Source organism: Leptodactylus fuscus, chromosome 1, assembly GCF_031893055.1.
Source record: "Leptodactylus fuscus isolate aLepFus1 chromosome 1, aLepFus1.hap2, whole genome shotgun sequence".
NCBI classification, from domain to species: domain Eukaryota; kingdom Metazoa; phylum Chordata; class Amphibia; order Anura; family Leptodactylidae; genus Leptodactylus; species Leptodactylus fuscus.
In genome coordinates this window covers 198,229,907-198,333,842 of record NC_134265.1, presented here as the reverse complement: position 1 = coordinate 198,333,842, position 103,936 = coordinate 198,229,907, and the positions used below count along the sequence as shown (strand labels likewise).

The following is a 103,936-nucleotide window of genomic DNA, read 5'->3' as shown; positions in this document are numbered from 1 at the left end:
TCCGTCACATCCATCTCCTTCATCTTGGTTTCTCTCTGCTCCTCTAATAGTTAATCTTAGCCTTACCTATGTGATTGACAGCCTATCTTCCTATCAAGTCTGGGGCAGGTTCTTCCTTCCTATTTATTGTTTTCTCACATTTACTCTTGCTGCTTGTTATCCCTATACATATTCCTGACCTCTGGCTTTACTTTTTGACTATTCTCTCAGATTTTGATTCTCTACTGTGCTGCTTGACTGTTATCGACTCCATGACTAGGCTGACCTCCCTTTTGTTGTTGTTTGTCTTGTCTTCATTCTGTGTCATCACTTATATCTAATAAGGGACAGTCGCCTTGTTGCCCTACACTACCTAGAGTAGCTGAGGCAAGTAGGCAGGGACAAAGGAGGGTTAAGCTCACTGTCTTGTCATACCCCTCCACTCAAGGTTCGCCAGCAGCTACTGGAGAATTGCTCTTCTAGCAATTCCTTACAGAATAGCCAACTCAAATAATGTCTGCCATTTTTTCCTCCAGATTGGCATGGATCCTAGTCAGGACTTTGTAGCCCAGATGGAGGGTTTGGCAGGCCTGGTAGCTGATTTGACAAGTTAGGTTCAGACTCTGACTCAGAACCAAACTGTGGTTGCTGTGCCATTCCCTGCTCTTTGTTCCCTTCCTAGGGATAAAATGTTACTCCCAGATCATTTCTCAGGGGACCGAGAAAATTTTATGAGTCTTGTTGCCTGTATTTTCATATTAATCCACATGCATCCCAGGCTCATATGGAAGAGGTAGTTATATCTTTTCTACAGGGGGATCCACAAGCTTGGGCCCTTAAACTCCATCCTGGTGCAGAGGAGTGGTCAGACTTTGAAAAAATTTTAAGTCCCTGGTATCTATTTATGCTGAGCCACACCACATTGGGTTTGTGGAATTGCAAATCCTTATTATCCGGCAAAGCAAACGCTCTGCTGAGGAGTATTGCTCAGAGTTCCATAAATGCAGTGTAACGGCAGGTTGGTGTGAATATGCTTTAAAAGCTCCCTTTAAACAAGGCTTTTGTGATTGTGTTAAGGAGATCTGGGTACGTCACCCAGATCCTCATATTCTTGAGCAGGCCATGACTTTGGCAGTCCATATTGACTATAGAATCCGGGAAAATCTTAAAGAGATAGTACAGCCTATTTCCTCCAAGTTTTCTGTCTCTTCCTCTCTCTCCTAAAAAAACATACTTTTTCTCCTATCATTCCTGGTGAGGAGCCCATGCAATTGGGGAACTATGAACACCAAGACTCAACGAGAGAATCAATGAGAGCATATTGTTGTGAGGGAATTTCTAGAAGAGCAATTCTCCAAGTAGCTGCTGGGAGGAGGGGCATGACAAGACAGTGAGCCCTAAGCTGAACTCTCCCCTGTCCTTGCCTACTTGCCTCAACTACCCTAGGTGGTAGAGGGCAACTGGCCAACAGTCCTTTCTTAGCTAAAAGTGATGACACGGAACGAAGACAAGACAAACAACAACAAAAGGGAGGTCGGCTACCAAGTCAGGTCTAGCCAAGGAGTTGATACCAGTTGAGCAGCACAATACAGAATCAAAGTCCAAGAAAATACACTATCAATAAGTATTTGGACACCCATGCAAATGAAGATATCTGCATTTGTGATGTACGTCACGCATTCTGCCGTTAAATATTGAGTTGCAAACAGCATTGGCATTAGTCGCATGCAAGATGCCACGAAGTGCAGAGTTTTTCGATTTTGAGAACATTTTGGGGTAATTGTGGGGTACCACAGAATTGGTCGATACTTAAAGGGGTTGTCCCATAACAAGGATCCTATCTATACTGCTTGTTAATGTGGATTTAAGACTTTTCCAAAATACACTGCTTCAACAAAACTGCTTTGTTTGTCCACTATCTTAATTTATTAACTTCATTGTTGACACTGCGTTTTTATGGCCCTTGGGATTATCTGCTCATTTCCCAAGTGATGTAGCTGCCTGCTCTCAGAGGGGGAGGGAGGGGGGGGCTAAGTGCACAAGAGCGAGCCTGTGTCTGTAGCTGTTCCTGTGTCTGCACCACACAGGATAGGAAGATAAATCTTGCTGCACACAAAAGTAGTATTGAAGGAATATAATGATTTATTTTACAATAGAACATACGCCATTGACACAATGCAAAATAATAGTTTTGAAAGGCAAACTAGATCAATCAGTATTGACGTTTCGGTCATTAGACCTTCATCGGAATAGATCTAGTGGATAGCATGGCAGGGAAAAGTGTCAGGGCGTGCGGCATGTCAGGGCGTGATACACGCGTATCACATTGAAAGCAATAGGTATAAAAGCTTCCCATTCATTTCAATGGGTAGTGTGTGAATGTCGGCACCCATAGAAATGAACGAGTTTTACGTTTAGAATGAGCGGAGCTGAAATTTATACTTGGGAGATATATGAAGGCTGGGAGACTTGTCTCACCATCTTATTAAAGAACTGTATGTCTGATGCCTAGCTGCATCTGGAGCGCGCAGGCAAGGCCAGCGGCATAGAAGCGACGTCATCTCGCCGCTGGCTTTGAATATGAAACCCCGCTCACCAATTGATGCCGAAAACCAGGAAGAAAGAAATCTTTACAGCAGCGAAGACTGGTGAGCAAGGGACTTGGGAATACCTCTTTAAGGGACATAGCAAGCGAACTGAATTACCAAAACTGACAGTGGCCTATGTGATTACGAAGTGGAAGGTGATCGGTGATTGTTGGAATCTGTCCTGAGTCGGCAGACCCCCGAAACTGGGAGATAGAAACCGTCAGGTGCTGGCCAGAAAAATTCAGAAGAACCGCACCCAACCGATGGCTCACATAAACCAGGAGTTTCAACAGGCATCCAGGAGTATTGCGTCGATCAATCCCATCCGTAAGGAAGAATCTGCTGGGTTCTATCAACAATTGAATAAGAATAAAAGTTTTTCTATTCTACCACTGGTGTCCAAATACTTATTGGTAGACAGTGTATTAGGTTTGGACAGATTAGGAAAAGAGCCACACCATGAAAATAACTTATTCCAAACTTAATAATAAATTGCAGATGCAATCTTTTTTCTTGTGGACAGTAAGGTATCAATTACTGCAGTAGATAGACCCTTACTAGCTAGGACTGACCTCTCAACTTCCAAGCTAAGTGAAGATTTGGCAGATTAGGATGATACACTGGTCCCTGGGTTAACAGTTCGTCCATTACTGGTAGAGGGATTGGTTCTGACACCGCCAGATCCAGAAGCCGACTGAACCATCCCCCCCTTAACGAAAAGGGGCCCACAAAAATCACCTAAACATTCTCTCTCTGAATTTTCTGCAGAATCCTTGAGTTAAAATGGGAGTGGTGGAAAAGCATAGCCTAGTCTGAAGTTCCAGGTTTGGACTAGAGCATCCACTGCTGTAGGGTTTTATGTTCTGTTTAGAGAGAAGGATTTTTATTGTCTTTTTGTTTTTTCTTAACACAAACAGATCTATGTCTGGATGCTGCCATTTTTTTTGGTGAGTAGAGCAAACACAGTCTTGATTTAAAGGGGTTTTCCGGGCAAAAAAATTATTTTTAAAAAAGGTCTGTTAATGCCATCAATGGGTTAATAAGTGTACCCAAATACCTTTAGCAATGTTTTGAGTGATTTCTGGCATTCTCTGGTGTCCTCTGCATTTGTTTACATGGGTAGCTTCCTGCTGTGTTAGCCTACAACTACCATAATGCATTGCAGTTCACTCAAATCCTCCCTTTCACTCCCCCCCCCCTTCCCCTAGCTAGCCCGCTACTAGCCCTACCTCCCTATACCAGTCCCCCAACCTCCTCCCCACTCCACCATGCTTACCTGTCCTGGAGATGAGGTGCCGCTGTCCCCTCTTCTGTCCACACCTGGGATCCTGTGCAATAGAAAGCTGGCAGAAGTCACACATGCGCAATAGAACGCGCAATACCCTGTAATAATATTGTGATATATAGTATTTATCATGCAGTTATTTATATTATTACTTCACCCTAGCCTTTGTGCTTTTTCTGACATCTTTTTGTGTTGTTATTGTTTCTTCCTTATTATTTCTAATCATGTTGAATAAAATTTTGTATTTTTATAATTACACCATTATTTTGAGTGCTAATGGCTCCTAGTGGAAGTTTAATCTCATTGCAGAATTGGATTATCTAGTGAAATATTATCCAGATCTGTGAGGAGATAGAACTCTCACTAGAAGCTACAGCTTTGTTACTTTATCTCTCTGTCCTCTGTTAGCTTGTCATATTTTGAGTGATTTGCTGTTAAAAATGCTGTGGGGAATTAAAGAGGACCTTTCATGTCCTCAGGCACAATCGGTATAATATACCGCTAGAAAGCCAACAGCCAACGGCTTTCCCGTTTTGTGCCCCCGGTGAAGAGCTATCAGTGCCATTACCATAGCTCTTCTTCTAAGGGTGTTTCTGACAGTCTGTAAGGAACGCCCCTACTGACAGTAGAGTCCATAGCCATAGACAGTACTCGTCCATAGATAGTACTGGGAGGGCATTCCTCTCCACTCAGTGCCATCGCTGGCCAGTAATGAATGCCCCCTCTGACAGTACAGCACTACAGACTCTACTGTCAGGAGGGGCGTTCTTCACAGACTGTCAGAAATGCCCTTCTGACAGTGAAGAGCTATCTGTTTTTGGTGAACATGTTGACGTCATCGTGTAAGCGTACGTGATGATGTTACATGTTCCGTTTGGACCAACTTTATTACTGGCCTCTGCACACAAGAGTACGCATTCAGGTGTTTGTTTTAATCGTTCTGTGTATATATATATCTGGTGCTGTCGACTACTTTCTCCTGATGAAGCCATCCTAGGCGAAACGTGCGTCAGGCATTCGGCAGTTTACTCCCATTGGCACTGTGCAGTGATGTCCGTTGCTCACTATTTCACCATGTCTCTGGGTATGCAATTTTTGATACATGATGTTGCTATTTAACTGGCTTGTTGTTTAGCTGGCTAGCAGTTATATTCCCTGGGTGGAGTGTTATATATGCACCTGCCTTGGCTCAGAGGTACTCTAGCATTTACCTATGACTAGGAGCTGTACTGCACTTTCCTGAGTGGGTTGATTTATATGTCTGCGCACTATTTTTAGTGAGTTATTTTTGTATATCTCCCTGTGATTTTTTTAAATAACTATTTAGTTATCAATAAATATTTTTCATATATTTTATATATATTTTTGCATTTGTCTCATGTTTCCTTTGGTTGTTATGTCTATTCCGTAGTGGGTATTTGGTAGGGTACACTTTTTGGTTTTTGTTAGTACAGTGTTATGGACTCTATTGTCAGGAGGGGTGTTCCTCCCAGACTGTCAGGAATGCCCTTCTGACAATGAAGAGCTACGGTAATGGCTTTGATAGCTCTTCACCAGGGTCACATAATGGTAAAGCTGATAGTGTGCTGAATTCAGAGCACTGTTGGCTTTCTAGCAGTATATAATACCGCATACGCCTGAGGACATGAAAGGTCCTCTTTAAGATCTGCATTGGGGTCTCAATGCCGAACATCATTTTCACCAGTGATTTGTCCTGGATATGTAAGGGCTATCATGATGATCTTGGTATCATTTTAAAGATGAGAATCTCATCTTCATAACCCTAACCTAGTTTGAGAAATTGGCATGAGTTGCATGGATGTAATACATATGTCCTCTGCAACAAAGAGCCACCCTGGCCACAGGGCCGGCGTCAGCACACGGCATAGTGAGGCAAGTTGCCTGCCCCAGCACAGAACACAGGTGCAGCGTTCTGTGATGATGATGCCTGGCTGCCGTCAGCACCCCCCCCCCCATAAAAACCTGGAACCGGCCCTGGTCGGAAGGACATTGTGTGTAGCAACAGCATCGGCTAATTACACAGCAGGCAGTGCAAGAACTGCTGCTATTGATCGAGGAAGCTCTATTCACTGCTCTTAGGACGTCCCCCCCCAGCCTTCTCTGGCTGCCCTCTGCCCACCAATGAGAGGGCTGAGGAGAGCCCAGGAGGCCGAGCTCCTGCCGTCTGCATAGTGCACACAAGAGAAGGAGGAGAACACAGCTCAGCAAAAGTGAAAGTAAAAAAAAAAAACACTAGGTATTTGCTGTAGTAGTAATGTCAGGCATTTGGGGTGATTAATTTAGTTTTAGTAACTCCATGTGCCTCACATTAATGCATACCTCCTAACCGTCCCGATTTCCGCGGGACATTCACGATTCCGGTGACATGCCCCGCGGTCCCGGTTGGAGGGAAGTATGTCCCGATTTCAACTCAGATCTGCGTCCAGAGGACGCAGATCTCAGTTGAACACATACGCGGCTGAAGCAAGGAGCTGACACAGGTCAGCTCCTTGCTTCGCTGCTGAACGCCGCCTACTGGCTTGTAGACGCGATGTGATGACGTCACATCGCGTCTACAACTGTGCACCAGTGAGAGAGAGAGGCGCGCAGAGAGCAGCGGGGGAACGAAGGAGAAGGTAAGTGTAATGTGGAGGTGGAACGTGAAACTGGGGGCAGATGAAGGAGAGGACGGCATGACACTGTGGGCAGAGATGTGGGGACATGAATCTGGGGGCAGAGATGTGGGGACATGAATCTGGGGGCAGAGATGGAGAGGACATGAATCTGGGGGCAGAGATGGAGAGGACATGAATCTGGCGGCAGAGATGAAGAGGAAATGAATCTGGGGGCAGAGATGGAGAGGACATGAATCTGGGGGCAGAGATGGAGAGGACATGAATCTGGGGGCAGAGATGGAGAGGACATGAATCTGGGGTCAGAGATGGAGGGGACATGAATCTGGGGGCAGAGATGGAGGGACATGAATCTGGGGGCAGAGATGGAAGGGGACATGAATCTGGGGGCAGAGATGAAGAGGAAATGAATCTGGGGGCAGAGATGGAGAGGACATGAATCTGGGGGCAGAGATGGAGAGGACATGAATCTGGGGGCAGAGATGGGGGGACATGAATCTGGGGGCAGAGATGGAGAGGACATGAATCTGGGGGCAGAGATGGAGAGGACATGAATCTGGGGGCAGAGATGGAGAGGACATGAATCTGGGGGCAGAGATGGGGGACATGAATCTGGGGGCAGAGATGGAGAGGACATGAATGTGGGGGCAGAGATGGAGAGGACATGAATCTGGGGGCAGAGATGGGGGGACATGAATCTGGGGGAAGATGGAGGGGGCATGAATCTGGGGGCAGAGATGGAGGGGACATGAATCTGGGGGCAGAGATGGGGGGACGTGAATCTGGGGGCAGAGATGTGGGGACGTGAATCTGGGGGCAGAGATGTGGGGACATGAATCTGGGGGAAGAGATGGAGGGGACATGAATCTGGGGGCAGAGATGGGGGACATGAATCTGGGGACAGAGATGGAGGGGACATGAAACTGGGGGGCAGAGATGGAGGGGGGACATGAAACTGGGGGCAGATGAAGGGTGTATATGAAACTGGGGAAGAGATAGAGGGGGAACATATAATTTACGGGTGACTGTAGGAGGATTATACTGTGTGCAGGCATATGAAAAATTAATGAGAATGGGCGGAGTCAACACAAAAGTAGGCAGGGCTAAATTTGCCGCGGCGCGCGTAGGGGGCAGAGATGGAGGGACATGAATCTGGGGGCAGAGATGGAGAGGACATGAATCTGGGGGCAGAGATGGAGGGGACATGAATCTGGGGGCAGTGATGGAGAGGACATGAATCTGGGGGCAGAGATGGAGAGGACATGAAACTGGGGGCAGAGATGGAGAGGACATGAATCTGGGGGCAGAGATGGAGAGGACATGAATCTGGGGGTAGAGATGGAGAGGACATGAATCTGGGGCAGAGATGGAGAGGACATGAATCTGGGGCAGAGATGGAGAGGACATGAATCTGGGGGCAGAGATGGAGGGGGCATGAATCTGGGGGCAGAGATGGAGGGGGCATGAATCTGGGGCAGAGATGGGGGGACATGAATCTGGGGCAGAGATGTGGGGATGTGAATCTGGGGGCAGAGATGGAGGGTACATGAATCTGGGGACAGAGATGGAGGGGACATGAAACTGGGGCAGAGATGGAGGGGGGACATGAAACTGGGGGCAGATGAAGGGTGTATATGAAACTGGGGGAGAGATAGAGGGGGAACATATAATTTACGGGTGACTGTAGGAGGATTATACTGTGTGCGGGCACATGAAAAATTCATGAGAATGGGCGGAGTCAACACAAAAGTGGGCAGGGCTAAATTTGCCGCGGCACGCGTAGCATGCCGCACATTTTGTCCCTCTTTCGGTTCTTCAAAAGTTGGGAGGTATGTCAATGACAATTAACCTCCTCATGCCCTCACATTAACCCTTATATGCTTCACATAAGAGTTACTAGTATGTGAGATATATGGGGGTACTAATAATGAAGATACTTATTACCTCCATGTCTCACATATCAGTAACTCTCATGTGAAGCACACAGGGGTTAATGTGAGGGACATAATGGGGTTAACTGCTATTAATATGAGGCACATGAAGTTACTAAGGGCTCGCTCACATCTGCGCCCCGGTCTCCGTTTTGCAGGTTTCCGTTTCCTGCCTGAAACTGAACAGGAGACGGAAATCTGCAGGCATTTTTCAAACCCATTCATTTCAATGGGTTTGGAAAGTGTCCGGTTAAAAAAAACTGGTTTCGCCATGGAGAGCACAAAACGCTCATCGGCACTCACAGCCGGACACGGTCTGACAGGTTTCCGTTTTCTGTCGGCAGCAGATAAAAACCTGGAAACAGAGATCGGGCATTGGTGTGAAGCCAGCATAACCTGCAATACATATAACCATTCTTTTTATACTCAATTGTGGATAAAAGTGTGGAATATTATATTTCAATGGTCCTGTACACACGGCCATTGTTTTTGCGCCTGTGTGTATGGGCCAAATTGAGGACCTGCAAATTATGGAGCAGATCCTATAGCTGTCCTATACCTAGAGCTTTCATGTCCTCAGAGATGGGTGGTATTATATACCACTAGAAAAATGCAGTACACAGAAGTATCTTTCCAATGTCAGAAGAGCGGGTCTTATAGCTCAGCGTAATTCCTGGGCTGTAAAGAACGTCCTCCTGATTGTACTCTTTCACTTGCACTGTCATATAGGCATTTTCTACCGCCCAGTGATGCCGCTAGGCTAGAAGGCTCACATTTCCAACAGTGGAGAGACATCTGCACCAATATCTTCATCATGGCGAATACCGGCAAAGCTGACAGTGCACTGAATTCAGTCAGCTTTCTAGAAGTATATAATACCGCACATCTCTGAGAGACAGGCTCTGGGACAGCCTGCCAATACAGCATATGCAGGACTGTCCCGCTGTCCCAACAGGACCCCTGCTACCATAGGGCCTGGTGCAAGTGCATGAATTACTGGCCTATTTAACTTCAACTTCAAGGAGATCAAAGTTTAATATCTACTGGAATGAAAATTACCGAGCTCTAACTCTCCACCCCCTGGATATTGCATGGCTACAAGAGTCTCCATGTGGTTGCAATTTAATTCTTTTAATCTTTGATCTTACATTCATTAAACGTGTTATTCCATTAGGCAGGTTCCACATTTGCTTGAAGGCTCTCTTAGGATCCTTTGTTGCAGATTCTGTCACAAATACCAGAAAAAAAACAGCAAAGTATGCTTTACTATTTTTTCTTGTAAAATGCTCGTCACCATGACAGCAACACGACAAACCCCTTTATAGTTACTGGGGTCTTTTGGGAACCATTCATGTCAATTATGTGACGGATCCAGCACTGCAGTCATTTTTGTTGTTTGGAGGATAACAACAGAAATGCTTAGCACAGAGATTAATTCGTGAATAGGTTCTCAATGAGAAAACAGCAAAGGCTAACCTCACTAAGCTCCTTTTACAGTATTTGCAATGAAAGGAATTATTTCACGGCAACCCTTTTTATTTTTAAAACCTGTCAGTCAAGGAAACAGGTGAGAAAAGTCCCATTCACAGTAAATGGAAGCAAACTCATATATAAAGATACATTCCTCAACAGTGAAATTTCAACACCAAGAAGGAAAAATGTTAGTATTATGGTTCAATAGACATATTAATGATATACAAATGATAAAAAATGGAAAGGAAACATTCAAAACATCTCAATCTATTGAGTATGAAGTATGTGAACCATGCACAGGAATACACGCACTAGAATGCCTTGACATGCTATCAATGCAGATATTAATAGTTGTCAAAAAATATTTTGCCATGCTGAATACTCATGGTCATGCAAATCATCAAGATTGGCTGCTGGCAGCTCCCCTTGCAATTGCCAATGTCCCAGATATGCTTGATGAGAGACACGTCAAGAGACTTTTATGTGGTATAAGTATGTTTGGGGCCCTCTCACGGTCCAGAGTCTGGTGGCGAGTGATACTTCAGCATTCTCTATACCTACATCTGTGACTGCAGGTCATGTCAGCATGTTTAGGCAACACAGTCTGCTCAAAGTAGTTCAAGCAACATGTGACCTGGGGTTATCCTTTTGGAAATCGCTTATGGGACACTTTGGAGAAATGGCCTTATCATTGGTTTCATGACTATATCAATGTAATGCTGAGCTTTTAGTGCACCTGAAATGAAGAACAGAGGGCTCAGGCTATGTATGTTATGCCACCCCCCACCACAATCCCAGTAGTATGACCTATGTGACATTCCATTGTGATGTCTTCTTCAGGGCACTGCGTCTGAAACAAAAGCAGGACACTTCGTGAGGGTTGATATGTGGTGGGTTTTTTGTCACTGCTAATAAAAAGAAAATTCCATCTTTTATGCAGAATTGATTATTTATTTTATTTTGGGAGTCTGATTTGGAAACAGGACACTGCCTTTCACTCCTGGGAAGGTGAGTATTCCCCTTAATTCTGGTGCGCTACAACACTGCATTTTTTTCTACATATATGTATATAATACTTGTGTCACAATTTATGGTTAAGCTCAATTTATTTTTCAATGTCATAAAATATCTCAGAATTGAATGGTCAGTCAAAGAAATAAAATAATCTAAAATATAACTTTTATTAATATTCTCTATAATTAGACATGCAACCTACAAAGACCTCAGCTAACAGACAGCTATGATCATCAATTAATCATGCCAGTTTGATCTATTTAAATAGTAACAACTACGCAATGTATGTGACCCGACCCCTCAGCTGTAACCTCCTTACTGCCAAGAGGATAACTGCAAGGTGATTGCTAGAGGAGCAATTCTGCAGTAGCTGCTGATGAACCCTGGGTGGGATGTGCATGACAAGACAGTGAGCCCTAAGCTGAACCACCCCGTCCCTGCCTGCTTGCCTAAACTCTCCTAGGCGACAGACGACAACTGGGTGACAAAACCTGTCTTAGATAAACATGATGACACAGAACGCAGACAAGACAAACAACAACAAAAGGGAGGTCGGCTAGCCAAGGGGTTGGTAACAGTCTAGCAATGCAGTACAGAATCGGAATCCAAGAGAATATTTAAAAGGTAAAGCCCAAGGTCAGGAATATGAATACATGTAACAAAACAGCAAAGAGTAAATAGCCAGCACGTATAATGCAATAGCAAGAACCAATGTGAGTAAACAATAAATAGGAAGGAAAAATCAGTTCCAGACTTCATAGGAAGATAGGCTGTCAATCACAAAGGTTAGGCTAAGATTAACTATTAATAGCTACAACTACAAAAAGAGGCAACCAGATCCAAAAGTATCATAAAATATGAATATAAATATAATTTATTGAAAATAAATAATCACAAAAAACAGTAATGCAAAAGGACAAACTGACATGATGGAATGGACACAGAAGAAATGTTCCAAGGTACAGATAGTCATATGTACCAATACATAAATATAATAAATTACATAGATAGTAAAGTATGGGTGAAGTAAGGCATCAATAAAGTGCAAGGTAAACATGTATAGTATAAATCAGGGAAATGTGGTCCCACTATAATACAGTCTCCAAATAGCAAATAGCGCAATGATGGAAAAATAGTATAATAACGTGGAAAAACACCTAAAATAGTAACAGACTATATACTACCAATTAATAATCAATACCTGCGGCCATCCCAGTCCCCAGACCTGAATATCATTGAATATCTGTGGGATGATTTGATGCTCATCGACCATCAAACTTAACTGAACTTGAATTGTTTTGTAAAGAGGAATGGTCCAAAATATCTTCATCCAGGATCCAGGAACTGATTAAAAGCTACAGGAAGCGACTAGAGGCTGTTATCTGTGCAAAAGGAGGATCTACGAAATATTAATGTCACTTTTCTGTTGAGGTGCCCATACTTTTGCACCGGTCAAATTTTGGTTTAATGCATATTGCACATTTTCTGTTAGTACAATAAACCTCATTTCAATCCAGAAATATTACTGTGTCCATCAGTTATTAGATATATCAAACTGAAATGGCTGTTGCAAACACCAAAATATTTAGAACTAAAAATGATTAAGATTAATAGGGGTGCCCAAACTTTTTCATAGGACTGTATCTCACCATCCACAAATAGTAATAATAAGGGAGTGAATATTAAACACCATTGTGAATGTGAGCAAACAATAAATAGGAAGGAAGAACCCACCCCAGACTTAATAGGAACACATGCTGTCAATTGCACAAGTAAGGCTAAAATTAACTATAAGGCCAGGTTCACATGGGGTTTTGTGGTCTGGATTTTGATGTAGAATCTGCATCAAAACCTGGCTCAAAAAAATGCCTCCCATGGAAATTCAATTGGTTAGTTTTTCCACGAGTGGTTTCTTCCCACTCGCATAAAAAAAAGTGACATGCCCTTTCTTCAGGCGGATTCCACAGCTGATTCAGCAATGGACATTTGCCTTGCGTCACTCCCTCCCGACTAGGCCCATTCATTTGGGCCTAATCCGGAGCGGAATGCCGCGACTGGATGCCGATGCAATGTGTGGATATACTTCCACATAGCCACATGTTCAGGAGCTGAGAGATTGAAGATCTTTCCTCTGGGATATTTGGAATAAGGAAGATCAATACCACAGTCATAAGATCTATGCGGAGGTAAACTGTCAGCAGATTTTTGATCAAACACATCCAAATAAATCAGACAAGAAGTTAGGTATGAGCGTCTATTCAGGGACACAATCCAAAATATGCAAGGCTATACAAAAGGAAGAACACTGGTCTCCTCATTTCACCAACTCACTCCTAGACCAATCAAAAATGGAGTTATGGAGGACTAACCAGGGAAGGCCCAAAATTATAGCTGAAGTCAAACCCTCCATAACCAGAAAATGTATGACCTCTGCATGAAAAGAGCCTACTTGAAAACTGATGAGGGAGGTCCTGTATCGGACTCCACACCTCGCCAATGGGATAGAATCTGCACCAGTACTTGACAATGGAGTATCTAACAATAACATATCTAAACCCAAGGCAGCAATAAATGACAAATTAACAAAATTATCTCCAGCTTCCGAATCTACAAGAGCCTGGCCAGATACAGACTTGTCCCCATAGGACAGAGATACTGGTAGCATCACCTTATGGTAATTTTTTGAAAGGCACCTGATTGCCTGAGTGGATCTTCTGAATACTACTCAGGCACTGAAGTTTTTTTGTCGGTGTGCTGTGTTTTATGGATCATTCTTGGATGAAATGACCAGGGTTACCATTATACCGGCAGAGGTTATTCCGGTAATTTCATCTAGCCTTGGCATTCAGCGCTCCTACCTTCATATATTAATCACTGGTGATGGTAGGAGGGAAGACAGACTTCATATGAGGTCACCGTGTTGCCCTGAGAGTTACTTACCTCCAGTGCCTCTACTGTAGCTCTGTGGTCTGCCTCTAGGCTCTTCCTCTGTGCATTTTTTTCCTTTGTGTTTTTTTTTTTTTCTTAAAGTTTTTAACCTTTTTTTTTCTATTTCACCACTGCATCAATAATTTCCGTCTCCGAAACCTAAGTTACCTAAGCTAATAATCTAAATAGTGGTTAGAATAGATAGATAGATAGATAGATAGATAGATAGATAGATAGTGAATAAAACAGGCAGCACTCCAATTAGTGAAGTAAATTCTTTAATGATATAGTGCAAATTGAAACTTTATATAGCAAATTCATTACATCACATAAATACAGCCCAATTAGTTATAATCATGCAATAAATACATTATAATAAGTCAAAGAAGATTTTACAACCAAATGGGGTTGAATGTTGATTTTATAGAAAAATTGTAGGTAGCGTTAGTGCAAGGTCTTTCTTTTTTACTGTGTTACATTTTCATACTACAGTTACTTTTCGGCACACAAGCAGTTTTCTTGTGTCCTGCAGAACTCTATCTATATGTATAGAAAAAGTTTAGATAACCTAAGGTGGCATGATTTTTTTTTTTTTTTACTGTAGTACATTTTTCTACTTCAGTTACTTTTTTAGGACACACGACATTTTCTTGTGTGCGTTCTGTAGCTCTGAGTGTTTGTCAGTGGCATATATTACTGACCAGCATCTGTGCTCAATTTTTTAATGCAGATTTTTTTTCCTTTCAGTAAAAGCACAACAATATACAAAGCTCCCATAAATATTTGTGTCTACCGTGCGCAGTGTCGATACCATTGCATATGTTCAAACCCTGCAGATAGAGACGAACACCTTGGAGGCCTCAAAAACACATTCTTGAGGCAGGGTTACCATCCAAGAACAATTGATAACCAAATCATCAGAATACCAAGAACGGAGTTATTAAAATACAATACCAAACAGGAAAACAATCGGGTGCCCCTGGTCGTCACATATAACCCACACCTGGAGACGCTGAGAGGAATCACACGTAAATTACATCCACTACTACAAAAAGACCACTGTCTAAAATCCATATTTCCAGACTTCCCTCTCCTGTGCTACAGACAACCACCAAACCTCAGGAATATGGTTGTTAGCAGCTCACTATCACCTCCAACTAACATAGGAACATTTCCATGCAGACAGAAAAGGTGCAAAACATGCCCTCACATACTGACCACTGACAGGATAGAGATACCAAACTCTAACAGGGAATATAAAATCCCAGGTACGTTCACCTGTAACACACCTAATGTAGTGTATTTGATAATGTGCACCAAATGTTCCACTGAAAATCTGTATGTTGGAGAGACCGGACAACAGCTCAGAATGCGTATGAATTCACATCGCCATACAATTAGAGAACGAAGAATGGACCTTCCCGTATAAAAACATTTCTGCAATGAGGATCATAATATCATGAAAATTTTGGTTTTAAGAGGGAATTTCAAATCAAAGAAAGAACGACGGATTTATGAGTGTAAATTTATGACCCTGCTTCAAACACTGGAGAAGGGGCTAAATCTGTCACATGGTTTTATGTCATCTTACAGAAATCACTGACCTGAGACCCTGAGAACTGATAAAAACCTGGTATGTTTACACTGTTTGTACCAATTACTAATGACCCTCTACCCCCCTTCCTCCTGGAATTCTATCCCTATGTGCCCTTTTGTACATAAATATGCATCCTTCAGAAATGGTTTTAAATTTACTTGCGAAAGGAGCGTAGAGTTCCAAAACATTGTAATCTATCATCATTATTAGTTAGCCATTAAAAAAGTATCAACTACTGAAGACTATCCATTTTTTGTTTTTTATATTTCGTAGATTTGGACATTCATACTCCTACATCCTGGAGAGTGTTATTCACTTGGCTGGCTGTTGTGAAGGGGTTTCTCTTCACCATGGAAATTATTTTGTGATCATCCACCATTGTTGTCTTCTGTAGTTGTCCAAGTCTTTTTGCATTAATGAGTTCACTGGTGCTTTCATTCTAAGGATGTACCAAACTGTAGATTTTGCCACCCCTAATATTATAACAATTTCTCAGATAGGTTTTTACTGTTTTCGCAGCTTAAAGGGACTATATCATTGGTAAAAGTCATTTTTAACTAATACATGCATACATAGCCTTTAGAAAGGCTATTCCACTCATACCTTACCTTAGTGGTTTCAAAAAATATATAGGGTTTAGGGGTTCACTTACTTTTCATGGTGTGTAATCCCTACATTTTATAGGATGATTCTTTTTTAACATTTCCAGCTTCAAAGCAGATTTTTGTTCCTTCCAGTTCTAGTGATTTTCTGAAGAAACGTGGATGCGGGTGCAGGCCTTAGTGATATGAATGAACTCTGCACATGTTGAACTCTTATTTTCAGGAGGTTTGGTGCATATAATTTTTTGTTGTTTTCTGCTTTTAGCAACTAATATATATTTATTTGCATTTTTCATAAAACATTCACTTCAAATCAAAATTGCATGAAGGTGCCTGTTCGTATACAGTACCAAGTGGCATTCTGACAATGCTGCAGGTGTCTACTTTAAGAAAATATATAGGTATGGGGGGGTTGGATGCTTTTTTAATGTTGCACTTTAGGTTTGATTTGTTCATCTAAAAACTGTGAAAATTGCTCTGGCTACTGGAGGTGCAAAATTTCAAGAGACCCTTGGCAGTGAAAGGGTTAAAGGGGCTCTATCATTAGGAAGAGTCATTTTTAACTAATCACATCCATGCATAGCCTTTAGAAAGGCTATTCCACACCTACCTTTAGTATGTAAATTGCCTCAGTGGTTTTTGAATAATTCTGTTTTTATTCATATGCTAATTAGATTCTTGGTGCTCTCCTCTTTGCTATTGTTTCCTATGGGTGTAAACAGCACAGGCTGCTGCTGCTGACTTCCTGCTCTCACACACACATAGGAGATAATAGCAGAGACAAGTGCTGCTGGGAACTTCCTGTGCTGGCTGGAAGTTCATTAGCATATGAATATAAACTGACTCATTCAAAAAACACTGAGGCAATTTACATAAAAAAGGTAAGTGTGAAATAGCATTTCTAAAGCCCATGCAAAGATGTGATTCGTTACAAATAACTTTTCCCAATGATAGAACCCCTTTAAATGAAAGCTGAAAATCTGGACTTTATGTTCATGCCCATTATATAACTATAACTTGAATATCTTTTAGTATGGGAAGAATATGCAAATCTGTCTCCCAAGATGTAAACAGGGAGACAGTGCCTCTGTTATGCTGCTCTCTATAGCAAGCACCCTGAACAACATGCCCGACTTCCCAGAAGTCTTCACTGCATGATGCGAGGTTATAACCAAATCAATTTCTCAGCTACGGACGGCACCGTTTCTGTCTCTTTGGACTTCATCAGCGAAGCCTAGAGAGAATTGATTTGGTTTAAGTGAGAGGCTGAGAGACCAGATTGTGGGGATAACGTCTATCCTTAGGGAGTCTATCCCATGTTCCTTTGCAGTGGAGCAACTATGGCTGTATAAGTCTCCACACACCTGAGAAGGTGGTCTCTCCCTAAGGATAGACGTTGTTGGGGACATTAAAGTGTCCTCATAAGAGTATGTTGCAGAGTTCCAAATTAGATAATTAATTAACAGGCCTAGATGGACTGCAGCCATCTTCTTTTAAGCCTGGAGAACCGATTAAGACACAAGATGGTAGTGTATCAAAAGAGTTCTGATTTTATTATAAGAAAAAGGTAGTTTAAATACATTACAGACAAAGAGCTGGTTTGGCTATTCTAATTAGTATATAACATGATTGGTTATAGAGATACAAGACAAGCCTGGCTCATGACTATTGGCTGAGGCCTGGTATAATCTGCATCTTATTATAATTTTCCAAACTGGGATGGACTTTCCCATGAAACAAAGAAGGATTCAAAATACTTATGTGTGAGCTAACATCCCAGACTAGCTATATGTATATATCATGGCAAAAGAGATAAGATGACATGTTCCATAGACCCTGTGTCTATACACTCTAAGTGACCTTCATATACCATAAAATATGACAGAGTGCCCAGATACCATAATATTAATACTTTTGTTGGTTATGTGTCCATACATCATGTAAAGGAGGTAAGAGATATACAAAGTCAGCTGTATCTTCTCAAAATGAGGCCCTTGAGAGATAATGATTAGCAACCTCTGCATTAACGTTCATTATCACATTCCTTAAAGTCTAACAAAGGGCCTCCTTGACTTAAGCAGAAAAATCAGTTTATATGTGAAAGAGCACAAGATGGCTGCCAAAATGCAAAGATGGAGGACTTAACTCCAACATTTCCCCCATTTTGAGATGGTTGAATACAGAAATTAACATGTAAGTACTTCAGTGACCTAATGTCCACTGCCGGATTTCCCAGATTCCCTACATGTGTTTTTCTGCATGTCAACCTTTATCTCAAAAAAAAATCCTTATTAGGGGTCTGGCCGTTCAAGTTTTGTATTTTTCATCCGGTTTCATAAGTATTGTAATAGTTTAACCAAACCAAAAGAAACATAAGATTATTACTGCGACTTGCTGATACTACGTATCATTCCTAAAATATAAGGTGGTATCTTCTTAACTACATACTTCAAACATTTCCTGTTGTGTCATGAAAACAGTTATATATAACATGACTGAGGCTAGTATGGGGCTATGAGTACATATCCTACAATCTGACACATTCAAATCTTCCTTCAAGATCGTATGATGTTCAAGAAACTTATTGTCCCACTCATTGTCAAATGTTCTATGCAGGCTTATTGCCAGGACCATCTGTAACAGTAACATCAGGAGAATCTTCATCGCTTTTTGTGTGGATTCTTCCTTACAATGTGAAGCATGGATACAGTTAGGTTTTCCTTCAAGTTTCATAGAAACACTGGTTATCAGCAGCACTTGGAAGGACCATCAACTCTTGGGTCCAAGGTTTTTCTAATGTGTCTCTTTATCACCATCAATCCATTGTCTCAAATGAATAGGTCCCGTCCAATAACTTAAAATCTGAGAGGCAGGAGAAAACTCAAAGCCATACATTAGTCAAATGTTTTTGCCAAGACATCACATAGTTAGTCAGTACACCATAATACAACTGTAACCTAGGGGCTGACCCAAAGTAAGTTTGCTATGGGCTAAAACCAATTCTCCTGTCAGGAGGATACCTTACAGAAAATACAAATACAAGTGACACACTACATCTTCAGTATCTGCAGCCCGCTTGTGATGGCTTTCTTCACCAGATATGCCCCGGGCCATCCTGAAGAGAAATAACTATACACACAAGCACGTACTTATACTGTCTCACCTTTAGTAGTTACTAAAGTTATAATTATATCATATAGTTAACCTGCAATCTCTGGAACAGGTACAAGGGCTCCGGGCATGGCTCACAGAAACCTTTCACTTCTTGGTCTATATTGTGTTTAACACGTCATGCAGGCTCACACAGATCTTACTATAGTGATGCTAAATCCTGCAGCCGCCCATCCTCCGCTCACCAGGTCACACATGGCTACTACTAAACAGTGCACATAATAATAATAATAATAATAATAATAATAATAATAATAATAATCTGCTTATGCCATCAGTGGGGACGATGCTCTCAGTACATACTCTCTTACCACCAGACACTAGGAGTTATTCATCCTCTTTTGGTCCTTGCTATTTCCAAAGCTTCTTTCCTCCTGAACCATTTTGGTGCCTCAGTGTTGTAAAACCTGAAAAGAGAGCTAAAACGGGTTTGGGCCTAGTATAATGACCAATTATCAGTAAAGTATATCCCCTAGGCCTCTGCAGCTGGGTTAGTGGCAGTGTCTGCCCGCATGTTACCTCTACTTTCTTTCATATCAGCCTTGGTGTGTGCCTTGACTTCTGACTATACCCACCTGTGTGGGGGCAGCAGCAGGGTCCATCACTACCTGAACAGCCTGGAAATCCTCTTAAGCTTAACATTAACCCTACAGAAAGCTCTCGCTCTCCAGATTGGACCATAGTCCCACTATATCAAACACCTACCCTCAGGCCTTGTACCCTGTCTCAGTGATGGCTTCTAGTTCAGCTTCATGGGCTGAGACCCATACAGTTCTATAATGGTTCTACTTTGTGCTTGGTTCACCCTTGGTTTACCTCATATTCAGTGACCATGACATATCTGATGCAGAATCCACCATCATTCCCAAATCGAGAATCATCTAAAATAAAAGAACTCAAAATTATTAGAGATGAGCGAACACTAAAATGTTCGAGGTTCGAAATTCGAATCGAACAGCCGCTCACTGTTCGTGTGTTCGAACGGGTTTCGAACCCCATTATAGTCTATGGGGAACATATACTCGTTAAGGGGGAAACCCAAATCCGTGTCTGGAGGGTCACCAAGTCCACTATGACACCACAGGAAATGATGCCAACACCTCTGGAATGACACTGGGACAGCAGGGGAAGCATGTCTGGGGGCATCTAACACACCAAAGACCCTCTATTACCCCAACATCACAGCCTAACAACTACACACTTTACACACTCAATACCACCTCTCTGACAGTAGGAAAACACCTTGAAACATGTGTATTTGGCACTTGCAGTGAGGAGAGCTTGTCACCAGCAGTGAATTTGGCCCTTGTAGTAAGTTGAGGTTGGCACCAACATTTGTTTTGAAAATCAGGGTGGATTGAGCCTCTAACCAGCAGAGTTTGGGCAAATTCATGGTGGAGGGAGCCTCTAAAAACCCCCGTTTGGACCAATTCATGGTGGAGGGAGCCTCTAAACAGCCCAGTTTGGGCAAATTCATGGTGGAGGGAGCCTCTAACCAGCCCAGTTTGGACCAATTCATGGTGGAGGGAGCCTCTAAAAACCCCAGTTTGGACCAATTCATGGTGGAGGGAGCCTCTAAAAACCCCAGTTTGGACCAATTCATGGTGGAGGGAGCCTCTAAAAACCCCAGTTTGGACCAATTCATGGTGGAGGGAGCCTCTAAACAGCCCAGTTTGGGCAAATTCATGGTGGAGGGAGCCTCTAACCAGCCCAGTTTGGGCAAATTCATGGTGGAGGGAGCCTCTAAAAACCCCCGTTTGGACCAATTCATGGTGGAGGGAGCCTCTAAACAGCCCAGTTTTGGCAAATTCATGGTGGAGGGAGCCTCTAACCAGCCCAGTTTGGACCAATTCATGGTGGAGGGAGCCTCTAAAAACCCCAGTTTGGACCAATTCATGGTGGAGGGAGCCTCTAAAAACCCCAGTTTGGACCAATTCATGCTGGAGGGAGCCTCTAAACAGCCCAGTTTGGGCAAATTCATGGTGGAGGGAGCCTCTAAAAACCCCAGTTTGGACCAATTCATGGTGGAGGGAGCCTCTAAAAACCCCAATTTGGACCAATTCATGGTGGAGGGAGCCTCTAAACAGCCCAGTTTGGGCAAATTCATGGTGGAGGGAGCCTCTAAAAACCCCAGTTTGGACCAATTCATGGTGGAGGGAGCCTCTAAAAACCCCAGTTTGGACCAATTCATGGTGGAGGGAGCCTCTAAAAAACCCAGTTTGGACCAATTCATGGTGGAGGGAGCCTCTAACCAGCCCAGTTTGGGCAAATTCATGGTGGAGGGAGCCTCTAAAAACCCCAGTTTGGACCAATTCATGGTGGAGGGAGCCTCTAAAAACCCCAGTTTGGACCAATTCATGGTGGAGGGAGCCTCTAAAAACCCCAGTTTGGACCAATTCATGGTGGAGGGAGCCTCTAAAAACCCCAGTTTGGACCAATTCATGGTGGAGGGAGCCTCTAAAAAACCCAGTTTGGACCAATTCATGGTGGAGGGAGCCTCTAACCAGCCCAGTTTGGACCAATTCATGGTGGAGGGAGCTTCTAAAAACCCCAGTTTGGACCAATTCATGGTGGAGGGAGCCTCTAAACAGCCCAGTTTGGACCAATTCATGGTGGAGGGAGCCTCTAAAAACCCCAATTTGGACCAATTCATGGTGGAGGGAGCCTCTAACCAGCCCAGTTTGGACCAATTCATGGTGGAGGGAGCCTCTAACCAACCCAGTTTGGGCAAATTCATGGTGGAGGGAGCCTCTAAAAACCCCAATTTGGACCAATTCATGGTGGAGGGAGCCTCTAAACAGCCCAGTTTTGGCAAATTCATGGTGGAGGGAGCCTCTAAAAACCCCAGTTTGGACCAATTCATGGTGGAGGGAGCCTCTAACCAGCCCAGTTTGGGCAAATTCATGGTGGAGGGAGCCTCTAACCAGCAGAGTTATGGGAAAGCAGGGTGGAGGGAGCCTCTAACCAGCAGAGTTGGTGGAAATCAGGGTGGAGGGAGCCTCTAACCAGCAGAGTTGGGGGAAATCATGTTGGAGGGAGCCTAGTATTAGCAGAATTGTGCAACGCTTATGGTGGATGAGTATGAGGATGCGGAGGAATTGGAGAGGTTGAGTACAGACATGGAGTTTCATGTTGGGGTGCTTTACACAGGTGGGCACAAAAATGAAGGCTCTATCCAGTGGTGGTTCATTTTTATAAAAGTGAGCCGGTCGGCACTCTCAGCTGACAGACGGGTGCGCTTGTCAGTGATGATACCACCGGCTGCACTGAACACCCTCTCAGATAGGACGCTGGCGGCAGGACAGGACAGCACCTCCAAGGCATATAGGGCAAGTTCAAGCCACAGGTCCAACTTCGACACCCAATACGTGTAGGGCGCAGAGGGGTCGGAGAGGACAGGGCTGTGGTCGGAAAGGTATTCCCGCAACATGCGCCTATACTTCTCACGCCTGGTGACACTAGGACCCTCTGTGGCGGCACTTTGGCGAGGGGGTGCCATCAAGGTGTCCCAGACCTTAGACAGTGTGCCCCTCGTTTGTGTGGACCGGTGAGAACTTGGTCGCCTACTGGAGGAACTGTCCTCCCTGCCGCCAACGTCACATGCTGGAAACATCTCCATCATATTCTGCACCAATTGCCTGTGGCAAGCATTGATGCGATTGGCCCTCCCCTCTACCGGAATAAAAGACGAGATGTTGTTTTTATACCGGGGGTCAAGGATAGCAAAGATCCAGTACTGGTTGTCCTCCATGATTTTGACAATACGCTTGTCGGTTGTAAAGCACCCCAACATGAACTCAGCCATGTCTGCCACAGTGTTAGTTGGCATGACTCCTCTGGCCCCACCGGAAAGTTCAATCTCCATTTCCTCCTCATCCTCCATGTCTACCCATCCGCGCTGCAACAATGGGACGATTCGAAGTTGCCCGGAAGCCTCCTGTATCACCATCACATCATCGGACAACTCTTCTTCCTCCTCCTCCTCCTCCTCCATTAAACGCGATGAAGCGGACAGATGTGTGGACCTACTCTCCAGCTGTGACGGATCGGATGCTATCCCTGACTCCTCTGTGTGATCTGAGTTATCCCTGATGTCAATCAGGGATTCTCTCAGAACACACAAGAGCGGGATTGTAAGGCTCACCATCGCATCCTCAGAGCTCACCCTCCTTGTGGACTCCTCAAACACCCGTAGGATGTCACAAAGGTCTCTCATCCATGGCCACTCATGGATGAGAAACTGAGGCAGCTGACTTTGTGGCACCCTAGGGTTTTGTAGCTGGTATTCCATCAAAGGTCTCTGCTGCTCAACCACTCTATTCAACATCTGAAACGTTGAGTTCCAGCGTGTGGGGACGTCGCACAAAAGCCGGTGTTGTGGCACATGCAGGCGTTGCTGGAGAGATTTTAAGCTAGCAGCGGCTACTGTCGACTTGCGAAAGTGGGCGCACATGCGCCGCACTTTCACCAGTAGCTCTGGAACATTGGGGTAGCTCTTTAGGAAACGTTGCACCACTAGGTTGAAGACGTGGGCCAGGCATGGAACATGTTGGAGTCCGGCAAGCTCCAGAGCTGCTACCAGGTTCCGGCCGTTATCACAAACGACCATGCCTGGGCCCAGGTGCAGCGGCTCAAACCATATTGCCGTCTCATCGAGGAGGGCATCCCTCACCTCGGAGGCAGTGTGCTGTCTGTCCCCCAAGCTGATCAGCTTCAGCACAGCCTGCTGACGTCTACCAACGCCAGTGCTGCAACGTTTCCAACTCGTAGCTGGGGTCAATCTAACAGCGGAGGAGGAGGCGGTGGCGGAGGAGGAGGCGGTAGAGGAGGAGGAGAAGGGGGGTGTTCTTCTCGTGTCCCTGCCAGGAATGTTAGGCGGGGAGACGAGGTACACCGGGCCAGTTTGGGAAGCAGTCCCAGCCTCAACTACATTCACCCAGTGTGCCGTCAGTGAAATGTAGCGTCCCTGTCCGCATGCACTTGTCCACGCGTCGGTGGTCAAGTGGACCTTTGTGCAAAGCGCGGAACTAAGGGCCCGCCTGATGTTGAGTGACACGTGCTGGTGCAAGGCGGGGACGGCACACCGGGAGAAGTAGTGACGGCTAGGGACGGCATAGCGAGGTGCCGCAGTTGCCATCAGGTCCAGGAAGGCGGGAGTTTCAACAAGCCGGAACGCCAACATCTCCTGGGCCAGCAGTTTAGCGATGTTGGCGTTCAAGGCTTGCGCGTGTGGGTGGTTAGCAGTGTATTTCTGCCGCCGCTCCAATGTCTGAGAGATGGTGGGTTGTTGTAAAGAAGCGCCTGATGGTGCCTTTGATGGTGCAGGAGAAGGAGATAAGACAGGAACAGGGGAGGATGAGGGAGAAGTCAACAAAGTGGCGGAGGCAGATGAAGTGGTGTCCTGGCTCGTCCTCTGGAGTGCATCGCCAGCACAGTCAGCAGTGGCAGTGGCAGAGGCAGAGGCAGTGGCAGAGGCAGTGGCAGTGGCGTGAACGGCAGGCGGCCTTTGTCCTGCCGTTGCTGCCTGCCACTGATTCCAGTGCTTGGATTCCAAATGACGGCGCATTGAAGTGGTGGACAGGTTGCTCTTCTCAGAGCCCCTAATCAATTTCGAGAGGCAAATTGTGCAGACAACACTATATCTGTCCTCGGCGCATTCCTTGAAAAAACTCCACACCTTCGAGAAACGTGCCCTCGAGGTGGGAGTTTTTCGGGGCTGGGTACGAACTGGAACATCTTGGGAGATTCCGGGTGTGGCCTGGCTTCGCCTAAGCTGCTGACCTCTGCCTCTGCCTCTAGCTACCCTTTTTGGTGCTGCACTTGCCTCAACATCCACACTACTTTCCCCGCTTGACATCCCCCCTGTCCAGGTCGGGTCAGTGTCCTCATCATCCACCACTTCCTCTTCCAACTCCTGTCTCATCTCCCCCTCCCGCACAATGCGCCGGTCAACTGGATGCCCTGACGGCAACTGCGTCACATCATCGTCGATGAGGGTGGGTTGCTGGTCATCCACCACCAAATCGAACGGAGATGGAGGAGACTCTAGTGTTTGAGCATCTGGACACAGATGCTCCTCTGTTAGGTTCGTGGAATCGTGACGTGGAGAGGCAGGTTGAGGGACAATGAAAGGAGCGGAGAACAGCTCTGGGGAGCAGGGACAGTTGGGGTTATTGTTCTGTGAAGCTTGGGAATTTTGGGAGGAAGGAGGACAAGACTGTTGGGTAATAGGAGGAGAGGAGGCAGAGTCTGACTGGCTGCTGGACAATGTGCTGTAAGCGTTCTCTGACAGCCATTGCAAGACCTGTTCCTGGTTCTCGGGCCTACTAAGGTTTGCACCCTGCAGTTTAGTTAATGTGGCAAGCAACCCTGGCACTGTGGAGTGGCGCAATGCTTGCTGCCCCACAGGAGTAGGCACGGGACGCCCTGTGGCTTCACTGCTACCTTGCTCCCCAGAACCATTCCCCCGATCTCGCCCACGGCCTCGTCCACGTCCCTTTCCGGGAGCCTTGCGCATTTTGAATTCCCAGTTAGAAATTGGCACTATATACCAGTAGCAAAAATTGTGGGTGCACGTAACCCCAATATATTCTTTGAATTCCCAGTCAGACAATGGCACTATATACCAGTAGCAAGAAATGAGGGTATTTATAACCCCAATATATTCTTTGAATTACCAGTCAGAAACTGGCACTATATGGCAGTAGCAAGAAATGAGGGTATTTATAACCCCAATATATTCTTTGAATTCCCAGTCAGACAATGGCACTGTATACCAGTAGTAAAAATTGTGGGTGCATGTAACCCCAATATATTCTTTGAATTCCCAGTCAGACAATGGCACTATATACCAGTAGCAAGAAATGAGGGTATTTATAACCCCAATATATTCTTTGAATTACCAGTCAGAAACTGGCACTATATGGCAGTAGCAAGAAATGAGGGTATTTATAACCCCAATATATTCTTTGAATTCCCAGTCAGACAATGGCACTGTATACCAGTAGTAAAAATTGTGGGTGCACGTAACCCCAATATATTCTTTGAATTACCAGTCAGAAACTGGCACTATATGGCAGTAGCAAGAAATGAGGGTATTTGTAACCCCAATATATTCTTTGAATTCCCAGTCAGAAACTGGCACTGTATACCAGTAGTAAAAATTGTGGGTGCACGTAACCCCAATATATTCTTTGAATTCCCAGTCAGACAATGGCACTATATACCAGTAGCAAGAAATGAGGGTATTTATAACCCCAATATATTCTTTGAATTACCAGTCAGAAACTGGCACTATATGGCAGTAGCAAGAAATGAGGGTATTTGTAACCCCAATATATTCTTTGAATTCCCAGTCAGAAACTGGCACTGTATACCAGTAGTAAAAATTGTGGGTGCACGTAACCCCAATATATTCTTTGAATTACCAGTCAGAAACTGGCACTATATGGCAGTAGCAAGAAATGAGGGTATTTGTAACCCCAATATATTCTTTGAATTCCCAGTCAGAAACTGGCACTGTATACCAGTAGTAAAAATTGTGGGTGCACGTAACCCCAATATATTCTTTGAATTCCCAGTCAGACAATGGCACTATATACCAGTAGCAAGAAATGAGGGTATTTATAACCCCAATATATTCTTTGAATTCCCAGTCAGAAACTGGCACTGTATACCAGTAGTAAAAATTGTGGGTGCACGTAACCACAATATATTCTTTGAATTCCCAGTCAGACAATGGCACTGTATACCAGTAGTAAAAATTGTGGGTGTATATAGCCCCAATTCTATTGCTAGGGGACTTGCAGGGTATTTCTGGGGTGAAGGTGGGGGGGCACACCGTTGGAACGGGTATCGGGGTATATATTGGGTATACGGGAATACACTGACAGTGTATTCCATTCAGGATCCTGGGAAAGCTGGGTTGCGGCGATTGAGCCCGTCAGTGCCACGTTACACTGACAAGCTTCTCCCTGGAATTTAGCTCTTACAAGAGCTGTTGTGGTTGTCTTCTCCTTCCTATCCTAGCCTGTCCCTGCCTACCCAGAATCTAAGCCCTAGCTAGCTGGACGGAAACCTCCGTCCTCAGTGAATTGCAAGCTCAGAATGACGCGAACCTGGGTGGCGCTGTTCTTTTAAATTAGAGGTCACATGTTTTCGGCAGCCAATGGGTTTTGCCTACTTTTCTCAACGTCACCGGTGTCGTAGTTCCTGTCCCACCTACCCTGCGCTGTTATTGGAGCAAAAAAGGCGCCAGGGAAGGTGGGAGGGGAATCGAGTAATGGCGCACTTTACCACGCGGTGTTCGATTCGATTCGAACATGCCGAACAGCCTAATATCCGATCGAACATGAGTTCGATAGAACACTGTTCGCTCATCTCTAAAAATTATCAATAGATTCATATCATTTTCATGACCAAATCAGCAAAAATTGTTTAATTTTAAGTTGTCTCTATTCTCCTTACCCCCCCTTGAAACTATTGATAATAGATTAGGAGCGACTTGTAATGCAGAGCAGAATGCAAAGCTTATATTAGAAGACATAGATAAGACACACTGCAGTCTGAGTTGTCCAGCCATTCCCATCTTTGCTTTCAATGCAAGATTTATTACCCCTTGTTAGCAGTGTCTTCTGGTGCTACGCAGCCCACACATAGCTGCGCTCCCTCACCCCACACTTCTGTGTGTGTGTGTAGGACTACAGGATTCAGCAAGCTCCAGGGCACACTTCTTAAAGGAACAGAGACACATTCATATAATCTCATTAGCAAAGAAGGCAGAAACACCGAACAAAGGATCACATCAGTCTCCAGATCACATAACACAATTACACACAAAGAACATCACACAGCAGATATAGAGGTGGCTTCTGATTCACCTAGTATAAAACAAAATAATTTTCCTCTCTTTTTACTTTCTAAAACCAAAACATCGTTACAAAGAAATAATCTGTGCTACATTTTTTTTTATCAATCAGCATACACACACACACACACACACACACACACGTTGTTTTAAAATTTCAAAACTTAAGACAACTTTTTAAATTGTCATAACCGTTATCCTACAATGGGGAACAATCCTGATTTATAGGAGCATGGTTCATTACAAGAGAACACAGAATGTAACAGAGCAGAGTATACTGTGTACGTCTGAGAGGGTCCAGTGTTAAAATCAAAGATGGCGTCGAAACACTAGGGCGACACCCCTCCTCCTGCATTCCATTGTGGAACAATGATACCCAATCCTTAATGGCGGATAGTGAATGTTTACACAGTATAGGTGTGGATATATATATACTGCTGAGACAAAGAAAGGTGTGAATGGCATAATCAACATAACAGAACACAATATAAAGTTACAACACAAGTTTAACACACAACCATTGAACATAGACACATAAACAAAATCAGAATATTCTTTGTTCCCTGAACTCTTGCGCAAAAATTTCAACTTGGGATAAAACCCCAACTTGTGGATTGCGGAGGCGACGAAAGGGGAGTGGCCAGTTCCCCCTGCGTGATCTCCCATGCCCATGCTATAAAGATTCAAAACTTTTCACTATCATCTTTTTTTTTTCCCTTTCTTCCAGATGCAACAGTTTAAATGACAATAACAGACAAACAATATAACATAACCATCATATACTTGGATATATCCCTGTATACACATAGTCAGTACATTTGACTGAGATTAACCCTTTGTATGCCCAACCATGTTCTTTTGAACACCATGCAACTTTTTGAATATTTTCATAGCAAACCCCACTTTATAATCACCACAGATGTTCAGAACTTCGTAAACTATTTCTGAGATTTGCCTTGAGGGCCACACTTTTTAACACTTTCCTTTACAAGATTCCAATCAAAGTTTTTACCACTGTAACACATCACAATAACCTTACACAAGTCTTTTAAGGATCAAACACTGACATTGCGAAAAACAGCTTACCCTATACAGTTACAAATTATTAAACCATATATTCATAATTCTCCATACATTATACCAATGGTGTTACAGTGTTACAATCTTACTTATAGCTGACAACTTAGCCACCTGCTGTCTCCCTTTCCTCTCCCCCATTTGAAATCTACCAAACTGTATATACTATATACCTCTGCTGTGGATATACCGAGAACAATAGGAGGTGGGGGGAGGAGACACACAGGAGCTTCTGATCTTTCCAGACATTTTTTTCCCTTGCATAAATGCTTCAACAATCATGGTGTTTTTCAAAACATTATAAACCTGATTTCACCCAGAATCTACTACCTTGGTGAGTAGTCTGCCACAATATACTTCAGCGGACTCTCCCTATATCTTTATCTAGTTACCACTCATATATAGCTGCTAACAACACAATGCAGACCACATTAACCCTTTTAGCTGGACTGTGAGTGGGTGCTCACTATACAGTCCCTTATACTAAGGAAAATATACAAACACTTAATACCTTATTTCTGAAACCATCCTTACTTAATTTTATCCAACTATCCATGAGTGGAGCCAGTTCCTGACCAATGACTACTATTCAGAAGTCCAGTACAACAACATTCTGACTTCAACAATTTGCTACAGCCTTTCTCCACAGCTCTACTTCCATCTCTTCTACTAGCTCTTGAGCTTATTTACAAACTGACTGACTCTGCATCCTTCCCATTCTGTTCTGCGTGAATTCTTTACTCTCCTCCTTCCCACTGTCTTATCCTGCCCCAAATTCCTATAAGACTTCCTCAGTATAACATATACTGTATCTTATTCAATGGAGACTTTAAAGATCAGTTAGAGGATTCCCTCCTTCCCTTCTGTCCTTTTATTCCAAGATACAGCACACTATATATACTGTATCTAAATCAAAAGTGACTTTTAAGGTCCCTCTGCCTTTTTCCTGCCCTTTTTTCCAAGATACTACTGTATCTAAATCAAAAGTGACTAAGGTCAGATGGAGGTTTTTTTTTTTTTAGGGATCACTATGTCCCTTTGTCATGTGACTACTTCCCTTTGTCACGTGACTACTTCCTTTCCACAGAACACAAATGAATACAATGAATGCACAACCACAACAGATCAGCTAACAATTTCAGCCCAAGTTCCTATCTAGCAACACCCATACAACATACTGCTCTTAGGTTCTTTGCAAAAAGCTTGAGATGTTTATATAAGGAACATATGTGTTTACCTCACACTCGGACAGGAGAACAAAGTTCTTAAAAACGCAGATCAAATTGGTAAGATAAAAGCTCTTACCTTGCAGCTGCTGACTTTTTAGATCTGCGGTTCCAGGAACTTCTGTAATCACTGGTTGTCCGGGAGATCAGCAAACCCTCTCCTTATCTCTCAAGCCCACCCAGGGACGCCAGATTTGTTGGGGACATTAAAGTGTCCTCATAAGAGTATGTTGCAGAGTTCCAAATTAGATAATTAATTAACAGGCCTAGATGGACTGCAGCCATCTTCTTTTAAGCCTGGAGAACCGATTAAGACACAAGATGGTAGTGTATCAAAAGAGTTCTGATTTTATTATAAGAAAAAGGTAGTTTAAATACATTACAGACAAAGAGCTGGCTTGGCTATTGTAATTAGTATATAACATGATTGGTTATAGAGATACAAGACAAGCCTGGCACATGACTATTGGCTGAGGCCTGGTATAATCTGCATCTTATTATAATTTTCCAAACTGGGATGGACTTTCCCATGAAACAAAGAAGGATTCAAAATACTTATGTGTGAGCTAACATCCCAGACTATCTATATGTATATATCATGGCAAAAGAGATAAGATGACATGTTCCATAGACCCTGTGTCTATACACTCTAAGTGACCTTCATATACCATAAAATATGACAGAGTGCCCAGATACCATAATATTAATACTTTTGTTGGTTATGTGTCCATACATCATGTAAAGGAGGTAAGAGATATACAAAGTCAGCTGTATCTTCTCAAGATGAGGCCCTTGAGAGATAATGATTAGCAACCTCTGCATTAACGTTCATTATCACATTCCTTAAAGTCTAACAAAGGGCCTCCTTGACTTAAGCAGAAAAATCAGTTTATATGTGAAAGAGCACAAGATGGCTGCCAAAATACAAAGATGGAGGACTTAACTCTAACAACGTTATCCCCATAATCTGGTCTCACAGCCTCTCACTTAAACCAAATCAATTCTCTCTAGGCTGCGCTGATGAAGTCCAAAGAGACAGAAACGGTGCCGTCCGTAGCTGAGAAATTGATTAGGATAGACGTTATCCCCATAATCTGGTCATATCTTTTAGTAAACAGGGGAAAAATACTGTATACTAATATATATAATATACCAAAGGTTATATTCAGAACAAGTGGCATATTCCTTCCATCATGGCTTCTGACACTTATACAGCCAGCGAACGTCAGCTTCAGTTTCCTGATTTTGTGGGTGGATAAGGAATCTAATTTAGGGCTAAAAGCCTCACAGAAATTGACTTTTTCAAAATCTTTTTCTCTTATGATTTCATTTTTTCATGGTGGTTCAAACAAATGTATATGGTTCAGCAATTTAGTGAAGAAAATGCTGCCGGTTCATATACTATGCAATAAAGGATTCCCAGTGGGATCCTTTATTGCATAGTTTTAAGGTTTGGGACCCTATCCCACTGAAGCATTCCCAACTATCCACCACACCTCTTGACACACACCGCTTCATATACTAGGACTCCGAGGTGCACCCCTGTAAATGCAGCAGAGATGAAAATATTCTGGGGTCTTATGCTCCATATGGGCATAGTAAAAAAAAATCAATTGGAGTATTGAAGTATAGAGATGAGCGAACGGCGTTTGATCGAATTGATAATCTATCGAATATCAGGCCATTCGAGGTATTCAATTACAATCAAATACCACGAGGAAAACGCACTAAAAATTTGTATCCCCTCCCAACTTCCCTGGCGCTTTTTTGCATCAATAACTGTGCAGGGGAGGTGGGACAGGAACTACGACAACTGAGGCATCGAAAAAAAAATCAGAAAAAGTAATTTGCTGGCTAAATCAGGTGACCTCCACTTTATACAAATAGTCTATTTGAGATTTGGGTCACATGAGACTGTGAACTATGTGACTGTGAGACAGGGATAGATGTACTGGCAGGGTTAGCTAGGGATTTAGGTGGGAATGTTACTCAAACAGCTCTTTGGGGCTCTATCTCGTCGGGATCCCTGTCAGCTTGTGATATGCGTGAGCTGACTTTTTCCCTTAGGAATGCATTGACCAGTGTCGATTGGCCTAATGCCATACAGAGTACAGCATTCGGCCAATCAACGTTGGTTCTGCCGGAGGAGGTGGAGTCTAAGATCGTTCCACAGCAGTCTCCATTGTAGTCTGATCTCAGATGTAGCAGTGTTGTGCGCACAGGTGTAGCAGAGCTGGCCGTGTGCTGAGCTCTGCTACACCCGAGATGTAGCAGAGCTGAGTGTGCGCTGAGCTCTGCTACACCCGAGATGTAGCAGAGCTGGCCATGCGCTGAGCTCTGCTACACCAGAGATGTAGCAGAGCTGAGTGCCGGAGGAGGCGGAGTCTAAGATCGGTCCACAGTCCGATCTCAGATGTAGCAGTGTTGAGCACACAGCTCTGCTACACCTGAGATGTAACAGAGCTGGCCGTGCACTGAGCTCTGCTACACCCAAGATATAGCAGAGCTGAGTGTGCATCTTTGGTGTAGCAGAGCTCAGCACACACTCAACTCTGCTACATCTCGGGTGTAGTATAGCTCAGCGCATGGCCAGCTCTGCTACACCTGTGATAGATAGATAGGAGATAGACAGACAAGACAGACAGACAGATAGGAGTTAGATAGACAGATAAGCGATAGATAGATAGAAAGTAGAGATGAGCGAGTACTGTTCGGATCAGCCGATCTGAACAGCACGCTCGCATAGAAATGAATGGACGTAGCTGGCACGCGGGGGTTAAGCGGCCGGCCGCCGTCAAAGCGGAAGTACCAGGTGCATCCATTCATTTCTATGGAGCGTGCTGTTCGGATCGGCTGATCTGAACAGTACTCGCTCATCTCTAATAGGAAGTGGAAAAAATGGCAGCACTCCAACATTTAGAAAAAGTGTGGGTTTATTCCAAGCAGCGACGTTTCGGTTCTTATCCGAACCTTTTTCAAGCAAAGAAGTGAGGAAAACCACCAGTTTACATAACAACCACATCATATGGTGCATAATTACAATTAATTACTCAGCATGTGGAAACAATGTATCACAACATCAAAACACACTTAGGTGGAGTGAAAGATACAGTGTACAGTGGGGCAAAAAAGTATTTAGTCAGTCACCAATAGTGCAAGTTCCACCACTTAAAAAGATGAGAGGCGTCTGTAATTTACATCATAGGTAGACCTCAACTATGAGAGACAAAATGAGAAAACAAATCCAGAAAATCACATTGTCTGATTTTGTAAGAATTTATTTGCAAATTATGGTGGAAAATAAGTATTTGGTCACCTACAAGCAATCAAGATTTCTGGCTCTCACAGACCTGTAACTTCTTCTTTAAGAGTCTCCTCTTTCCTCCACTCATTACCTGTAGTAATGGCACCTGTTTAAACTTGTTATCACTATAAAAAGACACCTGTGCACACCCTCAAACAGTCAGACTCCAAACTCCACTACGGTGAAGACCAAAGAGCTGTCAAAGGACACCAGAAACAAAATTGTATCCCTGCACCAGGCTGGGAAGACTGAATCTGCAATAGGCAACCAGCTTGGATTGAAGAAATCAACTGTGGGAGCAATAATTAGAAAATGGAAGACATACAAGACCACTGATAATCTCCCTCGCTCTGGGGCTCCATGCAAAATCTCACCCCGTGGGGTCAAAATGATCACAAGAACGGTGAGCAAAAATCCCAGAACAACACGGGGGGACCTAGTGAATGAACTGCAGAGAGCTGGGACCAATGTAACAAAGCCTACCATCAGTAACACACTACGCCGCCAGGGACTCAGATCCTGCAGTGCCAGACGTGTCCCACTGCTTAAGCCAGTACATGTCCGGGCCCGTCTTAAGTTTGCTAGAGAGCATTTGGATGATCCAGAAGAGCATTGGGAGAATGTCCTATGGTCTGATGAAACCAAACTGGAACTGTTTGGTAGAAACACAACTTTTCGTGTTTGGAGGAAAAAGAATACTGAGTTGCATCCATCAAACACCATACCTACTGTAAAGCATGGGGGTGGAAACATCATGCTTTGGGGCTGTTTCTCTGCAAAGGGGCCAGGACGACTGATCCGGGTACATGAAAGAATAAATGGGGCCATGTATCGTGAGATTTTGAGTGCAAACCTCCTTCCATCAGCAAGGGCATTGAAGATGAAACGTGGCTGGGTCTTTCAACATGACAATGATCCAAAGCACACCGCCAGGGCAACGAAGGAGTGGCTTTTTAAGAAGCATGTCAAGGTCCTGGAGTGGCCTAGCCAGTCTCCAGATCTCAACCCTATAGAAAACCTTTGGAGGGAGTTGAAAGTCCGTGTTGCCAAGCGACAGCCCCAAAACATCACTGCTCTAGAGGAGATCTGCATGGAGGAATGGGCCAACATACCAACAACAGTGTGTGCCAACCTTGTGAAGACTTACAGAAAACGTTTGACCTCTGTCATTGCCAACAAAGGATATATAACAAAGTATTGAGATGAAATTTTGTTACTGACCAAATACTTATTTTCCACCATAATTTGCAAATAAATTCTTACAAAATCAGACAATGTGATTTTCTGGATTTGTTTTCTCATTTTGTCTCTCATAGTTGAGGTCTATCTATGATGTAAAGTACAGACGCCTCTCATCTTTTTAAGTGGTGGAACTTGCACTATTGGTGACTGACTAAATACTTTTTTGCCCCACTGTAACAAAGCGCTATAAATATACGATGATCTAGTAACATTTTTCAGATCAATGAAGTGACATATATATATATATATATATATATATATATATATATAAATCACACCATGTAAAAATATTTATAAATATGAGGAGGAGGAACATCCACTTACTTTCACTAGTATCATGGGTGTTTATTCATACATCGCAGTGTCCACAAGTGACTACTGCGCAAAATCAGAAAAAACATGCCTTCCCAGGCTGAATATATCAATCAGTATATCCCTGCACGCACAGAGTAAACTAAAGTCATGTGCAGCATACCAAATGCTGGCATCCACCCAGACTACCCAGTGCGCATGTGTAAACCTGCATGTTGATAAACAAACAGCAGACGCATCTACATAGTCAGGTGTTACTATATCCACAAAAAAAAAAGAATGAGTAAATAAATCAAAAACATATATAGTTTAATCTAAACCATAAAGTATAAATGATAATAGTTTTTTCTATTAGTATAGACAACTATAAAAAACAGCAAAAAATGTCCATGTTAACGTAGTTGGATGTACGTCCTCCAAAATTCTCTTCATAAATTTAAAAGTGAGTGAGTAGAAGGCGTATGTGTCTCCATGTGCAAAAAATACAATTCTAAAAAAAGAAAAAAAGGGAAAAAAAATTAATAAACAAATCACTAATTACAAAAAGAAAGATAGAGACCATAGAAAATACATACAATCACAGGGCAACCAAACCATCTAAATTAATGTGGACAACTTTTAATCAACATTTACCGTATATACTCGAGCGTAAGCCCACCTGAATATAAGCCAAGGACCCTAATTTTACCATAAAAAACTAGGAAAACTTATTGACTCGAGTATAAGCCGAGGGGGGGGGGGGGAATGCAGCAGCTACTGGATAATTTAAAAAAATGTAAATGGAGTTTTTGGGTGCAGTAGTTGCTGGGTGCTGGGAAAGGGAAGGGGGTGTTTTGGTTGTCTGTCTGCCCCTTCCCGGAGCTTGAGGACTGCTTCCCCCCCTCACTTGGAATTCAGCCTGGCTGACTATAGGGTATCTGCAGTGCTCCTATTAACCCCTTTCCGACGGAATAGAAGTACTGCAGATACCCTATATTCAGTAGACCGGGCACTTTCAGACACATGGATACCTAATGTGTATGTGTTTCACAGTAATTTTCTACTTTTGTGTCTATTCTAGAGAAAGGAGGGATTTCGAACTTTTAATTTTTAAATTTTTTTTAAAGCTTCTTTTTTTCCCACTATTTTATGGGAGATTCTATACATTGATCTTGCTGCTGGTCATAGACCTCCCCCCTTAAAAAAAAAGGAAAAAAATGATTTTTTTTTGCTCACTCGAGTATAAGCCGAGGGGGGCTTTTTCAGCACAAAAACTGTGCTGAAAAATTTGGCTTATATTCGAGTATATACGGTAATACAAAAGGTTTTAAAGTATTTAATTTGAAGATCCACTCCATCTCTTTTCTTTTGAGTATCTTTTCTCTATCACCTCCTCTCCTGAGAGAGGGGACACAATCAATGATCCTAAATCTAAGTTGAGATTCAGAATGTTTAAGATCTGAGAAATGTTTGGAAACCGTCAGGTCTCGTTTTCGTTTCCGAATCATATATCGGTGTTGATTCAATCTTGTCTTTGCATCAAGAGTCAATTCGCCTATATATACCAACCTGCATGGGCAGGAAAGCATATATATGACATGGTCTGAATCACAAGTCAAGTAATGTTTAATCTTATACTCTACTCCATTGTGTATAAAATTATTCCCCTTAATCATAAGGGAACAATTCACACACCCACAGCAAGGGTAGCAACCCTTCCTAACTACTCCTGTTAAAGTTGTCTGCTGCTCTTAAAGCTACCTACATCTGATCAGACCAATTGGTCTTTCAGATTTCTAGCTCACCTATAAGAAAAAAGTGGAGGGAAATTCTGGCAAATTGACTGCACACATATGTAAAACTCCCCAATGTTTACGTATAATAATGTCAGAAATCTGACTGCTCATGCAGTTAAAAGTAGAAACAAATGGAATCCTATTATTTTGAGATTGTCGTATAGATCCCCTTAGTAATTGTTCCCTACTGTATTGCTCAGCCCTACATTTGTTTCTAGAAATAACATCAATGGGATATCCTCTATTTTTGAATTTAACTGCCATATTATCCAAATCACCCTGCAGTTGTATCAATCTTCTTCACACGTAAAAATTGTGACAGGGGAAGGCTCCTGACCATTGATCGTGGGTGGCCACTTTTGTATCTCAATAAGTTATTCCTATCTGTAGGTTTCTGAAAGACACGGGTAGAGAAACTCCCATTATCATAGCCAATTAACACATCTAAAAATTATAACTGATCTCTTGCATATGTCACCGTAAACTTAATGTCTGGGTCAATAGTATTAAGATATTGATGAAATGCATCAAGTTGTAATACTGTACCAGTCCAAAGGAGGAAGACGTCGTCTATGTATCGCCACCACCCAAGCACATGTGTGAATTGGTGGGACACATAGATAAAGTCCTCCTCCAGGACAGACATAACAATGTTAGCGTAAGTGGGCACCATATTGGCGCCCATCGCTGCCCCTTTTAACTGTAAAAAATAATCATCTCCAAAAAGAAAATAATTGTGCGTCAATACCAATTCAAGTAATCTCAAGATCAAGTCACTTATCTCTGGGGGATAATTGGAAGAACCCAATTTTTTCTTCACCGCCGCCATACCTCTACAATGATCTATCAAGGTGTACAATAAAATCACGTCAAAAGACATCAATAATATCTCCTTACTATTAGGTACCGTTACCTCCTGCAATTTATTTAAAAAGTCAGAAGTATCTCTAATAAAAGAAGCACCCATAGAAAATGATCTCAGAGCTTTATCCATAAATACACCAATTTTTGAGAACATAGATCCACACCCTGATACAACAGGCCTACCAGGTGGGTTGTTCAAACATTTATGTATCTTTGGCAAAACATAAATTATGGGTGTAACAGGGTGTTCAATATACAAAAAATCACTAAGTTCCTGATCAATAAGACCATCCTGCTTGGCCTCCTTCAGAATATCTTTAATTTTCTTAAAAAAAAAACTAATTTAGGATCCCCAGGTAATTTTCTGTAAACATTAACATCCACCAACTGGCGACAAATCTCTCCTAAGTTCATCACACATTGTCATGTTTGTTCTGCCGCTGCGGATTTATGTTGTTATTTTTCCACAGGTGGGCAACGGCCCGTTTCGATCAGGACCTTTTTCTCCACCCCACTGACCTATAGTCTTGTAGCACTGCTACTTTACTAATTTGATTTTTGTCACCTCACTTCGACCTCACTTATTAGACCTGCTGATATTGATTGTCTTACTACTATTTAGTAACAGGCATACGCTCGAGGTTCTGCGGCTGTACCGGCCCGAACAATAGATTCTTCCCTTTGACACTTGCTGCTTTTCCTTCGCTTCTCATCTTTCTCTAATTCTAGCATCTCCTCTTCTCCCCTCCTTCTATCCCTCCTCTTCTTTTCTTATCCTCACATCTCCTCCCCCTCTCTTCTCCCCTCCTCCCTCCCTGTACGAGTAGGATGGCTTTATTGAATTGTATTTCATTTAATATAAAAGGTCTTAATTCGCCCCAAAAGAGACATCATGCATTACTCTTTTTCCGCAAACATAAGACAAGTATTGTTTTCCTGCAAGAGACACATTTTAAAGGAACCCAAATACCGGCTTTCCCGAAATCTCATTTTTCTCAATGCTTTCACAATCCACATCCCTCCTCTGCCTCTAAAGGTGTCTCTACATTGATACACAGAGATATCCCATTTATATGCACCGGCCAATACATGGACTCTGAAGGGAGAATTTTGCTGCTTAAAGGGACTATTGCCTCAGAAAGATACACATTTGCGAACTTTTATGCTCCCAACAAGGGTCAAGTGGCATGGCTATTAGCTGCTTTACAGACGCTCCAGTTGTTTGCTGAGGGACTTTCGCAGAGGGCACTGCGCAGAGTCTTATCATTGCTACAGGATCTACATCTACTAGATGTTTGGCGCTTACAGCACCCTGCAGACCGTGACTATTCATTTTATTCAATACCTAGCGCCACCTATCATAGACTGGACTATCTTCTTGTTTCGAAGCAACTCCTCCCACATGTACAAACGACTGCCATAGGTTCCTTCACAATCTCTGACCACGCTCCGGTCCACGCTACTATCACGTTGACACAGCTACCAAAACCTACTTGGACTTGGCGTCTAAATGAAACTTTGCTGGACTCGGAGGAGAATGTTAAGTTCCTTACACATCAATTGGAAGAATTTTTTCTCGATAAATATAACTCCCGACGTTAGTTACCCTGTTGTCTGGGAGACACATAAGGCTTATATGAGGGGAGTCCTTATAGCCCTTGCATCCAAAGCTAAAAAGCAGCGACAGAAAGAGATTGACGATCTTCTCACCCGTATATCCGCCTTGGAGCGCATTCGCAAGAAATCCTTACTAGTTACGCATCTAGCAGAACTTACCTCGCTCCGGGTGAAACTCCTAGAGGTATTGAACCAAAGAGCGGCCAAACATCATATGCAATTTAGGAAGCTTCTATGTGCGCATGGGGATAAGGGAGGGAGACTGATGACCCGTCTCATCAAGAAAGAGCAGGCAAAGACGTTTATTAACTCTATCCGCAGCCCTTCGGGCGAGAATCTCACCTCAACTGATGACATTGCTTCAGCGTTTGTATCCTTTTACACAGATCTATACAACCTTCATGATACTTCTGAGGCGGCGGCTGATAGGCTTCCAAATATTAGACGCTTTCTTGATAACATGACTTTGCCTTCTCTTCAGAAAGACTCTGAGCAACTTTTGCTAAGCCCAATCTCTCTGCAGGAAGTGGAGGACACTTTGCGCAGCATCCCTGTCGGCAAAAGCCCTGGTCCAGATGGACTGCCTCTACACTATTATAAAAAACTTTCGAAGTCTCTGTTACCGCAATTGTCTCTCCTGTGCAACTCGCTGTTATCAGGAACTCCACTCCCCAGTCAATCGTTAGAGGCGCATATTGCAATCATCCCGAAAGAGGGTAGGGATCACACCCACTGCAGCAACTACCGCCCTATTTCGCTCCTTAATTTAGATGTCAAGATCTGGGCAAAAATCCTGGCCAGACGCCTGCAACCGTTTGTACCCCAGCTAGTGCACGAAGACCAATCCGGTTTTGTGTTGGGCAGAGAAGAGAAACACAATACGGCGAAATTGCTCCCATTGATACATGTGGCTCACAGACGCAAAATTCCTCTGGTCTTCCTCGGCGTCGACGCTGAGAAGGCCTTCGACAGAGTGGCATGGGATTTCATGAAAGAGGTCTTACATCGTTTCGCACTACCAGATAAGTTTATCCAAGCGATTTTGTCATTGTATGCACAACCTATGGCTAAACTGAAAGTAAATGGGGTGTTATCAAACAGTTTCAACATCTCCAATGGCACCCGGCAGGGTTGCCCCCTGTCCCCGTCCCTTTTTGTTCTGGTCCTGGAGCCACTGTTACAGGCGGTCAGGCAAGATGCTGCAATCCAAGGAGTTCAATTTAATGGGATGTCCTTACAGTCTACAGCTTACGCGGACGATGTCCTGTTTATACTCTCGAATCCCGCAGAAGGTTTGCCAGCCTTGATGGACATTTTGACATTGTACGGAGAGTTATCGGGCTATAAAGCGAACTTTTCAAAATCTGAGGTGCTGAATATAACTCTACCCACTGCAACAGTGTCTTCTCTGCAGAGTGCAACTCCTTTTCAGTGGTCCAGTACAAAACTCAAATACCTAGGTGTACAATTGACATCCCATCTTGATGACTTATATCAGGCGAATTTTCCCCCTCTACTTGCCGATCTAAAACGCTCGTTGAAGGAATATGACAGCCTTCCTCTTTCCTGGTTTGGCAGAAAAAACCTCCTGAAGACTTACCTGATTCCTAAGATCATCTACCGCATGGCGATGCTGCCCATTGCCTTACCTGCTGCCTTCTTCGCCTCCCTCAGAAGCCTGTTTTCCCGTTTTGTTTGGAGACATAAAGTTCCGAGGATCTCCTGGCTACAACTGACCAAACGGAAGAGTCAGGGTGGAATAGGTCTTCCAGACATTCAGAAATATCATACTGCCATCCGCCTGACCTGGTGGTCAGATTTAGCTTTTCCCCTCACCTCACGGTTGCCTGCAATGCTATTACAGGAAGGCATAGATGCTCCTCTTGATGCTGTACTATGGTTCCCGCGCACACATCGCACCACGTCGATCACCTCTTGCCCACTGCTCTTCAGCCCCACGAGAGCCTGGCTGGACCTTATCGATGACCTTCTCCCACAGCCCTCTCCGATACTTCCACTGTCGCTGATCCCCCACCTAGCAGGCATGCACCCTGCAGCATTTAAGGACTTATGGGTTAGAGACATCACCACCCCCAACGGGCTACTGTCTACAGATGAAGTATGTTCCCTCGCTCCCGAGACGTCATTCACCTTTTTGCATAAACAGAACTTGTCCACAACCTTCCGTAACCTGCAGCAACGCTACACAACACGATCCCACCTGACTGAGCTTGAGAAACTGCTTATCTCAAAAACCTCCATGCTTCGAAAGATCTCTCACTATCAGTCCCACTTTGTGGATCCACACCGGCCATACCGGCCGAATTACGTGTCTGCTTGGGAAGCCGAGCTACAGATCTCCCTGTCTGATGATGAAGTTGAAACTGTCTTGTCTCGCTCTCATGGCTTTTCTCCATGTATCAGGCTTCAAGAGAATAATTATAAGATTGTCTCTCGATGGTACAGGACTCCCGCATGGCTGTACGCCAAGAAACTACACACCACAGACCGATGCTGGAGATGCTTATCGGAGGCTGGCACTCACCTACACATTTGGTGGTCATGTCCGGTGATACAGGAGTTCTGGGCGAAAGTGGAGGAGGTGATCCGAGCCGTTAGTTACCCGTATTTCCAACTCACCCCTGAAACCGTGATTCTGTCCCTGCCGTCTGGCGATTATACCCCTGGGAAGGACAGACTGGTCACTCACCTGATATCCGCAGCAAAATCGCTTATTCCACAGTACTGGTTGAATTCATCTGCTCCTCCAATCTCCCAATGGATTGACAAAGTCAATCAGATAGCCCGTTTTGATGAACTTATGTGTTGGTCTTCCAGGACTCATGACCGTTACGTGAAGACCTGGACCCCCTGGCTCTTGCACCAGCACTAGACTGCCTGCTGCTCGTACAACACTCCCCCCCCCCCTTTTCTCTTCTTCTTTCTCCACTCTCTCCTTTTCTCTTTTCTTTTCTCTTTTCTCCCTACCGCTTGTTCGGAGCTAGATTTAGTACATCCTCTTGAGCTGATAATGCTACGTATGTCAATTCTTTGATCTTGCTATGTGGCACAAGTATGTTTGTAAAATTTTTGTATCGGCATTTTGCTACTATTTGATTTGTCTTATTGCTCCTTTATTACTTGCTTGTATGTTCTTTTACAAATGTTGAAAAACCCAATAAAACGTTTGAATTGAAAAAAAAAATAAATAAATCTCTCCTAAGTACATAGGAGTGTCCATGATGACGACAGCACCACCCTTGTCGGCTGACTTGATAGTGATGCCGCCATCTTGGACCAATTCCTGCAAAGCAACAATTTCCTCCCTTTTTAAATTAAGGTGAACAATATCAGCAGTGACAAGAGGATCTCAAAGCAAGAATATCTCTTTTGACCGAGTCAATATAAGTGTCAATAGCCGGCTCATTCAGAGCAGGGCTAAAGGGACTCCTATTGAAAAGGTCAAAATTTTTTAATCTTAGGGTGAATTCACACTGAGTAAACGCTAGCTTATTCTGAACGTAAAACACGTTCAGAATAAGCGGCGTCTAAAGCAGCTCCATTCATTTCTATGGGAGCGGGGATACGAGCGCTCCCCATAGAAATGAATGGGCTGCTTCTTTCACTCCGTGCAGTCCCATTGAAGTGAATGGGGAGTGCCGGCGTATACGGCAAGCTCTGCTCATGCCGGAGCGTACACGCCGGCACTCCCCATTCACTACAATGGGACTGCACGGAGTGAAAGAAGCAGTCCATTCATTTCTATGGGGAGCGCTCGTATCCCCGCTCCCATAGAAATGAATGGAGCTGCTTTAGACGCCGCTTATTCTGAACGTGTTTTACGTTCAGAATAAGCTAGCGTTTACTCAGTGTGAATGCACCCTTTAACAATCAGAGTTTACTTCCACAGCAGCATGTGTTTGATCAACTTGAGTTTTAAACCAATACTTCAATTTAATTGACCTAAAAAATCGAAAAAGATCAATCTCAATTTGAAACCAATCAGGTTTAGAGCTAGGACAAAATGCCAAACCCTTAGACCAAAAAGATAATTGTACAGGTGTCAAAACCTTGCTAGATATATTTACCACCAATGTCTCATCTATCGATTCAGTGGTGTCTTTTTGTGACTGCCCATCCTGGTTAACACAGTCCTGTTTCTCAGACCCTTGTCTCTTGGCCCACTTTCAATGTTTGCGGCCTCCTCTCCTTCTGTGTCTCCCAGGCCCTGTTCCAAAGTCACCTGGCCTAAAAAAGAGGGTGATGCAACAGTAGAATCATGTTCCTTAGAAGTAGATTTTTTTAGTTGAGCGTTTTCTTTTCCGTATACTCTCACGGGTAGGCTTTGCTCCATTTGATGCATTGAGCTTCTGCCAATTATAGACTCTCCCCAAACAATAAACCTCACAATCCCGATGCCATTTGTTCCTTTTCACTTCCTCAAGACCATTTCTGAAAATTTTCATACGGTTAGTCATGGAATCCAAAAAGGAATTAACCTCCTCAGTTGACATATTTTCCCTTATTTTCAATTCAATTTCTTGTAAACGTGTCTGTATTAATATCACTCCTTTCTGTAAAAATTCCATATTTAGTAATAATTAGAGATGAGCGAGTACTGTTCGGATCAGCCGATCCGAACAGCACGCACGCATTGAAATGAATGGACGTAGCCGGCACGCGGGTGGTTAAGCGGCCGGCCGGCGTCAAAGCGGAAGTACCAGGTGCTTCCATTCATTTCAATGCGTGCGTGCTGTTCGGATCGGCTGATCCGAACATTACTCGCTCATCTCTAGTAATAATAAGTCCAAAGAATATTTGTTTGATAAAATTTTGTGCAAATTTTGTGCAAAAATCAGAGTCTTGTGCAAATAAATTTGGCCGTATACCAGAGCGCATGCCTCTGGGAATTTTCTTAGCCTTAAAATACTCTGCCATAGTTATTAAGTGAAGCTGAAAAGTGACCAACCTTTTTGATTCAAACTCATATCTTCGTTTAAGATCCGAAGCAGATGGTGTATTTAGAAAGGTGGGATCTCCCTGTAAGTCCTGCAGAATCCTGGCTCCATCCTCCTCAGTGTAAGAAAAAACCTGAAGCAAATCCACACAATCTGTCTCCATATTTGGAGAAAAAAACAAAACAGATCAAAATTTTGAAAAGGCTATGCAAAGCTCCAGAGCAGCCCAAATGTAGTAGAAAAAAATTAGATTTAGGATCATTGATTGTGTCCCCCCTCTCAGGAGAGGAGGTGATAGAGAAAAGATACTCAAAAGAAAAGAGATGGGGTGGATCTTCAAATTAAATACTTTAAAACCTTTTGGACTAAGTTCAAATCACCCCGCTTTCCCTAGATCAGATATAAAAGTAAATAAAGAAAATTAAACCTAAACATATTAGGTATCCCCACGCTCCAAAATGCCCAAACTATTAAAATATTTAGTGTCAAACAAAAAATATAGGGCAATTCTAGGTAGTATTATCAAAACCATCCACATTGGCCTACAGGCCAACTACCACATAAAAGACAACATTATTATAAAAAGTATAAATTTATTGAAAAATACATAAATAAATAATAATGATATAAATTCAGAGGTAATTGATGCAACCAGCAATGGATACAATGAAATACATACTAATAGGCTTCCATCAGGCAATATACTTTATAATTAGTCAATGCAATATTCAATGAAAAAGAATACCCCATGAAAATGGGTATCATTTACTGTATATGAATAAGTATATGAAAGAACTTTGAATCGCTAGCAATTCTTACTGAAAAACCAATGTGTTTACACTCAATATTGCAGACATAAAGAAAGGCATGTGAACTACTTTGAACATTACCTGTATGTATATCATGCATCGGTACACGCCCCGACGCACGTTTCACCACGGAAGTGGCTTCGTCAGGGGGAAATAGCTATCAAATATTTATCCCATACTGTGAATGGCGTAGCAGCAAAAAAAATCAAAATAGCATTTTTTACAACACTTTGCCGCCTATAAAAAAATTGAATAAAGAGTGATCAAACCATCAGATCTTTCCCCAAATCATATCAATAAAAACGTCATCTTGTCCCACATAAAAAGACACCCAAATCCATACATGTAAACATGAAAACGTTACAGGTGTCACAACATGATGACACAATTTTTTTTCAATTTTGCAAAGTTTTTTATTTTTTAAAATGTATCAAAACATTACAAATACTATGTAAATTTGGTATTGCCGTGTTCGTACTGATACGCAGAATACAGGTAATGGCTTGTTCACATCTGCACCCCGGTCTCCGTTTTGCAGGTTTCTGTTTCCTGCCCGAAACTGGACAGGAGACGGAAACCTGCAGTCAGATTTCAAACCAATTCATTTGAATGGGTTCGGAAAGTGTCCGGCCGTGAGCGCTGGTGAGTGTTTTGTGCTTTCCGTGGCGAAACCGTTTTTTTTTAAACCCTTTCCCGACATCCGCTGTACTAGTACGGTGCATGCTGGGTGTGTAACTATGGCGACCGCCCGGGAGTCAGGCGGCCGCCATAGCCGCCGGGTGTCAACTGCTTTACGCAGTAGACAACTGGCGCTAATGTCTCTGATCGGTCCCCGGACCGACCGGAGACATTAACTCTTCCGGCACCTCGGTCAAAGCTGACCGAGAAGCCATTTTCCTGGTGATCGTCGGCACCCGGAGTAAGCTCCGGGGCCAACGTCACGTTACCATGACAGCCGGGGAGCCTTGTGAAGGCTCCCCAGCTTGTCAATACATTACTTCTATTGCAGGCTATGCTACATAGCCTGAAATAGAAGTGCTGGTATTTTGCAATGCATTAGCATTGTAATGCATTGCATTAGTGATCAGACCCCTGCGGTTCAAGACCACTAGGGGATCTAATGAATGCAAAAAATTTTTTTTTTAAAAGTTAAAAAAATATATAATTTTTTTTAAAAAGTATTAAAAATGCAAATCACCCCCCTTTCCCTAGAACACATATAAAAGTAGTTAAAGGGGTATTCCCACGTCGCATACTCACCAGTCTTCGTTGCTGTAAATTCTTCTTTCTTCCGGCTTTGTTGCGTCATTGGTGGGCGGGGTAACATATGCAAAGCCAGCGGCGAGATGCCGCTGGCCCTGCGTGCACGCTCATAGAGCAGTCTAGCCTTCACAATGCGAATACAGACCCGGCATCCACCTCTCTCTATTACAGCGGATGCCGGGTCTGTATTCGCATTGTGAAGGCTAGACTGTCTATGAGCGCGTACGCAGGGCCAGCGGCATCTCGCCGCTGGCTGTACATATGTGACCCGGCATCCGCTGTAACAGAGAGGCGGATGCCGGAGAGTGTAGACGCCGGCACAGATGCCTGCAACATCGCTATGCTCCTGCCCTGCATGAAGCCAGCAGCGGCAGAAGCGATGCTGTTATTCCGCTCCTCCGCCCCCCCCCCTCCTGCTGCTGCTGGCTTCATGCAGGGCAGGAGTATAGCGATGTTGCAGGCATCTGTGCTGGCGTCTAACCGTCCCTGGCATCCGCCTCTCTATTACAGCGGATGCCGGGTCTGTATTGACGGCCCCTTCCCCCCAAAGGGTAAACTGCCACCCCCCCTCCAGGCTCGCTCCCGTGCACTTAGCCCCTCCTCCCTCAGAGCAGGCAGATACATCACTTGACTTATGACCAGATAAGTCAAGGGATGTGTCAAAAAAAAAAAAGAATAAAGTAAGATAGTGGACAAACAAAGCAGTTTTGCTGAAGCAGTGTATTTAGGAAAAGTCTTACATTCACATTAACAAGCAGTATAGATAGGATCCTTGTGATGGGACAACCCCTTTAAATACTGTGAAACACATACATGTTAGGTATCTCCGTGTCCGAAATCGCCCGCTCTACAAATCTATAAAAATATTTTTCCTGTTCGGTAAACACCGTAGCGGGAAAAATAGTCAAAAGTGCCAAGCCACCGTTTTTTCATTGTTTTGATTCTGATAAAAATTTGAATAAAAAGTGATTAAAGCAATAGCATTTCCTGAAAACGGTAGAACTAAAAATTATACCCGGCCCTGCGAAAAAAGACACCCTATGCATCCCCGTACACAGACGTATACAAAAGTTACAGCTGTCAGAATTTGGCGACTGTTAAAAATTTTTTTTTAACAGTTTTGGATTTTTTTTAAGGGGTTAAAATGTAAATAAAACCATATAAATTTGGTATCCCCGGAATCATACCGAAACACAGAATACAGGGAACATGTCTTTTGGCTGCACAGTGAACGCCGTAAAACCGAAGCCCGTAAGAAAGTCGCAAAAATGCACTTTTTCTTCAAATTCAACCCATTCTGAATTTTTTTCCAGCTTCCCAGTACATTATACAGAATAATTAATGGTGGCATCATGAAGAAAAATTTGTCCCGCAAAGATTAAGACCTCATATGGCTCTGGGAGCAGAGAAATAAAAAAGTTATGGGGTTTAGAAGGAGGAGAGTCAAAAACAAAAAACGAAAATCAAAAAATGCCATCGGCGGGAAGGGGTTAACCGGACACAAAGTCGGACATGCAGGGACTTTGTGTCCGGTTAAAAAAAAATGGTTTTGCCGCGGAGAGCACAAAACGCTCAACGGTGCTCACAGCCGAACATGGTCTGTCAGGTTTCTGTCTTCTGTCGGCAGAAGACGGAAACCTGAGAACGGAGTCCGGGCGCTGGTGTGAACCCAGTGTAACATGCCGAACAGTGAATGCTGTAAAAATTACACCCATATGAAAATGGCGCAAATGCATTTTTTCTCCAATTGCACCTCATTCTGAATTTTTTTCCAGCTTCCCAGTACATTGCACAGCATATTAGCCCTGCTGTTCTGTTCGGGTCAATATGACCCGAAATGATTTTTGAGACCCTGAAGATTTTTTTTTAATGAGGATTTGAAACTAGTGGTTCCTTGACTTTTCCTCATTTGTGGAGTTCTACTTTTTTTTTTTTTTTTGATTTTTGTTTACTTTTTTCTACACGCTGATTGTTACACTTGTACTGTTCGGGTCAATATGACCCGATAGCATTTTATACTGTTCTACAGGTCTCTGATTATTTCTGACTGAAAAAATTAAGTTTTTTTATGTGTACTTCATCTCCAAATGGTGGTGGTTTCACTGGTTGTCTATCATTCAAAGGGTAAAAGTTTGTGGAATTGCAAAAACGGTCGCCACATATTTAGAGCTACAATGTGTCTTGAAAGGTTTCATGACATTTCGAGAGTACTGCGGTTTGATTCTAAAACAGATAGAATGGAAAGAAGAGCTAAATATAAACTAGCCCCTTTTAGAAATGTTTGGAATCAATGGGTAGAGATTCTACCAAAATTGTATAACAGTGGTGAAAATGTAACTGTTGATGAGCAACTGGTGGCATTCCGAGGTAGGTGCCCATTCAGACAATATATACCAAGTAAGCCAGCAAAATATGGCATCAAGATCTGGACACTTTGCGACAGAAAAAGTTCATATGCTCTAAATGTTCAAGTGTATACAGGAAAAGCCCCTGATGAAAGACCTAAAAAAAATCAGGGTATGTGTGTTGTTCTAGATTTGACTCATGGACTAAAAGGACAAAATGTCACGTGACAACTTTTTTACATCCTATCAACTAGGCCAGATGTTGAAGAAAAAACAACTTACCATGCTGGGTACTATGAGAAAAAACAAACCTGAACTACCGCAAGGTATCCTTAGCAAGAGAGAGGTGTACAGTTCAACTTTTTATTTTTCTGGAAATACAACTGTTGTTTCTTATATTCCAAAAAAAACCCAAACAGGTAATTCTCATGAGCACAATGCACCATGACAATGCCGTAAGTGATCGAGATGACAGAAAGCCTGACATTATTTTGGATTATAATGCCACAAAGGGAGCAGTTGATACTTTAGACCAAGCAATATCAACATATACATGCAAATGCAAAACCAATCGGTGGCCAATGATTTTATTTTATAACATACTGGAGGTTTCTGCATACAATGCATTTGTCTTATGGAGAGAAATCGACCCCGATTGGAACCGGAATAAGCTGCATAAAAGAAGATTATTTCTTGAGGAATTGGGAAAATCCCTGGTGAGGCCATATATTGAGAGCAGAAAAGTGACCCCCAGAAGTGATGGAGCAACAGCCATTGTAAAAAGTGTCCAGCATGCTCAAGAAAGAGACTCCACATCCACGGCCTCCACCAGCACAGCTACCAGCAAAGAAAGGAAGAGATGGAACTTCTGTCCATCTTCCTGTGACAATAAGACTAATCTGACATGTGCTGGATGTTCAAAATATCTGTGTAAAGGACATGGGTCTTATTATTGTGCTCAGTGTAAAAACGCATGAACATGTTCAGTTTTTTCTTTCTAAAATGGTTGAAGTTTTTATGATTTTTCATTTGTTGATTTATAAAATTTGTTTTCAAAAAGTTAAATTTCATGTTTTAGTAATAGTAATGTAAAGCTTCTTTATTATTTGTGTGCAGAATGTCAACAATCGAAGATAATTGCAAAAAGCTTGTGTAACCTTTTTATGGAAAAAAATAATTAAGTTTGAATTTAAATTTTTCTTTTGTTTATGATCAAACATGTTCACATACAGTATTTCAATGAAAAAAGTATTCAAATAAAACAATTAGAGTAGCTAAAAATCAAGAATTAATAGGTCGGGTCATATTGACCCGGGAACAGTACAAGTGTATAGCAAATGCGAACAGAACAGCAGGGTTAAATGATGCCATTACAAAAGTACAATTTGTCCTGCAAAAAATAAGCCAACATGTGACTCTGTGAATTGAAAAATTAAAAAGTTATGGCTCTGGAAATGTGAGGAGGGAAAAACGAAAATTTGAAACCGAAAAATGGCCTGGTCCTTAAGGGGTTAAACAGTGGGGGTAGTTGGAGGGGGATAATAAAATATGGCAGATGGAGCGAGACATTAAACTGGGGGCAACTAGAGGGGGACATTAAACTCGGGCAGCTAGAATGGGGCATTACACAGCAGGGGTAGCTGGAAAGAGACATTAAACTGGGGGCAACTAGAGACAGCCCCCCCCCCCCAGTTTAATGTCCCCCTCTTAATGTCCCACCCAGTTTAAGTGCCCATCTTCATCTGCCCCAAGTTTAATTACCCGTTTAATGTCCCTCCTTCATCTCTGCCCCCAGTTTCATGTGTCCCCTCCATCTCTGCCTCCAGTTTCATGTGCCCCCTCCATCTCTGCCCCTAGTTTCATGTGCCCCCTTCATCTGCCCCCAGTTTAATATCCATTTATTACAATCCCAGACAACTAGAACTACATGGCTACTACATCAGATTACTCGTGGCCACCTCTTCCATACTGTCTGTGAGGCCTTTAGGGTTGTATCTGTCACTATACCATACTCCTCCTACATGCTGCTGACCTTTCACTGACTCCCTTCATAAACTCGCACTTGCCGTGCAGCGCGGATTGGCCCTTCTTGCGCCTCGTCCATCGGTCGCAGCGTGTTCACGTAGCTGTGCGTCATCTCCAGAGCAGCGGAAAATGGCGGAGGCTTTGCCGGAGGCAGGACGGTACTTCTGTCATAGCTGCTCAGCCGAGATCAGTCCTCGTCTCCCGGTAAGAAGCTAACGGGGGGTGGGGGAATGACCCTGTGTGTAGAAGCGGCAGAATCCTACGACTGGCTCTCGTCAGGTCTGCTGGAGGGGCAGAATGAATCCACCTCCTAGTCCGGTGTCTTCACTAGGCTAAGGGGGCACGGAGCCCTGTATCTGTCCTCATAAGCGGGCTTGGTCTGCCTCCTTTCTAGTGAATGTAGACGGCCATTCTTCTCGTTCATTTGCTGTAAAATGGCATTTCCTCGTTGACAGCCCATTAGTCATTCACTGGTGGTTGGTCCTTGAGGACACAGCTATGGCTTGTTTGCCTTAGTCCTGCTGGTTCTTTGGAATAGATCCAGGCCCGAGGGCCATCTTCTGGTCTGTGGATGGTGACTGGCTCTGCTTACACTGACAGTCATTGCTAGGATGGATTGGCACTGCATGAGGCAGATGTGCATAGAGCCTAAGTCCCAGAAACCTACCAGAATTGGTAGAGGACAGTGTGATGCTGGGAGATGGGGACTCCTACTATCATGGACACCTACTACTGGGTGCCCCCTCCCAGCTTACTGTTCAGCCCAGTAAACACAGCAACACTCTGACCCAGTTTTACTGTTGAAACTTGGTTTTGTGGATAAGGGTTTGGGCTCTATCCAGATAACTGATATACAAGACGGTTGTAAAAAGGAAATTTTCCATGGCTGCTCTCACATGTCTATTGAGGCATCCATGAAAAAGGCAAACAACACTGGTAGCCTTGCAAGCGCACAGTGACAATCCCATGACATGGCATCTGGCTGCCAAATCTGGCTTCAGGACATACATGTTAGTCTAATATATTGTCAGATTCAGACAGCCAGTGTAATGCATTGTACTGCATAGGATTATGTAATTGATCACAATATTACAAGTTCAACAAAATAGTGGGGAAGACTTATGAAGTCTGGAGGTACCAAGCTTTCTCACACCATTGCTGGAGGAGGATTTTCCTCGCTTTTGACACCTCCACCTGGCCACACTAGCCGCCTGTTGGGTAAACTATGCCAAATCATAGCTGGCATAGAGTCCCAGCATCATTTATGCCAAATTTCTTGCATAAATGTTATGTAAATGGATTCCCTGCAGCACCACCAAAAATACATGATAAAATAAAGTAATCAAAGTGGGTAATGAAATTTCCCCAAGGTGGGACTATTAAAGGATTATCTTATCTTATCTTAATGTATCTAAATGTCAACAAAGAGACCTAGTTCACACGGAGCAAGAGGGGAGTATTTTGGTCCTGATTTTGACGCTGGAAGCCGCATAAGAATAGGAGCAAAATGCGATTGTCGCAGCTTCTGATGGTCGCAGCTTCCCACTCCAGAGTAGGGCTAAATAAATGAGCCTAGACCAGAGGGTGCTGCTGCAAAGCAGATACCGCGCCTGAAGAAAGGGCAGCTCACTGCTTTTTTCTGTTATGATGTGGATTCAGCGCCAAAATATGCCCCCTCTTGCCCCATGTGAACTAGCCCTAAAAAGCTTCCCACAATCAAAAAATAGCTGTTGCTCAATTCCATTGAAAAAAACAAAAGCAAAAATTAATGGGGTTGACCAGGATCTCAAGGTTGACTCCTTCTCGCTCTGCGCCATACTCTTTACGTCTTGCTGAGCAGCGCCATAATAGTAAGGCACGATAACGTTATGGGGTAGTGCCTGCTTCATTACTTTCAGGACTTGGCTGTAATACTCCCACTCTGGTAATTTAATCAGTAGTATTCAGGAGCAAGAACAAGGGGTTGGTATGGCAAAGAGAAGGCTGAGCAACAGCCTCCTGACTGACATGGGGAACCCATGTGCTGTGCAAAATAAAAGTAAAGAATAAAAAAAATATGGTTCAAAATAACCACCTGTTACATTAAAAAAAAAAAATGCCGCAAAAAACCCAAACCATGGTTATCTCCATCAGTATACCCTGTAAGCTAAACACACTAAAAAAAAAATTGGGGGGATCGCATATTTTGGCACCTCACTTTTCTCAAAAAATAGCAATAAATAATGATCAAAAATTCATACATCCCAAACATTGGTACAAATAAAAAGTATGACTTACCCCACAAATTAAAAGCCCTGACGTAACTGTCATCATTGCTGTAAAAACGTTAAAGATCTCTGGAAATGGACAATTTTCCTGGGATCACCATAATCTAAGTGCTGTTTTATTTGTAAAAGCTGTACCGTGAGAGGGGGTGTTGCTTTCTACCCAGCCATGATGCTGAGCGGTGAGGAACACCCCCCCCCCCCCCCCCCTCCAGTACTTGTCTATCAGGAGGGGAGGAGACATTCCTCATCGCTCTCACTGTACAGCGCTACAGACGCTACCGTCATACCCAGCTTGTGGCAATGTGAAAGTTCAACTCTTTAGTTGTTAAGCACTGTATAAGGATTTTGGAAATTCCCTAATCTTTTGCCTGGAAATATGACTCAGAAGTGAGAAGGCACCATCTGCATTTGAAGATTAATTTGGACATTTACTCCTGCATTTACTCCCCATTTTAGAAACAACAAAGAATTTCTTCAGGCCTAAAATGCTTTCCAAAAAAGGTACAAAAAGTTGTATATGTGGGTGTAAATTACTGTTTGGGAATACAGCAGGGCTCAGAAGGGAAAGAGAACTATGCTTTTTAGCTTTTGGAGTAGAGATTTAGAAGGACTGGTTTTTGGCCACCATATTGTTTTTGCACAGCCCTTGAGGTGCCAGCAAATTGGTATTTCCGAGGATGTGACCTTGAAGACGCCATTTTAGGCCGGGGTCCCACGGCTTGGGAATGCTGTAGTTTCCTCATAGATATAATTGTAACAAAGTCCGTGGAGGAAAACTGAGTGAACTTTCTGTTTAAAGCGCTGTGGGAAGAACCGCCATGCTTCATCATCATTATTATTATTATTATTATTATTATTATTGTTTTTATAGCACCATTAATTCCATGGTGCTTTACATTTGGGGGTTACATACAGTACACAAAATATACAAACAGATATAATACTAACAATGACCGACTGGTACAGTGGGGTAGAGGGCCCTGCCCGCAAAGGCTTACAGTCTATGAGGGAAGGGGGTAGAGACAGAAGGAGAGGGGGAGACTGTACAGATGGCAGTGCAGTGATAGTGTTATTGGAGGTTGTAGGCCTTCCTGAATAGGTGAGTCTTCAGTGTCTTCTTGAAGCCTGTGATTGTGGGGGTCAGTCTTAAGTGTCTTGGTAATGAGTTTGAGTATGGTGGATGCACAGGAGAAATCTTGGAGGCGGTTGTGTGAGGAGCGGATGAGAGCGGAGTAGGAGATCTTTGGAGAATCTGAGGTTACTTGTGGGCAGGTAGTGGGAGATTAGGTCGGAGATATATGGAGGGGACAGGTTGTGGATCGCTTTGTATGCTAAAGTTAGTAGCTTGAACTCAATACGTTGGGCAATGGGTAGCCAGTGGAGGGACTGGCAGAGGGGAGCAGCCGATGAAATACGGGGGGCGAGGTGAATTAACCGAGCGGCGCAGTTTAAGTTGGACTGGAGGGGGGCGAGGGTGTTAGCTGGGAGTCCATGGAGAAGGGTGTTGCTGTAATCTAAGCGGGAAATTATGAGGGCATGGACTAGCATCTTACTAGTTTCTGGCAGCAGGAAGTGTTGAGGGTATGAACGTGCGACTTGAAGGATAGGTCGGAGTGCAGGGTTATTTCAAGGCATCGGGCCCATGGGACAGTGGTAAGTGGGGTTCCATTAACTTTGATAGATGGGTCAGGTAAAGGGACCATACGGGGTGGGGCGAAGATGATGAACTCCATTCTCTCCATGTTGAGTTTCAAACACCGGCTGGAGAGAAAGGAGGCTACGGCTGCTAAGCAATCTGGAACTCTGGCCAACAGAGAGGTAATGTCTGGTCCAGAGATATATATTTGGGTGTCGTCGGCATAGCAATGGTATTGAAAACCATGAGATTCTATGAGTTTGCCTAGGCCGAGGGTGTAGATGGAGAACAGGAGGAGTCCTAGAACGGAGCCTTGGGGGACACCTACAGAGAGAGGACGAGGTGAGGAGGTGGCGTGCGAGTGGGAGACACTGAATGTGCGGTCAGTGAGGTATGAGGAGATCCAGGGAAGGGCCAGGTCTGAGATACCGAGGGATGAGAGAGTTTCTAGCAGGAGGGAGTGGTCAACTGTGTCAAAGGCAGAGGAGAGGTCAAGGAGGAGGAGGACAGAGTAATGGCGCTTGGCTTTGGCAGTTAGAAGGTCATTATTGACTTTTGTTAGGACACTTTCAGTGGAATGACGGGGTCTGAAGCATGGCCAAAGTCTGTCAAAGAACATGTTGGACGAGAGATAGGAGGAGAGTTTGGAGTGGACATGTTGCTCAAGTAGTTTTGAGGCGAACGGGAGCAGTGAGATGGGACGATAATTGGCTGGAGAGGACGGGTCGAGGGACGGTTTATTAAGTATAGGAGTGGCATGTTTGAAGGCTTCTTCCCTTCCGCCTTCAAACATGCCACTCCTATACTTAAGAAATCGTCCCTCGACCCGTCCTCTCCAGCCAATTATCATCCCATCTCACTGCTTCCGTCTCCGCTGGTTTCCCAATAGATATAATTGTAACAGAAAGTCCGCGGAGGAAAACTCCATAAACTTTCTGTTTTAAAGCACTGAATGGCTACAAGAGGAATGGCAAAGATATAGTTAGTTCTAATACTTCTACCTTCTGGTCAATTCACTCCTGATTTTTATCTCTTCCTGATTCTTCCCGCAGCGCTTTAAACAGAAAGTTTGCAGAGTTTTCCTCCGTGGACTTTCTATTACCATTATATCTATGGAGAAACCTCCGGCGTTTCCGTAGATTTAATTGACATGCTGCGATTTCCATAAACGTGCCGGTTTTGGAAAAAGCAGCGTGTCCATTCTGTGGTTTTTACCACAATGTGGCTATGGGATTCGCATGAATCCCATCCACTTTGCAATTACTGTAAAACGCGGTGATTTTTTTCCATGTCATCTCCACCGCGGGAAAATAACAGAGTTTCCGACCCGTGGGGCCCCAGCCTTAGGCTAAGTCCCCACGGGCCGTAACCGCAGCACAAAAGCGCTGCGGGAAGAACGCATTGCGGTTCTTTCCGCAGCACTTTTAAGAGAAAGTTCACAGTTTTCCTCTGCGGACTTTCTCTTAACATTATATTTACGGGAAAGCCGCCGGCGATAGACGCGCTGCGATCTTTTCCGCAAAGTGGGGATGGGATTCGCATGAATCCCATCCACTTTGCCTGCACCGTAAAACGCCACGATTTTTCCGGCAGCGTCTCCGCTGTGGGCAAATCACGGCATTTCTGGGCCGTGGTGCCCCGGCCTTAAGCGGCTTTTCTGCAATGTGGGGCCTAAATGAAAAGTGCTGTATTTTACAGTTCCTGCAAAGTGAATGAGATTTCAATAATTTAATCAACATGTCACAGAAAAAGAAAACCTACATTTTCAAAAAATTGCAAGTGTTTTCCTATATATTTAATAGGGAAAGAAGAAAAAAAGAGAAGCAATCTTTTTGATGCATTTTGCACCTCATAAGTTCCCATTTGCAAAGTCCTCACTAGTAAACTTGATTGTGAAAGAACCAAGAGAGTATCTGACAATGTTCATGTCAGTTACAGAATCTACAGTTTAGTGGTACTACATATGTTTTTAAAGGGTACCTGAGTTTTCATGAATATTTGAAATATGTGAAGGGTCTTGCTGTGTAGTCGGCTGTATGACCATATAAGCCTTCATACAAATTTTCCATTTGTCTTAATGTGTAAGAGTACAATAAGGAACAGTCTGCATCTCCCCTATCCATTACTGATACTTGCCGGGAGTAACTATACAATAGCAAACAAATAGTTGAAAATTACCCCAGTGACCATAATATTGGAGATCCAGGAACACTGAACTGTAAATACAGGGCAAACACATGTAAGGGCTCGTTCACATCTGCGCCGGCACTCCGTACTTCAGGTTTCCGTTTCCTGCATAAAACAGAGCAGGAGACGGAAACCTGCAGGAGTCTTTCTCACCCATTCATTTAAAAAATCCGGTTTCGCGGCGGAGAGCATAAAACGCTCACTGCCACTCACGGCCGGACCCGGTCTATGGTTTCCGTCTTCTGGCATGCAGAAGACAGAAACCATAGAACGGAGACCCTGAACGCAGGTGTGAACCTAGCATCACCAAGCAGATAAAACAGAAGAAAAAAAAATCTGAGTAGTCGGGAAAGCCAACTGTTCCGCATCTGCTTCCCACCATTCAGCTTCAGCAAATAAACAGATGTTATTTGTGCCAATTCAGCCGTGCCACCCCCAGGATTAATTCTTTTACCCCCCTTTTGGAGTTGACTAAGGGTGCATTCACACTACGTAAACGGCAGCTTATTCTGAACGTAAAACACGTTCAGAATAAGCGGCGTATAAAGCAGCTCCATTCATTTCTATGGGAGCCGGCATACGAGCGCTCCCCATAGAAATGAATGGGCTGCTTCTTTCACTACGAGCAGTCCCACTGAAGTGAATGGGATGTGCCCGCGTGTACGCTCCGGCATGAGCAGAGCTAGCCGTACACGCCAGCACATCCCATTCACTTCAGTGGGACTGCTCGTAGTGAAAGAAGCAGCCCATTCATTTCTATGGGCAGCGCTCGCATGCCGGCTCCCATAGAAATGAATGGAGCTGCTTTATACGCAGCTTATTCTGAACGTGTTTTACGTTCAGAATAAGCTGCCGTTTACGTAGTATGAATGTACCCTAATATGCTATCCGTACTTCCACAAGCAGCAAGAAGTAAATAAAAGACTTTTCTTACATTGTAAGCTGTGATTTGCAGAATCCTCAGACTTTTGCACACAACAGTTTGCAGACCTGTCTGTGCAGGAATAAAACTCTTCCCTCTACATTCACTGTGTGAAGACAAAACAGATCCTCCCTCCTCCAGAGGTCTTGCTTATCAAACCATCTATGGATGGACCTTTCATGTTAAAGGGATCCTATCTTTTAAACACAATTTTTTTTTCTCCATAACATGTCGGAATAGCCTTAAGAAAGGCTATTCATCTCCTGCCTTTTCTTTTCATCTCCGTGCTGCGGTTCGCCTGCAATCCCGTTTTTTCTTGGTATGCAAATGAGCTCTCTCGCAACACTGGGGGCGGGCCGCAGTGCTCAAACAGCACTGGGGGCGTCCCCAATGCTACCAGAGAGCTCTCCAGCGCCACCTCCATCATCTTCTGCGACGAGGTCTTCTCCACGTCCACTTCCGGCGGTGTCTTTTTACTTCTAGGCCTAGGGCAAGCCAACTGCGCATGCCCACGGCCACTAGAAAAATGACCGTTTCCACAGTATTATAAGCGGCCATTTTCTCATGGCTGGCGGGCATGCTCAGTCAGCTTGCCCGAGGCCTAGAAGTAAGAAGACGCGGTGAAGACCTCGTCACAGAAGAAGATGGAGGCTCTCTGGCAGCATTGGGAACGCCCCCAGCGCTGTTTGAGCGCTGGGGCCCGCCCACAGTGCTGCCAGAGAGCTCATTTGCATACCGAGAAAAAACGGGATTGCAGGCGAACGGTGAAGAAAAGGAAAGGTAGGAGACGAATAGCCTTTCTTAAGGCTATTCCGACATGTTAGGGAGAAAAAATTGTGTTTAAAAGATAAGATCCCTTTAAAGAGGACCTTTCACCTGCTGGGGCACCTGTAGTGTAATGCACCACTAGCTTTCATGTTCTGTGCCCCCGGTGAAGAGCTATCTGTGTCGGTACCGTAGCTCTTCACTGTCAGAAGCGTGTTTCTGACAGTCAGTCAGGAACGCCCTTCTTCACAGCAGTGCCTACTGTGCCCTGTGAGAGGGGGTGTTGCTTACTTGTTTGTCTGAAACAAAAAAACGTGGTGTGAAAGTTACCTCCGTCTTTATCACAGCACACAACCCCTTTGCCTGTGTGTGCCAATACTTGTAACTTCGTACTAGCACAGCCATCTGACCTACTGGGCTGTGAGGAGATGTAAAGAGCTCCAGAAATCTGCCAGCCTTCTGTGCCTGCTGCACATGCCAGAGTTCATTCATGGAGTGCCTCTGTGAGCACCTTTGTCCCCTTCTCTCTGAATAGTCAGAAATACAAGTGAAGAGACTCTCCTGACTTACTCCACTCAATAGGAATATGCTGTATATACTCAGAGATGGTGACCATAATCTTGGCCTCCAAGTAAATGGGAATTATGGATATCCTAGAGTCAGTTCACACACAGTTTTTTGCAGACTGATTTTGACACAGAAAAAAAAAACGCCTCCCATTCATTTCAGTGAGACTCAGTAGCCTTTTTTTTCTGCTAACAATTTTTTTCAGCTAGCAGAGAAAAAAAAATGAACATGACCTATCTTCAGGTGGATTCCGCGGCTGAGTCAGCTGCAGCAACTGTGGCTTGAGACTCCTACTTGATTAGGCCCATTCATCTGGGTCTAATCGGGAGCGGGATGCATTGCATCGGAATTTTGTCGCCACTAGCCGGGCAAAAAAGCCAGCGGTGGAAAGTGAAGAGGAATTTCGGGATGCAAATGTAGTGCAGTGGTATCCCGCTCCTGATTAGGCCCGAATGAATGGACCTTGAGCTGCAGGAAGATAGGGCATGTTGCTGCTTTTTCCCGCTAGCTGAAAAAATTGTTAGGCCGGGGCCGCACGGCATGTAAGCGCCGCAATTTGCCCGTAACGGAGACACTGCGGGAAAAATCATGGTGTTGTACAGTGCAGGCAAAATGGATGGGATTCATGCGAATCCCATCCCCACTTTGCGGAAAAGATCGCAGCGCGGACCTGCTGCGATTTGCAAAGCCGTTGCAGCTTTGCAAATCGCAGCATGTCAATTATATCTACAGAAACGCCAGCGGATTTCCCGTAGATATAATGTTAAGAGAAAGTCCGCAGAGGAAAACTGCAATGCGCAACGCAATGCGTTCACACAGCAGTTCTTTCGCAGCGCTTTAGCGTTGCAATTATGGCCCATGGGGCCTTAGCCTTAGCGGGGAAAAAAACAAAAAAAAACGAGGGACTGCCATTGAAATGAATGGGAGGCCTTTTTGCAGGTGGATTCTGCCTCAAAATCCACCTGCAAAAAAAACTCCATGTGAACAGACCCTCAGTAGGGAGTTGTTGTTGTGTTTTTTTTTTTTTTTCTCCCCCCAATTATATGAACAGGGCTTAATACTATAACATAACAGTAAAAAAAATTTGAGGACGGGTTCACATCAGTGCCCCAGTCTCTGTTTTGCAGGTTTCCGTTTCCTGCCCGAAACTGGACAGGAGACGGAAACCTGCTGTCGTTTTTCAAACACATTCATTTGAATGGGTTTGGAAAGTGAGCGCCGGTGAGCATTTTGTGCTCTGCCATGAAACCATTTATTTTTAACTGGACACAAAGTCGGACATGTGTGTCCAGTAAAAAGAAAAAAAAACAAAAAAAAAAACGTGGAGAGCACAAAACGCTCACAGTCGCTCACGGCCGGACACTGTCTGCCAGGTTTCTGTCTTCTGATGGCAGAAGACGGAAACCTGAAAACGGAGATCGGGCGCAGGTGTGAACCCGCCCTAAAAAGCACATTGAACATGAGTTTTACTCCCTTTGGGAACTGTTTGCTACTTTTTTTTTTCTTGTTTCTTGCAGGAGTATACCTGCCCAAGATGTGAATCTGGCTTCATTGAGGAACTTCCTGAAGTGAGGTAAGTTAATGCAGAAAGACTTTGCCTTCAGAGCTTTTTCCAGTTTTATATAAAATATAGCATAGTCTGCCATTATCTTTGTTATTGAATGGGAGCATTCCTGTTTGCATCCAGTGACTGAAAACTCTGATCTGATTTTTTGGAGGTTTGGTATTTTGTAAGGCGTTTTGTTTTACCACTGTTCATTCACAGACATTAAAAGGACCCTTATTTTCTTTAACCCCTTAAAGACATATGATGAAGTGGTTCCTACATTAAAAAAAAAACCCAATGTTTATGCCCCAGGGTTCATGTTGTGGAAAGAAAACAAAAAAACATGAAATAATTTTGCCTCAAGTCTGTTGGAAATAAACGGATGCTGGCTTCAAAATAACCTAACCACAGGATGCCATGTTATCAGGTGACTGATTTTTGGCTGAAAAACCCTTTTAACCTGTTGTACTTTTGCTTGGCAGATAACAGGTTCTAAAGTTATCGTTACTAGTAAGATGTGTCCTGAATTCACCAACTGGTGCCAGTATATACAGATAATTGAAGTGACCCGGGTGGTTCTGGACCCCTCCCCCTCCCGGGGTCACATGATTGGAACCAGCCCGACGCTTGCGTTACTCTGCACTACCCTCTTTCCCTGATGAGATGATATTTATATAAATATATATATATATATTTTTTTATCATATTGCTCTTCGTGCATGAGTCCACCCCATCCAGTAGTTGTTGAGCCCGACACTGTCTCCAGCTGATCACACTTCTGTCTTACTAGCTTTCCTACCTTCAGTTGGGTTATAGGTTTTCTATCTTTGTTTTCCAAAGGAGCCCAGAAAATAGTAGCAGCAGCTCTGGTACAGATCAAAACAGACATTCTTTTGAAGTAAGTAACCTTACTGTATTTTTCTTTTAAATTTATTTTAAAGCTGTGCAAGGTGGTCATCAAGGCAAATTCATCATCTTCTATTGCTCATATGGGTCTAATCATAAACCTTCCACGAATTGAGACTCGGTATACATACTAAATGCTACAAACACCGGGGATGGGAATGGTGACCTGACTGTGAAAGATTGGGGGATTATGCACAGTATGTGCGGGGGGAATTCTATAGGGAGCAGAGCATGTGAGAGGTAGAGGAGGAGCAAGGAGGCATTTTTACAGAAGGACAGGGGTGCTGGACTGATTTATTTTGAGGTCATATGGCTATCAGTTACTGTCCACTGCCCATAGACCTCAATGTAAAAAAAACCACTTCCTGTCCGTTTTTTCAAATGGACCAAAAAGTCCTGCATGTAGGATTTTTTTTAATTTTTTTTTTTGTCTGCTTTAAAAATGGACATGGTTGTAAACCAGACCTGGGCAATATACGGCCTGCGGGCCTCATTCGGCCCTATGACTGCTTCTGTTCGGCTCGCATAGCTTTTGGAAGTTTGTTCAAGGACCTGTGATGGTGTCATCACAGCCTATCACCAGGATAAGATATGACTTGTTAGTGGGCGGAGCCACACAGGACAGCGTGAAACAGCAAGCAGTCGGCAGTGGAGCCTGCTAGATGATAAGAGAGAAGAGACAGCATTCTCATAAATGTATTCTGAGTATTGTAAAACAAGCCATGCACATGTGGTTTAAACTGTACAGTCATAAGATGATAATGTCACAGATATATGGAACAACTGCCTGTACACTATCTGAATGGATACTCTCCTATGTAAAAAAAAAAAAAAAAAAAAAGCAAATGAATCAAATGATGTACCTGGTGGAGCTAAGTTTGGCTGCAACCACTTACATTGTATGTCACCCATAGGTCTGAGTGGTATGGTACTAGAAAAACGGGATGAATTCCAAAGAGGTTGCTGGAGGTGCAAACCCATGAAAATGGGGAGTCCATACACAGACTGGTGGACCATATGTATAGAAAATATCCTTGGTTTATTTAAAGAATCAACATGGAATCATGTTTCTGGGTATACGTTTTTTTTTATTATTTATTTATTTGTTAAAAAACGCACATACAGTATGCATAAATGCAATGAAACCGGAAATTAAAGCACCAAAATGATGCCAAAAGACACACCTTGTGAACACTGGAACAGCCACTCTCTGGGGAGGGGAGGGGCTCAAGAGTGGCTCAATATCTCTTAGCTGTTTTGTTGGGGGGAGGGGGGACAATTTTAAGATGAATTTGCTGCTTAAGGCTAAGACCCCATGTTGTGGAAACGCAGCTTTTTTTTTTTTTTTTGTTGAGGTTATTTGAGCCAAAGCCAGGAGTGGATTGAGCATAAGGAAGAAACATAAACTTTTTATAGAGTTCCCATTCCTTTTGGAGCCATTCTTGGCTTTGGATCAAAAAAACGCATCAAAATCTGCAACAAAAAAAGCTGTGCTTCCGCAACGTGGGGTCTCAGCCTTTAAAGGGGTTTTCCCATCTCAGACTTTCAGCACTCTGCCTCAGTGTCTGCTTCTCACTTCCTGTATTTCTCTCACCCCTCTTCCCTCTGGCTGAAGGAGACACAGAACACTTATACAGATCAGATACTATACAGATCCTTGTACAGAACAGGCTCGGTGTTTACATAGAGAGATAACAGACTTGGCTTTATCAGCAAAGTGCAATTATCTGAACAGATTGTCCTGCTGGCACTGTGTAAGTGTGCCTATCTCCCAGGTCTGTGGTTATAGCAAAGCTGTGTAAACAATGGGAGGAGTAAGTTCACATACCAGGCAAACAGCAGAATTTCTAAAGCAATATATTTAGGAAAAGGCTTCAATTTACATGAGCTATCAGTATAGATAGGATCCTTGAGGTGGGACAGCCCCTTTAATGCGGCCTTGCCATCTGCATACCTTAATATGTCACCGCTGTTGTTAGGAGGCCTGGATTAATATTGGCTATCAGATATGGAATCGACCAATCATGGCAGAGGAGTGAGCTGTTAACTACCGGTATGTTGGTATCCAGTCCTGAGTGATCACCTGGGAACTAAAAGTGTGTACTATGCTCCAGTCTTTGGAGAATGTAAACTTCTGCTGACTTACCGCTGTTTCCTTCAGGAGTGTGTGTCACAGAACTGATAGATGGCTGCCATGATTGTGGAGCTTAAGGTCTGGTTGTGAAACCTGACAGAAAATAGGTCATAAGAGTGAAGGGATAGCCTGCACTATTGATCTATATTGGGTCAATGTGTACCATGTGAGGAACGAGTGAGATAATATAAAAGGTGTTGGTATAAAATGTGTTGGGGATAAGGGGCTGAAGGTAAGAATTACCATACATGCAAAAAAGACAGTATCTTCTTAAACAATTGTCAAAAGGTTTTTTCTAATTCCTGAAGCAATTTTTTCAGCCTATGAAAAACTTTGTGAACATACCCCAACGACAGCAATGGCCCATTGAGGTATGCAGCTGCCATGGATGGATTAATTTTATTTCCCGATTGTCACCAATAATACATATTGAACCTGTCAAGTAAGGGGAAAGGTTTTCTTTCTACTTTTATGCTGTATAGTTTTATGCAATGCATGACTCTACTATTCTCCCCACCCCTGGTGGGTTGGTGGTCCATTGTTCACATGGGGTGCTGTTTTGTTTTTTTAATGTTTTAATGCTGTTTTTTTATGTTCTATATAAATACTGTTAATTTGAAATTGGGGACTTTGTACCCCAGAAAGTGTTTCTATTGATATTCTTTAAATAAACAAAGGATATTTTCTACAAACATCACCAGTCTGTGTGGCCCCCATATGGATGGTTTTGCGCCTCCAGCAACCTGCTTAGGATTCTTCCCATTTTTCACGTTAATGTAAAAAAATTTTCTAATATCACTTTTATTAAAGAAATATGTTTTCTTCTCCAATTTTTAGCCAGTTACTTTCTACGTATTGGCCTATGAAGAAGGGATGAGGGATAAACAAAAAAAGAAAATTCTAATATTTGTTGCTGTTACCCTCTGTACTAATCTCTTACCTTCTAGGTTGTAGAGAAGACACTTGGAGTGCCCAGAATGAGGCAATAAACGAACTTGCAGGAGAATCCTGCTCCAAACCTCCCTTCTCCATGGACCTCTGTGTGAGGCTGAATATGGAGACTAATGTAATGTCAACAAGCAGTCAGATTGAAGATAAGTAGCAGGGGAACAGGTTAATAAGTAGTATTACAGAGATCTGCTTCCTTGACTTGTAAATTTTTCATAAAGAAATAGTGCATTTCAATGCAATAAACTTAAGTGGAGCTATGCTTTTTAGGCAGGCTAAAAGCTGCAAATTTTCGGCGGTACATTACCCTGTGTAATAAGGGTAGTGCTGGCAATATTTACTACAGCCAATTGAGGAAATAATTGTTTTGGTGTACGTAAAATAAGGCTGATGCTGGTGAATACTGATCGGCACTTGACTGCAGAAGATTCGTGCACATTCTTAAACTTTTTTCCTGAAGGCCAGTGAAGGTGAGAAAAAAAAAACATACTCTTCTGTCCCCAGCAGACCAGACAACGGTTGTATTAGATGGTCCAATTACTTTGAATATTATTGAAAGACACTCGTTATGGGCAAATCATTTGCCCTAAAACTACCCATAGGACATTTTATATACATATTGATCTTAATCCCCATGTTTTGTTAACCCTTTCTTCCAAACATTTTGTTTTTATCTTAAAAGGGCCTTGAAGCTACGCAGTTCTCCTTGCCCCCTGGTTATGGACAAGTCACTTTTGGAATTTTCAATGAGGGTCTGGACTTCCCCATCTTTGGCACAAGTGGACCCGGTGAAGACAATCGTGAAGGGGAAAGCAGGAGAGAACCACAGTCTCGGCATAGATATAGTGCAAGGCATCCTCGCACCAGACTAAGCACAAGGCGAACTGCAGGGAGGCAAGAGGGTGTGCCTACATTAGAAGGGTGAGGAGAAGCTAATCAGAGTTGGTTATGGGGATGGGGCAGCATTTTGCATGGCAATGTATGATTTTAATGTTAGAGGTATTCCAGTTACAGCAAGATAAGAGATACTTTGCCTTTACTATGGGGTCTGATTGCTGGGGTGCCCATTATCATGAGAACAGTGGGGTTTGCACCTAAGTTTTGAACAGAGCACCAGGGCGGCCAGCATGCTCCTCTATTCATTTCAGTGTGGCTGCTGGAGACTTGGTGTTCCTTACTGCTTAGTTATCCCTGGGCTGCAAAGCCTGCCTTTCTGACAGTGGGTAGATATAACTGTGGAAATTAACGGCACAGATAGATGCCCCAGTGCTGGAAATACCTGTATATAATACCACACATCTATGAGGACGTGAAATGTTCACTTTAAGCAACAAAGGAGGTGACTGGAAGTTTATACTCTTCCCTGAATGTAGGATTTAAGTTTTTTGTTTATCCATGGCATGTCCTGTGGATCCATGCTGTCTTATCGCCCATTTCAATAGGAGAACTCTGCATTGGTAATCCGTATGCAACACTCACATTTAATATGATCTTTTGAAGCTAGTTCCACAATGTGTGAACATTTTTTATCCCTGTGATCAACTTTAAATATTTAGTATCATTCAAAAGTCGGTCCTTTTTTTTTTTTTTTTTTATTATTATTTAGAAAAATCCCCATGTGAAGAGACTACCCATCCCAGGAAGGAAAACCTTCAGATAAAAAAATGCACACCAGGGGAGTTTTGAGCTTTGTTGCTAGTATCCACACCATGGGGCTGGGGAAAAAATGGTCAGAGTTTGGTCTTATCCCAGGAGGCATAAGTAGCTGTAAACGCAGTGAATCACTGTTTAGTAAACAGCTAAACCTAGAGTGTGTATTACCACATCCCTACGCAGAAGTGTCTAAGATTGGCAATTTGGGTACAGGGTATATCTTGAGAAGGAGGTCTGCACAGCGATACCAATGAGTCAGTATTTTGTTTGAGAAGTTTTTCTCTTGGGCTCTGCACGTCAGAGGCAGTTTGTGAAAAGAAAATATCTGGACCAATCAGCAGGTGAAAGGTGCAACTGCAGACCATGCTCCCAGGACATGGTATTTGTGGGGGTGCCTGGAGCGGTGTCGCGCTGGAGAGTAAGGATCTCTCTCGTGTGGGGGAATCAAGCTGCTGCAGAGCCTTTTCCAGTGTATTGGGATCAGAGGAAAGGAGGAAGCAAAGAATCTGGTTGTATTCCAGCCAAGATAACTGGGTCCTGGAGTGAAAGCATGTAATTGCACAAGAAAAGGAAAGGGACCTGACCAGACTTACTCGACCTAGTCTTGTGTCAACCCAGCCAAAAAAATCGGTGAGACGAACAAGCCAAGAACATAGGGTTATGGAAGAGTGGACTGAGGGGACCAGGAACCCTAGCAATTAATTTGTTTTGACATGCTGTCCCATTGCACTGGAAGGAGAATTGGGTCATGGATAAGGTCTACTTCAAACTCCCGGATTGTGGAGCTAAATTCATCTCTACACGCTAACATTTAGGTGCCATGTGAAGGAGTGTGAGGAGAGGCTGGGGATCTCCAGGGATAGAAAGACCAGAGCATGGTCAGACCACAAGGCTAAACCAATCCAGGAGACTGGGGACCAAGAAAGCGCATGGTGGCTCATCAAGAGGTAGTCCAGACATAGGAGCCGTGACTCGGAATGTAATATCCACCATATGTCTGCAAGACATTGGCGATGAAGGGACAGGTATGGAGAAGGTAAGGAGTTAACCGAAGGAGCACTCCATGGATGGAGACACAAACAAGGACATGGACAAGAGTAACAGAAAGTAACAGTCTAAAGAGAAAGGAAAGAAAACAAAAAAGAAAACTCAGTGAGTGAGGAAGATCCACGTCAAGTAAAAGATATTAGCTACACAGTAATGTGATGGCTCTCGTGAGAGGCAAACTTTCCAATCACAAAGCTGACCCCCTCCAGTGAGAGCTCGTTCCATTCTGTGGTATCTGGATTTGCATTGGGCTCTGGGAGGCTGAGCAGTTGCTGTGGTCCTTGTAGGGCAGGCCAATCTGTAGGGTCCAAAGGAGAGATGCCCAGGAGAGCCATAGACTTCTGTGCTGCATCTTGTCTAAAGCCCTCTCGTAGCAGTTAAATTCCCCTGTGGAACTTTAATACAGTCCTATCAACCCTGTTTGAGCCTCTAGAGGACATTTCCATCAATTTACTCACTTTGAAATTCTTTTCTCCTGGCTTTTAACTATGTCAGAGAACTTTGATATTCGTACTTTTTCTGCTCTTCCTCAATACCCCATCTTCTAGAATAGCTGTATTCATCAATCTACTCTGCTTTTTCGTGCTGAAGGCGGTACACATATTCCACATATCACCAAGGGTGGTCTTGCCTACCTTCTGCCATAACCCTAAACTCGGGACTTTCACTGCTTGGATGTCAGAGGATGTCTTATCAGATATTTAGAAATCTCTTCCAAATGGAGGAAGAATAAAAACAACCTTCTCCAGTTTCAGGATAGTTGTGCAAGTTGTTTTCTTCCTCCATTGCTAGATGGATCAAGCTGGTTATTCATTTGTCCCTTTCTTCCATTTCTTTGAACCCTCTAGTGGGATTGCAGCTCATTCAACAAGAGTTACAGCCTGGCCCAAAGGGTGGACGCATCCTTGTCTCAGATATGTAGGACAGCCACGTGATGTGTCTTAAAACTTATGGAACGAAGTAGTAAACCAATGATAAAGAAACCAGTGTCAGTCCTGAAAATTTAAAGAACTTTAATTTGATGAAGAGCTTCCTCATTCATGAGGAGGTTCTAGCCTCTAAATGAGGCAGCTCTTTCACTTGGGTTACGTGCCTTTGCCAGCTACAAATGAGTATAGATTTCACCATAGATTTCAGTGATCATTTGTGCTAATAAATTGGCATGAATTATACTAAATGTAGTGAAACTCTGCCACTTCTGCTTCCATGAAAGTTGTGTGGGAAGCGCAGTGTCACAACTTGCGATTAAAAAGCAGTAAACCTGCGGATAATAAAAATAATAAAATTTACACTACCGTTCAAAAAGTTTGGGGTCACCCAGACAATTTTGTGTTTTCTATGAAAACTCGCACTTTTATTTATCAAATGAGTTGCAAAATGAATAAAAAATATAGTCAAGACATTGAAAAGGTTAGAAATAGTGATTTTTATTTGAAATAATTTTCTCCTTCAAACTTTGCTTTCGTCAAAGAATGCTCCTTTTGCAGCAATTCCAGCCTTGCAGACCTTTGGCATTCTAGCTGTTAATTTGCTGAGGTAATCTGGAGAAATTTCACCCCATGCTTCCAGAAGCTTCTCCCACAAGTTGGATTGGCTTGATGGGTACTTTTTGCATACCATACGTTACGGTCAAGCTGCCCCCACAACAGCTTAATGGGGTTGAGATCTGGTAACTGGCGCTGGCCACTCCATTACAGATAGAATACCAGCTCCTTCTTCCCTGAATAGTTCTTGTATAATTTGGAGGTGGCTTTGGGTCATTGTTCTGTTGTAGGATGAAATTGGCTCCACAGGGTATGGCATGGCGTTGGAAAATGGAGTGATGGCCTTCCTTATTCAAAATCCCTTTTACCTTGTACAAATCTCCCACTTTACCAAAGCAATCCCAGACCATCACATCACCATGCTTGACAGATGGCGTCAGGCACTCTTCCAGCATCTTTTCAGTTGTTCTGTGTCTCACAAATGTTCTGTGTGATCCAAACACTTCAAACTTCGTTTCGTCTGTCCATAACACTTTTTTTTCCAATCTTCCTCTGACCAATGTCTGTGTTCTTTTGCCCATATTAATTTTTCTTTTATTAGCTAGTCTCAGATATGGCTTTTCTTTGCCACTCTGCCCTGAAGTCCAGCATCCCGGAGTCGCCTCTTCACTGTAGACGTTGACACTGGTGTTTTCTGGGTACTATTTAATGAAGCTGCCAGTTGAGGACCTGTGAGGCGTTGCTTTCTCAAACTGGAGACTATAATGTACTTGTCTTGTTGCTCAGTTGTGCAGCGGGGCCTCCACTTATTTCTACTCTGGTTAGAGACTGTTTGTGCCGTCCTCTGAAGGGAATAGTACACACTGTTGTAGGAAATCTTCAGTTTCTTGGCAATTTCTCGCATGGAATAGCCTTCATTTCTAAGAACAGGAATAGACTGTTGAGTTTCACATGAAAGTTCTCTTTTTCTCGCCATTTTGAGAGTTTAATCAAACCAAGAAATGTAATGCTCCAGATTCTCAACTAGCTCAAAGGAAGGTCAGTTTTATAGCTTCTCTAACCAGCAAAACCGTTTTCAGCTGTGCTAACATACTTGCACAAGGGTCTTCAAGGGTTTTCTAAACATCCATTAGTCTTCTTACACAGTTAGCAAACACAATGTACAATTAGAACACTGGAGTGATGGTTTCTGGAAATGGGCGTCTATACACCTATGTAGATATTGCATTAAAAACCAGACGTTTGCAGCTAGAATAGTCATTTATCACATTAACAATGTATAGAGTGTATTTCTGATTCATTTAATATTATCTTCATTGAACAAAACTGCTTTTCTTTCAAAAATAAAGAAATTTCTAAGTGACCCTAAACTTTTGAACGGTAGTGTATATAATTTTTTTTTTTTTCTAGAAAATCCTTCAAATTTAAATTCCCATATTATTTGGATACATTCATACATTGTAGCAAGAGGAAACTATATTTTGTAACTTGAACCTTTACCTCATATGCTGGCCAAAAATGGAGCTTTACTTTAAAACCAAGTTGTTCCATAGAGTTCAGACCTAAAGCTCTTAATTGTTAGCACTGCCAGATATACTTCTTGAAAGAATGTTGTCAAAGCTGGAAGTCATGCGAAAGCACAGTATACAGTCATGGCCAAAAGTTTTGAGAATGATACAAATATTAATTTTTACAAAGTCTACTGCTTCAGTTTTCCTAATGGCAATTTGCATATACTCCAGAATGTTATAAAAAGTGATCAGCTTAACAGCAATTACTTGCAAAGTCAATATTTGGCTAGAAAATGAACTTTATCCCCCAAAACACATTTCAACATCATTGCAGCCCTGCCTTAAAAGGACCAACTAACATCATTTCAGTGATTGCTCCATTAACACAGGTGTGGGTGTTGATGAGGACAGGGCTGGAGATCAATCTGTCATGATTAAGAATGACACCACTGGACACTTTAAAAGGAGGCTGGTGCTTGGCATCATTGTTTCTCTTCTGTTAACCATGATTATCTCTAAAGAAACATGTGCAGTCATCATTGCACTGCATAAAAATGGCCTAACAGGGAAGAGTATCGCAGCTAGAAAGATTGCACCTCAGTCAACAATCTATCGCATCATCAAGAACTTCAAGGAGAGAGGTTCCATTGTTGGCAAAAAGGCTCCAGGGCGCCCAAGAAAGAACAACAAGCGCCCGGACCGTCTCTTAAGAGTGTTTCAGCTGCGGGATCGGGCTACCAGCAGTGCAGAGCTTGCTCAGGAATGGCAGCAGGCAGGTGTGAGTGCATCTGCATGGACTGTGAGGCGGAGACTCTTGGAGCAAGGCCTGGTCTCAAGGAGGGCAGCAAAGAAGCCACTTCTCTCCAGAAAAAACATCAGGGACAGACTGATATTCTGCAAAAGGTACAGGGAGTGGACTGCTGAGGACTGGAGTAAAGTCATTTTCTCTGATGAATCCCCTTTTTGATTGTTTGGGACATCTGGAAAACAGCTTATTCGGAGAAGACGAGGTGAGCGCTACCACCAGTCTTGTCTCATGCCAACTGTAAAGCATCCTGAAACCATTCATGTGTGGGGTTGCTCCCCAGCCAAGGGAATCTGCTCTCTCACAGTCTTGCCTAAAAACACAGCCATGAATAAAGAATGGTACCAGAATGTCCTCCAAGATCAACTTCTCCCAACCGTCCAAGAGCAGTTTGGCGATCAACAATGCCTTTTCCAGCATGATGGAGCACCTTGCCATAAAACAAAGGTGATAACTAAATGGCTCAGGGAAAAAAACATAGAGATTTTGGGTCCATGGCCTGGAAACTCCCCAGATCTTAATCCCATTGAGAACTTGTGGTCAATCAAGAGACGGGTGGACAAACAAAAACCTACCAATTCTGACAAAATGCAAGCATTGATTGTGCAAGAATGGACTGCTATCAGCCAGGATTTGGTCCAGAAGTTGATTGAGAGCATGCCAGGGAGAACTGCAGAGGTCCTGAAGAAGGGTCAACACTGCAAATATTGACTTGCTGCATTAACTCATTCTAACTGTCAATATAAGCTTTTGTTACTCATAATGATTGTAATTATATTTCTGTATGTGATAAAAACATTTGACAAACACACATAAAAACCAAAGGGCACCAGATCATGTGAAAATATAATATTTGTGTCATTCTCAAAACTTTTGGCCATGACTGTACACTTGCTGGCTACTATTATGCCTGGAAAATTGCATGCTTGTAAAGATTCTTAAATATATATTATGTTTTCATGGATAGGATCATTCAACAACTGGTAAATGGGATCATCGCACCTACCGCAATGCCAAACTTGGGGCTGGGACCATGGTAAGTCTTCTTGTTTCTGCCAATTCCACTTTTATGTAGCAAACAAACAAAAGAAGTCTAGAAATTTTTTATTTTTTTTTCTTCCCAATAACCACATATGTGTATGGCAGTTTGAGTGTAGTATAGCATTACAGCTCAATACCAAAACCGTAGACAGGTGTATTGTTCTTTTTGGGGAAACAATCTTTTTTATTTTTATTAGACACAACTACAAAATGTAAGAATGTTTAGCGAATTTAATGTGAGAGAGTATTACCGTAGTATACCAGTTATGCATCTATATAGAGAGATGTACAGCACTGTGCAAATTTTTTTATTTTCCAGCTACCTAAAATTCTTTAAAAAATAGGTTTTAGTCCATTAAAACTTCAATTAAGTGAGGGAACATACATTGAAATGTAACTCTATATTAGTTGTGATATTCCTTTTGGAAGAGGAGTCTTGAAAGTGGTGATTTTGGCCCCCAGAGAGTCGTGATCTCTCCCAAAGAATCTATCAGGGATTACTTGAAGGTGACAGAAGGAAGCCTATATATGTTTGGGGGGGGGGGGGGTTATTTTTTTTTTTTTTTTCCACACGTTCTTGCCATTATATTTTCCAGGAAGTTTTAGTAGTAAACTCTAGCCATGGTGAACGTTTTCTTTTGTAGATATATAGTAGAGCGTGTGCGTGCTATCTATCTATCTATCTATCTATCTATCTATCTATCTATCTATCTATCTATCTATCTATCTATCTATCTATCCTATCTATCTATCTTATTATTCCCTTCATCCAGGGGAGTTCTTCATTCCAATCCAATGGATTATGCTTGGGGAGCCAATGGCCTGGACACAATAATCACTCAGGTAATGGATTCCAAGTCTGTATTTGTAAAATGCTTATAAACATTTGTACTTTATCATTCAATTAATACTTTTTTTATTTATTTTTTTTTTAAATCTCTCAATCTAGTTACTTAACCAGTTTGAAAACACTGGACCACCTCCTGCTGACAATGAGAAGATCCAAGCCCTTCCTACTATCCAAGTAACAGATGAACATGTGGGTGAGTGCTTTTTTACTTTACCATTTGGTGTTTATTTTAAATATGGTGTTTTTTTTTTTTTGTTTTTTTTGGGGGGGGGTTGTCTAGAAGTCAGAGAAAATGTAGCATTTATTCCATATACAAAAGAAATGAGCTGTTCGGTGTAATCCGGGTTGGGGCCTCACCTGCTGGTGCACCATTTTCTTTAATGGTCAGTGCAAATTGCTTTTCTCTGTTTTGCTGGTGGCGCTGGATGGGCCTGCCTTGCATGCATTGAACATCTCATTTTGTATGTGGAATAAAAGCTGAACAACTCTGCAGCAAAATTGTAGTTTGACACAAAAAGGTGTGTTCACTGTGCCACTAAAATGCCTCAACTACAGCATATTGGTGGTTTAGCAGTTTTTGGTGGTAGACCGCCTTGAATGAATTGAGTGGACTTTTATAGTATTTATTCATTATAAGGCTACGTTCACAATAACATGACTTTAATCTGTTTTGATTAGGGTGGAGCAATAGTGTTCGGAAAAAATCGGATTCTGATCGGCGATCGAGAAAATTTCGAGATCGGAATTCCGAACACGATCTTTTTAGGTGCGATCGGGATCAGTAGTATTTCCCACAATGCCTTCACACTGAGTATATAGTGTATACTCAGTGTGAAGGCTCCACTGCGGTTCCATAGGAATGAATGGAAGCAGTCGACACACAGCCTTAACCCCCTGCGCGCCAGCTGCCTCCATTCATTCTAATGGGAGGCTAAGCTAACGTCTCGTAGCTACTTACCTCCAGAGATGGCTGATCCGCTGCTGTTCGCCTCGCTGCCGGTCCAGCTGCAGTCTTCTTCGCCTCGCGGCCCCCTCCCTGCCAGGTTAGGAGAGTGTGGGCGGGTACAGGGCGGGAGATGTGACGTCTCCCCTCCCAGTACCCGCCCACACTCTCCTAACCTGGCAGGTAGGGGGCAGCGAAGGGAGAAGACGACTGCAGCTGGAGCGGCAGCTAGGACAAGAAGAAGGAGAAGCAGCAGAGCAGCCATCTCTAGAGGTAAGTGGACACCAGGGGGGACTAAGTAGCCAGAGGATTAAAAAATAAAAAAAATCCTCTGGCTACTTAGCGATTCACTACACCGCGTGGATTCTAACAATTCTTAGATTCCATGCTGTATAGTGAATAGGATTGCTTTTAAAATCCAATCTCCGATTAAAAAAAAAAAAATAATCCCATTGACTTGCATTGGGATCGGAATTGGGATCGAGATCGGGTTTGAGTGAAAAATGATTGGAAATCTGATTTTATAATCGATCCTGAAAAGTCAGGATCGGCTCAACCCTAGTTTTGATGTGTCCTGGGATTAGAATGGACTGAAAGTTATAGAATAACATGCAGATTGAACACTGTTTGCATCCGTTATCATTCAGTGTGTAATGTTGAAAACAAGACTGAATCCTTTCCCTTCTCTCATGACAGTACACACTGAGAGGAGGAACCACCTCCAAGGACAGGAAACTTATAAAACGTCTTGGACCTCTTATTGCTTTGTGTGGTTTCTTGTCCTCGGGGGTAGGAAACCTATTCAGAGCATTCCTATAGAATACGTCTACTCAGATCTGTGGCTCATTCACACCCCCAGGCTATCTGGACCTAGTCTGACAACCCAACATCTGTTGCCATGTAAACAGGGCGAGTGGTAAGAGGTCCAGGCTATCCGGACCTAGTCTGGCAACACAACAGCAGTTGCCTGTGTAAACCGGGCGAGTGGTAAGAGTACCCTTCCTTCTTTTACAGCTGAGAGTATCTTTCAGATAGCAGATAATTTCCTATCCCTGATGGCTCTAAATCTAAAGCGATGTAACAATCAAGTGGTAGATTTTTTTTTTTTGTTTTGAGTTGGTACATCTTGAATTTGAAGGGAATGGCGCCAAGGCAACAAAATATTCAACAAGATCATAATTTGTAGGTCAGACCAGAGAGACTTATTTGCAATGAGAGCTAACAGGAAAGTATACAAGTTCTTTTACATTCACAAACTACAATCCCACAGCAATGGTTGCTCTGGTTCAGGACTGGCAAAGGAATCTGTTGTATACACCCCCCTCTTTCCCCATCTTTCTAATACCAAGGGTCATAAAGATTCGGGAGAGAAATTCTGTCTTATAGCTCTCTTTTGGCCCAGGGGGCCATGGCTTACCTGGCTTCAAAAAAATGTCTATAGCATGCTACAACAAGTGGACTGTGTTAGATCGTCTTCAAATAAGATGTTTACATCTCTCAGCCTGGATACTGAGAGAGATCTCCTAAGAAAAAAGGACCTTCCTGAGTAATATCTACCCTGCTAAAAAAAAAATAAAAGACAGACTGTAACCATAAGAATCTACCTGAGGACCTGGAATGCTTTCCTTCTAAATATTAGGGACGGTTCTATTACCATTCTTAGCTTGCCTAAAATTATAGATTTTCTCAAATCTTTCTGGGGGTTTGTATTCCCCCACTCTTAAAGTTCAGATCTCTGCACTCGGTGTCCATTTTCAAGTCAAACTAGCTCTAGATCTAAGTAACTAAATTCATGAAGGCAGTATCCAGATCTGTTCCACATCCCTAGTTGAGATTTGGACATTGCTCTAACAGGACTTTCCAAGGCTTTGAATCAACTCTGGCTAGATGATTTAAACAGGGCATTTTCCTTGCTTAAGAGTCAGAGGAAATCTCTCCTTTAGGGCTAAAGGCGCTCTACGGTAGGTCTATGGTCAACTCTTGGGCTGAAAGGAGACTTGCATGGTTTGATCAGATTTGCAAAGGTGCGGTTCAGCGGGCTGTGGTGCTCTCCATCCGCGTTCTTCAGACACCCTCTGTTGGATCTGGGGTTTTATGATTTATCCTTCTGCAGTAAAGGTCTCCAAGATGTCAACCGTCCCTAAACCTGTTTAGGGAGTGCTGCCATGGGAGAGGGGGAAAATGAAGATTACCCTTTTAACAATTAGATTTCTTTGCTTGCATGACAGTGCCCCGTCTAACTCCTAACCTTTTAATTCATTTAATCAGTGGGGTATAGATTTATAAAAGCTTTTTAAATGAATTTATATACGTTCTAGATTCCAGCTCGGCAACTACACTGAATGCAAGAGGAGGTCCAAGACGTTTTATAGGTTTCCTGTCCTTGGAGGCAGATCCTTCTCTCTGTGGGTGCTGTCATGGGGTCGAGATAATCATCCAGTTACTGTTAAGTGTAATCTTCATTTTCAATCCTCTTCTTGCTTGCTTTCCAAAATAACTTTCTCATCTGTTTGCCAACTAAACAAACAAGGTGGAAGAAAGCTTCCATCTTATTAATATTACAGTGAATGATAATGGATGCAGATGGAGGGTGCTTTCTCCGGATATCCCCGAGAAATCCATGATGCACTGCAATACATGTGAAGATTGCTTGCACCTGGCTATCTGTTGCCTTTTAAGAATTTTTCTCGGTATTTGATATAACAATTTTTTTTTTTTTCCCTGAAAAGTTTTGTGAATTGTTCCTGTAATTCGCAGGTTCGGGATTGGAATGCCCAGTATGTAAAGAGGATTATACAGTTGGTGAAAGTGTGAGACAACTTCCTTGCAATCACTTATTTCATAATAACTGCATCATCCCCTGGTTAGAGCAGGTCAGTGTGAAATGCCTTTACTTCTTCTTTCTTATTAAATCAGGCCCAGTGTGCTTTCCACTAGTTGCTTGCCCACATCAGTGGCAACGCTCTGTTTTACCATTTCTGGACAACTTGAATATTAATAAATTATCAGTATGTTGTGATTTGTCAAGTTTCTAACAGTATCTTAGGCCCGGTTCACATCTGCATTCGTCAAATCTGTTCGAAATTAGTATTTGAAATGTTCAAAAACTGATTTCAAACTGTCTGGATTAAAACACATTGATTTCAATGAGTTTTGAAAGTAATCCGCAGATATCAGTTTGTGCAAATTCTGTCTGGTTTCCGCTTTTTTGTGAGGAGGTTTTTTTTTTTGTTTTTTTTTGTGTTTGAGGTCTATGGAAAACAGATTACACAAACTGACATAAACGGTCTGGGTTGTTTGTTTGTTTTTTTGTTTTTGTTTTTTGAACAGGCACCCATTGATTATTTTGTCTAAAAAAAAAAAAAATCTGATTCGGGTATCCGCTGTGTAACTGCTTGGAATCCTTTTTGTGCCAAATAGTTTTTTCTCTTAAAACGGTTTGCAAGCGGACAGATACCCGACGCAGATGTGAACCCAGCCTACGAGCCTAAACTGGAAAATTGAACCTATGAATGGGCTTGGTTTTGTGCAGCAGTACTGGTGCTCAATAACTGTAGAAATGATGCCGGCAGGTTGTTCTAGTACACAAAACCTGCTTTTGCAGAGACATTCCTGATCTCGCTGGCTGAAATCTCATCCTTCACTCTAATGCAGAGCTTTTAAAGCCGTGTATGTGTGAACACTGAGGTTCAGATCATGTGAGGAAGCTTGAGCAGCCAAGGCTTCTGACAATAAAAATGCAACCTTGCCTCTTTAGTAAATAACTGATTTTTTTTTTTCTTTCTTTATACGTGAGGTATTTAAAGTTTTTAGCTAAATTTGGTTCTTCCTTTATTTTGTCATGGTCATGTAATGCACAAATAGGTGCATGGCAAGTTACAAGACATATGTTTTGATTGCTGTGCATCTGTGTGACAATCACATTACCTTGGATTGGGACCTAAACCAGGAACGACAGCAAGCAGAGATCTAGAAAATTTTAAGGACATGATAAAGAAAATTATTCAAACTACAACATTTGCTGAACTGAACTGGATTTGCTTTCTCTCATTCTTCTTTGACAAAGCAGGAGAACTACTGAAACTTAAAGCTCTATTTCACATTCCAAAGAACACCAGTAGTGCCTAGTGGATGCCAATAACTAACTTCTTATAATTGGTTTGTCCTGGTGCCTGTCATTTCAGTGACAAGAATGTTCTGCTATTCTGTCATATCTCCTATCAATTTTGACAGAATTGGAAATGTGAAGCGCTAATTTGGCATTGGGTATCTGTTATCTCTGATTTCACCAGAGGAAAAAGTTGTGCTGGGAGGACTTTTTCAACCGCAGTTGTAGACTGTTCACATCTACGTCAGACTCCATCATAGTCCTACAGCACGATCAAAGCTTAGAACAGGCATAATAAAGTGACGGGTCCCTCTTAGAGGCAAGTGCTTACTAGTTGTAAAGGGTTGTCACACTATTACATTACGCTTACTAAATTTTTGACGTATGAGTCGATTGGTACTTGTTGCATTTGTCTTACGATTGTTCTGTTCCTTTTTTTTCCCCCCATATGATTTAAAAAGAAAAAAACAAAGCTTATTTAATAATCAGCAACCAGTTGGAGCTTTCATTACATTATAAACTGTATTAAGAAAATGATATATGTACTGCAACTGGTAACTATAGGCAATATGGCAGTTTAGATGGGGGCCCATGTACATTAAAGTGCAAGTAAACTTTATTTTTCATGAATTAGTAGTGCAGAAAATGACACTTTGCAATATTGTTCACTAAAGGAAAGTGTCTTTTACAGCGTCCCTCCAGTTATAAATAGCTTTTTTAATAAATAACTAGTTCAGGTTAGTATAAGAAACTTCGTAATATATTTTATTAAAGAAACTTTTCTTCTTTTCAGATAGTTACTTTTTCCATATTAGTCTATGAAGAGGCGGGGTGGAGACTCTGCTAGGTTGTAGATAAGAAGCTGGATAGGCACAGAATGAGGCAATAAGTCAGTTAGCTAGTTGGCAGGCCTTTCTTTTTTCATAAAGCTATTTGATGCTGAAGAAAGAGGCCAATATTATGTGAAAATTCAGTCAGATTGAAGATGAGGAACCGGAAAACAGATCTCCTTTAATACGATGATATAACTGGAGATCTGCTTTAAGTATTTTTCCTGTCTTTGTCACTGCTCAGATAAGTATTAAAGTGCATGTTTCTTTATTTACTTTCTGTTTATATATTTTTACATAAATGTATACTTTATAGAGGACCTTTCATGTCCTCCAACATGGGGCATGTTCTATACCATTGAAAAACAGACATTGCTGAATTCAGCATACTGTAGGTGACTGTCCTGGGGGTTCCAGAGATATCGGTGCTGGTGTCAAAGCTCATTGCCTTCACTGGACAAAGAAAAATTGCCCCACCCACCCCCACAATCCATGACTGAGAGGTGTACTGTCAGGGGGCTGTTTCCCACAACCAAGCTGTAATGTAATGCCAGCGCTTATGACAATGACACAGTTTTATCAATAGCTAAAATGAATGATACTGGTATCTCTGAAATCAGGCAGATACTTGCACTGAATTCAGGACTGGCAGGTTTGCAGTGGTATAAAACATACCATATCTTCAAGGACATGAAAGGTTCTTTGTAATGATCTTTGAATGGAGTGAAACTATGAGCAACAGCATAACTATTGTTTTCTTCCCAACAGCATGATACATGTCCTGTATGTAGGAAAAGCCTGAGTGGTCAAAACACAGCCACAAATCCCCCAGGACTAACGGACATGAATTTCTCTGCTTCATCTGCTTCATCCTCATCCTCCACCTCCCCTACTGATGAAAATAATTCTGCCAATAACTCTTGAGCACCAGAGAAAGGGATGGGGAGCAGCTGCTGGGCATCGGCTCCTCACACCACCCTCTCTTCTGCTGCTTTCTTAACACTGCATTCAGAGCTGAAGAGGGAACCCTGCCCAGGAGTTCCTGAACAGGACATTTTGAGACTAAGGGGGTTAAATTTGTCTCTCCTCCTCCTTCCCAAGTGGAACAGCTGGGTACCATCATTTTTCATTTTCCCCTCCCTAGAATGACATCTGGCATGGAAGAGACTGTGTGGGTGTGATGTGTTTTTATTTTATTTTTCTATTTTATTTTTTTTTCTCCCCCCAAAAAAGGGTTTGGGTTTCCTCTTTGAAAGTTAGAGGTGCGGTAACTCCTTTTTATCACTTTTATTTTTTAATGCTTTGAGGTTTTTAATCTTTAAATTAAACATGTATGATTAATGCTGCTCTTGGCGTGAGCAGTTACTGCACAATGTTTACAGAATGCATTTTGTTCCCTGGCTGAGATAATACTACCTTCAAAATGTGCCATCTTATCAAGCAAGCGGGACATGGTAAAAGCAAGCTCTAGGATCACTCATGTCATTTGTTATTGATACAGGTGAGCTATAGTGCAATACCATACACCTTGCATCATTTAGAGTGTCAATTCTATTGTGAAACGATCCACAATAACGTCCCTTATTACTCTCAAGTGTGTTACTACTTCCTTCCAGGATAAAGGCAAATGCACAGAACTCTCAAATTTTTATTTTACAGTACGAAGGATTCTCATATGTACAAAATGACTTATTTAAAAAAAAAATTCTGGCTGTGTTCACACACTTGGATTATGTTGTAAATGGCACAAAATATCACCTTGTCCTTTAAAAATGACTATTGCTCCCAACTCAGTCATATTGATAAGGGTAAGAAATGTGTAGAGTGATGCGTGTGACGAATCTTGCTGCCCAGTCTTGTTCGTCCATTCCCTCGGAGTGCTAGGTACATGGAATGTCCATTGTGACGCCATCTTACAGAAGAATAGGTATTGTAACCATTTTCCTCAATTCTCTCTTGGAACTCACAGTTGGGGCCATATTCCTTCTGTAATGTCAGCAAAAGAAACTTTGTTAGATTGTTAGGTTTTTATAGCTTTTCGTCCATCTTTAGGCACTGTGTGGTCTTACACGTTGACTTGCGTAGCATGGCCTGGACTACAGGGTGTTTGGCTTCTATGATTGTTACATGTTTGAAATCCTTCAAGGGGTTGTGCAGGACTTTGGGGGAGGGGGAATGGCCTTTTTTCTTCTCAGGAAGTGACATGTCCATTAGTCACATGGCCATTATGCAGCCTTGTCCTATTTTTTTTTTTTTTAATGGGTTGGAGATGTGGCATTGCCGTGCGATCATGTGGGATCACTTCCTGAGAAGAAAGCAGCCATGTTTTTGAGCCCTACCCATTACCTTTTAAGTATGCTTTGTTCTTGTTCTAAAGGGAAACTGTCACCATGAAAATGAAGTCTCATCTACAGGCAACGTGTTATAGAGCAGAATTTGATCTATAGTATTATGGGAAAAGTCAGTAGAATTTTTCATTTATTTCTATTTTCAATTCTAAGGAATGCATTAAAAATCATTGCACAGTGGGCAGTCCTAGCAGTGATTGACAGCTGTCTCTGTATGCACAGTCATAGAGGGGAGGCTCAGTCACTCTTAGGGTGCATTCACACCAAGTAAAGTGGCGCTGATTCTGGCACGATAACTCGCGGCAGAATCGGCACTGATTAAAAAGACTCCCATTGACTTCAATGGGTTACGTTTTCTGCGTGGAACACATTGAAATGAATGGGAGGCTTTTTAATCCATTGATTTTCAATGGGTTACGTGCGGAAAACTGAACCCATTGAAGTTAATGGGAGTCTTTTTTTATCAGTGCTGATTCTGCCGCGAGTTATCGTGCCAGAATCAGCGCCACTTTACTCCGTGTGAATGCCCCCTTAGTAGGAGTAATTGAGTCCAGTGGGCAGTCCCGCTATATGTAAATCTTCTCCATTCGTCATGCTGTCTGCAGATTACACTGCATTTTCACAGTGACAGGTTCCCTTTAATATATATTATATGCCACAGATATAGGGTGAGTTTACATGGTTTCTTTTGCAGCTAGCTTTTCTGCCTCCGCTTCAAAAACACCAGAAATTTCTCCCAATGGAGAATGAATTGGCTAACTTCTTTTAGGACTCTTTGATTCAGCTAACTGAAAATAAAAGACCACTGCCCTATCTCTAGGCAGGAAAAAACACTCCAAAAAGTCTTTAGGCTAAGGCCCCATGTTGCGGAATGAACAAAAAAAAAAAACTGCAGGAAAATGAAACATATTTCCCTTAGTAAACGTATTGGGAAATGCAAGTGTTTCCACAAGTATAATTGACATGCTGCATTTTTCAAAAATGGAGCATTGTCTGTTGCGTTTTCTGCAATATGTGGATGGGACTGTAAAATGTTTCTACAGCAAAAAAAATGCGTTTCCACAACATTTTCCACAACAATGGGAGAAGGTTAAAAAAAAAAAAAAAATTTTAAAGTGCAAAAGTTTGATTTTTATTTTAAGTTTTCAATAAACCATATCCCATAGACTACCGGTCTTCCCTAAATGTTATGAGGGACAGAAGAGTAGAAGTGTACAGCTGATAAGATAGAGCTTTTGACTTAGTTTTTCAGCTGCAGGGTCTGACCAACTCGGTTGGCTACAGATTTGTTCATAGTGGTTTAAAAATATGTATATTACATATTGAATATCATGCTTCCAAATGTTTTACTTGACATTGCAGATCTTTTACTACCTACAGCTCTCCTTCCAGACTTGCAGCCTTCTCCTTTAAGAGCCCCATTTTGTGTCCTTGCAGTTTGCACTGATTCCTCTCTGCATTTTTAGGGCGGAAACCTGGCAGACCCCATTACAGTCTGAGGTCTGTGGGTAACCGCTTTTTACGTGGATTGGGTTTCTGTTTTTTGGGTCTCCAAGTGGACCTGAAGAATGGAAACCGGGCACAGGTGTGAACCTAGAGTAACTTTTTTTTTTTTTTTTTCTCCAGAGGGATGCTACCCACTAGCTAGGTATAGCTAGTCAAGTTATGCTATAATCGTACACCTGCATTTTGTGTGTATGATGTCTTTACTGTTCATAAACGCCCACCCTGCTTCTTTGCAGATGGTGTGTTGTCCATGGTTGATTAGTCTTGCACAACTGTGAAAACCATCAATGTTGTTTTTTTTTAATTTTTATTTTTTTTTGTGCATTAAAAAAAAATTCCTTTTATTGTCGGAATCTGGAGTCTGTCTTGGCACTGATAACTTGTCTTTCACACATATGGTAACGGCAAAGTCTGAGGTTATGCTGCTCAGCAGAAGTAATTTTAGTTTATCAGCAGAACACTGTAAATGTTATGATGCTATGTATATAAGATCTACTTGGCTTGACAGAAGTATGGCCTAAACAGGGACAGGCTATAAGCTAGGCTTAAGACCTGGCAATATATTTCAAGAAAATCTGCACATTGCCCTTATACGACCTACAGCCCTGACAAAACAATTGGGTCATCGCGCTGAAGTTTGGATGTTTTAATTTAAAAGTTAAGGTAGTCCTGACCTTGAAAAACCTAATGTAGACAGAGTATGTTACCTTGTAGGTAGCGCCATCTTGTAGCTTTAATAGACTGGTGGTTGAAGAAGGGAAAATGTCCACAATACAGTGGATCAAGAATGAAGACTTTTTCTTCATAAAGTAAGAATAGTGCTGAGTATAGCTTGAAGTGTGCACAGCTGCTGACCCAACTCTAGGCTACGTCACCAACCCAGCTCTTCTCTATGTGTAAAGAGGAGTAGTGCTGGGTTAGTCATGTGAACTAGAGATGGATGATCAGCAGCAGAAGAATATGGAGACCTGTCTTGTTGTAGCCTCTTGATAATGATTGCAACAATTCTTCATTTTGCAGTTTGCTTATTTTGGGTCATGAGCTTACTGAACAAAAAAGAAAAAAGTTGCCCATATTATCCCTTATCAGTAAAGAGGGAAAAAAATATCAAAAGGCTTCCACCAAGACTGGTTTCAAGATGTGACGTGACTATCTGTAAGGGTTCATTTCTAGTATCTGAATCTTGGCCTAATGAGCGCTAAATGGTTATATAGCAACTGGTTTTACTTTTATATAGACTGATGCAAAGTACATCTACTTCTATGGATTGGCAGCACATCTCTGTCTACACAGTTTGATCCTGTCTTCTGATACACAATAGGAAGCCCACCAGTAGACACGCGTTTTCTCAGTTGTCAGCTGCCTGGCAAGAAATCCTTTGCAAAGACCTTCTTGGTTATTCTAGAAGGGAGCTGAATATACAGCTCTGTATTCTCCATTGAGATGGATTCATGCTAGAGGTGTTTATACTTTTCATGCCAAAGTCAAATAAAACTATACAAAAATATGAATCTGATATTAGTTGTGTACACAACACGCTCCTATTAATCTTCTATAAACAAAAGGTGGCATTAAAGCTTATTACAAAGCAGATTGGAAACGTTGCCTGAAGAAATTTAAAGTGTTCCTTCAGTTAAAAGGGCTCAATCACTGGGAAATATCATTTTAGATAAGCACATCCTTGCATAGCCTTTAGAAAGGCTATTTCACACCTACCTTTAGTATGTAAATTGCCTCAGTAGATTTTGAATAAGTCAGTTTTTATTCATATGCTAAGACTGCACCCGAAGTGTCTGTGTGCACTGTCTGCTCTGTGTATGAAACAGCAGATTCTGCTGTGCTGATGACTCTTCTCTGCTATACATACACACAGAGCAGAACAGTGCACACAGACACTTCCGGTGTGCGGTATAAGCTTATTAGCATATGAATAAAAACTGACATTCAAAATCTACTGAGGCAATTTACATACTAAAGGTAGGTGTGGAATAGCCTTTCTAAAGCCTATGCAAGGTTGTGCTTATCTAAAAATGACATTTCCCAATAATAGAATCCCTTTAAACAACTTCTCATAAATGAATAGCACAGGTGAAAATAAGAAATGTTGGTACTGTATCTTAGATATATCTTTTCACTAGAGATGAGCAAACACTAAAATGTTCGAGGTTCGAAATTCGATTCGAACAGCCGCTCACTGTTCGAGTGTTCGAACGGGTTTCGAACCCCATTATAGTCTATGGGGAACATATACTCGTTAAGGGGGAAACCCAAATCCGTGTCTGGAGGGTCACCAAGTCCACTAGGACACCCCAGGAAATGATACCAACACCCTGGAATGACACTGGGACAGCAGGGGAAGCATGTCTGGGGGCATAAAAGTCACTTTATTTCATGGAAATCCCTGTCAGTTTGCGATTTTCGCAAGCTAACTTTTCCCCATAGGAATGCATTGGTCAGCGCTGATTGGCCAGAGTACGGAATTCGACCAATCAGCGCTGGCTCTGCTGGAGGAGGCGGAGTCTAAGATCGCTCCACACCAGTCTCCATTCAGGTCCGACCTTAGACTCCGCCTCCTCCGGCAGAGCCAGCGCTGATTGGCCGAAGGCTGGCCAATGCACACTCAGCTCTGCTATATCAGATGGCTCTGCTACATCTGATGTGCCGGTCAGCCCGAGTGTGCACACTCTGCTCTGCTACATCAGATGTGCACACTCGGCTCTGCTATATCAGATGGGCTGACCAGCACATCAGATGTAGCAGAGCCGAGTGTGCATTGGCCAGCCTTCGGCCAATCAGCGCTGGCTCTGCCGGAGGAGGCGGAGTCTAAGGTCGGACCTGAATGGAGACTGGTGTGGAGCGATCTTAGACTCCGCCTCCTCCAGCAGAGCCAGCGCTGATTGGTCGAATTCCGTACTCTGGCCAATCAGCGCTGTCCAATGCATTCCTATGGGAAAAAGTTTATGTCACAAAAATCACAATTACACTCCCGATAGAGCCCCAAAAAGTTATTTTTAATAACATTCCTACCTAAATAAAGGTTATCCCTAGCTATCCCTGCCTGTACAGCTATCCCTGTCTCTTAGTCACAAAGTTCACATTCTCATATGACCCGGATTTGAAATCCACTATTCGTCTAAAATGGAGGTCACCTGATTTCGGCAGCCAATGACTTTTTTTCCGATTTTTTTTCGATGCCTCCGGTGTCGTAGTTCCTGTCCCACCTCCCCTGCGCTGTTATTGGTGCAAAAAAAGCGCCAGGGAAGGTGGGAGGGGAATCAAATTTTTTTGGAGTTTGCCACGTGATGTTCGATGAGAATCGAACAGCCTGATATCCGATCGAACATGTGTTCGATAGAACACTGTTCGCTCATCTCTACTGTTCACGTTATATTTGTTGCCATATTCAGCCTCACACATACAACTCTATGGAGCAGGGAGTGGTTGAGTAGGGCTCTTTTGCCAGCTGTTTTTTTTTTTGTTTTGTTTTTTCTAGCAGCTTCTTGAGTGTCTTTACTATCCCCCTCCACTCTTCATAGAGTAATATGGAGAAAGTAACTGCCTGAAAAGTGGAGAAGAAAGCTTATCTTAAAGAGGACCTTTCACCACTTTTGGGCACAGGCAGTTTTATATACTGCCAGAAAGCTGACAGTGCGCTGAATTCAGCGCACTGTCGGCTTTCCCGATCTGTGCCCGGTGTGAAGAGCTTACGGCCCAGTACCGTAGCTCTTCTATGGTCAGAAGGGCGTTTCTGACCATTAGCCAGAGACGTCCTTCTGCCTCGCGGCGCCTATCGCGCTGTGCTGTGGAGCGGGGAGGAACGCCCCCTCCCTCTGCTCACACAGCTTGTCCGTAGACGAGCATTATCAGGAGAGGGAGGGGGGAGTTCCTCCCCGCTCCACAGCACAGCGCGATTGGCGCCGCGAGGCAGAAGGACGTTCCTGGCTAATGGTCAGAAACGCCCTTCTGACTGTAAAGCGCTACGGTACCGGGACCGATAGCGCTTTACATCGGGCACGGATCAGGAAAGCCGACAGTGCGCTGAATTCAGCGCACTGTCAGCTTTCTGGCAGTATATAACACTGCCTGTGCTCAGATATGGTGAAAGGTCCTCTTTAAATAACATATTACAAATCTTCACCTTTACTATTAAATTATGAAAAAGTTTTTCATAAAGGTAGGTATGCGTTAAAGGATACCTGAGCTTTCATGAATAGTTGAAATATATGCAGGGTCTTGCTAGGCAGTATGTTCTTTGACTGTTTCCGCTGCTAATAATCAAGTTATGGCTGAAACACATTTTACATTTGTCTGTAGCACAGGGTGGCATGTACAATAAGGAGCAGTCTAACCAAACAGATAAAACACAAGGGAAAAAACATAAGCAGACTAAGGGATTAACATACAAAAGTTGTGTGCCATAGCCTTTCTGAAGGCTATGCAAGTATAGTTAAAAATGAGTTTCCCAATGATAGAGCCCCTTGAAGGCCTTGTGGATTGATGTTATATTAATCTACAGTATAATCTAACCCCTACTACCTATGCCGTGCCTCTAACTTTATATGGAAGCAAGTGAAACAAGTTTTGTGCATCAGAAGTCATATTGTATATTGTTCTAGAGAGGAATGCAGTACCTGACAGACACTGTGTGATTGCTCTTTTGATTAAAAGTGAAAAAAACATTGTATAGGAAAGTGGATTTTCAAAATGTGACCTGAAAGGGGATTACCACCAGAGAAACAGAGAGTGCTCCAAGATCCTGATCTTTTCTTGTATAGTTTTGGTTTTGTATTACAGCCCTCTCCTTCTTTACTAATAGGAAATAATTGCCATTGTATGACCAGGCTGCAGCTGCAATGGCAAGTCTACAAGCCTTCTAGTTTACAACACACTTGCACTGGAAATAGATTATCTCCTTGAATTGGTGTGATGCTGCTAGAATCACATGACTATAACTAGCAAATAACCTCTACAGACAAACAAGTCATTTGTAATCCATCTCTGAGTAACCTATTAAAATTACCGCTCTCAGCAAGGAGAAAATGACTGCATTAATATTCTTCCTATACTATGAAAAAGCGTGATGTGGCCATCTCACAAGTGAGCGAGCAAACAGATGGCACAGGACTTTATACACAAAGGTGCATATTCCAAGAAGTTGTAAGTGGATCACTGACGGTACTTTAAGGGCCTTATTACAGGGGGATGGTGGAGATGTTGTGTTCTTGGCTAGAACATTATAATTCTGTATCTATGTGCCATACAGTCTTTGGACCTTCCAGAGTTTAGTGACATCTGCTGTGTCTATTGTCAGCATGTAGCATAACAGAACAGGGATAAACCGCCAAACAAATACATACTCCTATATCCTTCTGTGCCTTTTTTCCTCCTATCTTAGTAAGAATGCAAACTTGACCCCAAACCCATCTCCCCCACCTCACCATCCACTGCTCACAGTATTAAAACAGTTGTGGTGCTCATGTAAAGTTACTCCAGCATGGTTTAATATGTATGCAAGTGAAGTGATAAGTTATCCAGACTGGATACATGTGAAACATACGGCAGTCACCAAATATTCTCTCTACATTCCTAGGATTCTTGAATAAGCTATTTCCCAGAGATATATCTATATAACCATGAACTGGAAAGTATTATTTAGCAGAATGTATGAACTTTATTAAATGGTTAAACTGACTTAATTCATTTGTATCATGCTACGTATCCTTTCTTCCAAAACGGTTCCCTGTGGTGTTCTACAATGTTTTATTCTTGCAGAGTCAATGAATGAATGAACGAATATACATACAGCGCCATATACTTTTCCTTTTTTGTCCATGGCAACATACAGTCGGGCTCCGGCTGCATACATTGCGACCACGCCAACATTAACAGAGTAAACCTGAAATATACCTAGTGAGAAAAAGAGTGGTTTATTTCAGAAGATGCAGTGGTTTGTTTTTGGGGTTTTTTTTACCAGTTTTTGTAGCATCAGTTTAAACTCATTTTATTGAACGGTTTCAGATCTGAAAACAAAATTATTCAAAAAAAGGGAATATCATAAAATAGTTGTTCTTCGTTTACAGTCCTGCCGTGATGATGTAGCGACAACGTACATACATGTCTCTGCAGCATTGCTTACCTCATCAGTCACATGTCAACCATGCCACCATTACTGTGGATTACCTGCAGCTGTCACATACATGGCACAGAATTATTCAAGGAAAGTTAACAGAAATTGGTGGGGGTGCTGGAGACACTGGATTTATCAGGTAAGTTTTTATGTTTGTTTTTTTAAACATCCTAGACAACACCTTGGCCATCTAAAGCCTATCCACGGGCTGTACCATAAATGTCAAACAGATGCAGGGCCATCGCTGGAGCCTAGACTTATCTCAAAAATGCTCACCCTCCATACTTCTATCTCATAGTGCCTATGAAGAGTTTTCCTCTGCAGACATTCTGTCCCTATTATACCTACAGTGGGTATGGAAAGTATTCAGACCCCTTTAAATTTTCACTCTGTTTCATTGCAGCCATTTGCTAAAAGCAAAAAAGTTAATTTTAGTTCTCATTAATGTACACTCAGCACCCCATCTTGACAGAAAAAAACAGAAATGTAGATATTTAGGCAAATTTATTAAAAAAAAGAAAAACTGAAATATCACATGGTCATAAGTATTCAGACCCTTTGCTGTGACACTTATATTTATCTCACACGCTGTGCATTTCCTTCTGATCCTCCTTGAGATGCTTCTACTCCTTCATTGGAGTCCAGCTGTGTTTAATTAAACTTATTGGACTTGATTAGGAACGGCATACACCTGTCTATATAAGACCTCACAGCTCACAGTGCATGTCAGAGCAAATGAGAATCATGAGGTCAAAGGAACTGCCCAAGGAGCTCAGAGACAGAATTGTGGCAAGGCACAGATCTGGCCAAGGTTACAAAAGAATTTCTGCAGCACTCAAGGTTCTTAAGAACACAGTAGCCTCCATAATCCTTAAATGAAAGAATTTTGGGATGACCAGAGCTCTTCCTAGACCTGGCTGTCCAGCCAAACTGCGCAATCGTGGGAGAAAAGCCCTGGTGAGAGAGGCAAAGAGGAACCGCAAAGATCACTGTGGCTTAGATCCAGAGATGCAGTAGGGAAATGGGAGAAAGTTTCACAAAGTCAATTATCACTGCAGCTCTCCACCAATTGGAGCTTTATGGCAGAGTGGACCGAAAAAAGCCTTGATGCAAGACCTATGAAAGCTGGAATAGAGGAAAGTTTTATTAATTACAGCTCTGTAATATGTAGCTGCCTCTTTTTCATGGGAATAAAGGATAATTGTACAATTATTCTATGGTCTGGAGTTGATTCCAGGTATGGCATTTGCATTTGGAAGCTGTTACTGTGAACCCACAACATGCAGCTCTTAATGTCAATGAAACACACTATTATTAGGCTAAAAATATCTGAAGAACTCTATGAGGAGATAACGGTAATTTTGTGAAGTGAATAAATCAGCAGTTTAGTACATTCTGCAATAAAAAAAATAAAAAAAAAGTGCACTGGTGAGCTCAGGAACTTAAAAACACCCGGACGTCCATAGAAGACAACAGTGGTGGATGATCACAGGATCCTTTGCTTGGTGAAGAAAAACTCCTTCACAACATCCTCCCAAGTAAAAAAAAAAAACTCTCCAGGAAGTAGGTGTAAGAGTTTCTAGGTCTACCATAAAACAAAGACTCCATGAGGGCAAATAGAGGGATCTCCCCCATGTGCAAACCATTTATCAGCCTCAATATATACAGTATATAAAAGCCAGATTAAACTTTGCTAAAAATCTAAAGAAGCCAGCCCAGTTCTAGAACAGTTGAAACTTAAGATAGATCAACTAAGATCGACCTGTACCAGAACGATGGGAAGAATAAAATATGGCGAAGACTTGAAACAGCTCAAGTTAAAAGGCAGACCACCTCCTCTGTGAAACATAGTGGAGGCAGTGTAATGGTGTGAAGGAAGCCACCTTGTGCCTTTAGCCATCTTCCATTCCCTGTTAGGGTGTTGTCCAGAGCTCATCAGTATCTTACAACTGAATCTCTCTATGTGCAGAATATTACTTCTTTTTAGTCACATGTCAAATCTTATGCTGCAACTTTCTGACAAATTGGGTTAAACCAATCATGCCTTCTCTTTGCCCACGTAATGTTTAGCCCAATCTTCATTACTATGCAATGTATTTAAAACCCACTCTTTCCCTCATTAACGTAGAATCCTCTGAACACACTTATCCTGCTGTCTTGTGCATGATTATCTGAGTGCTCATATACTAATTATACAAATTTGGACTTCAATACGTTACTATCTTGAAAATTGGTGCCCAACGTGGGGCTGGAGGTCACCTGCCATTCATATGGACAAACGGAAGGACTGCTGGACTAGGAAAAATTTAAAAACTTCTAAAAGAAGTTGCAAGGTAATAAGCCTTATTCTGGCTACTTTGACTTTCTGCTTTTCATTGTTTGGTGGCCTCTGTTAACATCGAATGAGTTGTCAGTAGGGTTGAGCGATCGGGATCAGAAAAGATCGGATTCCGATCGGCGATTGAGTGAATTTCGCAATCGGAATTCCGATCCCGATCTTTTTAGGCGGGATCGAGGTCGGAGGTTATTTCCCACAATTCTTTGCTACTGGCCAAGCATTGTGGTAAAAGCTAACAATGTTAGCTAGGTCCCATAGGAATGAATGGATGCAGCCGGCATCCGGCCGCTTATCCCCCTGCACACTGGCTGCGTTCATTCATTCTAATGGGAGACTAGCTAACATCTCTAGTAGCTAACAGTGACCTTCACAGATCGTTGGTCCGGTCCCCGCTGTTCTCGCTCCTCTTCTCACCTCGCTGCCCCCGCCTCCCAGGTTAGTGTTACAGACCTAGGAAGAAGGTGATGCTTGTGGCTTAGGAGAGTGTGAGCGGGTACTGGGAGGGGAGACATCACGCCTATGGCAGGCTTCAAAACTTAGATAGGAATTGTTCCATAGACTGCAATACAGTAGTATCCCAGTCTATGGTACATGTGGTTGAATGATTGCAGGTTCAAGTTCTCTAGAAAACAATTCAAATTACCCCCTTTCTGTAAAAACAAATTAGATTAGGCATGTGTCTCAAGGTGCCCAGACTGTAAAAATATAAATGTATTGTGGTAAAGTGTATGATAAATTCGTGGATGGGGTGTACATCTCCTCACCTGGTTTCCTCAGCCAGGCGAGAAAACCGAAATCCAGAAGAATAAGTGCTGCTCTAGCAGAATGTAGTCTGGCTGAATTCACAGGAATCTGCCTTAAAATCCGCCTCCAAAAAAAGCCTCCCAATAGAACTATATTGAGAGGCTTTTTTTGGAGGCTGATTTTGAGGTGGATTCTTGACCAAATTCCTGACCAAAAAAACTGTGAACTCAGCCTAAGTCTCTTTATTTAAGGTACATGGACTGGAGGACAGGTTGGCAGTGGGATTCTTCATCCACAGTCCTAGTCCACTACAGGTTTTTTACCTTGTCTCAGGTGCTCCCAGGTGAGACTTCCTAATATTCATTACTGGGAAGGAAGCCTGGTAAAAAAGGAAGGGCTGACAGGTTTCAGCCAAAGTGAGAGAAAAGAACTCCTGGGACGGTTTGTACAGTTTGGCCACTACATTTGGTGACGTGTTTGTTTGACCTGCTCTAGGTTAGTAAGGTATGCTGGTGTATAGTTAGCGTCGGACAGGCTTAGGTTTTCTTTTGTTTTGTTTGCACAGTGTTTTGTGCAGAAGCAACTGAATAAAACACCACTGGAGTTGAACTCTACTGCCTGTGTAAACTGTGTCATTGCCGACCCCTCACTGTGTGAACTGGACCCCCTTACAGTATTTATCCCATCCAATGAATGTTGTCATGGTAAAAAAAAAAAAAAAAAAAAGTATTAAATACCTCTTTACATTGTCTCACCTCTCAAAAAAAAAAAAAAAAAAAGTTGCCCCAAAACAAAGATGCCTTAGGCCCAGTTCACACCTGCACTCGGGTTTCTGAAAACCTATACACATTAAAAAGTGGTTACTTAAGGAAATCCGCTGACCCCAATGCGGTCCGTGTGGTTTCCAGACGGACCCCATTATAGTGTATGGCGTCTGCGGGTTTCCCAGGTAACCGCTTTATAATTTGTAGGACTCCATTTGCGGGGTTCCTAAGTGGATTCCCAGAACAAAAACCCGAACGCAGTTGTGAATAGGACCTAACATACACACACACACACACACACACACACACACACACACACACACACACACACACACACATATATATATATATATATATATATATGCGCAAATTGGACAGAACTTCACACAAAAAGGCATGATAGTCTGGATGGTGTATTAGCAGCCCCAATCATATTCCGAAGAAGTCAAGCTGTGTTGCAGGCTCCGGGGGCATCAGTGTCAGTGAAAACTGCCCATCAAGATTTGAATGAAATGAAATGCTATGGCAGGAGACACAGGAGGACACATAGACGTAAAAAAGCTAGATTGCAGTTTGCCGAAATGTACATAAGTAGGCCAAAATCTGTCTGGGAAAACTTCTTGTGGACAGATGAGACCAAGATAGAGCTTTTTGGTAAAGCAAATCATTCTATTATTTACTGAAAATGAAATGAGGCCTTTCAAAGAAAAGAACACATTACCAACAGTCATATGGTGGAGGTTCAAAAAATTTTTGGGGTTTGTTTTATGCCTCTGGCACTGGATGCCTTGACTGTGTGCAACGTATCATGAAATTTGAAGATTACCTAAGGATTTTGAGTTGCAATGTAGGGCCCAGTGTCAGAAAGCTGGGTTTGTTTCCTACATCATAGTTCTTCCAGCAGGACAACGAACCAAACATACAGTACTTCATAAGGCACCCAGAAATGGATCAGGCGTGCGCTCTTCTCCAAGTGCTTCCCTGCACACTGCTGGCAATAATCCACCTCTACTGTGCAGTTGCCATGCATGAGCAGTAGAGGTGGATCATCGCTACAGAGAACAGAGCAGCTCTGGAAAAGAGCACACAACTGCAGAATCAGTAAAGAAGGAACGGCTGTCCTGCAGGAAGAAGTCTGAAAATTCAGTATATAATGGTGTCAGAGTTTGAGCTGCGTAGGTAGGGAAGGGCTAATAGTGGGCAGGATAGCTAGAGAGACAGGGATGGGGTGTATGGGAGGGGAGAGAGGTGAGAGGGGTTAGGGAGGAAGTTACATAACAGGAAGCTGAACCATGTAAACAAATACAGGAGATATCTGGAGCTCCCAGAGACACCCAGAAATCACAGCTAAAGGTATATTGGTGCATTAATTAACCCATTAATAGCACTAACAGACATTTATTTTTTTTAAAAATTAACAAAAAAAAAAACATTTTATGCCTGGAAAACCCCTTTAAGGTACAAATTTTTGCTAGTTGATGTACAACTGGCAAAAAATTAATTGATCTGAAGGTTTTGCAAAGCTATGGAAAAACTGCAACCTAGGATCTAGAGTATATCATAGCCATGGAACTTAAATTAGATTTTATCTACCCTAAGTGGTAAATCTTTTTAACCTTTTGCTAAAGCATCCATTAAATGAATCGCTTTGAAGACAGTATTCTTAATAAACAAAAAGGAGTGTGCTGACATCCACCTTTTTTTTTTCCTTTGGATTAACAGGGCAAAGCAGCCTGAGTTATGTCACTGCCATCCATTATTCTTGGCGCATGCGCAGTAGTTTTGTGATGTATGCTTGGTCTGAGTCACATGTACAGCAAAGCCCATGTTACTCCAAAGTACTTATCTGCATATTGAAAAAACACTGTTTGATTCAGGGTACCTTAAAGGGGTTGTCCATCTCAAGGATCCTAGCTATACTGGTAGCTTATGTAAATTGAAGACTTCCTAAATATATTGCTTTAGAAATGCTGTTTTGTTTTCCTGCTATGTGAACTTATTCCTCCCATTTTTTACACAGCGTTGCTATAACCATGAACCTGTGAGATAGGAAAAGAGACCTTACTCAGTGCCAGCAGGACAATGAATTAGCTAATTGCAGTTTGCTGACAAAGCCAAGTCTGTTATCTCTCTATGTACACACACAGATAACACTGATTCTGTTCTCTACAAGCATGTGCATATTCTCAGATCTGCATAAGTATTGTGATACCTCATAGTGTCAGTCAGCAAGAGGGGAGGGGGAGTAATACAGGAAGTGAGAAGAAGAAACAGTATACAAACTGCTGAAACAAGGAGATGGGAAACCCCCTTTATCTTAGCTATCTTTGGATCTGGGTTAATATGCTGGGTTTTGTTGATAGATACGCTTTAAAGCTAGAGAGATGAGTCTGTGGTTCTTTAGACATTCTGCAGCTTTTGTGATCATGAATTGCTGCAGCAAGAGCAAGTTATTATTTGTATGTGGAAACGTGGAAAACATGTAATGCAAATACTAATAATATAGACCTTACAATTTAGGGCTCATCTACTTTTCCATAGTACAGCCCTCTAAAACCTTCAAGTATTTGTGTATGGGCTCTTACTTTATGCTTCTAATTTTATATATATTTTTTTTAGAAGCACTCCATCTATGTATTTCCTTTCCTGAAGTATTTGCTTTATGGTAGACTTAGATATTGACACACCTACTTCCTGGAGAGTGTTCTTCACTTGGATAGATGTTGTGAAGAGGTTATTCTTCCTCATGGAAAGGATTCTATGATCATCCACCACTGTTGTCTACTGAGAACGTCCAGGATTTTTTGAGTTCCCAACCAGAATACACTAAACTGTTAATATGGCCACTGCTAACATTTCCACTTGTCTCTGATGGATTTCTTCAGTTTTTTTCAGCCTAAGGGTGCATTCACACTGAGTAAACGCTAGCTTATTTTGTAGAGTAAAATTACACTTGTAAATTTTGCTATCCCATTGACTTCAATGATATTTTTTTACAAGTGTAAAAATACGCCTGTAAAAAATACGCCTGTAAAAAATACGCCTGTAAAAATACGCCTGTAAAATGTCATTGAAGTCAATGGGATAGCAAAATTTACAAGTGTAATTTTACTCTACAAAATAAGCTAGCGTTTACTCAGTGTGAATGCACCCTAACAATGGTGTGTTTCACTTCCATTGAAAGCTCCTTTGACTGTGTGTTGTGTATTTACAGCAACAGCTTCCCAATGCATAGGCAATATCTGGAATCAACTCCAGACCTTTTACCTGCCTAATTTATGATGGATTTAACAAGGGAATTGCCCATGAAACTCATTAAGATATCTTTTGAGATAATTACTTTTAGTCCCTTGAAAAAGAGGCAGCTAAATATTACAGAGCTGTAACTCCTAAACCCTTCCTAAAATTAGAATGTGAATACCCTCATATTAAAGCAGTGAGTCTACACTTTAAGACCATATTAATTATAATTGCATCTTGAATATGTTTTGGTAAACAGCTTAAATATCAAAACTTGTATCCCAATATTTCTAGGTTTTATACATATATTGTATACAAATATGGATCTTTAATCTATTGTGATCTAAGTTTAATGTACGAAAAATATTCATATGGTCACTTGAATCTATGTGCTCACTGGTCAATAATTATGGAAAATGTACATATATTGATTCTGTGGGTCCCATGCACACATCTGTAGTTTCTATGGATATGTGTATGGGCCAGTGAAAATCACAGATGACAAATGGATAATAATCCATGTGCTATCCGTTCCTTTTTGTATTGACCTTAAACCCTACTCTGTGAAGAACTAAAACTTGAAATAAAAATATACGTTAAGTATGCATTCCTGATTTATTTTTTACAATGACTTAATAAAATGATCTTGCATTTACTCACTGTTTGAGTTGAACTTTCTTGTTCCTCTCACTTGGCCTGACTGGTCAATGGTGAGAAAGTAATGAGTTGCAGAGAAAAGACTTCGCCATCGTACATCTCCCTCCAAATGTTTGTAACCGTGAATAACCGCAAGGAGTAACAAAATGCATAATATGAAATAGAAAGATGTAATTGTTGGGAAAGTGGTCTTGTGCATTCCAAATCAATACCTTTTATGATAAGAAACAAAATAACATTATTATTATTATTATTATTATTATTATTATTATGTTTATTGAAGCATTCCTAATAGTATAATACTAGTTTAAAATGTAAATTACATGTTAGGCAAAGACACATGGACAATGTCCAACTAAGCAGCCGATGGACCATGCAGTAATGACGTCTGACCAAGTAGTCCTCTCAGGAATAGATCAATAGGTTGTAGCTGGATAGTACAAGTAGGCACTCTCTCTTGTATTGTCTATAAGGGGGCGTTCACACTTGCGCCCTGTGTCATTCCGCTGGTTTCCATCCTAAGCCCTGAAGAAACTGGACAGGGGATGACTTCCTGGTGGTCAGTCTTAAAACCCATTCATCTGGCCAAAAAAAAAAAAACGGTTTCCCCGCAGAGAGGCTGAAATGAATGGGTTTTAAAACTGACCACCGGGAAGCCATCCCCTGTCCAGTTTCTCTGCCGGAATGACACAGGGCTCACAGAAGCGCAAGTGTGAACGCTCCCTGAGGAGTCCTCTTATACTATCTGTATGGTAGGAGCTAGAATGAAGTGGGTAAAATCAGGCGCCACATGGCATGCCATGAATTCCAGTAGGTGGCGCTGTTAGTATGAGGCATCACCTGCTGTATCCACATCAAGCCAGGCGGGTTAGAGTTAGGGGGAGTTCACACTACTGTTTGTTGTCCGTTCTGATATGGTCGGTTTAAAAACAAAAAAACAAACAGTGCCTCCCATAATGGACATTACCAGACACTAACTGATGTTATTGTGTCTGTTTTTTTTAATACTCATCCATTTAATCGATCAGTTATAAAACAAACACATTAGCATCAGTTAGTGTTCATTATTGTTTCATTTCTTGTACCGTCCTTTTTTTTTATTGCTTTTTTTTTGTGCTGCTTTCCGAGCATATGCTGAAAAAAACCGACAGGAAAAACAGACTGTATATGGACGACCATTCCTTACTGTCGGGTAGCCATACACATTGATGTTAAAAAATAATGGATACTTAATGTCCAACATAAGTTAGCTATTTTGAATGGAAACAAAAGTCCTGCATCTCATGTTATTATGTCCGCTAACCCCCCCCCCAAAAGAAAAACAAACAAACAAACAAAAAAACATATGATGGATTTAGTGAAAATGAACACGAATAGACAACATTGAAATTGTTGGGATTTTCAATGGATAACGGATTTATGAGGTATCAGTTTGTGTCCGTGGTTAACGTTTTGTAACGGATGCTTGCACTGGACACTACTAACCCTTAGGGTTGCATATAGGAGAAGCATAGCCTCTAGTTCAACAATGCAACACCTGAAAATGTCAAGGGTCCAGATTAGAGATGAGCGAACACTAAAATGTTCGAGGTTCGAAATCCGATTCGAACAGTCACTCACTGTTCGAGTGTTCGAACGGGTTTCGATCCCCATTATAGTCTATGGGGAACATATACTCGTTAAGGGGGAAACCCAAATCCGTCTCAGGAGGGTCACCAAGTCCACTATGACACCACAGGAAATTATGCCAACACCTCTGGAATGACACTGGGACAGCAGGGGAAGCATGTCTGGGGGCATCTAACATACCAAAGACCCTCTATTACCCCAACATCACAGCCTAACAACTACACATTTTACACACTCAATACCACCTCTCAGACAGTGGAAAAACACCTTGAAACATGTGTATTTGGCCCTTGAAGTGAGGAGAGCTTGTCACCAGCAGTGAATTTGGCCCTTCTAGTGAGTTGAGGTTGGCACCAACATTGCTTTTGAAAATCAGGGTGGATTGAGCCTCTAACCAGCAGAGTTTGGGAAAATTCATGGTGGAAGGAGCCTATAACCAGCCCAGTTTTGTTAAATTCATGGTGAAGGGAGCCTCTAACCAGCCAAGTTTTGTGAAATTCATGGTGGAGGGATCCTCTAACCAGACAAGTTTTGGGAAATTCATGGTGGAGGGAGCCTCTAACCAGCCCAGTTTTGTGAAATTCATGGTGGAGGGATCCTCTAACCAGCCAAGTTTTGGGAAATTCATGGTGGAGGGAGCCTCTAACCAGCCCAGTTTGGGGAAATTCATGGTGGAGGGAGCCTCTAACCAGCACAGTTTTGTGAAATTCATGGTGGAAGGAGCCTCTAACCAGAAGAGTTGTGTGAAATCAGGGTGGAGGGAGCCTCTAACCAGCAGAGTTGTGGGAAATCAGGGTGGAGAGGGCCTCTAACCAGCAGAGTTGTGGGAAATCAGGGTGGAGGGAGCCTCTAACCAGCAGAGTTGTGGGAAATCAGGGTGGAGGGAGCCTCTAACCAGCAGAGTTGTGGGAAATCAGGGTGGAGGGAGCCTCTAACCAGCAGAGTTGTGGGAAATCAGGGTGGAGGGAGCCTCTAACCAGCAGAGTTGTGGGAAATCAGGGTGGAGGGAGCCTCTAACCAGCAGAGTTGTGTGAAATCCGGGTGGAGGGAGCCTCTAACCAGCAGAGTTGTGGGAAATCAGGGTGGAGGGAGCCTCTAACCAGCAGAGTTGTGGGAAATCAGGGTGGAGAGAGCCTCTAACCAGCAGAGTTGTGGGAAATCACGGTGGAGGGAGCCTCTAACCAGCAGAGTTGTGGGAAATCAGGGTGGAGGGAGCCTCTCACCAGCAGAGTTGTGGGAAATCAGGGTGGAGAGAGCCTCTCACCAGCAGAGTTGTGGGAAATCACGGTGGAGGGAGCCTCTAACCAGCAGAGTTTTTGGAAATCAGGGTGGAGGGAGCCTCTAACCAGAAGATTTGTGGGAAATCAGGGTGGAGGGAGCCTCTAACCAGCAGAGTTGTGGGAAATCAGGGTGGAGGGAGCCTCTAACCAGCAGAGTTGTGGGAAATCAGGGTGGAGGGAGCCTCTAACCAGCAGAGTGTTATGTCAGTCCAGGTAGCTGCAACGGGGCTAAGGAATAGCAGTAGGAAATCTCGCCCTGCACTACTCCCACTAGCTATCCCGGTCCCTGCCTCACGGGTGTGGGTCGGCTGTTCTCAGGCTAAGCCTGACCCCAACAGCTCCTCTCTCACTGATTCCGTAGGCCTAGAGGGAAGTGGGAGAAGGAATGCCCTATAAGAACTCTAGGGACTGGAGACTAAAGGGGTCACCCCTAACGAACAAGTGAAGCTGCTACTGAAAGGGACTGACAAGGGTGTGCACTGACTAACAACACAAGCAGCACACAGGAAAAATGTGGGAAAGGATTCCCCCAAACCAATATGGGAAGGAATCTTACACTAGGAAACAAACACAGGGAAACTGAGTAGAAATCAAAGGATAAGGCAATTCACTCACACAGTCAATTATACACAGAGGGAAGATTGGTGAACACAGAAGGGAAAACACAAACACCAACTCGTTCACCCAAACCTCCCAAAAACCAACCACGGAACTTCCTCTATCCAAGATAACCACCTACTCCTCCTGCTAAGGCCTAGCTCTGTAAAAGCGACACTCAGCACAGAACCATGGGAGGCATGGGTTTAAATACAGAGTAGAGACCACTCCTCCCAGGTGCAAATGGGAGGACAGACTAATCAACCAGGAAATAAAGCTGCCTACCAGCAGTGCGCGCGTGCAAGTCAGAAGGTGTGCACCAATACCCACGACAGGACAACCCCGCAGCGCCAGGATGCCACCCCAGACACTGCGCAGCCAAAAACTCCCCAGGTAAGAAAAATAGAAAGTAATGAACCTAAATACTCCTAACAGAAACTGCCACAAATGCCCTACTACGGTGGGATAGCCACCACCCTCAGCCCCTGAAGAGGGGGATCCCAAAGGGGCAGTTCTTGCGAGTAAGGAGGAACTGCTCCAGCATCTCAGAATTTGACAGACAGAGTGAGATCTTACTGACACGTTTTGCCAGTAGAGGCTACCCGAGGTCTCTGTTGGAGCAGGCTAGGAGGCAGGCAAGGAATACCCCAAGAGATGAATTACTAATACCCCGATGTAAAATACAAGATACGAACATCATTAGGATGATAGGGACATACGATCAGCAATCACAAGAAGTGTTGGGAATCCTCCGGACATTTTGGGGGATCTTCCAGCAAGATCCCGATATTAGGGAAGTTATTTCTGCAGCTCCCTCAGTAACCTTTAGACGGGGTAGGAATATTGGTGACAGGATTACACACAGTCACCTGGAGCCAATAGCAAATGAGAATTGGCTTAGCTCTGGACGCCCGAAAGGGACCTTTAAATGTGGGTCATGCCGTGCCTGTGGGTATATTAAGAGGGGACAGGAGGTGATGGCCTTTGCGGTAAATAAAAAGTTCATGATACACGATTTCGTGAATTGCCGGACGGAAGGGGTTATTTATGTTATCTCATGCCCGTGTAATATGAACTATGTTGGCAAAACTAAACGCCAATTCAGGAGACGCATCCTCGAACATGTGGGGGATGTGGAAAGAGGGACAGAGACACCGGTGGCATCGCATATTAGAGAGGCACACGGAGGTGATGTTTTTTGTTTAAGGTTCCAGGCTATTGAACGTGTCAAAAAATCCACCAGGAGAGGGGATTGGGAGAACCTCATACTGCGGAGAGTAACGCAGTGGATTTTTAGATTTAACAGCATGAGTCCTTATGGACTCAATGAGGCTCTCACGTTTACTCCCTTCATCTAGTACGATACAGACTAACTGTTTCATAGGGATTAGTATATAATCTGGCGTCCCTATCTGTGGCTCGAGTATAAGTTTGAGCACCAAACACCTCCTATATTAGAAGGGAGGGGTATAAATTGGTCTCCACTACGATCAGTGGTAGATACTCGAGGCAGAGCTAAGGGTTAATGTAACCGTTTCATGCAAATGGAGCTGTACATTGGATGTCCGTATCGGGACACTAAGGTAGTGGGTATTTTGTGGTCAAACGGCAATTGTTGCCGAGGATTTTCATTCGTGTAATCCTGTAAAGATCTAAATATGATGCATCACTTACCTTAGTTTTAGACACGTAGTAAGCACTGATCCTCTGCATAACTGGCTTCTGTGTCGGCGTCTTTAATAAACACAAGTAATAGTGTGAGTACCTAAACTCAATGTATTACTTACCTGTTCTTGAACATCTCTTTGGTTTCTGACTGGAGTGACACATGTCTTTGTTTACCAGTGCCATGCGTCTGTACACGCCCCTGATGATGTATCTGCTGGAGGCCTATCTGCTTGCCCCAGCGGGTGGAGGCGTGTCTGGGGGGGTGTGGCTATTGACCAGAACTTGGTCTATTTAAACCCGTCTGGCGTAGCGGTCGGCGTCAGATCTGCTATATGTACTGAGTCCTACCATCCAGGACTCAGGAAATGTGGTTATTACCGCAACCTTTTTTGTTTTCTTATCTCTAACTCTCCTGATGAGCCTTGCGAAATGCATAGAGAGTGTTTGAATAGGGCTTATAATGCCATTAGCTCAGTCTACTCCAGTTTACTTGTGTGCTAACAATTAGCTTGTAATAGTGTAAGCGCAGCCTGTTATATCCGACCTATTAGAGGCAGTCTGCTATATCTGCACTTATTTAGATAAGAGGGTTACTATTGTTTTATCAAGTGACTATATCTGTTTAGACACCACTTTAACAAATAGTGACAGGAGCAATGACATTAGCCCTTGGAGATATAGGGGGGAATTGGTCATACGGGTGGGTGTATACCACACCGCGCTGCTAACTATTTTGGACCATTGCTGGTGGGGTGGGTTTCCCCGACTCTGGCCACCCCCCTTGCCCTATCCACAAAAGGATACAAGTGTGCAATACTTGTTGTTAACACTGTAACACAATAGCAGTGACGAGATACACAGAAATTTCGTTTTTAATCATATTTATTAAAAGCTACGTTTTATTTTCACTTGAGTATACCCCTGTGCTGAAAAACTGACTCCACCCATTCTCATTCATTTTCATGTGCTCTCACACAGTATAATCCTCCTACAGTCACCTGTAAATTATATGCCTCCCCTCCATCTCTCCCCCAGTTTCATATACACCCTTCCTCTGCCCCGTTTCATGTCCCCCTCTCCATCATGTCCCCCCATCTCTGCCCCAGTGTCATGCCGTTCCCCCCTCATCTGCCCCAGTGTCATGTCATTCCCCCCTTCATCTTCCCAGTGTCATGCCAGTCCCCCCCTTCATCTGCCCCAGTGTCCATGCCATTCTCTCCCCACCCCCTTCAACTGCCCCAGTGTCCTGCCATTCTCCCACTTCATCTGCCCCAGTGTAATGCCATTCTCCCCCCTTCATCTGCCCCAGTGTAATGCCATTCTCCCCCCCTCATCTGCCCCAGTGTAATGCCATTCTCCCCCCCTCATCTGCCCCAATGTAATGCCATTCTCCCCCTTCATCTGCCCCAGTGTAATGCCATTCTCCCCCCCTCATCTGCCCCAGTGTAATGTCATTCTCCCCCCTTCATCTGCCCCAGTGTCATGCCATTCTCTCCCCACCCCCTTCATCTTCCACAATGTCATGCCGTTTTCCCCCTCCCCTTCATTTGCCCCCGAGTTTCATGGGCCCCCTTCATTATGTTATGTTACACAAAACAAACACTTATTTACACTCACCCTTCCTTCCATCGCTCCCTCGCCGCTCCTCTCTCTGACGCTCCTCTCACTCTACTGACAGGTGTAAGCGCGATGTGACGTCATCACATCGTGCCTACACATGCCGAAGCCGGGCGCAGCATTAAAGCAGGAGCCGATGGACGCCGATGAGCTGAAATCGGGACAGGCAAGTGCCGGGGGGCCCCAAGAGGCTCTGTGGGCCCCGGCACTTGCCCGACTATACTACAGTGACACCGGCCCAGGGCACAATTGCTGCTGCGGGCGCCAGGGGGCCGGCCAAAACCGGGCCCCCCCATTTTTCAATTTGGCTGGGCCCCTGACGCCAGTAGCGGTAATACTGGCCTATCGGCGGCCCTGAGTGTAAGTGTTTGTTTTGTGTTAAACATT

At 42.9% G+C, this 103,936-nt stretch overlaps 2 protein-coding genes across 2 annotated transcripts; one reads left to right on the top strand and one right to left on the bottom strand.

Moving 5' to 3' along the window:
* The first annotated feature begins 50,977 nt into the window (after nt 1–50,977).
* Nucleotides 50,978–80,685, top strand: RNF126 (ring finger protein 126). Its single transcript, XM_075281704.1, has 9 exons — nt 50,978–51,088; nt 60,746–60,801; nt 61,615–61,672; nt 65,445–65,683; nt 72,230–72,298; nt 73,077–73,146; nt 73,253–73,346; nt 76,854–76,969; nt 79,803–80,685. Exons 1-9 carry the CDS (start codon nt 51,014–51,016, stop codon nt 79,956–79,958), a joined length of 933 nt encoding a protein of 310 aa, XP_075137805.1. The 5' UTR covers nt 50,978–51,013; the 3' UTR covers nt 79,959–80,685.
* A 114-nt stretch (nt 80,686–80,799) lies between these two features.
* FGF22 (fibroblast growth factor 22) lies at nt 80,800–96,957 on the bottom strand. Its single transcript, XM_075264295.1, has 3 exons — nt 96,762–96,957; nt 88,692–88,795; nt 80,800–81,020 (listed from the first exon to the last, which is right to left on the bottom strand). Exons 1-3 carry the CDS (start codon nt 96,955–96,957, stop codon nt 80,829–80,831), a joined length of 492 nt encoding a protein of 163 aa, XP_075120396.1. The 3' UTR covers nt 80,800–80,828.
* Nucleotides 96,958–103,936: the final 6,979 nt, after the last annotated feature.

What these genes read in the sequence shown, in the direction of transcription:
- FGF22 (XM_075264295.1), bottom strand. Translation starts at nt 96,957, where the DNA reads ATGCACAAGACCACTTTCCCAACAATTACATCTTTCTATTTCATATTA. An exon ending in AAGAAAGTTCAACTCAAACA is followed by an intron (nt 88,796 to 96,761) that starts GTGAGTAAATGC and finishes TTTTCTCACTAG; the next exon opens with GTATATTTCAGGTTTACTCT. An exon ending in AAGGAAAAGTATATGGCGCT is followed by an intron (nt 81,021 to 88,691) that starts GTATGTATATTC and finishes CTGACATTACAG; the next exon opens with AAGGAATATGGCCCCAACTG.
- RNF126 (XM_075281704.1), top strand. Translation starts at nt 51,014, where the DNA reads ATGGCGGAGGCTTTGCCGGAGGCAGGACGGTACTTCTGTCATAGCTGC. An exon ending in AACTTGGGGCTGGGACCATG is followed by an intron (nt 72,299 to 73,076) that starts GTAAGTCTTCTT and finishes CCCTTCATCCAG; the next exon opens with GGGAGTTCTTCATTCCAATC. An exon ending in TGGACACAATAATCACTCAG is followed by an intron (nt 73,147 to 73,252) that starts GTAATGGATTCC and finishes CTCTCAATCTAG; the next exon opens with TTACTTAACCAGTTTGAAAA.